This window comes from Notolepis coatsorum (genome assembly GCF_963971535.1).
Source record: "Notolepis coatsorum genome assembly, chromosome: 10".
NCBI classification, from domain to species: Eukaryota; Metazoa; Chordata; class Actinopteri; order Aulopiformes; family Paralepididae; genus Notolepis; species Notolepis coatsorum.
In genome coordinates this window covers 89,068,489-89,181,277 of record NC_140174.1, presented here as the reverse complement: position 1 = coordinate 89,181,277, position 112,789 = coordinate 89,068,489, and the positions used below count along the sequence as shown (strand labels likewise).

Here is a 112,789-nt window from a genome sequence, read left to right as displayed (position 1 = left end):
GGACGCCTGCACAGCAGAGACGGGAAGTAGCGGGGGTAGTGTGAGCCTCCCATGCGTTACACCTCGCCACAGAGAGTCTGTGCTGTCTGGTGAAAAGATGCGACAGGCTGCCTCCTCATGTACCGGAGGGGACACGTGATGCAAGGCTTCTATCCTCCCTACGACCGACCAGTGGGAGGCATAGTCGAGCAACGTTCAAGACAGGGGAGGGGAGAATTGGAAATACGAAATTGAGATGGGAGAAAAATAGAAAATAAGGAGAGAAAAAAGTGGATAAAAAAAATATATCTTCACTCTTATAGAGTGTAGTGTCACCAAACTCACTTAACAGATACATTTTATCCTACTGGTTATACTACAACACTTAGATTTTAAAATATATATATATATATGCTTTTTCATAATTTGGGCAATTTTTTATTGGGGAAAATAGTATAAAATAGTTAACTCTTGTACACTGTAGTACCATCAAATTAAAAAAAGCATTGCAAAATCATCACAGTAGAAAAAAAAGATTGCACATCGGTGGAAAATATTGCACATGAACCATTATTGCATTATTGCACATGTCCCAACATCTGTCATATTGCACATACAAGTATATATTATAGTGAGGTAGATGTAGATGTGGTGGCAATAGGGGGGGGGGGCAGACCAGTCTGCAGAAACAAATTAGTGGGGGGGCATAAAATGTTCTCGGGGGGGCACAATGGTTTTTCAACACAGGTTCCCTTTTATACGTTTCAGCTGGGACAGCGGCACTGTGGCTTGCTTGGCGCTGCCCACGGTGCTGAACTAAACAGCAGAGAGGCAATTGAAGGCAGGGGAACTATGTGAGAATGCTATTCATCGACTACAGCTCGGCATTCAATACCATAGTCCCCTCCATACTCATAGCCAAGCTCAGGGACCTGGGCTTGGGCTATGACCTCTGCCAGTGGGTCTTGGACTTCCTGACTGGCAGACCCCAGGTGGTGAGAGCAGGCAACTGCACCTCCTCATCCATCACCCTCAACATAGGGGCCCCCCAGGGCTGTGTTCTGAGTCCCCTCCTCTACTCCCTGTACACACACGACTGTGTGGCTCAGCGGAGTAGCAATACAATCGTCAAATTTGCTGACGACACAGTGGTGGTGGGCCTGATCTCTGCCAACGACGAGAGGGCCTACCTGGAAGAGGTCAAGGTCCTGGCGGGATGGTGCCAGGAAAACAGCCTCTCCCTGAACGTCAGCAAAACAAAGGAGATGATTGTGGACTTCAGGAGGTCGGGGGTCAAGGACTACAGCCCCCTCAGCATCGACGGGGCACCGGTTGAGAGAGTCAACAGCTTCAAGTACCTCGGAGCCTACATATCCGAGGACTTGACATGGACCACACACATTAACAGTGTGGTGAAGAAGGCACGACAACGCCTCTACTTCCTCAGGCGCCTAAGGAAGTTCCAAGTCAGCCAGAAGATCCTTAAGAACTTCTACTCATGTACAATAGAGAGCATCTTGACCGGCAACATCACCTCCTGGTTTGGGAATAGCACTGCAAAAGACCGAAGCAGACTACAAAGAGTGACACGTGCAGCCGAACGCACAATTGGAGGGGGGCTCCCCACCCTCCAGAACATTTACTACAAGCGTTGCAAGGGCAAGGCTAAGAGAATCATTAAAGACTCCAGTCACCCGAACAACTGCCTCTTTGAACTGCTGCGGTCAGGCAAGCGATACCGGAGTCTCAAGGCGAGCACAGAAAGACTCAGAAGTAGCTTCTATCCCCAGGCCATCAGGCTGCTAAACGAACAATGAATGAACACTACACAACAACAACCACCAAACGCACATAGCACACACATCCACACGCACACACTCACTTTAAACAAACACACTGTAGCACCCACTCCACACACTTTATAGCACACACCCACTTTAAACAAACACACTGTAGCACCCACTCCCCACACTTTATATTTATGGATGAAGGATTGCACTACAACTCGTACACCTTACTGTAAATTGTACCTAAAATTGTACCTCATCCCATTTCTGCTTTGCACTAGATAGTACTGTACATTAGTACACTGCATAGTATTGTGTATTGTATATTATATGGTAACTCAGAACATTGTACATATGTCTATACCGAACACTGTGACCTCATTTTCTTCTTCTAAATTCATGCTATATTATGTTATTATGTTATTTGATACTATCTTGTCTAGCACAGTCTCTGGAGCGTAACAGTAAGAAGCATTTTGTATGAAAGTATTCTGTACTTCTGTATGACAACTATTAAAGAACTTGAACTTGAAAAATCTAATTTCTCTCTATCTTAAGAACTTTCACTTATACAAAAACAGACTGAACGGATATATATAACAGACCTGCTGGGGCAGCGGACTGAGAGCAGGGGACACAAACAGGCTGGATAAGATGGTCAAGAAGGCCAGTAGCGTGGTTGGGGTGGAGCTGGACTCTAGCGAGGGTGGCGGAGAGGAGGAACCTTGCTAAGCTCCAGGGCCCTCATTCATCAACGTGACTTACGCACAGATATGTGCTTAACCTGTGCGTACGACCATTTCTAAGCAAAGTGTGGGATTCATCAATTTCAACTTGAACTTGACTTCGTGCTTATATTTACGCACAGCTCGGAGCATGCGTAGCTGACGCCCAGTGGTAGAATATGGGGACTGCAGACGGACGGCATAGATCAGTTGCATGCATTAGTTTCAACGCAGAAATAATCTTGACTGATGTGTTCTGTATGACCCCCGCCGGGTAATTCATTATATTTCATTGTGAAATAGCGATATTAGTGTAATTATTGTCAAACCCTAAATAGCATGTGGAATAGGTCTTTCTCTCCGAATGAATGCAGGTTTATATATATAGCGTTATCGGGTGCACTGACTGCGCTCGCAGGAACTGTTTTCAGAGATAGCATCAGATAGGGATGAATGAATGAATGAGGGGCAGTCTAATTGCAGAGAGAACATAATATTAACTAGAGTCCACTACCCGAGACACCTCCTTCATTTGTACCGCAATTTGGGACCCAAATTGGAGCTATGAGCTTAAAAGCTTTTCCGTGCTTATTTGAGAAGGTCCAGCTGCAGAGCCGGAGAGACAGACAGACAGACAGATAGACACTGTTCCACAGTGTGTGTGTGTGACCACTAGTCTCCTAGTAGAGACCCCCCCCCTCTGGACCATCTCCCAGTAGAGACCCCCCCCCCTCTGGACCACCTCCTAGTAGAGACAAGTTTTCTGAAATGTATGTTTATATATGCAAATGAGGCACTTCCCCATTAAATATGTGGACATTTATGGATGCAATAAGGCAAAATGAAGTAAAATGAACAACTAAATGTGTGTTATTGACGTTTTATTGTCACTAGTTTCATAGAAGACATGTTTAGGAAGCAAAATATAACAATCTCAAAATCAACAAAAAAGGTATATTTGCCTATTCACCTGCAGTGTCTCGCCTTAATCCTCATCTTTGTCTTCTTCCTAGAGAAGTCTCTACTAGGAGGTGGTCCAGAGGTGGGGGGGGGGGGGGGGGGGGGCTGAGTCTCTACCATTAGACTAGTAGTCACACACACGCACGCACACACACACACACACACACACACACACACACTGTGGAACAGTGTCTGTCTGTCTGTCTGTCTCTCTGCTGTCTGTCTCTCTGCTGTCTCTCTCAAAATAGTATAAGTGCTATCTTGGCCCTGAGAGTTGCTCTCCGGCTCTGCAGCTGGACCCTTCTCAAATCAGCACGAAAAAAGCTATAAGCTTATAAAACGATTTAATATGCTAAACTTCGTTTTAAATTCCTTAATTCACTTTTGTTTATTTCATAAAGATTTTCCCGACATAATGCTACCTGCCCCGACCAGATCCGTGACTCTGTTGCGATACAGATGAATTATCTACTCAGAAAGCTTATAAAATGATTTAATATGCTAAACTTTGTTTTTAAATTCTTTAATTCACTTTTGTTTATTTCATAAGGATTTTCCCGACATAATGCTATACCTGCCCCGACCAGATCCGTGACTCTGTTGCGATACAGATGAATTATCTATCAGAATAGTATTATAAAGTGGCTATCTTTTATGCTGTAGATCACTGCTGGTATGTGCGTGCAGAACCTTTATTTCAGCGGGGACTGTAGTATTTATTTGACGTTACTGTACAATATATGTGTATTAAAAGACGGAGCTGTCTTTTATTGTATTATAATAATTATTAATATTAAAAATAAATTAAGAAAGGCATTCTTATTCCAGCATGCATTAATGACACTAACGGGCAACGGCAAAACAGTGGTTAATCGTCTTTATTAGTGTTTGCGGTGTCCAGGCAGCAATGGTCTTTTAGGAAGTTAATAGATATAATATCCGACAGTGTACAACACCCTCGGTTTAGTCCATTCTTCCACATTTCATGGGGGTGTCCATTACCGTATATGGTTAATCGGGCGGTTTTGGTATGCAAATACGTGAAAGTGTGCACGAGCCTCGGCGCAGGGTACGCACGTGTGGTAAATCCCGTTTCTTTTGTGCGTGCAGGCATTCTAAATTCTGTGCTTATGTGTGGAAATAGAACATTTTCTACGTCACGTTGATGAATGAGGGCCCAGGCCATCAGGGAAAACCCCTCCCACCCACTATACACAGACTTGGCTGACAGGAGGAGCATGTTATAGGCTCACACTACCTAAATGCAGCACTGAACGGCACAGGAAGTCCTTCATTCCGACAGCCATCAGACTATACAATGCATCACTGTGCCTCACTGCATCACTGAGCACAGAGTGACAGTTACCATCTTCCTGGACTCTTACTTTTTAAACAGCACTGTGCAATATTACACCTACTGTAGACTTCAGTATATTTTTACTGTATTTATTTACTGTATATTTTATTCTATTTTTATTCTATTTCATTTTATTCTATTCTTAGGCCATTTGTTTTGTTATTCTTATTTGTGACTTGTTCTGTCTAAATGTTTAATGTTGAGTGATTTGCAGTGTCAAATTTCCCTCGGGATAATACATTTCTATTCTATTCTATATCTTTGAAAAGTCTCCATTTATTCAACACTTCTGAATTCACTGACAAACTGAACTGAACTGACAAAAATAAGGTGCATAAAAAAGCAAACAAAATTCCTCCACAGGCTACTCACCATCATAAGTAGAGAGGCAAGCGGTGTTTGGGGACAGAGTGAAATCTTCTTAAAACACTGCCCCTCCACTCATTCCTGAACTTTTTTGTTAAGTCCTTCTCAAATGCCAACTGAATTAAATTGGCCTTAGTTGCGTCGATGAAGCATACTAAGGCGATGTTCTGTAAAGACGTTCTTGAGGGTAGAAAACAAATTCTCACAGAGTGCCGTGCTAGCTTCAGTAGTGTTGTTGTTGACATCAGTGCCCACTAGGGCTGTCCCCGACTAAGGATTTGGATAGTTGACTTTGATTGACCAAAAAAAAAAAAAAAAAAAAATGTTTAACCAGGGTGGGCACAGCTGACTCAGTGGGCGGGCCCGGCCCCCTAATGCCCGCCCATGGCGCCGGGACTGGGGGGGGGGGGGGGGGGGATTGTTCAGTTCAGTGATGGCTCTCGGGAAGAAGCTGTTCTGCAGCCTGGAGGTGCAGGCTTTGAAGGCCCTGTATCGCCTCCCAGATGGCGACAGGGAGAAGAGATGGTGAGAGTGGTGCGTTTCATCCTTCAGGATGCTGCTAGCTCTGCGGAGGCAGCGCGTTCTGAAGATGTCATCCAGTGTGGGCAGGGGGAGACAGATGATTTTTTTGGCAGGTGTTTATGACTGGAGGGATTTTCTTTCATATTCTGTGCAGTTTGCGTACCATGCTGTGATGGAGTATGTTAAAATGCTCTCAATAGAGCATGGCTGGGGTCTCTGATGATCCTACAGGCTTTGCTTGCACACTCGATGGAGTCCCCGCTGGTGTTTTGGGCAGACCGCACTACCCTCTGCAGAGCTTTGCGGTTGAGGGCAGAGCAGTTCCCATACCACGCTGTGATTTTCCTGCAGTCAGGATGCTCTCGGTTGTACCTCTGTATGCATGTCCGTGCATGTGTGTATGTTTATATGCATGTATCTATGATAACAAAAACTGTCAAGGCAGAATTTCATACAGACTAAATGGACAATTGAGATGCCATAAAGGACACCATAATTGTAGTGTGCTCTCTCCATCGTGGCTCTCTATATGAGTGCCCTCTAAGACTGCATTCTATAGTGGGGCCACTGGACCTAAAGGTTGACATGAACTGTAGCTGCATCCTTATTCAACTCATTCATCAGTCCAAAACATGATGATCATAACATAGTGGAGTGGGGGTAAAATCATAAATATTCACTATATCATATTGGTTAATATCCCAATAACCATCTCAGACCAACCTATAACCCTAACTGAATCATTCAAGTTCCTCGGCACCCACATCAGCAATAAACTCAAATGGGACATTAACACCACTGCCATCATCAAGAAGGCCCATGCAGCACCTGTACTTCCTCAGGCAACTGAGGAAGTACAGAGTCCAACAACGCCTGCTGGTCCAATTCTACACCGGCATAATTCAAAGCATCCTCACAGTCTGCATGGTACGGTTCCACTGATTTTTGTACAGGATCTCCTCTCTGGTAAATAGGAATACCTTGAAGACAATAACAGGAGCATTCATTCAAGGTTTCTACGACTATGATTGCACCTCATGGTACCAAAGCACCTCAAAGGCCCTAAAAACAAGGCTCCAAACATCACAAAACAAACTGGTCAGACTACTGCTTGGCCTTACTCCTAATCTAATCTAGTCTAAACTAAGCTAGTATCTGGGTACAGTGTGTGTCTCACAAATTAGCCTAGCTTTAGCTAGTCTCTAGTTACAGTGTGTGTCTCACGAGTTAGCCTACCTTTAGCTAGTCTCTAGATACAGCGTGTGTCTCACTAGTTAGCTTAGCCTTAGCTAGTCTCTGGGTAAAGTGTGTCTCATTAGTTAGCCTAGCCTTAGCTTGTCTCTGGGTACAGTGTGTGTGTCTCACTAGTTAGCCTTAGCTAGTTTCTGGGTAGGCCTACAGTGTGTGTCTCACTAGTTAGCCTAAGGCTAGACAGCTTTTATGCGTCCCTGTGTCAAAGTACTGGTAGCTATGAACAGGGCTTATTGCCTATATAATATTAGAGATATATGGTATTGAGATGACATACTTATGTTAATATTTAATACATTTTAATTTCATTTAAGATATTTAACCCTTGTGCCTCCTCAGCAAGGATTTTGTGTATTTAGCCTTTTTGGTGTGTGTGTGTGTGCGCGTGTGTACAACGGTGGCTGTGTTGATGATTATGTCATGAAATTGGGTCTGTTTGCTTCATTTCCATATATTTCCATAATTTGAGAAGATTACATTTTGAAGACCTCTAAAAGAAAAGTTACCCTTTTGACAGGAAAAAACATCCCTGGTGGTTTATTTCATGCCATTAACCCTAAACCCTAACCCTATCCCTAACCCCAACCCTAACACAAATGGGAATATAAGGGGTTACAATTTGGAAATCTTTGGAATCTTTGATAGATATGTTGAGTTAGGTTCATAGTGGTATTCATAAAAAAAAGAATTTGAACGAAATATTACAAATTACGTTTTTTATGACCTTGAACGTGATGCAATCTTTTCATGCACTGATGTGCCAACTCTGTCAGTTACCTAACAAGGCAGAAGGGTTAAACAATACAATACATGTTTTTAATGATGTTAAATGTTTAATGATGAACATGTTAATGATGAACATGTTAAATGTATTGATAAGATAAGATAAGGAAAAGAAAAAGGATCAATAGATGAACACCACAGGGAGATTGCCATGGTGCTGCGTCTCAGCTGTCTCCAGATTCAAGCAACAGGTCTCTTGTCAGGGCTGGTGATGACCTGACGAGTCTCAGGTGTGCAGTGCAGATTGGAACCTGGCTGACAGCGTGTGGAAGGGCATATAAGGGCGTGGAAGCAGCAGGTGAGAGAAAGGCCCTGGCGGGCTGGCTGTGATTGTAACAGTCCGGGTAGCAGGAGCTCATCAGCATGTCCCACATCTCTGTGTTGAGCTTCATCAGAAGACATGGAATGTTACTCCTACCATTATAGTCCATGGGCCAGAACAGATTTCGGTACCACTCAAGAGGGCAAAATGTTTTATTTACTATTCCTAATTAGTATTAACTCAGTTTTAATAAGCTCACATTATAACACTCCGCCCCCGCCCCCCTTTTTAATTCCAACATTCCCAAATGTCAAATAACCCTGACACAATCACAATGGTGCCTTTAACCTGCGTGCCCTCAAAACATATGTCCAGTGTCTTAGGTGCGGCTGGGTAGTGTATATATTCAAGTGTATATAACCTTGAATGTTTGTGTCACTAACTACACTTTTGCTACTATCTTGTTTGTTTTGCAAAACATCAGCGAGGTAGCCTGCTAATAGAGGCACTTCCTCCTCTTCCGTTCTGCTTTAAGCTGTTTCCCTCCTTCCTATGCACTTCTGACTTTCTGGACTCAGACTTGTGGTGTCTCTCTAGCACTTTATACCACCGCAGAGACTGCGATCGAATCCAACTGTCAGCGGTACCTCCGGCTTGGTCAGTCGTTCCTACCGTCACAATTGTCAGTGTTCGCAGCAGTGTTAATTTTGGCAGCTATTTTCATTTTAGTTTTAGTCTTAGTCATGTGTCAAGTGCTCCTTTATCGTTTTCATCATATTTAGTCATCTGCATTTATTTTTCGTTTAGTCAACTAAATATCTGAGCATTTTAGTCTTAGTCAGTGTTAGTCTCGATTTTGTCTTTTTAGTCTTTGTCTAGATTTAGTCGCAGAAAACTGATGATTTTTGTCTAGTTTTCGCTAATGAAAAAAAGGCATTTTATATTTTTATATTGTAAATAAAGCAATTCTATTTATTAAGTATAGTCTAGCCAAAACCCTATCAGCTGATTCACAATAAATTCAGTAGAAGTCTAGAAGCCCAATAGTAACCAAACATTCCTTGAAATGGTCAATAGATTCAGAAATAGTCAGACATGGAATGGAATATATTCTGATTTAAATTGCTTATATATATTTTTTAACCAACAAAGCAACATTAGGATAGTGTAAATACACAGTACACACTGATTGCAATTCTCACTGGGACCTACTGTACAAATTTCTCACACGTCACACACATTCCCTTTTGTCCCTCGAGTCGTACAAGCAAAACTGTACATTGGAATATTGACAGAACCATTCTTGGTCATTTACTGTACATTGGAGGGGGTTGGGCTAGGACATTTACAGGGGCCAGTTTCGAATTGCAGTCTCCCGTAGGTGTTCTTTGAGTGTGGTTTTGAAAGTGGGTAGTGATTCACATTCCTTTACAGCTTTGGGTAGGGCGTTCCACATTGATGTGGCATAATTGCGAAATGTGTTTAGTCCCTTGTTTGAGCCGAATCTGGGTTTAACATGATTTGTGGAGCTCCCTCTGGTGTTGTGATCGTGGTATTCACTGACCTTTGGGAAGTATTTTGACATGTACATGGGTACCTTGGTCGTGTAGTGTATCTTGTAGACCAGGCCCATTGCAAGTTGCTGTACTCTGTCATCTACTCTAAGCCATCCTAGGTTGTCAAAGTGGGCAGGGGTGAGGTGAGTTCTAGGAGTAAGGTCAAGCAGTAGTCTGACCAGTTTGTTTTCAGATGTTTTTTTTTTTTTTTATTAATCCAATCCACTTTATTTATAGAGCACATTTAAAAACAACAAAGTTTACCAAAGTGCTGTACAAGTCCCACAACATAAGATAAAAAAAAAATCATTATTTTTTTTATTTTTTTTAAACAAACACATAAACAAACATGACAACATAAAATTAGATATACAAGCATTAACAGTGCACATCCAATGAAATCACCATTTAGATAAATGTCTTATACAAGATATACCCCTAATACCTGCTATCTAATACCCTACACACATATGCTCTCGCTCGCTCCCCCCCCCCCGGACCCCCCATTGGATAATCCATCCATTATCGTTCGCTCCTAACCAGTTTTGAGATGTTTGTAATTTAGTCTTTAGCGCCTTTGAGGTGCTTTGGTACCATGAGGTGCAAGCATAGTCGTAGTACCCTTGAATGAGTGCTCCTGCCAGAGTCTTCAGGGTATTCTTGTTTACCAGAGAGGAGATCCGGTACAAGAATCGAGTTCGTTGGTTGACTTTTTTTTATTACATTGGATGCCATTTTGTCACAAGAAAGATTAGCCTCTAGGATGGAACCCAGGTAGGTAATTTCATCTTTCCTTGTGACAATATTGTCACCCACTGTAACTGAGAAGCCGTCGGTCTTGCTGAGTTTGTTATTTGAACCGAAGAGAATGGACTCTGTTTTGCCCATGTGTAATGATCAGTGTTAAAAGTAACTAGTTACAGTTACTAGTTACTTCTTCCAAAAAGTAACTAAATTACTTACTCAGTTACAAATTATAAAAGTAACTAGTTACTTCAGAAAGTAACTATTGCGTTACTTTCAAGTAACTTTTTTTTACATAAACAACAAATCTAAACTATTTTAATGTTGCTGTGGGACAAAGTGAGACTAGCCTCCAATCAAATGCCATGTATGTAGATATTATAATTACTATATTTATATAGAGGATCATACAAATACAATAGATGTTTTGGAACTTTTGATATGTATTGCCCCTCAACAGGCCACAACTGGGCAACATTAAATTATGCTTGTTATTGATTGATTGATTGAAAAGTTTATTAACAGATTGCAGAATGGGTACAGTACAGTACATCTCAATACATACAATTGTTAAGGGGATGCAGACCAGAGAAAGACTTTCGTCTTGTTTACATCAGGGTCCCCCATTTTCAATTCATCATAACATATATGACATATCAGATTTGCAAATACAGTACTGTTTGTGATACAAAAGTGTCCAGAAAAAGAGTGTATATACATTTGGCGTAGAAACTGTACATTGGAGGAGGTTGGGTGGGTGGGGTGGGGTTGGGTGAGGGCTGTACATTGGAGGTGGGGGGGGGGGGGGGGGGGGTTGGGTAGGGGACACACACACATTTTACACTGTACATTGGAATACTGACAAAGCCTTACTTGGTCATTTACTGTACAACTAGGTTAGGACATTTGTAGGGGCCAGTTTCGAATTGCAGTCTCACGTAGGTGTTTTTTGAGTGTTTTTGAAAGTGGGTAGTGATTCACATTCCTTTACAGCTTTAGGTAGGGCGTTACACATTGATGTGGCATAATTGCGAAACGTGTTTAGTCCCTTGTTTGAGCCGAATCTGGGTTTTACATGATTTGTGGAGCTCCCTCTGGTGTTGTGATCGTGGTATTCACTGACCTTTGGGAAGTATTTTGAGTAAATTAAGCACTATACCAAAGATAAATAACAAATATATACTGATTGATTGAACATTTTAATTAACAGATTGCAGAATGGGTACAGTACAGTACAGCTCAATACATACAATTGTTAAGGGGATGCAGACCAGAGAAATACTTTCGTCTTGTTTACATCAGGGTCCCCCATTTTCAATTCATGACATTTATGACATACACAACATACAGATATAAGAATCTAATCTAATCATCTAAACTAATCTAATCATGACATTTAAGACATGCATGACATACATATATATATATATATATATCTCTGAGCAGTGAGCACCTGAAGACTGTGCTATTAAACCAGGAAGTGCAGCACGGTTGATAAGGCTGTAGCGGCCTCCACTACTGTATAGTGTCCTGCGCTGCAACACAACTAACAGAAGAGTGAACAACGCTCGTTGACTGCTCGCTTGTGTTGTTCGTTGGATTAGTTTTGGATTATTTGGGCTCGCCAAACAAACTATCAAAACGTACACGGACCGCGGTCTCACGTTGACTGAACTGTCGCTGTGTGTCAGACCCTGGATGCTTTCAAACACCCGCCCACCTCTACCTCTGATTGGCTTACCATGACATTTTACTCAACCTCAGCCAATCGCGCACTGTCCACTAACCAAGGAAAAAAAGTATTGCTTCTCGGCGCATTGATTGATTGATTGATTGAAAACTTTATTAACAGATTGCAGAATGGGTACAATACAGTACAGCTCAATACACACAATTGTTAAGGGGATGCAGACCAGAGAAAGACTTTCGTCTTGTTTACATCAGGGTCCCCCATTTTCAATTCATCAGGATATGACAATTCGCAGAGAATTGAAAAAAAACTAAGTCAATCATAGTAATGCGCCGCATTTTTTGGCAGTAACGGTAACGGCGTTATTAATCCCACTGGTCACAATGGTGACCGTAATAATGTTTTTGTTATAAGGCTCTGCAAATGTTACTGAATGATGTAGCAATGTATTTCCAGCAGAATTGAAATAATAAACAAATAAAGGGTCTCAATTAAATATGTGGTAGTAAAAAGAACCTGTGGGAGGATTTCAACAAGATAAATGCGACAACAGTGCAAAATATTTCACTATAATATGCGTGTGCTACATTTTACAACATGTAGCACACGCATTTTGCAATTGCTCCGCTCCCACTAACGCTAATTTCGTTTAAAAACATTATTTGGACAGTAAAGAAAGAGAATAGACCACATCGTATGTATTGTTAAGACCCTCTACTAACCATATCAAAAGACAATATGGTTAAAGGTGGAAAGAAGGCAGAGAAAATAACTACGGCAACTTCAACGGCGCAGGACGCAAAAAAACGAGAAAGACGCGTCCTAACCGTCGCTGGTTCTGAGCCGACGGCGACAAGCTCCGAGGAGGAGAAGGAAGAGGACAACTTATCGGGATCATCGATTACGGTCCCCGAAAGAGAGTCAATAGAGACCAACATAAAAGAAGGTACAGATTCAAGCTCCGTAAAAGGGAGAGCAACCAGATTTATGGATTCCAACGTCACTGCATCTATCTACCATATGCCGTCAACTGAAGAAAGCAGAAATCCACCCGATTTCAACACACTGTCTAACCTGATGAAAGAACAGTTAGAACAGTCTAACCTGATGAAAGAACAGATGGTAGAACAGTCTAACCTGCAGATTACACACATCAAGGCGCTCGAGGCAAACGTCGAGGCTAAATTCGATCGCATCGAGGCTAAATTCGATCGCATCAATGAGAAATTAGAAGAAGTCAAGGAAGTGATCGATGCACAGTCAAAGCGAATCACGACAGTGGAGATTTCGGTGACAGAAAACACAAAAGCAGTCAAGGCGAACGAAGGTATCATGACAGAGATGGGAGAAGAGATGGAAAAAGTGAAAGATGAATACCGGAGGGAAATAAAATTGCTTAAAAACGAAGTGATGGAGAGGCAACTAGAAACCCATCGTTACCACAGGCGGAATAACATCCGCATTGTGGGGCTTGATGAATCAGTGAACTGCGATGACATCAACTTTCCAAAAGAGTTATCAACGATTTTGGAAAACTCCGATCCAAACAAAGTGCCAGAAGTGGAACAAGTTTACAGAATTGGTTCCCAGGGGCAAAATATCAACGGGCCGAGAGTCATCATTGTCACTCTGCGGAAAACTACAACAAGGGATGAAATCATCAAATATGCTCGCAACCAACGTGGGAAGCTGAAGTATGGTGATAAACCAATATTTATCTACGAAGATTTGAGCAGAGAGGCCATCATCCAACGTCAACCATACAAAGTTGTGATGCAAAAGCTGTACATAGCCGGCCACAAGCCAAGGCTAGCATATCCGGCGCTGTTATCATTCTTGGACAATAACGGCCGCAGGTCAGGTCCATTTACACCCTTTGATGCTGAGGATTTCCTGATTCAAAATGCAGCAAATAACCCAAAGCATGACGGAAATGCCGGAATCAGTTAAGCCTCTCTCTAAATATATACCAGTGTGGGAATGACTTTATTGTGTTCATCAATGAGGTCATTCCACCAGTGTTGGAATGACATTGCTGTGTTCATCAAAGTAGCAAACGATATGCAAGTCGTCTATAACAAAGTGTACTGTGTAGAATACGATTCATAATACATTATAATTTCAGTCTCTGGTCTCTGAGGGGACAAATAAATATCAATGCAAAAAGATCTATCTGGAATATTCTGGGTTTATCGCTCAAATGCCCTGGGTCTCTTAGATCATTCTGGAATGTAAAATAGTCTAGGCACTAGTATATTCTACAACCTTCTTGTGAGGTTTTGCCCGCTGCTCACTACCTTTTCTCTGTTTCTTTAAGCCTATACTGTTTATTTCCCTTCTATACTGTTTATTTTCCCTTCTCACTCACTCTCTCTAGCCCCCACCCTCTCGTTCCTTACCCTTAGTGGCCACACCTGTTCGATATTCTATTATCTCTCGCACCTGTGGTGGCAGGCTAATTAGTCCCCCTGTGGGCTTTAAATACCAGGGCGCTTCCCCTCGTTTTGGCGTGGGGTCGTGTTGTAAACTTGCCGAGTCATATTCTCTAAACATCTAGACTCTTTCGGGAGATCCTCTGTCTGCCTATGCTGTTCCATTCTCCGGCGTCGAGATGTTTGCTCCAGCCTTCGCCAGCTGTCGCCGTTGCCTGTGGGGGAGACTGGTCTGCGCTCCCTGTACTTCCACGGGAGGCACCCCAGCGTTCCACTGCAGACCCCCGCGCAGCTGTTCGTCCTGACGCACATCCAGACCAGCGCAGACGCTCTCCAGTCCTCAGCGCGCAACGCGCATCTTCCAAGGACGCTCGAGCTTGGCACGCTCTCCAGACCAGCGCGCAACGCGCATCTTCCAAGAACCCTCGAGCTTGGCACGCTCTCCAGACCAGCGCGCAACGCGCATCTTCCAAGGACGCTCGAGCTTGGCTCGCTCTCCAGACCAGCGCGCAACGCGCATCTTCCAAGGACGCTCGAGCTTGGCACGCTCTCCAGACCAGCGCGCAACGCGCATCTTCCAAGAACCCTCGAGCTTGGCACGCTCTCCAGACCAGCGCGCAACGCGCATCTTCTAGACCTTCGTGCTTGGCACACTCCTCCTCGCAGACGCACCCCGACGCGTCTCTCGGTTCCGGTGCGCACTCAAGCAGTGGCGCACCACTCTGTTCCCCGGCTCGGACTGCCGGCTCCCCGGTGGCGATACCCTCGCCACCGCCATCGCCACCGCCGCCTGTTCCAGCACCACTCTGTCCTCGGCTCGGACAGCCGGCGCCCCGGTGGCGACGCTCCCACCCCGCAGCTGCTGTCCCTGTACCTTTACGCATACGCCTGGGTGAGTTTTGATTGTGATGTCACTCACTCAGCGTAATGCCCCTTGCCCTCGTCCCGCTGCTGTTCCCCAGCGTATTGCCTCTGTTTTTGGTTCTCACTTAGAATAGTATTTTTGGACTTTACATCTCCCCCTGTGTGTTTGTCACACGAAGATATTATTACTTTGTTCACTTTGTTATTTGGACTGTTCTGCACCTGCTCTGTTTTTTTCCCTTTGTGCATTAACTATCTCCTCTGTCCTGCAGAGCGGCCCAGATGATTTCCACCAGTCCTCCCCAGTTCCTCCCTGTTCCCCAGCCCGCCTCCGCGGGCCTCAGTCCCCTCTGTCTCTAGTTCTCCCCTTCTAGTTCCACCTAGTTCCTGGTCCCAAGTTCTCCCCTTCTAGTTCCACCTAGTTCCTAGTCCCTAGTCCTCTATCCCTAGTTCTCCTAGTCCCTAGTCCTCTATCCCTTGTTCTCCTAGTCCCTAGTCCTCTATCCCTAGTTCTCCTAGTCCCTAGTCCTCTATCCCTAGTTCTCCTAGTCCCTAGTCCTCTATCCCTAGTTCTCCTAGTCCCTAGTCCTCTATCCCTAGCGCTCCTAGTCCCTAGTCCTCTCTCCCTAGTTCTCCTTGTCCCTGGTTTACCTAGTCTCTAGTTCCTCTGTCCCAAGGCGTTCCCTTAACCTTCCCTTAGGCGTTCCCTTACCTTCCCATAGTGTTCCCTTTTCCTGCCCGCCTCTTAAAGGCACCTTTCCTTCCCCTCATATTATATTCCTGTATTTGTGATTCTCCCTTAAAGGGACAGTGCCCTTTTCCCTGTTTTTTCCCTGTTGTTCAATAAATATCTGTTTCTTGGCAAACCATCATACCTGTCTTGTGTTGTGCGATTGGGGTCGGTTACAAACCATAACAGTACGACCCCACCAAGTCTACGACCCCAGCCAGCACAGACTGTGTATGTTGAGTTTGCCTTTTTTTTTTCTTGTCCCCTCTAGCTCCCCTGTTAGCCCTGTTAGCTTCCCTGTTAGCCCAGTTTAGCTTCCTTGTTAGTCCTGTTTAGCTCCCTTGTTAGCCTGTTACTCCCCTGTTTAGCCCAGTTTAGCTTCCCTGTTTAGCTTGTTAGTCTCCCCGGTTAGCTCCCCTGTTTGCTTCCCGTTTTGCCCTGTTTGACCCCCCTGTAGCTAGCCATGCCCTGGCGGCTAACCCAGTCCCTCAGCAGGGCCCCTGTCTGCTAGTCTTGCCCCGGCTGCTAGCACAGCCTCTATGTTTATGCAGCCCTTGCTGCTGGCATGGGCCCTGTAGCTAGCCATGCCCTGGCAGCTAACCCAGTTTCCCTCTGCATGGCCCCGGTCTGCTAGCTTGGCCCCGGCTGTTAGCACAGCCTCTATGTTAATGCAGCCTTGCAGCTGGCATAGGCCCTGTAGCTAGCCAGGCCCAAGCAGCTAACCCGGTCCCTCTGCATGGCCTCCACTTTTTTGTGTTGTTTCTCCCACTGCTAGGACTGCCCTTCAGCTAGCAAGGTCAGTATTCCCACAGCTAGGACTGTCCTTCCAGCTAGCTTGTTCTCTCATGCTGGTCCAGCCCTGTCTGCCAGCCTAGCTCCGGCAGCTAGCGCAGCCTCTATGTAGATGTAGCAGTACAGCTAGCATAGGCCCTGTAGCTATCAGTGCCTTGGCAGCTACCCTTTCCCTCTGCTAGCCTAGCTCGGCAGCTAGCGCAGCCTCTATGTTGATGTAGCAGTACAGCTAGCATAGGCCCTGTAGCTATCAGTGCCCTGGCAGCTACCCTTTCCCTCTGCTAGCCTGGCTCCGGCAGCTTGCGCAGCCTCTATGTTGATGTAGCAGTACAGCTAGCATAGGCCCTGTAGCTATCAGTGCCCTGGCAGCAACCTTCCCTCTGCTAGCCCTTTCCCGGTGCTACCATGGTTACCCCTTTGCTACCCTGCTTGCCCCTCAGTTCCTCTAGACCAGTTGCTCTAGACCAGTTCTCTAGACCCAGTTCCTCTAGACCAGTTCCTCTAGACCAGTTCTCTAGACCAGTTCTCTAAACCAGTTCTCTAAACCAGTTCTCTAGACCAGTTCTCTAGCCCAGTTCTCTAGACCAGTTCCCCCGGTTACCCCTCGGCGACCCTGTTTCTTTTGCTAGCCCCACTCTTGTGGTGGCTTCCCCTGCTGGCTTGGCCAGTACCTCTTGTTTTGCCCCCTGCCACTCTGTCTGTACTTGTTTTGGGTCGCCGGGTGGCTCCCGTTGGAGGGGGGGATACTGTGAGGTTTTGCCCGCTGCTCACTACCTTTTCTCTGTTTCTTTAAGCCTATACTGTTTATTTCCCTTCTATACTGTTTATTTTCCCTTCTCACTCACTCTCTCTAGCCCCCACCCTCTCGTTCCTTACCCTTAGTGGCCACACCTGTTCGATATTCTATTATCTCTCGCACCTGTGGTGGCAGGCTAATTAGTCCCCCTGTGGGCTTTAAATACCAGGGCGCTTCCCCTCGTTTTGGCGTGGGGTCGTGTTGTAAACTTGCCGAGTCATATTCTCTAAACATCTAGACTCTTTCGGGAGATCCTCTGTCTGCCTATGCTGTTCCATTCTCCGGCGTCGAGATGTTTGCTCCAGCCTTCGCCAGCTGTCGCCGTTGCCTGTGGGGGAGACTGGTCTGCGCTCCCTGTACTTCCACGGGAGGCACCCCAGCGTTCCACTGCAGACCCCCGCGCAGCTGTTCGTCCTGACGCACATCCAGACCAGCGCAGACGCTCTCCAGTCCTCAGCGCGCAACGCGCATCTTCCAAGGACGCTCGAGCTTGGCACGCTCTCCAGACCAGCGCGCAACGCGCATCTTCCAAGAACCCTCGAGCTTGGCACGCTCTCCAGACCAGCGCGCAACGCGCATCTTCCAAGGACGCTCGAGCTTGGCTCGCTCTCCAGACCAGCGCGCAACGCGCATCTTCCAAGGACGCTCGAGCTTGGCACGCTCTCCAGACCAGCGCGCAACGCGCATCTTCCAAGAACCCTCGAGCTTGGCACGCTCTCCAGACCAGCGCGCAACGCGCATCTTCTAGACCTTCGTGCTTGGCACACTCCTCCTCGCAGACGCACCCCGACGCGTCTCTCGGTTCCGGTGCGCACTCAAGCAGTGGCGCACCACTCTGTTCCCCGGCTCGGACTGCCGGCTCCCCGGTGGCGATACCCTCGCCACCGCCATCGCCACCGCCGCCTGTTCCAGCACCACTCTGTCCTCGGCTCGGACAGCCGGCGCCCCGGTGGCGACGCTCCCACCCCGCAGCTGCTGTCCCTGTACCTTTACGCATACGCCTGGGTGAGTTTTGATTGTGATGTCACTCACTCAGCGTAATGCCCCTTGCCCTCGTCCCGCTGCTGTTCCCCAGCGTATTGCCTCTGTTTTTGGTTCTCACTTAGAATAGTATTTTTGGACTTTACATCTCCCCCTGTGTGTTTGTCACACGAAGATATTATTACTTTGTTCACTTTGTTATTTGGACTGTTCTGCACCTGCTCTGTTTTTTTCCCTTTGTGCATTAACTATCTCCTCTGTCCTGCAGAGCGGCCCAGATGATTTCCACCAGTCCTCCCCAGTTCCTCCCTGTTCCCCAGCCCGCCTCCGCGGGCCTCAGTCCCCTCTGTCTCTAGTTCTCCCCTTCTAGTTCCACCTAGTTCCTGGTCCCAAGTTCTCCCCTTCTAGTTCCACCTAGTTCCTAGTCCCTAGTCCTCTATCCCTAGTTCTCCTAGTCCCTAGTCCTCTATCCCTTGTTCTCCTAGTCCCTAGTCCTCTATCCCTAGTTCTCCTAGTCCCTAGTCCTCTATCCCTAGTTCTCCTAGTCCCTAGTCCTCTATCCCTAGTTCTCCTAGTCCCTAGTCCTCTATCCCTAGCGCTCCTAGTCCCTAGTCCTCTCTCCCTAGTTCTCCTTGTCCCTGGTTTACCTAGTCTCTAGTTCCTCTGTCCCAAGGCGTTCCCTTAACCTTCCCTTAGGCGTTCCCTTACCTTCCCATAGTGTTCCCTTTTCCTGCCCGCCTCTTAAAGGCACCTTTCCTTCCCCTCATATTATATTCCTGTATTTGTGATTCTCCCTTAAAGGGACAGTGCCCTTTTCCCTGTTTTTTCCCTGTTGTTCAATAAATATCTGTTTCTTGGCAAACCATCATACCTGTCTTGTGTTGTGCGATTGGGGTCGGTTACAAACCATAACACTTCTAGAATATAAGGCACCATGACAACGAAGCATACAACTCTAACAATAACATTCGGTGTGCATACACATAGCAGATAATAAATTAAATGAAGTGCAATCAGCCCTTAATAATAATACTTTTTTTTTATTATCCACTTTTTCTCCCATTTTTCTATATTTTCTCCCATCCCAATTTCGTATCATCCAATTCAACCCTCCCCTGTCACGAACGCTGTTTCTTGCCTCCCACAAGCCGGCTGCAATGTGGACTAAGTCATACATAGCACAAGTCCCCTCCGGTACTTGAGGTAACAGCAGTCGCATCTTTTCACCTGCGCAGCTCGATCTCTCAGTGTCGAGGAGTAACGCGTGGGAGGCTCACGCTGCCCCCGACACTTCCTGATTCTACTGCGCAGGCGCACCAACCGACTTGTAGGAGTCGCTTGTTCACAACGTTCGATCCCCACCCTTCAGTTTTCCCTCCCCGTAATACGGCCAATGTGTATTACTGCGGACGACCAGCTAAACTGAAAACAATGTGGAGAGCTGGATTCGAACACGCGAATCCTAGCGTCTCCACACTGGTGGCGAGTGCCTTGCCCACTACACCACCTAGCCGCCCCTTAATAATAATACTTTAAAATTATCCACACATAAACGTATGAGCACAGCAAGGTTATTCTAACAATTTAAGTAATCACTCCATTAAAGGCACATTGAAGCGCTAAAAGGCGCTGCTTTTCTATCTTATCTAATCAGTTAAATCGGTTCTAGTGGCTTCTCCACGTTGATAATTATTTATCTCTTATTCCTTATCTATATCTTTCCATTGATTTTTATTTTATTAAATTTTTTCTTCTCATTACTCTATATTTTTTAAATATAATTTAACTTACATTGTTCTTTTCCAATGTTCTTCACATTAAGGTGTCAATATTACTATATATTTTTTAAATATATTGTAACTTACATTATTCTTTTCCAATGTTCTTCACATTAAGGTTTCAATATTGATCTACAATCTTTTCCTTTTTTTTTCCCCCACACGTTGGTGGAGGGTTCAAAGGAATATGTCGATAAAGGTTTATTCTCTTTTTATTTTATTTTTTATTTTTATCTTTAGGTTATTTATCACAATACTTCATTACAGTAAGGGAAGGTGCAAGACCAAAAGCGACATTCTATTGCAATAGAATGGAAATGTTAGATCCTATGGCAATGAGCATAGGAAAATTAGGATTACAAGGCTCAGGTTGGGCAATCCGGTGGACCATGGGAGAAAGTCAATCGCGGAGGATGTGTTCTTGGAACACAGGCATGTTCGACTTTCTGGGAGAGGGGAAAATAGGGGATTTTTATTTGTATATATATATGTTTTTAAGCTCAGCTCTCAACGGGACCTCATTAATTGGATGTGCATCTATTGTAGCTTCATACTCCAGAAACATTACCAAAAACTACACGAAAACATGCATAGACTATGGCTAGTTTGAATATAATGGTATGGAACACCGGTGGGATAAACAAACAACACAAGCGCAAAAGCGTGCTTACACTGATGAAAAAAGAACATGTGGACGTGGCACTATTAAGCGAAACGCACATTTTAGAGGGAGACATAAATACGTTAGCGGATAACATATACCATAATATTGGTCACTCTTCTTTTGCTACGAGAACTAGAGGGGTAGCCATAGTCGTCAGACGCAAATTAAATATCGAATTGAAAGGGGTATGGTCGGATGCTGAGGGGCGCATAACTATAGCTAGGATTATACACAATAACAGGAAAATTGCATTGGCAGCGGTATATGCCCCGAATTTGTACGAAGTGGGGTTCTTCACTTCACTAACAGGAGAAATGTTAAACCATCCCGAGTACTCATATATAATAGGTGCGGATTTTAATGCCATTTGGAACCCAAGGATGGACAAAACTTACCTTTCCTTCTCCAGCGAACAAAAGAATTCATCTAAAGCATTAAAAGATTGGTCGAAATCAACAGGAGTAACTGATTTATGGCGTTCACTTAACCCCATGACCCGCAAGTACTCCTGTCGTTCGGCGAGACACAACACACTATCCAGAATTGATTACGTCTTTGCATCCCCGAGAATATTTGATAAATACGAAGTGGAAATGACACCCAATGCGCTATCAGATCACTGCTACTTAATCCTGAAAGCAACATTTGGTACACTATCTACCCGGGCCCCAAGATGGCGTTTTAATTCGATGCTGCTTAACAACAAGGAATTCATTACACAAATTAAAGAAGCTCTCACAGTATTCCTACAAGATAATGCTAACTCGGTGCAAGATCCCAGAATATTATGGATGTCGGTAAAGGGTATGATCAAGGATTTCTCGGATAGATTTACCTCCATATTGCGCAAAAATCAAAACACAAAACTGTCTGAAATGGAAAAGCTTTACTCAACGCTTTTTAATTCTTTAAAATACAACAACTCTACTAGACTAGATAACCAAGTTAACATTCTAAAGACCGAGATCAAAGCAATGTACAGACAAAAATCGGAATTGCAAATACGCAGCACTAGACAACAGCAGTACTTCCAAGGTTCTAAACCTAGTCACCTATTAGCCATGCGACTAAGAATTAATGCAAAATTTGCAGATATAACTGCCATTAGGAAACAACAAGCTCTAGTAACAGAACCCAAAATAATAAACGATACATTCAAAGAATTCTACTCCGATTTATATAACTCAGAAACGACCTTTGATCAAGACAAATTAGACACATATCTTAATCAAATTACTCTCCCTAAACTTACGGATGAAGAAGCTAAACAGTTAGAAGTACCGATCACATTAGAAGAACTCAAGAAGGCCATATCCGGAATGAAAAACGGCAAAGCTCCGGGAATTGACGGTATCCCATCAGAAATGTACATTTCTTGCTGGGACATATTTGGACCCTTATTACTAAATATGATCTTATACTCAGTCAAAGAGGGAAGCTTCATTGAACACCAAAATACCGCACTCATTTCAGTTCTTCACAAAAAAGACAAAGACCCCACTGAATGCGGTAGTTACCGTCCTTTAAGCCTCCTCGGAACCGATGTCAAACTGTACTCTAAGATATTAGCCATCAGATTGCAAAAGCATATGACGTCTTTAGTTCATACGGACCAAACAGGCTTCATAAAAGGTCGCCTGATCAATGATAACATAAGGCGAATACTGCACGTACTAGATACAGACAAAGAGGACATCACACCTAAGGCGATACTATCCCTGGATGCTATGAAAGCATTTGACAGGTTGGAATGGTCGTTTCTATGGGCAGTATTGGAAAGGATGGGGTTAGGAAAAGGTTTCATTGATATGATTAAAGTACTATACAAGGACCCATCGGCCATGATTACAACAGGCACAATCATCTCCAAAATCTTTCCGGTATCACGCTCTGCCAGACAGGGTTGCCCTCTTAGTCCCGGACTATTCAATTTATCATTAGAGCCTTTAGCACAATATATAAGACAATCCCAATCCATAGAACCAATCGTAATCAAGGGCACACAACAAAAAATTAGTTTATATGCGGACGACGTAATATTGTTCATGCAAAACCCCAACACCACATTGCCTCATCTGCTCAAGTTGATTGAGAACTTTGGTGATTTATCGGGATTTAAGATAAATTGGCCGAAGTCGGCTTTCCTTCCACTTAACACCCCTGCAAAAAAAGATATAACCCTCCCAGGTGCGATACCGATGGTAAAACATTTCAGATGCTTGGGAGTGGAAATATTCCCCACCATAAGACAAACGGTGAAGCACAATTACACAAAAATACAGAACAAAATCAAGGACGACCTGGACAGGTGGGCAAAACTTAAAAACTCAGTACAGGCAAGGGTATCAATAGTTAAGATGGATGTATTACCAAGAATCAATTTCTTCAGCTCAATGCTTCCGTTACCTCCTCCAGAGGGCTACTGGAAAAGATTACAAACCTCCACATACAAATTTATTTGGAATAACAAACCACCTCGCATAAAAAGATCCACCGCACAGAGAAGTAAAGCAGACGGTGGCATGGCAGTCCCAGATTTTTTACAATATTTTAATGCCTTCACATTAAGACCATTGAAGAAGATATGGTTTGACCCCGAGGCTTTGGTATCTTGGAGAAAATTAGAAGAAAACATAGTAGCCCCACAGAGATTGAAAGACATAGCATACACTAAACTTTCAATCAAGCATTGTGAGCGAGAATTTGGCCCAATAATAACCCATGCAATCAGGACATGGCGGGAAACACAAAGGAAATTTCCTAACAATCAAGTATGGCATAATCACACTCCCATATTCAATAACAATGCTCTCTTAATGGGAAAACGACCTATAAGATTCCCTGTATGGGAAGAAAGAGGCATACACTCATTAGGGGATATTTTTAATAACAAGGGCCTCTGTAGTTATGTCGAAATATGCATAAAGTTTAACCTCACCGAGTCCACATGGCTTTTTTACATACAGTTACGACTTTGTATGAGATCTCACGGTGTTCCATTACACATACCAATTGAACACCACAGATACCACAAATTTTTCTATGAAAGAGATACATTGGGAGGTTTTGTATCAGGTTTTTATTATCAATTACTAACGTCCTCGTACGAAACCCTTCAACTAGACAATGTCTGGAGGAGGGATATACCAGACCTGGAAAATGACTTTGATTGGCAAGGAGCCTGGGCAAATGTCCGACTTACATCAAGGAACCCGGATCATCAACAAATCAATCTGAACTATATTCACAGGACATACTTGACTCCTATAAGGCTGTGCAAAATGGGGCTTATACAAGACTCCAAATGCTCCCAATGTACAAATGGGGACGAAGGAACATTTATGCACATGTATTGGGACTGCCCACCAGTTAAGGCATTCTGGAAAGATGTGTCCCAACAATTATCAATACTCGTATTTTGGAATATACCTGTACACCCCGCGGTACTGCTATTGAATGATGTTTTTGAGTTTGCAGTGAACCCACAACTAAAAAGATTGGTTTTATCGGGTATCACAGTAGCTAAAAAACTGATTGCATCACGTTGGTTTCAACCGGAAAAAATGTGCCGGAAAGTGTGGTTTCTTACATATCTTGATGTGATATATCAAGAAATATCAACAGCAAGAATTCTGGGGCTCAATGAATCCAAAATGTTAATGTGGTTAGAAGTGGTGGAGAGAATAAAAGCTAGCCTATAATGGTGATGTCTGGTTAGGAGTGAGGGATAATGGAGGTACTATCCAAGAGGGGGTCCGGGAGGGGGGGATTTGAGCTGGAGCATATGTGTGTAGGGTTTTAGAAAATAGGTATTAGGGGTATATTATATACTAACATTTATATAATTGTAACTTCGCTGGATATACACGGTATACGGTTAAAATGTTATTATTGACTATTTTTGTTTTATCCTGTTTCTGTACTTGCATATATTTTAACCACCTTTACTGAAAGTTTCATTATACATTGTGTGTTGAGTACTGACTTTTAATAAGTTTTGTTTTGCAATAATAAAAAAAAAAAAAAAAAAAAAAAAAAATATTTAAAAAAATATATATATATATATTTTTTTTAATGCTGCCCGCTGTGCCTATGAAAATGCCCACGAGTGCCTAGGGTTGCCTACCCCTGATTTAGAGGCTGTATTTAGCAAACAACAGGCTCTCTCCCTACCTCCTCATCGCCTATACAACTGTGCTATTGACCTGCTCCCAGGAGCACCGCTCCCCGCTAGTCGCCTGTTCAACCTCTCACGCCCAGAGAGGGAGTCGATGGAGAAGTACGTCCACGAGTCCTTGGCTTCAGGCATTATCACTCCCTCCTCCTCCTCTCCTGTCGGCGCAGGGTTCTTCTTTGTCTCCAAGAAGGATCGTTCCCTTCGCCCCTGTATCAACTATCGGGGTCTCAACAACATCACAGTCAAGAACAAGTACCCCCTGCCTTTGATTAACTCTGCTTTTGAGCCCCTGCAAGGTGCCACCACCTTCACGAAGCTGGACCTCAGGAATGCCTATCACCTTGTCCGCATCCGGGAAGGGGACGAATGGAAGACGGCCTTTAAAACCCCGCTCGGTCACTTCGAGTACAAGGTAATGCCCTTTGGGCTGACCAATGCCCCTGCTGTCTTTCAGGCCCTCGTCAATGACGTTCTCCGCGATGTCCTTAACCACTCCGTTTTTGTTTATTTGGATGACATTCTGATTTTTTCCCGCTCCATGGAGGAGCACGTCCAGCACGTCCGCCGGGTCCTCCAACGCCTTCTGGAGAACAAGCTGTTCATCAAGGCGGAGAAGTGCGAGTTCCACGTCTCCTCCATCGGGTTCCTCGGCTACATCATCGAGGGCGTCAAGATCCGGGCGGACCCCGAGAAGATTAAAGCGGTGTCCGACTGGCCCCGTCCCACCAATGTCAAGCAGCTCCAACGCTTCCTGGGGTTTGCTAACTTCTACCGGCGCTTCATCAGGGACTACAGCCGGGTCGCTGCACCCCTCACCCAACTCACCTCGCCTTCCGTGCCCTTTGTCTGGTCTGACAGAGTGGACTCCGCCTTCGCCGAACTGCGGCGAAGGCGGACGCGTCCCGCCAGTTCGTGGTGGAGGTGGATGCCTCTTGTACCGGAGTAGGAGCGGTCCTTTCCCAACGCTCTGTCCTCGACGAGAAGCTGCACCCCTGCGCCTTCTTCTCGCGCCGCCTGACCCCAGCTGAGGTCAACTATGACATCGGAAACCTGGAGCTCCTGGCAGTCAAACTAGCCTTGGAGGAATGGAGGCACTGGCTGGAAGGCTCAGAGATCCCCTTCCTGGTTTGGACGGACCACAAGAACCTTGCCTACGTCCAGACGGCCAAGCGCCTGAACTCCCGCCAGGCCCGCTGGGCGCTGTTCTTTGCCAGGTTTAACTTCACCCTTACCTACAGGCCTGGCTCCAAGAACACCAAGCGGGACGCTCTCTCCCGGCAGTTTGTCCCCGAAGAGGGTCCCGCACACCCCGACACCATCCTCTCCTCCTCCTGCTTGGTGGCCGCCGCCACCTGGGAGATCCAGTCCATCATCAGGGAGGCTCAGCGTGCCCAGCCGGACCCAGGTAACGGTCCACCTAACCGGCTTTTTGTCGGTGGTCAAAGGCTTCCCATTGACCACCCGCCGATCTCCTCCGTCCGCTCCCTGTTCCCGGTCGGCCCTGGTCGCACGTCGCCCTGGACTTCGTCACCGGCCTTCCTCCCTCACACGGTAACACAGCTATCCTCACTATTGTTGACCGTTTCTCGAAGGCTGTGCACTTTGTTCCTCTCCCCAAACTCCCCTCTGCTTCAGAGACTGCGGACCTGATGGTGCTCCACGTCTTCCGCCTCCACGGGATCCCGGTGGACATCGTCTCCGACAGGGGCCCTCAATTCGTCTCCCAGGTCTGGAGGGCCTTCTGCCGGGCTCTGGGGGCCACGGTCAGTCTCTCCTCCGGGTACCACCCACAGACCAACGGCCAGTCGGAGCGGGCCAACCAGGACCTGGGATCCGCCCTCCGCTGCGTGACAGCCCGGGACCCCTCCGGCTGGATCACTTTCCTGCCGTGGATCGAGTATGCCCACAACTCTCTGTCCTCGGCGGCCACAGGTCAGTCCCCCTTTGAGTCCTCTTTGGGCTACCAACCCCCACTGTTCCCTGCCCAGGAGGAGGAGATCGCTGTTCCGTCGGTGCAGGACCACCTTCGCCGCTGCAGGAGGATTTGGGAGGACACGAGAGCTGCGCTTCTCCGCTCCATGGAACAGAACCGTCGCTTCGCCGACCGCCACCGGACCCCGGCTCCCGACTATCAGCCAGGTCAGATGGTATGGCTCTCGTCTCGGGACCTGCCGCTCAAATTTGTTTCCCGTAAACTAACCCCCCGTTTCGTTGGTCCCTACAAAATTCTGTCCCTCATCAACCCCTCTGTCGTCAGACTCCAGCTCCCCTCCCATATGCGGATTCACCCCTCCTTCCATGTCTCCCAGCTGAAGCCGGTGGTCTCCAGTCCCCTGTCTCCCCCTGCTCCGGAGCCTCCCCCTCCGCTGGTCATCGACGACCACCCGGCCTACATTGTCTGGCAGTTGCTGGACGTGCAGCGCCGCGGCTACCAATACCTGGTCGACTGGGAGGGCTACGGCCCGGAGGAGCGCAGCTGGATCTCCCGCCAGATGATCCTGGACCCAGACCTCGTCCGGGATTTCCATCGGGCCAACCACAAGCCTGGGCCGCCAGGGGGCGCCCGTAGAGGGGGGGGGGGTCCTGTCATAATCACAGCAAGAGCGTTCTTCACTCCTCCTCATTCCCCCATCACATTCACCACATGCCCTCCTCACTCCTCTTCATCCTCCCTTCCATCCACCATGGAAGCCTCACGCCCATATATGGTCAGCACCCCTTCACCCCCTGTCACTCAACTCAGCTGCACCTCATCCCCTGATTCGCATGCTGTCAGGCACCTCACTCCTCACAGCTGTAAACCCATCCCCTGTTGATGAAGACCCTACTTCTACCGGATGACACTGACCAGAAGTCGTCGTGGTGTTAGTATCATTACCTAGGTACGACGCCTCAGTCCGAAGACCTGCTAGACATCCCTGTGTGATTATTCCCTGTTCTAACTTTCCTCTCTTGTGCCCAGGACCTCCGTGCCAGCGTGCCCCTGTCTGGACCCCCCTGGAGCTTACCAAGGAGTTCCTGCTCCCTCTCTCGACACGGACCCGTCTTCCGTCCGCAGGAGCACTGGAGTGCACCTGCTCCCTTTACCCCAAGAACATTCCCAATTCATATCTGTTGTACATTTCTGGATGTAACTCTTGCCTACTTGGCAATACTATTAAACAACCTGAAACGCCACATTCTCTCCTCTCCTGTGTTCAGCGATTGGGCTCTGCTTAAAACCCATTCTCACAAGCGCAAAACCTACTGGTTCTGTTTGTCATGTATTTGAGCACAGTGGTGCTGTCGTACCAGAACACAGATTTGTTTAGTTGGAGCTCCAGCTCGGCTCTCAAGGTCCTGTCCATGCACGCTGCCATGGTAGCGGCTGCTAGCTCTATGCACGGGATAGTGAGGGCCGAGGGCCTGCGCGGGGCCACTCTCGCCTTTGCCATGACGAAGGCAACATGAAGCTTGTTGTCATCACTCTTCTGTAGCAGAGAGCTGTAGTTGAGAGCTCGCTGTTCAGCTACTCTTCTGCGGTTCGGCATCTTGAGGACTGCATTCCTCACTGGTAGGCCGATGCTGTAGTGTCCATCTGTGAGTTTCACAGACTGCGAGACCACTTCCAGAAACTGGATGTCGTCCCTCGACTTCTCAAGCCGGTCGTCTTGACACTCTGGGAAGTCGTTCTTGAACTGTTGACTCCAAAGTTCATCTAGCGTGGTCACAGATGTGCGGTTGGACGTGACTTGTATGAGTCCACCGGTCGTTTCATGGCCATCTACTCCTCTGAGGGGGCCATTAACGAACCAGCCCAATCGCGTTTTCACCGTGTACGGCCCTTCCTCCATGCTGGGTACCACGTGCCATGGTTCCATTGCCTTGGGTACGTCAGTCCCGAGGAGAAGGCCTATCTCCGCCTGGATCTTCGGGATTTGCACTTCACTGAGATGGGGCCACTTATCGACTTCCTCTTGCAGTGGGATGTTCCGGTAACTAGCAGGTATTGACTTCTGAGAGAAGGTATTGGGTAGCTCTAGGAAGTTGTCGCTGTCCAAGCCACAGACTTCTAAACCAGACACCATCTGGCTGCTCACAACCTGCTCGCCTCCCATGGTCTTTAGCAGGATACTTGTCTTCCTGCCGGTGACGTTAAGCGCTGCCATTAACCACTCTGTGCAGAAAGTGACGTTGCTAGCTGGGTTGATGAAAGCGTAGGTAGTCACCATCTTGTTGCCTTTCTTGGCTTTGATGTGGACCGGAACGATAGCCAAGATGCCTTCGACCTTGCCGGCCCCAGTAGCTCTGCAGGTCCTGGTTTCTGCATTGATGCATCCACTGACCATAGAACTGGCATCCGATGCCTGACATCCGATGCCCGATGTCTCCTTCTTGTGCCTTGCTTCCTCATAGGCAGCTTTGTTATTAATATGTAGAACTGTAGGGTGGGTAAGCTGGCAGACTCGGCAGCTAATCTTCTCTTGGCAGGCCTTGCTCATGTGACCCCGTTTCAGACAGCTGAAACATAGGCCTTTACTCTTGAGAAATTCTATCTTCTCCTTGTGAAGAGACTTCTTCAGCTTGTTGCATTGCTCCAGGGGATGCTGTTCTCCTTGCAAGGGTTGGAGAAGGCACAGAGGGTATCCCCCTCGGTCCTTGCTTTAGCCTCTGCCGGGTTCTGGACTGCTGTAGCAGCTGTTGTGAAGATTCCCAGAGCGCCGCTATTTCTGGAGGTCCTCTCATATTTGTGAGCCTTAGCTTGGCTCCTGTTTCCATCTGTGATGTTGCCGAAGAGAGGGTATAGGGCTTCCTGGGCTTGTAGGTTGACAAATTCGGCAAGGTCGCTGAACTTGGCGCTGCACCGATCTTTCCCTAGAAGTGCATAGGCCTTGCTTCTCCACCGCTTTCTCTGCTCGTACGGAAGCTTGGCTGTGATGGCCCGCATATTTGATATGCTGTCAAGCTCCTGTATGTACTCCACGTCAGCCATAGCGTTGAGGCATCCAGTGAGATAGAGGCCAAAGGAGCGGAGCGCCCCTCCGTCATCGGACTTGATAATATATACTTGTCTATATACGCCATTGAGATGATGTATCCATTTCCAAAATGCTCTTTCAGGAGCCTCCTTGCCTCGGGATAGCCTCGTTCTGATTCCATGTGAAGACAACTTCTTATCAGCTCTCTTGGCTGCCCCTCCGTGTACTGCTCCAAGAAGTATAGCCGGTCACTATTACTATCTGTCTTGGCCTCCACTCCGTGTTCAAAGGCCCTGATGAATAGCCTGTACTCCATAGGTTCTCCCCTGAATATAGGAATCTGTTGAGGGGGCAGCGTAGCATGGCATTGCTGCCTCATCCACCATGGTTCGTTTGGGACTCTTGTTGTGGAGACTTTCTGTGTAGCAGCGCCGGGTGCTCTGGAGCTGCTACTGTAAGCAGGTTCTTCTATTTTTGCTACGGCCTCGGGAGCAGGCCTAGCCTGCTCGGGAGCTTGTGATACGAAGGAACTCTTTTTCTCTAGGTGAGAGTTCCTTCCATCCCTACGGGACAATCTGGATGAAGCTCGCTGGCCATCGTACTTTGCCAGTACTTTGCACTTAGCCTCTGAGGCAGCTAAAGCAGTCTGGACCTGTAAATCCGCTATCTCTGCTCTTAGTTTAGCCTCCTGTTCTTCCCTCTCTGCTATCTCGGCTCTTAGTTTAGCCTCCTGTTCTTCCCTCTCTGCTCTTAGCTTAGCCTCCTGTTCTTCCCTCTCTACTCTTTGCTTAGCCTCCTGTTCTTTCCTCTCTACTCTTAGCTTAGCCTCTTGTTCTTTCCTCTCTACTCTCTACTTTGAAAACGAGATGGTTCATCTCAAGGGGTAATTCCAAATAAAGAATTTCAATATACTCTTAGCTTAGCCAAGTGCTCCTCGAGTTGTTGTTTTTGCTTTAGAGCGGAAGCCTGGGCTAGCAACTCAGCCCTCTCTAATTCAACTTTCAGACGCTGGCCTGCAGATGATGCTTTGGAAAATGTAGTGGATGGGGCTCTAGACCCTTTCCCTTCTACGATGCCGGATGCACTGTCTTCAGGCCTGACCTCATCTTGGTACTTCCTAGACTCCGCTGTACGCTCATCCACGTGCCAGCCTTTTCTGTGAAGCTGGAAAATGTGTCAGCATTCGGCGTGAACAATTCATCCTGATCTTTCTTCCTCTCCTCTTCTGAGGTCTTGCTTATGTTTTGGCTTAGTGCCGCCTGGACTGAGGTATTAAGCACACCGAACTCTCCGAAAAGCTTGTTGAATTCTACCAATCTTGTCTGTACACCTTCCAAGTTACGGTCGTCGTCCTCATCCATTCATTGATTCATCTTATTCATGTGACCAGTTAGCTGACCTAACTTAGCCTTCCTCTTTTTAATGGCATTACGGACATTTTCCTCATGGACCTTTTGTGTCCTCTCAACCTTCTTAGGTTTCGACATTTTTGTTGTTCCTTCTTTCAGCGCTCCAGTAGTTCGTGTTGTTCCTTTTTCCTCTTGAAACAGAGTTTTCTTACTATTGTGAGGGCCGACGATCCACTCCACTGGTCAAATTACTTACTTGTGAGTAGTACGTCCGTTGATAAAGAAAAGCAATGTCCACAGCCGCTCCAGTGCAAAGCAAAGATATCCGAATGGTTTATTTGCGAAGTCTTTTGTTGTGGCTGAGTAGTCGTTAACACAGCAGGAGACGTTATTTCCAGTTTCAACAGGCAATTTATTTAAGGACAGAAGGTTTAACAGCAGAAGCTATGGATCAGCAGACGGTCACCACAGTTGAAGAAAAACACTCTAACCTCTCAATCCCTCTGCTTGTCCCATAAATCCCTTCTCAGCCCTGCCCCCCCATGACAGATATGATGACGTGACATATTATATCAGATATGACATGACGTACATTAAAATGACACATAGATTTAACATCGAAGAGAGATGCGATTGAGTGAGATGTGTGTGTGTATATGTGTGTGTGTGAAAGAGAGAGTCAAGATTAGTGAGATGTGTGTGTGTATATGTGTGTGTATGAAAGAGAGAGTCAAGATTAGTGAGATGTGTGTGTGTATATGTGTGTGTATGAAAGAGAGAAAAGGACAAGATATGATGTACAAGATTAAAAGCACACGATATGATGTACAAGATTAAAAGCACACGATATGATGTACAAGATTAAAAGCACACGACGTGATGTACTGAAATGTCTATCTGCCTATCTCAAAGTTGTTTTAAGAACATCAGCCAGACCGTCTTTCAGTACTGCTTAGTTGACCTATATTAAACTAGTTCACTTCATATACACATTTTCCCCAACATTCCCCCATTTGGGGCTATCCCTAGTCCCACCCAAATCATATAACCAAGAAAATGTGAACGTCTAACTAAACGAGAAACCATATTTACATAATAAAAGTTTAAATGCCTAATCTAAACAAGAAACCTAATACATTTTAAATGTCTAACTAAACAAGAACGCTTACTTCATTCACTGGACCCCTAACGGACCAACAAAGGCTGACTACCGTTCTCACAATAAACACAAAACCGCTCAAAACAAGAGTAATAATAAAACATAAAAAAAAAAAATAAATACCCCAATTTATAATCCTAACCTGACAGACAAATCCCCCCAACCTCCACCAAATGAGCCACAGTTCCGGCCGGAAACCGCGACTCTCATCAGGGAAAGGAGAAGTTGACCGTCAGAACTAAACATAGAACATCCCTCCCCCAAAAAAAATGACATTGTCTCTTCCATAACATTGAGTCCTAGTGTCCATCGCTCAGCCCCCCTTCCATGCCCACGCCATAGTCTCTTCACCGTATTGCCAAAAGTCACATTTTTCCAATACAGCAACCACCACGCCACACCTCCAGTCCCCGTAGAAGCATGTCCCCATGCCTGGACGGGAGGCGCTGGTCCCGACCTCACCACGTGTCCCCCCATCTTCGATGGGAGGTGCCCATCTTGCCCACTGCGTCAGCCCCCCCCTTTGTCCCTTCAGTCCCCAGAACCGATCCCCAGAACACTTCTTCTCAATGCTTCCTCAGGCTCAGAACCGACACTCCGTACCATTCCATACCGATGCCCCTTCCCATTCCGGTTTGACCAGGACCATGAGTAAAATAAACAAAAATAATAAAAAATAAACCATCACTCAGACCATCCCCCGTCACTCTTAAAGGAAAGAACCAATACAAAATGTCTTCAAAAAACCTTTACATGTTTTTTTTTTTTTTTTTTTTTGAAGTAAAAGGAATAAAACAAACAAAACTGAACCAAACAGAAAGAAAATGTCCCTTCCTCACCATACGCCTAGTTAAAGGAATAAAACAAACAAAACTGAACCAAACAGAAAGAAAATGTCCCTTCCTCACCATATGCCTAGTTAAAGGAATAAAACAAACAAAACTGAACAAAACAAAAAGAAAATGTCCCTACCTCACCATACCCCTAATCCTCTATCCCCTCGTCTCCCTCTAAGGCAGCATAAAGCTGAGGGCATGGCCCGATTTGTGGCTCAATCTCTTTCTGCCCCACCATCAGCATTCGGCTCGTTACGTGTGAAGTTACCAGCCTACCCAAGAGAGGCATACCACAACAGAAAAGGAGAACCAATATCAACCCTGCCACCCCAATGGATATCCCCGTCTGCATCACTATGCTTCCCCACTGTCCCAATCTTTCCAACACCCCACTCCCCCACCATTCTTCATTCCGGCCAGAATTCCCCCTCAACTCCTCCCTCAAATCCTTCAGCTTAGCCATGGCCTCGGAGAACTTTCCCCCTGGCCCCACATTCGTCGGAATGAATGTGCAGCAGTACTGTCCAAACATGGAACAGACTCCACCCTTCTCCGCCATTAACCAGTTCAGAGCCTGTCTATTCTGCCACGCCACCGTACTGGTCGCGTGCATCTGGTCCCCCATTGCATCCAACGCCTCCTCGGTGTAGTTGAGATACCGCTGCTGATTGTAAAACAAATAGTTGATCCACCCGGTGTTCTTATTGACCGATATCCATGGCAGAATAGACTCAAACCCTGCCGCAATCTCATTCTTAGCCATGAACTCGGCTGGAATGCCCCTTGGCTGTCCTATGCTGTCCAGATACACCCTTGGGTCTGCCTTGTAGCTACGCTTCGTTCGAGAGATAGGAGACTCAGAAGGTCCTTCCGTCACTGATAATGGTAGGACCACCATTGGCATGATCGCCTGAACCCGGGCACATCTACCTGACCAATCTAAAGGAAGTGTATTCCTCAACCTCCTACCGCCGCAGAGCCAGTATTGGTCCGCCAGTGCTATATCCTGGACATGAAAAGGGCAAGCTACAGGCCGTGGGTTGGTATCCACTCCCTTTAACACGACCCCGTGTCCACACTTTCCTTCTTTCGTGCAGTTAGTCGTGATGCTCCAAATAGTAGTGCACCGCCCCTCTGCCACCTCCCCTACGTCCCGGGTCCCCTCCTTTTGCAAGCACTCGAAATCCTTGGTCAGCCATAGTTTGACACCTCTGGGTATTGGCAACCCCGTCGCTACCCCCTGCACACGTACATCCAATTTCCTACAACGTTCCCGCATAGTGACATCCTTGAAATCCGTGACGTTTCCTGCCGCCTTAAAACGACTAGAGCCGAGAAACCCCAAACACTCTGCCTCGCACCAAGGGCGACTATTATGGGGCCCCTCCCATGCCTCTGCGTCCCTGTCACACTGAGCCCAACTGAACTTCGTGCCCTTCACCAGCAGCCTATCCGGACGTGCCTTGGAGCAGACATAACAATCCTCTATCTGATTCTGCGCGCTCGTGTACTGGACCCACTTAAACCACTCATTCCCTAAAGCCGCCCTATACATCGGGTCAGCCTCCGGGTCTTCCTCGTCATAGTCATAGTCGCCCCCATCTTGTTCCCCGGAAGGAAGCAAACCCCTCAACCTGGCCCAGAGTGAGCCCACTGAGTCCCTCAACGTTCCGGCTGTCCTCTGGAACATATCCTGTCCCCCCACCTCTTCCGACTCAGTGTCCTTGACCTCCCTTTTTCCCCTCACCCCTGTCCCCTGTGCTTGGTTCAGGACAGGCTCAACCCTCCTATCTACCCCCACAACCCGATCCTCGTTAGTATAGTGGTAAGTATCCCCGCCTGTAACGGGGGAATGGTCAAAATCAAAAACATGCCCTTGCGGTCCTCCGGGAAACACCCCTTTTGGTTGTAGTCTTATCTTCTCCCCCCCTTCCTCGATGGAGGGCAGAGGGGGCGCCTGATTCTGAGCCTGGTCATGAAAGCCTGCCGGTACTTGAGCCTGAGCGGGACCCCGTGGGACTCCTACCCACTCAAACCCGTCATCCTCAAGGACGGGTCGACCGTGACGGTTCTCAATGACGTCGTTGCCCCCGGCCGACCGTCCGCATACTGCTGCCAACATCTGCGGGAGCATCAGCAGGCACTGCACCTTCCAGTTGCCGTCTCGGGCCCTCCATGTCGGGTTCTGCATAACTGCGATCGATTGTATCCCCCAAGAGATCGCCGCTGGCCTTTATGCAGTGATTGAAGTGGAACCAGGTCGCTGATCCTTTGACTTGGACTGCCGTTCCAGTTGATCGGATCACCTCGTACGGGCCCTCTCTCCGGGGTGCTGACCACTTTCTCTTGTGGACCTTTACGAAGACCAGGTCCCCAGGGATCAGCCTCGGTTTGGTGGCTTCCTTCTCCGCCTCCTTCACCCCCCTTTTCTCCTTTCTCTGCTCCTGTCGAAACACAGCTTCATGTATTTTAGTCACTTGCTGAAGATATTTTTTCAGATCTTGCTCAAAAATATCTAATGCCGGGCCCCTAGCCAGGTGTCTAAATGGCGGTGCTGGCATGCTGCGGCCTGTAAGCATTTCATGCGGTGTTAGCTGTGTTTGGCGGTTTACGCTGCTTCTAATAGCCATCAGAGCAAGTGGCAAAGCATCAATCCAGTTAAGCTTAGTTTGCATACAGATTTTCAACAGTTTGTTTTTAATGACCAGATTGGCCCTTTCCACCTTTCCCTGCGACCCGGGACTATAGACACAGGAAAGGCGCTGTCTTATACCTAATTTCTGCATCAGCCCTTTAACCACCTTGTCGATGAACTCGCGGCCATTATCGCTTTGTAATATCGTGGGAATTCCAAATCTCGGAACGACCTCGCGACACAGGAACTTGATCACTGTGTCCGCGTTCTTGTGTTTAGATGGAATGGCCTCAATCCAGCGACTAAAGCAGTCCTCTACTACCAGGAGGTATCGTTTGCCCTGCACTGGCGTTATCATATCTGTGTAGTCCATAATCAGGTGTCTGAATGGTCCCTCAGGGAGGGGTGTGTAAGCCGCCACTGTCGGTACTCCTTTGCGCACATTGCCCTGTAAGCATGTTAAACACCTGGCTAGTGTAATGTCAATTTGTGCCTGAAGCTTTGGGGACCAAAATCCCATTTTCGTGATTCGTCTCAGGGTCTCTGCTCTTCCACAGTGATCAACACCATGAGCCTCAGGTATCACCAAGGACAGAAGATCGATGGAGGCGACTATCAAACCGTTATGACTCCTCCACAGACCATCTGCCCCCCTTACAGCCCCCCTCTCCGTCCACGACTGTTTCTCGGCCTGCGTGGCTGAGTCCTGAAGATCACTCAAATTATCCTCAGTTACCTCAGTCGTCAGTTCGGCCGCAAACATTAGCACCGCAGCCGCCGCCTTCGCGGCCTCGTCCGCCGCGTTGTTTCCCGTCGTCACAAAGGACAGGTCTTTTCTGTGTGCCTGGCACTTTACGATAGCAATGCTTTTGGGCAACTTTACAGCCTGAATAAGCGCCACAACCTGCTTGTGGTGAAGGATCGGTGAGCCGTCCGATTTCTTAAAGCCTCTTGCCTTCCAAATGGCCGCGAATAGGTGGCATACGCCATGCGCATAAGCAGAGTCTGTAAAGATGTTAACCGTGCGATCTTTAGCTATTATGCATGCTTCTGTTAGTGCTATTAGTTCTGCAAGCTGGGCCGAACATGGTTGCATGCATTGTCCGGCCTTTCTTGTTAGTGTTTCTCCGTTAGGTTTGCACTGTACGACGGCGTATCCTGACCTTAAATTTTCCCCCTCCCGATAGCAGGACCCATCCACAAAAAGCGAGAGTTCTGCTATCGCGAGCGGGTCGACTCCCAAATCAGGACGGAGTTTCACGAAAGCCTGTACCTCCACCTCGCACTCATGCGGTTGACCCTCGCTCGGGAGTGGTACCAGATCCGCCGGGTTACTGCCGTGGCATGTTTTTATCGTAACATCCGAGTACTGCAGGAGCCTCATGTAAGCCTGTTGCCGTTGGCTGGTCAGAACAAATTTGCCTCTTTCAATCAAGTTTGCCAATTTGTGATGTGTCCAAATGCAAATGTCATATCCCATTGTCACGGCCATTGCTTTCTCATACATCAAATGTGCTGCGGCCAGGGCCTGATAACAAGGTGGCAGACCCTGCTCTACCGGCGAAAGAGCTCTAGAGTAATATGCTATCGGTTGTTTTTTCCCACTCCCCCCCTGTGTTTGAGTCAGGACAGCTGTCGCATGCTGCACTCTATGTGAGACGAATAGGTGGAAACACTTCTCATAATCCGGCAGCGCCAGGGCAGGGGCCTGTAACAACAGACGCTTAATGTTTATGAACGCGTCCTCCCCCTCCTCGGTCCATGTCAAGGGAGCGCGAAGCTTGTCTGTACCCGCCTCTTTTATCATCATCCTCAACGGCGCTGTCGCTATCGTATAGTCCTCCACCCACTCAGAGCTGTACCCAGTCATCCCTAAAAACGTCATCATCTGTCGGACCGTCAATGGCCTAGGTGCCTTGGATACAGCTTCGAGCTGCGTGGGTGAGATGTTTTTTATGCCCTTTTGAATGACGCGAGACAAGTACTCAACTTTTGGCTGGCAGTACTGCAGTTTTGAACGGGATGCCTTGTGGCCTCCCACGGCCAATCCACTCAAAACTTTGATGGAGTCCTCATGGCACTGCTGACGTGTATCCGAGCAGATTAGAATGTCATCTGCATACAGTAAGACCGTGCTGAGTAGTGTGTCGCACACTCCTTGCAAGTCTTCCTTGAGCGCCTTCGAGAAGTAATGTGGCGAGTGCGCGAACCCTTGTGGCAACCGGGTGTAAGAGTATTGTTTCCCCCTGTGGGTAAAAGCAAACAGATACTGAGACTCTTTTTCCAATGGAACACTGAAGAATGCCTGCGTGAGATCAATGACCGTATAGTACTGCGAGCTACTCGGGATGTTTGTCAGGAGGGTGTGTGGATTAGCGACTTCCGCCTCTGGTCCAGACACCACGTCGTTCACCGCCCTCAAATCGTGTACCAGTCTGTACCTAGCCCTGTCCGCCTTTAGCACTGGGTGGATAGGTGTATTACATCTGGATTTGAAAGGGACGAGCACTCCCCCCTTTAACAGTCCCTCAATCTGATGTGATATAGCTTCCTCCGACTCTGGCTTCATTGTATACTGTCTGATAAAGGGTGGTCTACAACCCTTCTTCAACCTGACCTTCACTGGCTGTGCCGACAATATTAGACCCACATCTGTGTCGTGTTTTGACCACAACCGTTCTGGGGTGTGCGCCAACATGTCCTGTTCCAGCAAAGCATCCGCCTCTGGAATAACGCAAGGGTCTCCTGGTAATCTGATTACTTGCGGTTTTGCCAAAACTGAAAAGGAAATCATTATTTTTATGAAACTCCCATCTGCGCTGTTCCAAATTAGCGGAGATTCCGTGGAGACCCACCTTTGAGTCTCGGATTCCTGTATCATTGAACCTAGATGTTCGGATTCGTAACCAGGATTTATTCTCAGAGTGATGTGTGGGGCGGCGTCTCTTAGTCTATGTTGTTCCCGTAGATACTTACTTGTGTTAACCCTCAACGCCGCGCCCTGTCTCCCTACAATTATCGTAGATGAGTTCATCTGCACCTGCTCGGGCTGTCCCTGCAACCATGCCTTGTTCCTAACTAGGTCACTATTCGTCAAATACTGTAGTGTGCAATGTGCCTCCATGTTTGTTTGTCTAGACTGAGGCAGTTGGGTTTTCAGAAATGGCTCCCAGGGGTCACAGACCCTTTGCAGCTCTGCATCTATGTTGCCCAGCCAGAACACAGTGGCCTCTTTCTCCCGTCCCTTGTAACATCATTTGGTACACGTCTTGTTCAATTTGAATCCCCTCAGCCTTACATAGGATTTTACAGCCTAGTTTACACATTGCATCTCGTCCCAAGAGATTGCGCGGGGTGCTGTCCGAAATTAATACAGGTATTGTTATGGTCTTGTTGTTAAACGTCATAGAGATTGGATCTGACGTGGGTATTAGTTGTGTTTTTCCCGAGAATCCGACCGTCCGAACATACTGTCCAGACTGGGGTAAGTGAGCGGCGTATTTTTGCTTTATGCAGGAAAAACCTGCTCCAGTGTCTGCCATCATCTCTGTTAATTTGCCCTCCACTAGGACCTGCAGAATAGGTTCTTGCTCAGCTCCCTTGGAAACCACAATCATTTGATTTCCCCCCGTCGCATTCTCTGGGCACCCCTAGTGATTACCCCCCTGGTTTCGGGGCCCTCCTGTCTCCCCCTGGTTGTAGGGCCCTTGTGACTCCCCCTGGCGCACGGGTCTTCCATACTCCGAGCCGGGACGGTATGGTTGCCCACATCTCATTTCCCTGTGTCCCTGCATGCCGCAGTTCCAACAGTGGAAACGGGGAAACTGTTGTTCGTTCCCCGGTCCCTGTGTAAACCGTGGGCCTGATTGCCCATTCCCTGCCTGCCGCCTGGACGCCTGGTTCTGTGAACTATAGCCATAGCTTCTCACTACCTGAGGTGCAGGCGGGGGTCCCTGGTCCTGCATGGGTGGAGAGGTAGCAGATGACACCATTACTGCCTGCAGCCTCCTTTGGGGCTGCAGTTGTTGCTGAGTTAACTTCCTTGCGTCATTTCTATCCTGATCCCTGACTTTCTGCTCCTGAGCCCTTTGCTTCTCCACACTATGTGTTACATGTGCACAGAACAAAGGATAAGTCATGTCCATTAACCCCACCACGTCTTCCAGTCTATTCTTAACCACCTCTGGAAGCCCTCTCATCACGCTTTCTCTAAACATCGCTCTCTGCAACGGGTCAATTTCTGGGTTGTGTCCTAGCTCACCTCTCCACTCCTTCAGTACTTTGTTCACATAGGCGCCAGGCCCTTCCGTCTCCATTATGGGGTTGCCTGCCAGTTTTGCCGGATTAATACGTGATGGATATTGATTCCTGAGTTTGTACCACAACGCCGCTCTATGCGCGTTGAATATGTCTCCATCATGGGCCTGCGTGTCGCATGCCACTCGCATCGATGTATCACCCATGATGTCCCGGCAGGCACCAACTCCTAGCAAACGCGTCAACAGGGATTTGACGTCACCCACTGCTAGCAGAAAAGATGACGTATTTTCCTCAAACTGCGTGATCCACCTGGAGGCTCCTTCTGAAAGGTCCGGTAGTCTTACTATTAAACCATCGATGTCTAGAGGTGACCATGGCATGTGAAAGATATCGTTCCCCTTTATTAGCAGGGGAAACTGGCCTGTGCTTGTCACACTTCCCACGAATGTAGGGGCGAAAGTCAGGGTTCCTGTAATGTTTCCTTTCTCCTGTCCTGGTTTCGTGTCATTCTCATCTTCCTCCTCAGTCAACAGTTTAGTGTGGCCACACGCTCCGTGTTTCTCTGATGTCTGCTGTGCCACATTTTGACGGGGCTCTTCCTCTATCTTCCTCCCGACTCCCTCCCTCTGCCTGCCCAGGTTCTCTACCTCCTCTTCCTCTGCAGTATACAACTTCCGACGTACTGTCTCGCCATATGCCGCCAGGTCTTTCGGATAGAGATCCTGCGGGGTCAGTTTGGGGGGGGTATCTCGCCTAAGGGAGGTCTCTGATCTAGCGGGGGTTTCTGACCTAGCGGGGGTCCCTAATTCCGTCTCCTCATATTCTCCTCTTATTGTCACAGTGCCCACCGGCAATTGCGTGACATAAGGTGGGGATGTTGGTTTCCCTATATCCGTCTCTCTCTGATTTAGCGCTAAAGCTTCCTGCCTGTATGCTCTCCCCTTCTGGGCGTAGAGCTTCATTACCCCCAACTCTTCTGTCCTCTTTTTCAACCTCTTTTTGCTGTTGTCGCCTGGCTTGTGGTTACGAATCATTACATTCATCTCTTCGCATAGGTCGAGATCAAAAGTACCTCCGGAAGGCCATTTTGTGTCCCCGGCCTTTGTACGCCTCTGCCAACGGACACCTACCTTGAGAATTAGGTTTTTTAGGAGCGGGTTCCGGTCTAACAGTATGTCTTCTGCTGTATGCATCTTGATTGAATTTAGGACAGGTGAGGCACTCAGTGAAAACAAACCGTTATGCCAAGTGTGTAGTTGTTCGTGCTTACTAACTTTGTATATGTCTTGTGTGTTTATTCCGTTCTTTAGTGTGTGTGTGTGCTTATTGTGTGTGTGTGTGTGTGGTTGTACTACAGCCAGGACACGGTTAACCTGGTTCTACTACTCCAGCCAGGACACGGTTAACCTGGTTTTACAATGCTACTTACAGCCAGGACACGGTTAACCTGGTTGTACGACAGCCAGGACACGGTTAACCTGGTTGTACAATGCTACTACTCTACTTACAGCCAGGACACGGTTAACCTGGTTGTACGACAGCCAGGACACGGTTAACCTGGTTGTACAATGCGGTGTGTGTGTCTGTGTGTGACTGTGTGTGTGTGCGTCTGTTTGTGTCTGTGTGTGACTGTGTCTGTTTGTGTCTGTGTGTGACTGTGTGTGTGTGTGTGTGTGACTGTGTGTGTGTGTGTGTGTGTGTGTGTATGTCGGTGTGTGTGTGTGTGTCTGTGTGTGTGTGTGTGTGTGTGTGTGTGCGTCTGTTTGTCTGTGTGTGACTGTGTGTGTGTGTGTGACTGTGTTTGTCTGTGTGTGACTGTGTGTGTGTGACTGTGTGTGTGTGTGTGTGTGTGTGTGTGTATGTCGGTGTGTGTGTGTGTGTGTGTCGGTGTGTGTGTGTGTGTGTCTGTGTGTGGTGAGTGTGTGTGTATGTCTGTGTGTGGTGAGTGTGTGTGTATGTCTGTGTGTGTGTGTGTGTGTGTCTGTGTGTCTTTGCACAGACGTGTGTGTGTATTGTATGTGTGTATTGTATGTGTGTATGTATGTAATCAGCAGGTTTAACTCCACCCGCCTGCCTCACAACCCGCTGTCTACCGGGACACAGGAATGTGTGTGTGTGTGTGTCGGTGTGTGTGTGTGTGTGTGTGTGTGTGTCTGTGTGTCTTTGCACAGACGTGTGTGTGTATTGTATGTGTGTATTGTATGTGTGTATGTATGTAATCAGCAGGTTTAACTCCACCCGCCTGCCTCACAACCCGCTGTCTACCGGGACACAGGAATGTGTGTGTGTGTGTGTGTGTCGGTGTGTGTGTGTGTGTGTGTGTGTGTGTGTCTGTGTGTGTGTCTGTGTGTCTTTGCACAGACGTGTGTGTGTATTGTATGTGTGTATTGTATGTGTGTACACAGGAATGTGTGTGTGTGTGTGTGTGTCGGTGTGTGTGTCTGTGTGACTGTGTGTGTGTGCTGTGTGTGTGTGTGTGTGTGTGTGTGTGTGTGTGTGTGTCTGTGTGTGTGTGTGTGTGTGTGCTGTGTGTGTGTGTGTGTGTGGTGTGTGTGTGTCTGTGTGTGTGTGTGTGTGTGTCGGTGTGTGTGTCTGTGTGTGGTGAGTGTGTGTGTATGTCTGTGTGTGGTGAGTGTGTGTGTATGTCTGTGTGTGTGTGTGTGTGTCTGTGTGTCTTTGCACAGACGTGTGTGTGTATTGTATGTGTGTATTGTATGTGTGTATGTATGTAATCAGCAGGTTTAACTCCACCCGCCTGCCTCACAACCCGCTGTCTACCGGGACACAGGAATGTGTGTGTGTGTGTGTGTGTCGGTGTGTGTGTGTGTGTGTGTGTGTGTCTGTGTGTGTGTGTCTGTGTGTGGTGAGTGTGTGTGTATGTCTGTGTGTGTCTGTGTGTGTCTGTGTGTCTGTGTGTGTGTCTGTGTGTCTTTGCACAGACGTGTGTGTGTATTGTATGTGTGTATTGTATGTGTGTACACAGGAATGTGTGTGTGTGTGTGTGTGTCGGTGTGTGTGTCTGTGTGACTGTGTGTGTGTGTGTGTGTGTGGTGTGTGTGTGTGTGTGTCTGTGTGTGTGTGTGTGTGTGTCTGTGTGTGACTGTGTGTGTGTGCGTCTGTTTGTGTCTGTGTGTGACTGTGTGTGTGTGTGTGACTGTGTGTGTGTGTATGTGTTTACAACCGGCCGGTCGAGTATATAAAGGAAAGGAGTATTTATATTAGGTAAATATAGCAAGGCCCAACAGTGGAAACAAACTAGAGTCTCGTCAAACGCAATTTGTTTTTCAATCTCTGCTCATATTATCACAGCTGGCCTCTCTGTAGCTACCCCACCCACGGATGCACTATCTACTATCTTCGTTCTTAAAAAGATCAGAGTGAACTCACATCCCTCTCGGAGCGCTGTCTCTCCTAGATGAGAATGAGTGTGTATGTGTCTCTGAGAGAGTTATGTGTGTACGTGTGTGTGGGTGTATGTGTGTGTATGAGAGGGCCGGAACCTACAAAACAACCATGACCAGCCAACCACAGTTATAACAAGGAAGTGGGGAATAGGGAGAGTGTTTTGTAAAGGGTCAGAGAAAAGTTTGACCAAACAGGTCGAAAACATGCAATTAAAATTGATTAGTGGCGCATTTATAGCCTGTTAAAAGAGGATTCGCCCTAGTGTCAACACCTCACCACTCGTGTTCGTTTTCTAGTCGTCCATCCAAAACCAGTCACACAGCCAGCTCACTTTTTCCTCCCGCAGAATCTCTCACGGATTATTATAATAAAAAGCACAACGCTCACCTTCTTTGTCGACAACCGCCAGAATGTCTACGGGAGAGTCCAGGAACTGGCCGTATGAAAGGCCCGGTGGAGCAATCTATCACGTCAGGGTCACCAAATGTTGTGGCTGAGTAGTCGTTAACACAGCAGGAGACGTTATTTCCAGTTTCAACAGGCAATTTATTTAAGGACAGAAGGTTTAACAGCAGAAGCTATGGATCAGCAGACGGTCACCACAGTTGAAGAAAAACACTCTAACCTCTCAATCCCTCTGCTTGTCCCATAAATCCCTTCTCAGCCCTGCCCCCCCATGACAGATATGATGACGTGACATATTATATCAGATATGACATGATGTACATTAAAATGACACATAGATTTAACATCGAAGAGAGATGCGATTGAGTGAGATGTGTGTGTGTATATGTGTGTGTGTGAAAGAGAGAGTCAAGATTAGTGAGATGTGTGTGTGTATATGTGTGTGTATGAAAGAGAGAGTCAAGATTAGTGAGATGTGTGTGTGTATATGTGTGTGTATGAAAGAGAGAAAAGGACAAGATATGATGTACAAGATTAAAAGCACACGATATGATGTACAAGATTAAAAGCACACGATATGATGTACAAGATTAAAAGCACACGACGTGATGTACTGAAATGTCTATCTGCCTATCTCAAAGTTGTTTTAAGAACATCAGCCAGACCGTCTTTCAGTACTGCTTAGTTGACCTATATTAAACTAGTTCACTTCATATACACATTTTCCCCAACACTTTCTTTACAGAAGTGGTCCTAAGTCTACTTTCCTAAATATTCCTGTCACTACTACAAATACTACTACAAGTTACAAGTACTACTACAAGGTAAGAAAACTGTATTTTCCCAGTCTCCAAAATCACCGCCGACTCGACACATGAAGATTCCTTCGTAATGGGAAAGCCATAAATCCACTTGCTGGCTCCTGGCAGTGGCTTCAGTCCATTGTTGAGTCCATCCGTTCAGTCCTGTTCAGTCCGGTTGAAGATGCAAACTGCCGTTCTGAGAGAACGTCAGCTTATATAGAGACCCAAATGTTCTAGAATGTTCGGTTATGACATCATACGGTGACATCACGAAGGTTCCATAACTGTCTATCATGACATCATACTGTGGTTCTAGAATGTTTTATGTTCTAGAAAGTTCTATTATGACTAGGGATGCCCCGATCGATTGGCCAGCGATTGGTATCGGCCGATATTCAGTATAAATATGAGATTGGTGAATTCCGATAATGCTTTATTTTCGCCGATCGTGAAAACCGATCGAAAAACATGATCCAATTCTTAGCAGAGATCTCACTCGCTGATTTCTGTCTCAGACACACAGGAGCTGCAAACTGCCACTCCTCCCCCTCCTGCCCCTCCCTTACCCGTGTCAACAAGCTCCGGCAATAGTCTGCTCTAGTGCATGCAACCTCTGTGGTTACTGTTTAAACAAAATTACCCAGTCAACTATTCACTTTTAGTTTAATACATGAGGCATTGTCTAACCGCGGTATCTAGCCGGCTAGCTACTGATAGCTCCTGATATCAACAAATGCTCCAGCAATAGTCTAGTAGTGCATGATACCTCCGTTAGCTCACATTAGCTCACTGTTCAAAATTAAATGTCCCGGTGACCAAATGTCCTCTTTTGCCCGGACATGTCCTCTTTTCACGCCCTGTCCGGGGCGTCTGGGGGGGGTTTATAAATTCATGGAAATGTCCGGGTTTCATTGTTTTTCAGTTTCAGTTTCGCCTCGGTTCTCGAGTTACATGCCGATATGTCAGGCGTGGGACTTTTTACATGGCGCGCCAGATTATCACCCCGGACTCCCGGAGAAGCATGCAGCTGCAGAGCCGCAGAGCCAGGGGCGCTCTCAGGGCCGCGCTCTGACGGCCGCGCTGTGAGGGCCGCTCAGCAGCGCCACCCACCCAATGGCTGAATTGGAGTATTGCACTGTGCGGGCACAGCTGCGAGATCCAGAGGATGTACATACTGTATGAGTAAATGAACTATACTTTTGCTCACACAATATCTTGCGTTTATTTATTTCGAACATAAATTGAAAATAAATAATAATAAAAAACAAGTAATAAACAGATAAAAAAACAAACAAGCAGGAGTATAGGATGAAGTGTAAAGTATGTATTCCTACCCCCTTGATTGATTGATTGATTGATTGAAAACTTTATTAACAGATTGCAGAATGGGTACAATACAGTACGGCTCAATACACACAATTGTTAAGGGGATGCAGACCAGAGAAAGACTTTCGTCTTGTTTACATCAGGGTCCCCCATTTTCAATTCATCATAAATGTACAGTTCCCTCCCCCTTGTATATTACTGTATGTAACAGTACTGCATTGAGGTCTTTCTCTGGTCTGCATCCCCTTAACAATTGTGTGTATTGAGCTGTACTGTACTGTACCCATTCTCCAATCTGTTAATAAAGTTTTCAATCAATCAATCCCGCACAGTGCAATACTCCAATTCAGCCATTGGGTGGGTGGCGCTGCTGAGCGGGCCGCTTATAGCTTATCCGCAACAGTAAGTTACTTCCGGGGTAGGCCTGATTGGCCCCGACAGGCACGTGACGCGCAACTTTCTCTGCCGCGCGGCACGCTCCGCGGAGCCGAGCGGCAGAGCTTGCGGAATTACGTAACCGTCCAAATACGCCATGACTTTCATTCGGCGCTTCAGCTCACCTGGCAGAGCAGCGGTCCTGCGATCCTGCGGTCCGTTGTTGGTGAGTTCAAATCCCATCAAATCTTTTTTTTTTAACGTGATTTTTTTTTTAACGTGTATTCTTTCGCCGGTTAAGGTTAGGCATGGTTAAGGTTAAGGTTAAGGTTAGGCATTGTTTCGGAGTTGGTTAAGGTTAGAACGGTTAAGTTTAGGCGCTGTTAAGGAGCTGGTTAAGGTTAGAGTTTGTCTTAGAGAATGGCAATATTCTTCTATGGTTAAGGTTAGGCATGGTTAAGGTTAAGGTTAAGGTTAGGCATTGTTTCGGAGTTGGTTAAGGTTAGAACGGTTAAGTTTAGGCGCTGTTAAGGAGCTGGTTAAGGTTAGAGTTTGTGTTAGAGAATGGCAATAGACAGCCTATTTCCGCGCGACAGCTCTCAGCAGCCTCGTTGCGCGTCCTGAGTTTGCCGCGTCACGTGCCTGTCGGGGCCAATCAGGCCTACCCCGGAAGTCACTTACTGTTGCGGAACAGTTACAGGCGAGCGGGCCTGTGACAGTCTCGTGACCCAAATTCCTGAGGGGCCTGAAAGCGTGGGTCTGTAAGCGCGGGGACTGAGAGTGTCGCTCTGCCGTTCTGCAGCTGCATACTATTGGCTCCATGAGCTCAAAATACCGGAAGTGTTTCGGTGGTCTATTCAACCAATCAAAATTCATCATCGACAGACAGCGAGGAGGAGGAAGGACGGGTTGTTTTTGTTTTTAGTTCCTATCGCATCATTCGAAACAGTTAGCTAATGTTACCTATACGTCTTTATTCGAGGTTGTAATATGTGTATGAGCTAAGAGAAGAGATGCACCTTCGGGTAGGCTGATTTCAAGTTGTTTTTTAAATCTGGATCGGGCCAGCATTACGGCGTTGTTAGCTATTAGCTAGCTACGAGGCGAGGGTGAGCGAGCTGAGTCGACGTTGATTCACATTCACGTTAGCTAGCCAACGTAAGCTATACCAACTTGCGTTTACTTGTATATATTTGTGTCACTTTAACGAAGTAGAGTTAATGCTAACGCTTCATAGCTACCCGGCGAACCATAAGATTATTGAGCTGGAAACAACTTGACTTGTGCCACAGTGTTGGCTTGTCATCCATAACTTGAACGTTACATTTTTTCTTTGGCCCCAGGCTTCGGGGATAGCAATGGCAGATGAAAGTACGCAGTTTTGCGCCAATTGGTAAGTGTATATTCTGTCTTTTAATAACCCATGCAGCCGGGAGTGTAACGTTAACTGCACCTCGGGACCATATTATCTTGGTGGGCCCAAAGAGGCCCTTCCCATGATAAAATAGCTGGCATTAAAGGGAAAATCCACCGTAAAACAGAATTCACATTGTGCTATTCCAATGATTTTGGACAAGTCGATGTCTATAAACATTGACTACTGTCCCTAAGATGGAAATCAGAGCAGCAAGTCACACTGATTTGTGATGTCATCAAGTGACACTTTTCGGAGTTGGTTCATTGATTCATTGACATTTTTATTAACCGATTGCAGAATGGGTATGGGTACAATACAGTACAGCTCAATACACACAATTGTTAAGGGGATGCAGACCAGAGAAAGACTTTCGTCTTGTTTACATCAGGGTCCCCCCTTTTCAATTAATCATAACATATGACATACAGATAGACAGTACTGCTACATCTAGACATTTATGACATACCAGATCTACAAATACTGTACTGTTTGTGATACAAAAAGAGAGTATACATTTGAGGGGGAAGAAACTGTACATTGGAGTTGGTAGGTGGGGGGGGGACTACATTGGAGGGGGTTGGGTTTGGACATTTACAGGGGCCAGTTTCGGATTGCAGTCTCCTGTATTTTGACATGTACATGTAGTGGTGTAGTAGTGTATCTTATGTAGACCACATTGACGTTGAAGTAGTGACCGATTTGAGGGCTCATCATTTTGGTTTGAGCTATTTTATCCGAATACGTTGTATCAAAATGTAGGGCTAGTAAGATCCTATGAGTTGTTCTATTGTTCAGTCTACAGCAGGGGTCAGCAACCTTTTTGACATGGAGTGCCTGTTTGAAATATAGTTGTAACTAGTGTGCCTCAACAATATTCCATGCATCGTACATTTTTTTTCTCATAATCAGGTATTTTTAATGATAATTTTTACATTATTACATCATTATTGTTATTGTTATTATTAACAATATTATTATGATGGTTGTATCAACCCTAAATCTGAGTTGGGGGGGGGAATGCAATGCAGACAAACAGCTGCATACAGTGCGACCATTTCACTCACATTTGCCCATTCATTTTTGGACACATCACACACCATCTGTGTGTGTACTGTACGTGTGCTGTCATAGCTCCACCTACAGGCCTAATGGAGAACACCAGGAGAACACCAGGATGTGAATGGAGGGTGAATGTGAGGTATATCGTGTAAATAAGTTTTGATTGATTTCAAGACTACACTGTAAAAAAAAAAAAAAAAATTACCAGAACTTAAAAATATTGAGTTCAGTTACTGTGCATTAAGGTTTTCAGTTTTCAATCCATAATAAATTAACAGAAAAATAAGTACACAACCACATTATTTCAACCTAATAAAACTATGTTTATTGTCATTGTTTTAAGAACACAAGTTGACTTGGTAATACTCACATTTTGAGTAAAAAAATGGCTTTTAACATGTGCAATGTTCAATGAAATAGAAAAATAAATAATAAAATTTGTTGATTAATCCCACTGGTCACAATGGTGACCGTAATAATGTTTTTGTTATAAGGCTCTGCAAATGTTACTGAATGATGTAGCAATGTATTTCCAGCTAAATTGAAATAATAAACAAATAAAGGGTCTCAATTAAATATGGGGTAGTAAAAAGAACCTGTGGGAGGATTTCAACAAGATAAATGCGACAACAGTGCAAAATATTTCACTATAATATTTCAAAGCAAAAAAAAAAAAATTTTTTTTTTTTTTTTTTTTTATACTGCTGCCCCCTGTGCCTATGCAAATGCCCCTGCGTGCCTATGCAGGCACGCGTGCCTAAGGTTGCCTACCCCTGGTCTACAGTTTTGTATTTTTCATTCTTAGTTTCCAGTGTGTTTGCTAGTTTCAGTTTCTTTTTTATTGTTCGTTGTTAATTATTAGTTTCGGAATTCGTTTTAGTTCATTATAATATGGGTGGTATTTGTCAGGGGCTAGATTTAAGAAGTTCACAATAGATATTGTGTGTTATAAACACGTCACTTTGTGAAAGCAATTAACTTTTTTGTGTAGACTTTGTAGACCAGTCTCAATGAATATATTTGACTAAAACTAAAGACATTTTTCTGTTTAAATACAAATGACATCACAAGAGTCTCTGCCTGGTGTTCAATATTATAGAGATGGGCGGCATGACAATTCTACTAACTTTAATGCAGATTTTCCTTTTAACACTATCAACAGTCCGTTAAAGGAGCCCCCCCCCCCATAACTTGGCCCCTATCAGTTGTTACTTTACTGCAACTGCACTATCTCACTTTGTTACCACTTGCAATACACACTCATTGCATGTAATCCACTTTGTCTTGTGATGTGTTGTTAAGCTTGTGCTGTGGGGATGGTTGCGGTATACAGACTTTGTTTTGTGATGTGGGGAAGGTTGCAGTATACAGACTTTGTTTTGTGATGTGGGGAAGATTGTGGTATACAGACTTTGTGATGTGGGGAAGGTTGAGGTATACAGACTTTATGACGTGGGGAAGGTTGTGGTATACAGACTTTGTGATGTGGGGATGGTTGTGGTATACAGACTTTGTGATGTGGGATGGTTGCGGTATACAGACTTTGTTTTGTGATGTGGGGACTGGGGAAGGTTGTGGTATACAGAGTTTGTGATGTGGGGATGGTTGTGGTATACAGACTTTGTGATGTGGGGATGGTTGCGGTATACAGACTTTGTTTTGTGATGTGGTGAAGGTTGTGGTATACAGACTTTGTGATGTGGGGAAGGTTGTGGTATGTAACGTTGCACCTGCACACGTGAGCCACTGATGACCAGCGCTACTCATCCTGAACTCCTCTCACCTCTCTAGCAAACACGACATCCCAGAGGCTAATTTCACCACTCATGAGATCCACTGTCGAAGGAACATCGCTCTCTGTGAGGTGTGCCAGGAACCAGTACCGCGGTCGGATCTGCAGAAACACAAGGAGCAGGAGCATATGCAAGTAAAGTCTGGAAAAAAAGAGATAATTGTGGATAATAATTAGAATACATAGTGACCCGTCACCCTCTGTCTAAGATGGCTTGAACAGTATTAGTGAACTCCCCCAAAGCCAGAGAGTTCAGACTGGACCCTGTGATGTCTCTCGGATGTAAAACCTGGTGCTGCTCCATAAATGGTAAAGGTGGCTGAGAAGAACCCAGGGAGGAGGCTGCCCGGGAGCAGGGCTTGAAATCAAGGGTGTCCCGACATCCCAACAAAACATATTCATGGACGAATCATACCATAGATTGGGACGGTTGTGAAAAGAAAATGGTGTCCTAAGCCCTGCTCTGGAGATGAGCGTACATTCTTGTTTAGAGCTGACAACACTAGCTGACAATAAAAGCTCATTTGTTATGGTTTTAGAGCTGATAACACTAGCAGACAATAAAAACCTAATTTAAAGGGGACATGTACTATACATGTCATTTTTCAGTCTCTAGCATTGTATTATAGTAATAGGAGTTCGTATCAATGTGTTTTAGTGTCTAAATACCATATTGGCGGATTGCTCTGATTCAGCTCAGATCATTTCCTTCTCCAGTAAATTAGGCCATCCTGATTTGAAGGCCTGAAAGACGTTACTCAGGCTCTGGGTAGCAGATGTGATTGGCTCTGTGGTTGTAGCTAATGCCCGCCCACAATCTACATAGACTGACTGTACACAGCGAGTGGAAACCACTTCACTTCCTCATACTCTGCGTGCACTCTGGAGGGAGGGAGAGAGAGATAGAGCATTCAGGATTCAGGGGGGGGGGGGGACCTGCCGCGTGGAGTTCCGCGCGACACACACCTCCGAACGGGAGAGTGATAGAAAGAAAAAAAGGAAGAGGGAGGAAGGGAGGCCCCCCCCACAAGCTGTCGCGCAGCACACCGAGAGGCAGAGAAAAGAAGAACGGTCTGTCTCTCTCTCTCTGTGTCTACCAGTCGCAGACTGTGTGGACTGACTGTCACTCAAAGTGCTTATGGGCGGAGCCAGGCCATAACAGCCTGAAATCTTGAAGCTGAAAAATGATGGTTTTGAGTACTTTATTAGAAATATAAAACGATGCATTTTTTTGAAAAAAAAACGTACAGATGTCTTCAATACACTCACAGGAATTGTGTAAAGTTGCCCAAATAGTGCTAGGAATAGCAGTACATGTCTCCTTTAAAGAGTCCGCTTGGGGCCACAGAGTCGGTCTCCATTCACCGGCCGTGGAGCAGCACCAGATTTAGCACGTCGATGATGTCACACGTTTGTCCTCTGGTTTTCTGGGCTTTGGGAGAGTTGCATGTTCAAATATGGATTTAATTATCATGGCTCATAGGAATGTGTTAAGGTCAGAATGACTGCATACAGTAGAAGGATGTTCTTTTATGTAAAGCCAGGAAGTTTACATTGCAGAATGATTTTGGCCTGAGGTGTCTTCACTCTCATTTCAGATTAAGTGCAAGTGTGGCTTGAAGATTGAGAAAAACCATTTGGATTTCCATCAGGTATCTGTGACGAAAAGCTTCTTGCCTGACTTGTATTTTGCAACAAAATAAAAGTCTCTCTTGAAACCTTGCATTTTGTCTTGTTCACGCGTGTGTCATCTTGCAGAGCTCCGAATGCACTCAGCGCCTGGTTCCCTGTCAGTACTGTGATCTGGAGCTGGTTTTCAGTCAGTCCAAAGATCACGAGGATTACTGCGGGACGCGCACAGAGCCCTGCTCGTTCTGCAAGTGCAACGTGATGCTGAGGGAGCAGGCCGTCCACCCGGCCTTGTGTGGCAGCCTCACTCCGCCCCAGGAGAGGAACAACAGCCGGGCGAGTCACGGCACAGCGGAGCCGCAGTCCCCAGGAGCCTGGTTCGAAGCCCACTCCATCAGGAACCTTCTGAGGGCCCAGGAGGGCAGCACCAAGAATAACAACATCAGTGCGGCAGAGCGCAGAGGCTTTCCCCGGTCACTCGACACCAGGGTTTACAACAGCACCTGGGGACCGGTGGGCCTGGGGGACAGGAGGAACACTGCCCCTCGGAACTCAGTGTTCAGCCATTGTGAGTTAGCCGCCCATTCATGAGAGGTGTTCCCATGCCCAGCTGACTATCCTACTCAAATAAACACGCACACAAATCTGTCGGGTATTAAAAACTGTATTATATTCTCTATATTTAACCTAACTCTTTCTGCGCCAAAAACGAATAATCTCATGTTTGTATCGTCGTTTTTAGTTCCTTTGATCTTTTTCCTTTGATCCCTGTTCTAAACACTCGGCCGGAGCTCCCTGGGTCTCCCTGGCACAGCTGCCTACATTGGAATTGCAATGACGATCCAATCCGCCATGTGGCAGTATCGCCTACCTTTTGAACTGGGATAGTTTAGTGTGGGGAGTGTCTGCAAGAACTCCCCCTCAGAGGGAATCGGCACAGAGCATTCGCTCAGAGATTTTACAGCCTGAACCCTATTGTTTCCCGTATACACATATACACGAGTAATTGCGATTGCGATGGGATCACCGGGATTATTCTTTTTGGAGTACCTTCTGGCTACGGTAAGGTCTATTCTATGTCTATTTTGCCAAACCTAAAACGTGTTTTTGGTACTGATCGCAGTTAAGACGACCCCCCCCCCACCCCCCCCCCCCCCCCCCCCCCCCACCCCCCCCCCCCCCCCCCCCCCCTTGATGATTTTGTGAAGACACATGTATAGGGTATATACCTTTTTGATTTGGAAGTATTTGATTGTTCAGGCGAAGCAACCCGAACGATTTGGGCATAATGCATATAACGCATCATATCTCACAATCTATGAAAAAAGACTGGATTATTTTGGAAAGGGGCGATGTTTAGCGTGTAATGGCGCACAAACTAAAATATGTAGAAATGAACTGTTTTGTCAATGTTGGACTATAAACAATGCCTGTCAAATGAGCCATACTATTGTCTCCATAGCTATAATACAGAACACACGATGGGTCCGCAAACATCGCTAAAATTGTCAATAACGCTGGCGCCATTGAGTAGAGAGGGGAAAACAGCGTGGCGGTCAATGAGTTAACAGCAGGCAGAAAAGTGGCAATTTTCTTTTACTTGGAACTTGAGGACTGCATACCTTTTTTGCAAAGCTTAGCTTTATACTTATAGCACATGCATGAGCCTGGTCTCTTGAAAGATAACATTCTGAAGTTACTAATGCAAAAAAGGAAAATCACTTTTAGTGCTAATGAAATAGAGTAACAGAGGTCTGAACTTGAGTTGAACTTGAACTTGTGTACTCAAATATTTCTTTAGTGGTTGCAAGATTCCATATTCCAGCATAGAGGTATGAGCTGGAAAACACTGCGTACATAGCCTGAAGTCTTATGTAGTACAGGTCCAAATTCTATAAAAATCTGTTCAGAAATGGGTCTTTGAGAGACGTTTTAGTAAAACAGATGCCAAAAAAAGCGTTCCAAAATCCATTTCCTCATCCACCGCCGTGCGTTTTGAAGTCTGATTCACTTCTCGTTTTCGCTCGTCAACTTTTATCTATTTTTAATTTGCACAGGTATAACATTTTTGGGCTGGAGCAGCCCGGCTGTTGGGAGATTAAATAATATTAAATGTTTTTGTATTCAATTTGTTGTTGTGTCTGGCGAGAGCTTGTATGGAATGCGCAATCATTTAAATTGGCGCGCAAGTGCAGCCGCCAGTTCAGTATCGCTATGTGTTTTTTGTTTTCTTTTTTTGGCTTGTTTAGTAGTTTAATTGGCCAAAAATGTGCTCTAAGTGGTAATAAAAAGTCTTAAATTGAACTTGTTGAAATCTGCCCTGTATGTAACTTCTGACTAAATCGTAGCTCTTTGCTCAGATGATCAACGTATAACGGCATTTCTACTTACTCTAGTGCTCGAGCAGGAAGAGCTCCTGACCAACAACAACATCAGCAGCAGCGCCTGGCAAAATGTGGACCCGTCGCCGGGCGAGGACTCCTCCAGCCTGGACTACCTGCTGGCCCTCAGCCTCCAGAGCGACGGGGAGTCGGTGGACCACGGTGGCGAGGGGGCCCTGTGGACCGACGTCTGGGACCACAAGCTGGGGAGGAGCTCCGACGCCTCCCTGATCTCTCCGTTCTCCCCCCCCCCGAACAATAACTTCCCCCATCTCACCACCGGCACCGCCGTCAGCACCGCCCAGGACCAAGATCAGCCAGGTTTGATTTTTAACACCTTACTGTCACTTCACCATCAATTTGTTTTTTTACCCTTTTCTTATCAACCGTATTGTGTAAACATCTCAAATACTGGGTTGCTGTCTATTTTATGCTTATTCTTTGCCTAATTTTATCTCTGCACTTCACGCATTGCTCTTGATCTGCCAATTTTGTGCTCATTTTATGCCTGTCTGAATTTACTGCTGTGAAGCACTTTGAGCTGCAATTCTTGTATGAAAGGTGCTATACAAATAAAGTTTATTATTGTTAATTGAGGAATGGAATATTTACCTGCCGTAATATCTCAATGTTTCTCTTTCTAGACGCCTTGCTGCCCTGTGAGTTTTGTGAAGAGCTGTTTCCAGAGGAGGACCTCATTTTACACCAGGTCAGAGAGAACTACCTCACCAGGGGTGGGGTTTAGAAATGTTATTCCCCTAATGTTTGGGACTGTACATTTATGTTACCAGTTATCCTGAGCAGATTGTGGGGAGTCGGTCTGAGCAGATTGTGGGTAGTCGGTCTGAGCAGATTGTGGGTAGTCTGTCTGAGCAGATTGTGGGGAGTCTGTCTGAGCAGATTGTGGGGAGTCCGTCTGAACAGATTGTGGGGAGTCGGTCTAAGCAGATTGTGTGGAGTCCGTCTGAACAGATTGTGGGGAGTCGGTTTGAGCAGATTGTGGGGAGTCCGTCTGAGCAGATTGTGGGGAGTCCGTCTGAGCAGATTGTGGGGAGTCCGTCTGAACAGATTGTGGGGAGTTGGTCTGAGCAGATTTCGGGGAGTCGGTCTGAGCACTTGGCACGCAGACAGATTTTCTTGTCATCTTATGCCTCCTCGTCTACCTTCCGACACACCCGGTTTCTCCTGATTTTCAATTATGTTGATTTTTACAACCTGAATCGGGATGAATCTGTTGTGTCAATTGGTCAGCACTCAGCAGCTAATTGTGTGCATCAATGAGGGCAACACTCCACCAAAAAAACTAACAAAAGATTAGATTCAAAGTACTGTACAACAAAAATAAGTTTGGCATCCAACCAGAGCGCAAATGTAATAGGGATGGGTACCTTTCACATTTGAACCGATACCGGTACCGGTACCTGTGAATCGATACCGGTACCCAACGGTACCTTTTTTCGGTACTTTAAAAAAAAAATAAAAAAAAAAATTTTATACTTTTTTTTTTTTTTTTTTTTTTTTTTTTACTTTTTTTTTTTCATGTCAACGTTCACACGCACAATATATGCATACCTAGGATTTGACTTGATTCAACAACAAAGCAGTCGGAGCAATGACAAGCCGAAAACTGTCGAAATGTAATTTACCTACCTCAGTCGTAAAAAAAAATCCAAACTTCAAATAACTACAATTTCGACAGTTTTCGGCTTGTCATTGCTCCGACTGCTTTGTTGTTGAATCAAGTCAAATCCTAGGTAAGCATATATTGTGCGTGTGAACGTTGACATGAAAAAAAAAAAAAAAAAAAAAAAAAAAAAAAATTAATATTTTTTTTTTTTTTTTTTTTTTTTTTTTTTTTTCTCGGTTTCTCACTTGATTCGATACTCGGTAGTACCGACGTGTTTCGGTTCGGTACCTCAAAAGTACCGAATTCGGTACCCATCCCTAAAATGTAACAGTAAAGTGCAATAGTAATAAACAATGTACCAGTGATTAACACTTTCAGAGCCCTTGCTTAACCCTTAGAAGTCAACGGGGCCTATTGCTCCCGTGGGCGGAGAACAAAAGAATTAGAATCTCTCACAAATGCTCAGGAAGTTCCGTTTTTCAAAAATCTGTAAAAATAGCACAAAGACAATTTCGAGTGCATAATAGTGTAATCTATATGTATCCTTACTTGCTAAACATAATACGACTTGTAAATATGTTTAATTCTTGCTCAATTGTATAGTTCTAAATATCCCTGTATTCCCCCGAAACTACAACGCGTCACGTACATGCACGCGCGCACACACACACAGCGCATAGGTGTTAATCACTGAGTGATCTAATATGCATATTCTTCAGCGCGAGAGGGGGGGGGTTGTGTTTCTCACTGTCTGTCGTTGATAATATAATCTGAAGAGGTCCTGCATTATTATTATTATCATTCTCGAGAATACACGCGGACCCGACGGAACGTTAACTTATGAATAAAAAGTAGTCTAACATGCTTTTCATCCTCGCCCGTGTATATACCCACGTCGCGCTAAAACATCAACTACTGTATGAGTAGAGACAGAGTGCTTGTGTGTACGAGTTATGATGAGTTATCTCGCAGTTTTCTAGAGTAGAAAGGTGCGCCCAGTAGAGCACACACACACACACACAGAAGGAATTTCTTGTACAGCGAGTTGGGCGTTTTATTTATTTTATCACTTGTAGGCTACCATAGCGAAGGCTCATGGCAGCAACGTTAGTGGTTGAAACGTGATTCGAGAGTGATACCAAGTGGAAGGAAATATATCCTGTCATCAGTGCGTATAGCAGGTATCCTCGAAATTCTCCGCTCCTGTCTGTCCGCCTGCACTGCTCCAACTGCCTGTGTCTGTCTACTGCTTTGGTCCAATCATATTCAGAGTCCCGTCAGAATCCAGCCCCCCCACCCACAGTCTGCGAATCAGAGGCAGAGTAGGGCGGGTCTTCACGAAATGCGTGTTGTCTCTTTCAACGGGTTGGAGTCAGAGCGAGAGTTGACAGCGCATATACAGGTAGTCTAATCTGCAGGTACTGTAGCGAGTAGCATAGTTTTGCCAGCAGGCAGTTAGTAGAAAAATATGGCATGTTCAAAGATGGCCAGTAAAATAAAAGTCAACAGTGAAAATCGCTGCAATAATAATTCTTTCTTTCTTTCTTTCTTTCTTTCTTTCTTTCTTTCTTTCTTTCTTTCTTTCTTTCTTTCTTTCTTTCTTTCTTTCTTTCTTTCTTTCTTTCTTTCTTTCTTTCTTTCTTTCTTTCTTTCTTTCTTTCTCTCTCTCTCTCTCTCTCTCTCTCTCTCTCTCATTCTAGAGAAATACAACCACAAATTGTTATTGGTTTGCTTCTTTTTCTTACAGTACTATATATACTGTACTTTACTGTATATACTGTACCATCCACTGTACTGAAACATCTCAATATAAGTAATCATGGTATGCTGCAAAAGGTGATATGGTATGTGATATGGTACAGTACTGTAAATACCATCTCTCTCTCTCTCTCTCTCTCTGGCTTTATTGAGGAAGGGCACACCTCTATCAGCTGAGTAACAATGTTCATCAAAGTGTTGAGTGCTACAGTGTAGGTTAGTATATTAGGACAAGTGCATACCTACATGTATGACCTATATCTATCTACTACTTTTGGATATGAGCATTTTTTCAATACCCAACTATGTAGTGGCCGCTTGTCGCTAGGCTAGGCCTCCTGCTGGGTCCATTCACTGGAATAACAAAGGAATGACTGGGCCTTTGCTCCAGGTGTGAAATGGTTCTAGTGACAATGATCACATTGAATTCTGGGAGTGTAGTTCTCTCATCAGATAGCTGAATGAACTTGGATCTAGTTCAAAGTCCTATACTGAAAAGGTGTTAGGATTTTACCAGAATGTTTGATAGGACATTGATTGAAAACTATCGTCTCAAATTTGACAATTGATGGCTTATTTTGAAGGTATGAATCTGTAATTTTATATTATGTAACAAAAAAAAAGGGGGAAATTCTCAGGAGGAGGAGCTATTTAGGTTAGACTTCTAAGGGTTAACCTTGATTTACTCGTTGAACGCCACCATCCACTTCAATGTTAGCGTTAAAAACGCCTAATCTATGTTTTAAATTATGGCTATGTGTCTAATCTGCCCGTCGCTTTATCAATGACTCGTTTGCAGTCAACATTGTCGATTTTTTTATCGGTTCATTTTCGTTTTATAGCATTTTGAAAAGCCCTCGTTTTCAAGGAAAATATAAAGATTCCATGATAAAAGACATTTACTGGAATATTCTAGAATACACAAAAACGTTGTCATTTTTCGACCTATTTTATGAATAGTTTTCAAATAAACGCTAGATTATCGATAGTATATGTGTACGTATGCACGCTATAGACGCAAGCTGAAAAATCGATTCTCTTATTTCCTCATCAGCGATCGCGCACACACAGACACATCACACATAGGGCAAACGCTGAGATCTCAGCGAATACAACTCTGATTATCCCAAGACTGGTCAAATAGATTCCTTACCTCAGATCAGATGTTCTCCAAAAAGATTATTCCAATTCCTGATCGCCATTCCAAATATCGATCACGCTTATTGATTGATTATTGGCTGCTGTGAATATATATTCCAGGCTGATTTCCGTCCCGCGATGACTTCCATGTTGATCAGACTTCTTGCCAGCACAAGGAGCCAGCTGGCTCCGCCTCTACATATCTACAGATCCCAGGTCAGTCTAAGCGACTGACCTGCAGTTACACAGGGATAGACGATAGGGGGCGCTTTTTTCCATTCTGAGCTCCTGTAGGGGCTGGTGTACCAACGGGAGACTCGGTTGATGAAATATGATTTCAGATTGCTAATAAAACAATAAAACGATATTTGTCGTTGTGGGCACTCAGTGGGGGGGGCTAATAAAACGAGATATGTTGTCCGTGGCACTGAAAGGGTTAAACTGGGTATAACTAACATATATAAATTGGTACTACTCAGTGTAGAGTTAATCAGATGTTTGTACAGAGTTGTAGTATTAATATGTACAGTGATACAGGTATAAAGACACTATGGTAGTAAGTAAGGTAGTATACATCATTATTGTACATGCTATCATACAGAGTTATATGGGTTATATGACGGCCTATGCCCCAAACGGGGTAAAAGGCGTAAGTAAAGTATATGCAGGTATATTCAGACAGATCTGGATATATATATTATATATACAGTATATGCACATAATTTCGGCCATATCATAAAACTACAAACTGTCTTCAATTAAATTGGTTCTACAGTTATTGAAGATAATGTGTGGTGTCATGTATTCAGGAAGCACTATATCCAGCTCAGTGAAATGATGAATATGAAAACATTAGAATTCTGTAGCAAGTGATTAAAGGGATAGTTCTGATTTTTAGAACCATAGCCCTACTTGCTACTTATCAATGATGTTGTTGATTGGTAGTACTACCTCTGACTAGTTCCCCACAAACCAATGCAAAGTCAACAGGGTCAAGTGCACACAGAAAGTTGTCTTCAGTCAGCTAGGGCATGATAAATCAGCTTTATTTGTTTGGTGGAGTGATCCTTTAAAAGATAACCTATTCAACCTAGACCCTATTTCCCGGTCATCTGGCGTCATACCATTACCAATAGATACTGATCAAAACCTCATCAATTGGATCATGAATGAGTGAGTTGTGTTTTTCTGGGCACTTGAGTCATTGGCTGCGCTGCAGCTCTCCTGGCTGTAATTCTATCCTACAATGCAATGTCCTTTAATAAAATAAACATCTGGTCGCTTTTGAGGGAATCTTTTCTCATCGTTGCACAGTGAATTGGATTGAATTATAGCCAGGAAAGCTGCAGCCAACAGCTCTTGCCTTGAAAAACACACATACAGAAAATAAAGATGATGGCTTGAAAATTATCCTTAGAGCCAACATAACACAGATTACTGTCACATTTAGAATTTCTCTACTTGTACTGCTGTATATTACGAGTCCATATTCTTTCATTTGGAAAAAATAGCAACCATTAAGGCCGTAAGACATTAATGCTGTAAGACGTTAAGACTGAAAGACGTTGAAGCACTCTTTCAATGACCCATTATCTTTTAATTTCATTTTCAAGAACACTAATTTTGTCATGTTTTCTTGTATATCCCTTGTAATTAAAATAATACAGACACAGGGTGTTAGTTCATCAATACAATGCCACAGGAGAATATTCTCTTTGAGAGACATTATTAACGAGATGGCCACTGCAAAACATACGGGCATTGTGACATCACGTGAAAACGAAGGGTAATGTTGAGTTGGCGATACACCCCCTCCTCCTTTACCTCCTTCCTGTGCATGTTGCCTTTCTTCTAGTGCTAAACTGTTAACCGCTGTTTACTTGTTGTCACCTCACCCCTCAGTTCCATACAATACAAATACATAAAATTATAGGAACAAACATACAGTGCATTTAAAGGGGATGTGCATTGCTATTCCTTGCATTATTTGGGCAACTTTACACAATTCCTGTGAGTCTATTGAACACATCTGTAAGGTTTTTTCAAAAAAATTCATTGTTTTATATTTCTAATCAAGTACGGTACTCAAAAGCATAATTTTTCTCCCTTTGGATTTCAGGCTGTGTTGGCCTGGCTCTGCCCATAAGCGCGAGTGACAGTCATTCACACAGCCTGTGACTGGCACAGAGAGAGATTGAGGGGGATACTAATTAATTTCGCCGCGGGGGGGCATAATCCCACGGGACAATGCATTGGTAACTTGTTTCAAATGACAATATATACCTCTGTGATTATTATTGTACGGATCGGAATACGGGCGTGCGCGTGGGAGCATGCGCAAAGATATTACAGTGATATATATGCTAGTGCTCCCGACTCGAGAGGGATAGAGAGGGGGAGAGAGACAGACGGAGACGACAGCGCGACGCGCGTCTGTATGTGTGCTCTGTCTCTCTCTCCCTCTCTCTCGCTCGTTCTCTGCCTCCCGTTTGAGGAAGTGTCGGGTTACACGATGCGCTACAACCATAGAGGGGGCGTTAGTTATGCAGATCAGTACTTCACGTCAGCAATACTGTCAAATCAGAACGGCTTAGTTGAGTGAGGGAAGATCTTGTGAACTCGAGACTAGACTGATGAGACTGGCTTGAAATAAGTCAAAATATCTAGGGTTCCCTCTCCTGATTGGATAATGTGGGAAGGGATACCAGAAAATGTACTCTACATGAGTGATGGCTGTCAGAGTGTAGAGCTACTTAACACTTATTTTAACAAAAGGAAATACCACTTATAGCACCTTTTTAAATACTTGCAACACAGTCCCTCATTTCACACACCCTCGTTACATCCTTAATTGATTGTTTGATTACGATCACAGCCCATCAAGCGACTGGTGCTGGAACTTTGTCCAGGCTGAAAACACTTGTACATTGGATGCTGTAAGTGACTTTCAGGTGCTTCTCCCTTTTTAGAATGAACAAGTAAATTAAATCCAAATGATTGGTCTCCTTTCAGACCGGTTGCAGTCCCGCCTCGGCCTTTGCGTCCTTCAGCAAGCGACCCCCGTCTCCCCTCTCGGAGGACCGTATGATGAGGGGCGCCGGGGGCCTGATGCAGAGCTTCACGGACACCCTCACCTCCAACATGCCCGCCTTCCCCCGCTCCGTCTCCCCCCCCTCCTACAGCCCTCCGGCCAGCCCGCTGGAGGGGGACGTGGTCATTCCCTGCGAGTTCTGCGGAGTGGCCCTGGAGGAGTCCGTCGTCTTCCACCATCAGGTACGCGCCGCATTCAGTCCAACGGTCCTGGTACAGGCTTTCCCATCCTTGTACTATTATTTGCAGTTGAATGTGTATTTAAACCAGTGCTTCTCAAACTTTTTCTGTCGGGCCCCCCTTTGGCGGACCAAAATATTTTGGGCCCCCCCCCCCCCTCGCCCCAACAAAATAGTCATGAAATGGGCCATGTTTAAATTTATTGAAATAACACCAATATCGTGACCTTTCAAATTGGCCCTATATTTTGTTTTCAGAGCTGTCATGGATGAAAAGCCAGCTTCACACAGATACTGTATGTGGTGCTGAATGGTATCAACACCTTAACTGCTGCATCATGAGATACTTGGTGGGCCATGAGATGAGATACTTGGTACTCAGCACCTGCACCACACTCTGAAACTAGCTCTCTAGGTGGTATCAGATGAGATTTCAAAGAGTTCTTCCAAGAGTTTGGATGGAGATGTGTCAGGAAGCTTTGTCTCAATGTTGTCTGTAAAGTTTTTTTTATCCAGAGTAACTTGGTGATCCTTTTCTGTGTTTTATTAAATAATGATTTTCAGATTTTGAGAAATGGTATTTTCATGGAGAATAGTGCAGCTGCAACAGATAGCGCTTTCGTGATACTTTTCTGGAATCCAATTTTTTTTTTTTATAAATAAATCTCAAGGCCCCCCCTGTCATGCACTTGAGAAACACTGAAACGATCATACCAGTCAAAGTTGATCCCGGCTCTGTGAGACTCGACTTGAAAGTAGTTTGAAAGGTGATTCACTATTTTGATAACGTCACTTTCAGGGAACAAAATAAGTACCCGCCCAGCGCCATTGGCTTGTAGATTTAATGTTTGGCGGCTAGATATTAAGGTCTGCCCGCCATCTGGCGGCTAACAAAATCCACTGCATGGGTCGGCTGTGCTCGGCGTCAATATGATGCAGGAGTGGTGAGTTGAAAGTGTGTGTGTGTGTGTCACGTGTCCGTTCTAATGTTTACAAACAATGAACCTTTTAAATGTAAATGAGATGCGCTCTGCTCACGAGGTCAAGTTTGTAACATGAGACGCACACGAGGTCTGTCTTCACCCGTTCTTTAGCCTACAAGAAAACCCTGCAATCGCGTTTTTGATTGTGCTCTGATATTTTACTATTTCGCATTTGATTTGACCAAATATGTGGAGGCATATTCCCTGCAACAGGTTCAAAGATAACTTCACATTTATTGGCAATTCGTTTCCTTATATCGCTTACTCCAGGGTTCCAACTTGTGTTGACAAAATGCAACCCTGCTCAGCTACGGAGAATCAGCGCTCTCTCTAGACTAGAAAGGTGCACTCAGTAGAGCACAGATGTCCGCCAGGGCGGCAGCCACACATAATAATAATAATAATAGATTGGATTTGTAATGCACTTTTTGTTCACTGGGATCCCAAAGTGCTACACTACATGGTTAAAACAGTTAAAAAAAATAGAAATAAAATAGTTATTAGTAAAACAAATAAAATAAAATACAGAATAAAAAGATAAAAATAGAACATAGTTAATTAAAAACATAGTATAAACAGACAATTTAAAAACAAAAGCGCAATAAAATTAAAATAAAAAGCTAACAGTCAAAGGCCTTTTTGAACAGGTAGGTTTTCAGGCCTGCCATCTATCTATCTATCTATCTATCTATCTATCTATCTATCTATCTATCTATCTATCTATCTATCTATCTATCTATCTATCTATCTATCTATCTATCTATCTATCTATCTATCTATCTATCTATCTATCTATCTACCTATCTATCTCTATCTCTATCTCTATCTCTATCTCTATCTCTATCTCTATCTCTATCTCTATCTCTATCTCTATCTCTATCTATCTATATCTCTATCTATCTATATCTCTATATCTCTATCTATCTATATCTCTATCTATATATCTCTATCTATCTATCTACCTCTACCTCTACCTCTCTACCTCTACCTCTCTCTCTCTCTCTCTCTCTCTCTCTCTCTCTCTCTCTCTCTCTCTCTCTCTCTCTCTCTCTCTCTCTCTCTCTTCCTCTACTACCTCTACCTCTACTCTCTCTCTCTCTCTCTCTCTCTCTCTCTCTCTCTCTCTCTCTCTCTCTCTCTCTCTCTCTCTCTCTGTTCAATGATTTAAAGTGGCCAAACATTACAATATAAATACTAATTGGATTTTTGGTTGGTAAAAAATCTGCCCGGCTGGTAGTTTTTAAAATCTACCAGCCAAATGGCTGGTAAGTCAAAAAGTTAAGTTTGTTCCCTGGTCACTTTAGTCTCTGCTGCTTTTTCTTTTCTCAAAGTCCAAATTCAAATCCCCACCTCTATCTCGGTTTCACTTTCTGGGAGCCCTTGTTATCAACTCTAGGTTCTCCAAATTGATGCACAGATGGTGTAATAAAGTAATTGGATTAGATTCAATTTCTTTGTCATCATTAAAGCGTCTTTGCGCATTTGGAAAAGCGCTATATAAATCCGATGTATTATCATCATACAGCACAAGTACAGTACAACATAAACAAGTTTGGCACCCGACCAGATTGCAAATGTAACCGTAAAGTGCAATAGTAATATACAATGTACAGGTGACTGTACTGGGTATAACATTTATAAATTGGTACTACTGAGAGTGTAGTGCTATCAGATGTATGTACAGAGTTGTATTAATATGTACAGTGATACAGGTATAAAGACACTGGTAGTAGTCATACTGGCCAGCAGTGTAACTTGTAAGAGTATGTGTATCTATATACTGTACAGATATAGTATCTACAGATATGTAAAAAGAATTGTATGCAGGTATGTACAGAGAGATCTGGATATATATATATATATATGATAGAATAAATGTATATATACGGTAATAATAATAATTATACAGTAACGTTAGTTAAAATATACAACTTAGTGGTTTTCACAAGGATGAATTACCTATGCATAACCTAGTTAAGATAAGATATTCCTTTATTGATCCCCTTGGGGATATAGTTGGCCGGTTTCCGTCAGCAAGAATATCTTCTTACCAAGCCACTTTATTAGCGAGTTGGGTTGTTCCAGGAGCCACGAGGAGATGGCTTGACGCTAAGCAGGTAAAACCAAAGATTTATTTATCACAGTGTGTTATTGGTGTAACATTAGCAGCCAAACCGTCCCTAACCGGCTGAAACATTTCTCAGCACTTTTTGGTTCGGGCTCAGCCGCCTGGACCCTGCGAAGACCTCTACAGTAAAACCACTTGCTTAGTTTAGGAAACATCTGGGCATAGCTTGCCAACCGCAAGATGCAGTCTGTTGCCAAACCATATTCGCCATGTTGTCTCTTATACAGAGATATTTATTTTTCATCTAGGCCTGAAGCGACCAGTGTTTCTCTCATCTCTTACTTAGCCATGTCTTCACCTCTGTGGTCTGTAAACGGCAACCTTTCAGCTGCTGCGTTCATACTGCAAGCCTTAGTGCTGCGTTCACACTGCAAGCCTTAGTGCTATGTTCACACTGCAAGCCTTAGTGCTGTGTTCACACTGCAAGCCTTAGTGCTGCGTTCACACTGTGGGGTCATCCCTATGTTCCCCGTTTGATTGATTGATTGATTGAACATTTTATTAATTTTTATTAATTATTAATGTCCGCCTTGTTTCGAACTGGTCAATCTTAGGCCCTCTTTCGAAGTTGGTTAAGGTTAGAGTTTGGAATCAGGGCTGGTGGTCTGACTATCTATCGCTACCGGGGAACATAGGACCCGGGGAACATAGGACCCAGGGAACATAGACATGCTCCCCACACTGCAAGCCTTAGTGCTGCGTTCACACTGCAAGCCTTAGTGCTGCGTAGGGTTGCACTTGCACAGTATACCGGTATTAGTATAGTACCGTGGTACTAGAGTGTTTGAAATGATACTATACTGCATTTGGAAAAAAACTATTTTTTTATTTATTCATTTATGCATGCGAATGCCTTCCTTTTTTTATCTTTTTTTTAATTTATTATTACTTACATGAAAACAAGACAACACAATAACCACAATAACAATACACAGAACTTCACAGGGAGATAACAGAAACAATAATAATACAGAAATAACAAATAAAAAATAAAAATAAAACAGAGTACAACATTTTAAATTTAAAGGGGTACTATCTCATAAATGGCCTTTCCCAGTATTCAGCACCGTTTCCCGGCCGTGTGGCCCTATATTAATAAAACGTATGTCTCTAATTCTCAAAAAGGCGTATTCCAATTCACCTCACAACATTCACCCTCACCGAACTGAGTCATCTCAAAATGTGCATATCAGTGATGTCAGAGATTTCCCAGCTGCATAACAATGTGGCAGTTGCCACCGGGCCACACAGTGGTTGGAGCCCAGCCTCAAAACGGCCTAAGGTCCTGAGGTAGAAAAACGCTGCTTTAGAGTACCCGAATAGAAATACAAAACAATGAACCTTCTTGAAAAACAAAAACCTACAGAGGTGTTCCATAGACACACAGGAACCGTGTAAAAGTGCCCAAATAGTGAAGAAATAGCAAAATAGCTCCCCCCCCCCAATAAAATCCCCCCAGTTAAAGTCAAGAGGACGACACAAAAGACAAGACAGACAAGACATTTCCTCCCCCCCCTCCCACGAGACCGCCGGACTCCCCCGGACAAGCACCCCAACCCCGCTCAGCCGCACACGGCGGTTCTAACCTTTTCAGCTGCTGCGACCCACAGTTCAATCCCAGCCTGCCCCACCCCAATCACCCGCGCCGTGGATATCTCAAGATAAATCACATCCAACAGTGTTAGGGACCAGTTAATCACTGTGAGCTTCTCAGGCTCCTTCCATCTCAATGCTATTAGCTTCTTCGCTGCTGTGACGCCCGCTAGGATAACCCTTTTTTGTTGTACGGACGCGGGTAGTGTTGTTATATCGTTCAGGAGTAGCGTAACAGCTGTGAATGGGATTGTTAAGCCACATAGATCTGAAAGTTTGTCCGTTATTGACCTCCAGAAGCGGGCTACTGGTGGGCAATCCCAATACATATGCATATAAGTGCCAGTGGCCCTTTGAGAGCACAAAGTGCACCGAGAGTCGGTTACCAGTCCCATAGCAAATAGCTTCCTAGGTGTAAGATAGGTCCTATGAATATAATTTTTTTTTGTTTTTTGTTTTTTGATCCACTTTTTCTCCCATTTTCTATATTTTCTCCCATCCCAATTTCGTATCATCCAATTCAACCCTCCCCTGTCACGAACGCTGTTTCTTGCCTCCCACAAGCCGGCTGCAATGTGGACTAAGTCATACATAGCACAAGTCCCCTCCGCCTATTGCTTAATAACAGCGGAGCAGTGCTGCCGTTGCTTCCGCGTTTTCCCTGATTGGCTGCGACACGCCCCGCGGCAGGCGCGGCAACCGCGGAGTGGAGCGGCAGAGCTTGCGGCATTATGTAACCGCCCTAATCCGCCATGATTTTCATTCGGCTCTCAGCTCACCTGGCAGCGCAGCGGTCCTGCGGTCCGTTGTTGTCAAGTTCGAATCCCATCAAAAAAAATTTTTAACGTGATTTTTTTTTTTTACATGTATTCTTTCGCCGGTTAAGGTTAGGCATGGTTAAGGTTAAGGTTAGGCATTGTTTCGGAGTTGGTTAAGGTTAGAACGGTTAAGTTTAGGCGCTGTTAAGGAGCTGGTTAAGGTTAGAGTTTGTCTTAGAGAATGGCAATATTCTTTCTATGGTTAAGGTTAAGGTTAGGCATGGTTAAGGTTAAGGTTAAGGTTAGGCATTGTTTCGGAGTTGGTTAAGGTTAGAACGGTTAAGTTTAGGCGCTGTTAAGGAGCTGGTTAAGGTTAGAGTTTGTCTTAGAGAATGGCAATATTCTTTCTATGGTTAAGGTTAAGGTTAGGCATGGTTAAGGTTAAGGTTAGGCATTGTTTCGGAGTTGGTTAAGGTTAGAACGGTTAAGTTTAGGCGCTGTTAAGGAGCTGGTTAAGGTTAGCGTTTGTCTTAGAGAATGGCAATAGACAGCCTATTTCCGCACTGCCGCTCTCCCGCGTTGCCGCGGTCACATGGTCAAATTGTCACATTCTTGCACTGCTCCGCTGTTAAAAAGCAACACGCGTCCCCTCCGGTACTTGAGGTAACAGCAGTCACATCTTTTCACCTGCGCAGCTCGATCTCTCAGTGGCGAGGAGTAACGCGTGGGAGGCTCACGCTGCCCCCGACACTTCCTGATTCTACTGCGCAGGCGCACCAACCGACCTGTAGGAGTCGCTGTCCACAACGCCCGATCCCCACCCATCAGTTTCCCACCCCCTAATACGGCCAATGTGTATTAGTATGAACGACCAGCTAAACTGAAAGCAATGTCTCTGCATTCGTGGCGAGCGCCTTGCCCACTACGCCACGTAGCCGCCCATCCTATGAATATAATAAAAATTAATTTGCTGGTGATTGGGGTTGCGGGAGGACAATGCCACATTTGTCCAAACCTCATCCCAGTCAAACTCGGGGTCCAACTCCGGGATATCCCCACGCCAGATTGTATCCAATGATACATTTTTATACGTGGATTGAATTAAGAGTGTATAAAAGTCTGAGACAAACCCTCTGGAGGTTATCCTGTCCACTATGAGCCTGAGGAAGGGGTGTGGGTGCAAAGCTTGAGCCCACAGCACGCCATGCGCCCTCAGCGCTGACCTTAGTTGAAGGTAAAGAAAGAAGGACTCGCCGGGAAGATCATAAAATTCTTTTAAGTCCTGAAACGCTCGAAGGCCGTTCTTATCATAAATATCCCCCAGAGTATGAACTCCCCTCCTTTGCCATTGAGGAATACTAACCGGTTTGTGCCCAACAAGTAGTTGCTGGTTATTAAAAATTGGAGAGTCCAGGTGCCATGGGCATTTAACCGCACACGACTTCTGTACATTACGCCATGTTTGGATCGCGTGAGTTATGATCGGTCCATATCTTAGTCGGCATTTTGAAATAGGGATAGTGGAGTATACTACATCCTGTAATCTTAGCGGTGAGACCGCCGCCGCTTCTAAGGAGCGCCAAGATACAGCATCTACAGGGTCTAGCCAGCACATCAGAGGTCTCAGTGAAAAGGACCAGAAATAAAGCTTAAAATCAGGGATTGCGAGGCCCCCATCTTGTTTCCTACGTTGAGTGGTAGCTCTTTTGATTCTCGGGCGTTTGTTATTCCAGATAAACTTAGATATAATCGATTGTACCTTGCGCCAGTGGTCTATTGGAGGGGGCAGGGGGAGCATTGAGCTAACAAAATGTATCCTAGGCAGGACGTTCATTTTGATTATGGAAGCCCGGGCTTGTAAGGAGTTAGGAAGGGACGACCATCTATCTAGATCCTGGTGTATTTTATCATAAGTAGGGATGCACGATATTGCTTTTTTGACACCGATACCGATAACTTTATGCTCCTCAAGCCGATATCGATAACCGATATTTATTGTATTATAAACTTTTTTTTAATGTATATATTATCAAATTTTTTTTTTCAACATTAAACAAAACATATCACAATACAATAATAATACATAAAAAGACTTCCCAGGACAATAACTTAACACCAACTTAAATGTGACCTAACCAGACAACAGAAACAAAAGCCAAGACAACAGTTTTGACTGATAAAGTGACCATATTTATTTTTCCAAATGAAAATTCACAATCCGTCAACAGCTTGTGGTGCATCCAACCTAAGACGCTCGAAGCTTTTTGTTCTTCTTTTTTCAAAGCGGAGCCTTGAAAAAGAGGCTTTGAGTGGACACATCACCACCTCACATCACCACCACAACAACGGGTCACCTGCGGCATCACCACCGCCACGGTGTTGGGGGCCCGCGACGACGGCGCGAGCACGCTTGTACCTATTGACGAGTCGTTTGCTAAATTAAAGAAGTTTGACAGAAATGACCCAAGGGCTCAAGCCGCTAGCTTTTAAGCAGTCCTTGGTGGTGCAAATTAACCTGGCTACTACGGAGCAATAAGTGACTGCGTATTCAACCAAGGGTTGCATCACAGCCACGAAAGGGGCTAGCTTTGCTTAGCTCCTCGCGTCGTCGTGGGCTTCTAAGTTAACACAATAACACACCGTCGTGGCGGTGGTGATGCCGCAGATGACCCGTCGGGCTGGATGTATTGCAAGTTGTTGCCCTTTTCCCTCCTTGTGGAACTTCTGCATTGCATTTATTACAAATAGCAAGCAAACTTTTTCCTCTGAAAATCCGAGTACCGACGTGGCCATCTTTGTTGTTAAAACGTCCGTGCTGCTTCCAGAAACTTGCGTGGCTACGTCACAGCCAAGAAAGGGAGCGCTGGATTTGTGTAAAAAGCCCTGTTCCTAAAACACACGCTGTCAGTCGTACCACAGTACTGACACAACGGGAGGAGCCTACAGTCAAAACAAACGCACTTCATTCCAATTCACCCACACCGCATTTTTTTTTACCAAAAAATATATTATATTATCGGAGCTATTAATAACGTTATCGGGATGACGTCATAATTGCTGATATCGGCCCGATAATTATCGTGCATCCCTAATCATAAGTACCCGTGAAGTTGTATTTAGTAGTTTGACTTAGTGTGGGGAATATCTTTATGCCTAAGTATTTAAAATGTTCCACTATGGGGATATCAGCTGGTTGTCGCACCGCCTTGGCCAGCTCATTAAGAGGTAGGCAGGCTGATTTGTTCCAGTTAATCTTAAAGCCTGACAATTTACCAAAGTCGTCGATTATTTCCAGTAATTTTGTGGCCGACTGGGAGGGGTCATTCATAAAAATCAGTAGGTCATCTGCATAGAGAGCAATTTTGTGTGGTGTATTATTGATCATTATGGGGACGATGTCCTCTGATTGCCTAATAAATTGGGCCAATGGTTCGAGGGAAAGCGCGAATAGTCCTGGGTAGGGATGCCCCCCGGACCCCGGTTTTAAACGGGAACCGGTACTATATTAGAAAATACCGGAGTATTTATAAGCTCCGACGTCCTCGGTACTGCTATCGATACTCTAGAGAAATTATTATTATTATTATTATTATTATTATTATTATTATTTAAAAGTTGCAAACGATCTATCCTCTCTCTGTCTCTGCACGAGAAGCGAGCCACAGCGAGTCATTATTACACACACTCCTCGCGAGTCGCTCGCTAGTAGTGCTACATACGGGTACTCCTTAATGAAAGTTCTCCGTGCTGAAGCGCGCTGCACACAGACACAGACAGCTCTGAGTCTGCATGCACCGTGACTCGTGATGGCGGATAGAGCGAAGCGTTCTAAAGAAAGTATGGATATACAACGCACGTTGCCACAAGTGCAACAAAACATTTGCCAGTAAGGGTGGCAATACGAGCAATTTATCAAAACATCTGTTGGCAAAACATGATATTAGTGTGCAGAAATGCGCGTATTCGACTGCCTTGCGCGCAGTGTTCCATCTGCATCCACGTCCACTGCCGCCGGTAAGCCAAGATACGGAGTTTCCTAGGCTAATAACGAATTATTACAAATAGGCTAATAAACAAAATAATTGTTTAGCTACAAATACTACAATCTAAACTTTTTATAGATCGTCAAGCTGAGGCGTCAGCCACCAATGTGTCCCAGGCCAGTGAGCCCAGGGCCACCACACATCCTTCCCTCTACCTCCCTCCACCACCCAAAGTCCTTTCACCCTAGCAGCTAGAGGAAGGATGACAGAGGATAGGGTGAACGAGTGTCACAGTTCTGTTAGCCTTTTGCATTTGTTGTTTATTATAAAAAGTCTATAATTCAGAGTCAGACACATTTAAAACATTGTTGCTGCTGTTGCTGAAGAAATTATATTCATTTATTATATTTATTTATAAAGTTATATAAAAGAACATTGCTGCTGCTGTTGCTGAAGAAATTATATTTATTTATAATACTTATTTATAAAGTTGTATTTATAAATAATAAAGCAATGTTGATTCTGTTCTTAATTAATTGTCTTTTTTTCTTGCAAAAAAAGAACCAAAAAGAACCGATAAGAGTATCGATAAAGTACCGAACCGTTAAGCAGTATCGATAAGAGTAGTAGTATCGATAAAATCCTAACGATACCCATCCCTAGTCCTGGGCTCAGAGGACAACCCTGTCTAGAAGATCTGGAGACTGGAAAAAGTGTGTTTTTCAGTTTTTTTTTGCCTGTCAGTATCATCGCAGACGGCGAGGCATACAGGACTTTAATCATATGAATAAAACTCTTTCCAAGTCCCATAACCTCAAGTACCTTCCACAGGTATGACCATTCTAGTCTGTCAAATGCCTTCATGGCATCCAAGGACAGAACTGTGGCAGGAGCTGTATTGTCTTTACTGTTATCGATTACATGTAACAGCCTCCAGGGCTCTACAGTGCGACCATATTGCTCGCATATGCCCCTAAAAATATGTGTGTGCGAACCTCAAAAGTCAATTACGCGCACGGTGTGCGAACTGCTGATGACAGCCTAAGTCGTACTTTTTATTTCTCCGCTGAGAATCGTTAAAAAACTAGTCCCACATTGCACTCAAGCCAACGGTCCAATCACAGTAGAGTGAAGTGACTGGTTTCATGGGAAATAAAGCAAATGGCCAATCGGAAGCTCTCATTTTGCTTGTTTACTTCCTGAAACTCCGCCATTGCGATCAGGGCTCTCGTTTTCCGAGACACTAACTTATTATAGTCTCTCTCTTACCAATAGCAATAGATTTTAGAACACCTAGATTTATCGATAGCAATAGTAATATAACGTTAATGCAACAAAACGAATGCCTTGCTTTGTTAATCATAACGTTGATGCAGTAGCGTATGTCGGTGTGTTGGCTGTAACGGACGTGACAATAACATAACGTGTACACATTAAAATTGCGATAATCTATTCTAACATTTTCAAATCGATGCAGTTGAATTTCCCCCTTAGGATCGATGCATTGTTACACCCCTACACCAAAGTCACTGGCCCACTGTGTATCTGTGTGTATAATAACTTGGCTAGCGTTATCAACAGCAGAGATGCAGCGCCGGATGGCCGGAGTGCAAGCCGTGTGATGTAATTGGCAGACTCGACTGTCAATCAATGGTCTACCTGACACGCAAACTCATAAAAAAATTTCTGAACTGGAGGTGTACAGTATTTCAATAGGCAGCCCTGAAAGGATTATTTTTCTAGAAGAGCAACACAGCCAAAACATAAGCATTGTATGCATAAAAGGGGCAAAAGCTAAAGTTAAGTGACTGAACCTTTTGTAGCAGTAGTTTGATTTGATCGTTTATTTGATAGGGACAGCACATGTTAATGAACATCAAGTACAAAATACAAAATGTAAACATGCAGGGTTGTAGCAAGAGCTAATTTACACACATGCACGCACAGTACAAATATAAATTTATTTTTGAAAAAAAATAAAAAACTGTTACTTGAAATATTTTCACTGTGCTCCTAAATATTTTTGGGTGCTCCTAAATTTCTTTGTGTGCTCCTACATTTTTTTCATTTAGGAGCACATGTGCTCCTTGGGAAAAAGGTTAGCGTAGAGCCCTGGCCTCCTAAGATTATCTGCAGCCAGGCACCCCGGGATAAAACCAGTTTGATCACAGTGTACCAGTACCGTCATAAACTTCTGCAGGCGGCGGGCCAGTACCATGGCAAACACTTTAAGATCGGCCCCGAGAAGACTCAAGGGCCTATAGCTACCACAGTCATTGGGATCTTTATCCTTCTTGAGAAGTAAAGAAATCAATGCCATGTTGACATCTCTTGAGAACTCCCCTTGTTCGATAGCGCAATTGATCATATCGAGCATCAATGGACCCAATTGGTCCCAGAAAGCTAAATATACCTTGGGTGGAATCCCAGCCTGGTGCCTTACCCCTTTGCATTTCAGCAATCGTCTCCCTAAGTTCCATAAGAGTGATCGGTTTCCCCAGTTCCTTAGCCTCTTCCTCAGAAATGTGGGGTATCTCAAGCCCGCCAATGAACGATTCAAATTTAGAATTATCGAAATTAACCTCGGAGCTATATAACTGTGAGTAAAACTCTTTAAAAGTGTTGTTGATCTTTTTTGAATCAGTAGTGACTGTTCCCTGTCGCGTCTTGATCGAAGGAATATCCGAGAAATGATCATTCGAGCGTATTTTCATTGCCAGTAGATGGCTAGGCCTGGAACCGTGAAAGTAGTAATTTTGCCTTGTCCTATGTATCAAGAACTCAGACTGTTGTTTAAATATGGAGTTTCTTTCTTTCTTGACTATCTTGCGTTGTGTGTTTAGTCGTTCACTATAGTTAGCTTGCAAAGATGTGTACAGGTCCGCGTATAATGTTTCCAGTCCTTCTAGTTTTTTTGACCGGGATTTACGCAAATTGGAGGCGAAAAGTGTGACATGACCCCTGATAAATCCCTTCAATGCGTTCCACAGGACCCTAGGGTCTTCGACTGTGCCGACGTTGATCTGCAAGAATTCAACTAGTTTACTCCTGAACTCAGTACAGAAATCATCGCTTTTTAATAAGGTTGAGTTAAAACGCCATCTGGGAGCTCTCGTGGAGAGCTTGCCAAAGGTTGCTATAAGGGAAATCCCCTTGTGGTCCGAGAGAGCTAGGGGAACCAATGAGACGTCGAAACTATCAAAAATATTAGGGGACGCGAACGCATAGTCTATTCGAGAGAAGGTTTTGTGTCTGGCTGACAGGTGAGAGTAATCCTTGAGGGTGGGATTGGATATGCGCCAGAGGTCTGCGAGCCCCGTATCCTGGGCCCACATCCTGAGGGCCTTAGAGGACTGTTTTTGGTCACGTGTTTCAGAGGACCCGGACCTATCCATCTCCGCATCCCAGCACGCATTAAAATCGCCACCCACAATGAGAGCGTATCCATTAAGTTCCAACATATTCCTTGTGATTGTTTTATAGAACGCTGAATCAAATGTGTTAGGGGCATACAATGCGATTATTGCTATCTTCCTATGAGAAAACTCAACTTTTGCTATAGTAATCCTTCCCTCCGTGTCCGACCACACATCCAGGACTTTGATTTCAAGGTTACGTCTTGTAACTATAACGACTCCTTTTGTCTTATTGTCGGCTGAGGATGAGGAGATAACATGATATTGTCGATTTGCTAGCCTTGATACATCACTCACCAATAAGTGCGCCTCACTAAGAAGAGCAATGTCAATACTTCTTCTCTTCAATAACCAAAGGACACTGGTACGCTTGTGTGGGGTGTTAAGACCTCCTGCGTTCCAAATTAAAATATTCAATTTAGCCATGGTCGAATTTGTCTAAATGCGTAGAGAACATACCTACCAGTGCAGCCAGGCTGAGGACAGAGGCGCTGATCCAGGCGGGCCCAGGCGGTCAATCCCAAGAGTTCAGAGGAGGAACAATTACACACATATAGGACAACAGTACAGAAAACACAGAAAAATACCACCCCAGTTACAACCCCCCCTACTTCTCTATACACTAACCCACCCATCCTAATATTAACGTTCCTATACCCACTCTCCAATCCCCTCCCTATGCTCCATCCACTAAGGACGGTCATCTTTCTATCGTTTCCCACTGGAATCATGGATCCAATAAGACGCTCTTCACTCCGACCCCCTCTCTAGATAACACCCTGATTAAACCCCCCACTAGTCCAAGAAACAAAAATAAAAATAAAAATAAAGTTATTGGTCAAGGTGCAAGCATTTCACTGTCCCTCTGGTCAGGCACATAGGCTGGAATGACAAAATCCTATATAAGAATAGGAGTAAACACCTTCATTAACTCGGAGGTAGTAATAAGCTATACCTGACACAACCTGTTATTATATATTATATATATATAACCGACATTCAATGACCGGAGCCTAAGGCTCAAATCCGGCCAAACCCAGTCCAAACAACAACAAAAAAACCTAGAAACACAACAAAACAGATCAACCGAAGGTATTACTAGTGAAAACAAACGTGAGCATTGGCCCTAATATGAGCCAACTATAAGGGAAAAATGAGCTATTATTATATAATAACTCAACGCCATCCCTGTAACCAACTACTTCTGAATCTGCGTATCAACGTCGCAATGCTTCAGCACAAATAGATTAAAAAAAATTAAAAAATTAAAGCATACCAGAAGACAGTTAAGGCAGGACCCGATCACAGTTAAATTGTGCAAACAGATGTCATTTAAACAGCAACAATAAAATAAAATAAAATAAAATTATATGTAAGCCTCCGGTTACCACAGTACGTTGCTCCTGTATGATCAGCTTTTAGCGTCCCACTACGGACACTCAAATACAAATGGATATAAAAAATTAAAGCATACAAGAAGTTAGTTAAGGCAGGACCCGATCACAGTTAAATTGTGCAAAACGATGTCACTTAAACAGCAACAACAACCAAAATATGTAAACATTAACGGATCTCGAATGTCCCGGTACGGGCGATAGACATAGCATGCTAGTTAGCCCGAGGCTAGCGCGTCCGCTAGTGATGAATCCAGCTAGCACGCTAGCATCTGTTATGTACATTGTCCAGCTAGCTCGCTAGCATTCATAGAGGCGACACACATGTACGACCACGAGGTCAGCATTAGCAAGTAACAGAAGTCATTGAGATGCCCCGCTAGTTTGGATGGGCAAGGACCAGTTAGCCTGTTTGGGCATGACATTATACATTTGTGATTAGTCCGCCATATCGATGTATTTAGGCCCACATCGCCACGTCACTCACCCGACACAGTTATCAAGCTACGGTCTCGGCTATCCCCTCGAGATATTCCTCCGCTTTAGCCATCGACCAAAAAGATCGACGTTCATCGCCCTTGCACAGCACAGATAATCTTGCGGGGAAGAATAGCGTAGGCCTCAGGCCCAATTTCCATAGCCTGGCCATGACCACTTTGTACCCGCCTCTCTGTGCTTGAACCTCCGGTGTAAAGTCTTCGAAAATGGCCACTTTGTGATTGCCGAGACTGAGTTCACCTCTCCTGGCACGGGCCGACCGCATGATGAGCTCCCTCTGTTGTAGCCTGTTTAGCTTAATAATGATGGGCCTCGGCTCCTTGTTCCCTCCAGGACTGGTCTTGCCCGCTCTGTAAGCCGACTCGCACATGGGTGGGCTGGGGAGGACATCCTCCCCCAGTATCTTTTGCAACAACTCCGGCATGGTCTCCGAGGGACGACCTCCCTCACTGCCCTCCGGGACACCAACGATCCTGATGTTGTAACGCCTCTCCCGGGACTGCATTTCAACAATTACCGTCTGGAGTTTGGCAACGTCAGCCTGCCTAGCCAGACACGCCATCCTCTCGCCCTGTTGTGAGGCCTCTGTCGTTAGCGAAGCTAGTTCGTTAGCATTAGCCGTGGAGCCAGCGTGTAGCGACTCCATCTTCTCTCTCAACGGGTCGACCGCCAACCTAATTTCCTCCGTCACTGCCCGATGAAGGGTATCAAAAAATTCCGCCTGTGCTTTTCTTTGCGCTTCAGCGAAGCGTACTTCAAAGTCTGCATGGAGTTTGGTCATGACCGAGAGAACAGCTTCACTTATTTCACTGATTCCGGGCGAAGGCGAGGATGGATTCTGTGACAGTCTGCCGGCTGGCGTACTCATGGCCCGGGTCTCCATTAACACCGCAAAAAGTTGAAAAAAGTCGACGAAAGTAGTTGACACTCGACGACCCAACAAGAAAACCAATAACAAATAAAAATAAAATAAAGACTAATGGGGTGAAAAGTGTATTTTAGCACGTTAGTAGGGAGCTCTCGTGAAACACGTCCTACTCCATGAATGCCTGGCTCCGCCCCCGCGAATGCCTTCCTATTGGAGCACAGCACTGCTGTCAGTGGTGACATTGCGCTAGTTTACCGGAAGCAACCTTCTGGAATGAAGAACAAACTAGTCACAAGAGCTAGCATAGCTCGTCCAACGAATGTTGGCATCAATGGCATGACTACAGTACTGATAGGAGCTACTGTAGCATGTAACGTTAGTTATCACAACCATCGGCAATCGCAGTGAGGATCTTTATTGATTAACGTTAGCTAGCTTTAACTAGAATTATAGTTCACTAGCTATATAAGCTAACGTTAGCCGAGTTTATTCTATGCAAAATGTGCTAGCTAGCTAACGTTAATCAATAAAGATCCTCACTGCAATTGCAGATGGTTGTGATAACTAACGTTACGTGCTACAGTAGCTCCTATCAGTACTGTAGTCATGCCATTGATGCCAACATTCGTTGGACAAGCTATGCTAGCTCTCGTGACTACAGTTCCTTATACAAGCATTAGAAAATTTCCACAATGCTATTAGCAAGAATAGAAAATAAATTGAAAAGCCTAATCATAAGCTATACATAGCCTAAACTGTCGTGCTGAAAGCTAGTAAACACAGCATTGCTGTATCCCCTGTTGCTTACCCACAACAGAAATTAATTGATGCACACGTGCATCTCATTTCTATGGCTTAGTCACAAACGTGATTTATACAGAGACATTTGACAATTGCCCATTAATGGCTCATACATACTGTATAAAGACAACGGAAATCTATTTTATTTTTGTTAAACAGCCTACAATATGACATAACCTAGTTCTAGATTATGATAGGCTATAATCAGTCTCACTCATCAAAATGTTTTCTAGGTTATGGTATCTCAAACTAATTATGCCCTCTGCTATGACAAATGTATAATAATACAACCATACTTTTTCTACCCCTTGAATTTTTTTAGGAGTAACTCCCCCCACTCAGAAGCAACCTAACCTCCGCTTTTTTTAGCAGCATATTAAGTACACAAATTAGTCCAAAGATGATACAAGGATCAACAGGGCAGTCGCAGAGTTCATCTGTATGGACCAAGTTCCAATATATATACAGTTGAGAAAGCTGGGTTCAGAAACCTTGTACAGAAACTGTTTTGAGTGCAAAAAAAGTTCTCCAGCATTTTGAATTCCATTGCTTTTAATTTAATTTATTTATTCTTGTCATTGTTCATTGTTGTTTTAAAATAAAGAACAATAATGACATCTGAGAGTGTTTCCCTGATTTTGAGGAAAAGTATCAAAGTATCGAAATTCATATTGGTATAGTATCGAAACAAAAATGTTGGTATCGTGACAACCCTAGTGCTGCGTTCACACTGCAAGCCTTAGTGCTCAATTCTGATTAATTTCTCCAATCTGATTGATTTTGTTTGGCTGTTCACGTAATTTTTTTAATGTGGTCAATATCAGATTCCAGTGTGAACTGGTCACGTTCCTGTACTGATGAACAATGCGCAAATGAACAATAACAAAGATGGACATAAACATGGAGGACATCAAAGTCACAGTTTATGGTTTAATTTATGAGTTGATGTGTGGAGGCCAGCTAATTTGTGAGCAGATGATAATGGGGGCGAGGAGCAGGGGAAAGGGAGACATTTCTTCTTTCGATATGTAATGCTTTCAAACACAGACCGGTTATGATACGTCACCTCAAGTTTTGTTTGTACAGAAATATCACCCCAAATACTTACAATTATACAACGGCATGCAAATTTCTCAATTCTGATTGGCTGAAACAGTCATTTTACACGTATGTATTCTTCACAATTCCACGCTCCTGGTCCCAGGACCCGCCCACAACCGAATTACAATCACTCCGCCGAAAAAACAAGATGGCGGACAATAATCTTTAACAAATCGATATGTTGATAGCGTCATAACGACTAAATATAAACAGATTCTGTCACGGCGAATGTCTTAGTTCTTTAAACAATGTTGGATGATGTAATTGATGGGTCATGAGTCATTGTAGAACAAAATAAAAATCATTTAGAGACACTCGCAGTGCTTTCCTCGAGAAGGGACGGCGGAGCTATAGGCTAACGTTAGTGTAGTCAGGGCTGTACAGTGCGATATAATGTTGCGGTTGTAATTTCATTAGACAGACCAGCGCGGACCTTTAATAACATGTAATTTAATTGACACGAGCAATGAGCTAACGGTAGCTGCTAACCAAGGTATCCATTAGGATTATGCTAAGCTACTAGCGATAGCTGCTAACCCTGGTAAACGGTCAAACCGGACTCCACAAGACTAGTTCCATTCGTGAGGAAATGGGGTGGGTTATATTGACAACGCTTGACAACAGCAGTTTAAACATAACTTCATATTTATTAGTTATTCGTTTCTGTATATCATTCAATTTCCATCTCCGTGTGTCTCCATCTCCATCTCTTCCTGTTTACATTCGTGTGTGACGTTATCACCTACGGCAGCTTAGACGATCAAAACGCGAACCTAGAACAAACCCTGAGGGGGGGGGGGGGCTGGCTCTCTTGTTCATTCTCGCCCCCTCTCTCTCGCTCTCTCTCTACATTCAATGATTTAAAGTAGCCAAACGTTACAGACAGTATAAATACTAACTGGATAGTTGATGATATAAACATTTAATTTCATTATCTGAAATATTCTAAAATCATTAAGTCTGCTATAAGCCATTATACCTTTTGTGTGTGATTATTATTTTCTCACAGTAGGGCGTGTATATATATATATATATATCATTAAGTCTGCTATAAGCCATTATACCTTTTGTGTGTGATTATTATTTTCTCACAGTAGGGCGTGTATATATATATATATATATATGTGTGTGTGTGTTTGGCTAAAGTGGATAGAAAACACAGTACTGTGTAAAAGTCTTAGGCACCCAAGAGTTTTTATATAAATTGTCTTAGATGTAAATAATGTTTTTTATTAGTGTCAGTAGACTACTCTTAGTACATTTTCATTAAATTATTTTTTAAATCATCTTCATGGTTTAATAATGCAAACATATGTTGCAGGGACTTATTATAATCATCATATTGGCGTGACTGTATGCATCAAAGGGTTAAATCAAGCATTTTTAAGTGATTTAGAGGAAATGTAAAAATATCACGATATATATCGTGTATCGCGATATAGCCAAAATATATCGCGATATCATTTTTGGCCATATCGCCCAGCCCTAAGCCGTACTGTATTGTACCCATTCTGCATCTGGTAATCAATCAATCATTCCAATAACAACCACTAACTTCATAATTAAAAACTAAAGAAAAGTTGGATGTGTTAGTTGGTTGGATGTCTTAGTTGAAAGGCAGTTGGATGTGTTAGTTGGTTGGATGTCTTAGTTGAAAGGCAGTTGGATGTGTTAGTTGGTTGGATGTCTTAGTTGAAAGACAGTTGGATGTGTTAGTTGGTTGGATGTCTTAGTTGAAAGACAGTTGGATGTGTTAGTTGGTTGGATGTCCTACTGAGAACAGTTAGATGCACTTCCGAGCTGCTTCCACATGGAGGCAACTTCTCTTTTTTTCTTTTTTGGGAACTACTTTTTCTGGCGGATGGTTTTTTCAATAAATCTTCAATTAATGTGTGTTTATTACATGGCGTTTTCACATTCGCCGAAATGCTTGCTTGTGATTGGTCAATAGCCCCCCGACAGCGGTCATTATCAGACAATAATGACCGCTGTGGGACAATAATGACCGCTGTGTGCAGCTGTTCGCAATCAAGCCCACTGACTTTCAGTGCAATTAGACACTGCCGGTGTTCTGCTGCCGGCGATGACAGGGGGCGGAGCCAGAACGCAGCCAGAACCAGTGTTGCGAGTCGATGTAAAATGAATTAGGTATATTGTTAGTAAGTTAGCCATGTAATAAGCGGGATAATGTATAGCTATACTCGATCATTGTCGCAAAATAATTGACCTTCACTGACGTTTAAAACACCTCGCCGAGGCGGCTCGGTATTTTAAACTCTGTCGGTCAATTATTTTGCGACAATGACCTCGTAGCTATACATTATCCCTTACTTATTGTATAGCAATAAGGTTGGATGAATGTGGCAGTTGTATAAAAGCATTACACCACTTGCAGTCGTGGTTTGTGAAAAATAAACCATGCCTAGGGGGGTCTAACGACCACACCACTCCTGCGCGTGATGTAATGCTTAAATAACGCCTCACTGTCCCTCCACTGACCAACTCCATCGCAGCTGTCGTCCATGTTTGTATTCACAGAGTGACTCCCGCCAGCACAGAATTGTGATGAACGTTAATCTAGAGTGACATAAAAGTTGCATGAATTCTGATATTTCTGTTCAGACTGAGTTCGCATTGCAAAAGATCTGACCTGTATCTGATCATATGAACGTGAAAAGATCAGATTCAATGTGATTTGTGCTGTTCACACTGTCATGAATCTTTTTTATCTGAGTCACGTAATGCAATTGGAGGGGGGCTTCTCCAAGACATTTACAACAACAAGCGCTGCATGGGTAAATTGGGTATGGCTAAGACAGGGGTCGGCAACCTGCGGCTCTGAGGCCGCATGCGGCTCTTTATCCAATCAGCTGCGGCTCCCTGGCCCAACTTTTTTTAAACTTTTTTGTATTAATTTTTTTCCCTCTTATTTTGGAGATCGATGTCATACTGTGACACTGAAATTAACAAATATTTCATCAACAAAAATATACAGTACGTCACACTCCGCGCCTCTCCCTGCCGTCTGCAAGTGGCTAATCTTGAGTTTCCGACCCCCCAGTAAGCTAACCATGGATAAATCCAAAAAAAGGAAAATCTGAGGAAAATAGAGGGTTTAATTCAGCGTGGACAGATTAATTTTCTTTCACGACTAACCAGGGTTTCCGTTAGAATTTTTTTTTGCAGGTCCGAGTGTCCGGTAGATTTCAATCTACCAGACAAATGGCATAAATTCCGGTCAGAGTTTATTGAGCTTAAAAACAATTGATAGGCCTATATAAAGAATGACATCCTCAAGGCATTTATAATATTTTAACTTAAAGGCCAACTTGCATGTTATGTTGTATTTTTGTTCAATAAACAATGTGGACTAGGCCAACGGTGACTTTCATGAAGAAGGAATTTTTTTTTATTGAAATTGACCCAGTTTTAGCATTTTTATCAAACATTTTGTCTGCCCAACACAATCACCACGCACGTGGATATTTTAATCAATGGTTCATAACGTGCGCGTGTAATCGAAATGATGTCGTCACAACAGGTGCAGGGCACCAGGGGGCTCACCAGGGGGCTCTGAGAGTCACACACAGCTAGTGGCAGGCACTGCAGGCAGAGAGCCTTGCTACTACTAGCCGAATGAAAATGTATCTGTTTCACCTAACAACACTATTGCTCCGTGATCATAGCCATCCATCTCTAAAGCTAACCACTATTTGTAAAAGCCACAACCACGTTACCATATTTGTAATAATGTAAATCATTGTGTCGTTGTACATATTGTGTATACACCGTTAGAAGCTAACATAGCTTAGCTCGGTAGCTATTGTGCTAACAACATATCCCGACGTCCGGCTCGCTGGGCGGCATGAACGCCCGACCCAAAATGGTTCTCTCCTCTCTGTACACCCCCGTCCCCACGGGTACCCTGCCAGGGAACCCATGGACGCGACAACGGCGGCAGCCGTAGGGTGCTCGAGCCCGTAAAGGCTAGTGGTACACGATAGCTATGAGCTAACTAACGCTACAGGCTCAAACACCCTACGGCCGCTGTTGTCGCGTCCACAAGCTCCCCGGCAGGACACCCGCGAGGACGGGGGCACACAAAGAGGAGAGAACCACCCCAAATCGGGCACTCATGCCGGCCGATAAGCCGGACGCCGCGGCACGTTGTTAGCACAATAGTAGCCCACTGTGATGCACCGAGTGGGCCACCATTGATCAACATGCAGCGACGTGTAGCTTGCATGATGCGTGTGCAGTGCTTTGCCACACAGGTCTGAGAAGAGGACCTGCACATGATTTTACTCGTTCCCCAAACTCCTCTACATGCCCCGATCTAAAATGGTTCACGACAGTAGACATAATGCTAACGTTAGCCAGCGCCAATTATCCAGTAGTACTATGACCCGGACGGGCATAAGGCATACGTTTCCTGAAGTGACGTCACGGCCGTGCTAGCGTCTGATAAGCTTTTAGATTTGCTCGTGCATGTTATTTATTCCGAGGACGACCTAGATAGATAGTGCATGTTATTCGTGCGTGGACCTTTTTAACCATTTCTGAGTGAAATTTCCGGCGTCAAATGGAAAACATTTATAATTAAATTTGATACCAATGATGTAAACTACCCATAATTGCAGAGTATGGTTTAACCTGCAAGTTGAGCTTTAAAACTAGGCTACTTTTGCGTATATACAGTCATTAATATATTCCAAATAAAATAAGTCCCTCGAGACTTCGTGCTGCTGCCAACTTGAGGTGTCGGTGGGCAGTCTGCCCGACATTAATAAACAGCAGTCTGTTATAATCACATTTTTATGAGCTAACGAATTCCGTTATATTGGACATTTGTATTAATTATATCAAGCAAAGAACTGAGAAATTTGGCAGAGAGAAATGGCAACATTATCGTGGGTTTGCGTGATGTATATCTCCACCTCCCAACGACTTGGTACTGGTCATAATGTCCGGTGAAAATAATTCCCTCTAAGCACAATTTGATTATTTGAATTGTATTAAAATAGGCTAAAATTAAATAGCCTATGCGATGAACGAAACAATCATTACATTTGTTTCATCGTTGCTTCACCAAGCAGCCGGTCTAATAATGTTGTCAGCGCGAGCTTGCTGCTGCTAGATTTGCAAGAAGCATCCAGCTGCAGACCCGCAGAGCAGCTGTGTTTTCAGGTCCGGTCTGGGGACCGCTCAGCAGCGCCCCCCACCCAACAGCTGAATTGCCAATGGCTGAATTGGAGTACTGCACTGTGCCGGCAAAGCTGGCGGGTTCTGTGGGTCTGCAGCTGCATGCTTTTTGCAAATCTAGCAGCAAGCTCGCGCTGACACAGCGTTGACATTATTAGACCGGCTGCTTGGTGAAGCAACAATGAAACAAATGTAATGATTGTTTCGTTCATCGCATAGGCTATTTAATTTTAGCCTATTTTAATACAATTCAAATAATCAAATTGTGCTTAGAGGGAATTATTTTCACCGGACATTATGACCGGAGAGATTAAATATGTCGGACTTCAACAGATTTTGCCGGTCAAATACCGGTAATTACCGGCTAACGGAAACGCTGCGACTAACGATGCAGGCTTACCTGTATGCCTGATGTGGTGCGAAATTTGCGAACAACGACAGATTTACTTTTTATTTGATAGATTTTCCACAAATAAGGGAAGGACTCTAATAGGCTGCATAGTTCAGGGTTTTATTTCAAAGTAGGTCTACAGATGCCAGAGTTTTTTCTCCTTTTCTGTGTTTTATTTCAAAGTAGGTCTACACATGGTAGTCTTTTTTCAAAGTGGACTACTTTTTATTTTAGAAATGTTCCACAAATAAGGGAAGGACTCAAATATACCTGAATAGTTCATGGTTTTATTTCAAAGTCGGTCTACAGACACCAGTGTTTTGTCTCCTCTTCTGTGTTTTATTTAAAAATAGGTCTACACAGCCAGTATTTTTTCTCTTCTTCATAAGAGTTTGAGGTTTTCCTTTGTTATAACAGGTAAAAACAGCAATAAAAAGTCTAAATTTATCTTTTTGTTGCTTTATAATTCCATTAATGCAACAAACTGTGTGCTATAAGTATAAAGTATAATAAATCGCAAATTACTTTGGGTATGCAATTGTCAGGCGTTTTATGCTAAATGTGGGGTATGCTTGGGGATATATGTAAGGGATAATGTATTGACCGACACAGAGTTTAGAATACCGAGGCGCCTCGCCGAGGTGTTTTAAACGTAGTGAAGGTCAATTATTTTGCGACAATGACCAGAGTATAGCTATACATTATCCCACTTATTACATGGCTAACTTACTAACAATATACCTAATTCATTTTACACCATCGACGAGACGAGATCAAATGCAGACGCAGTTGTTCTGTGGCTCCGTCCGCTGTCAGCCCAAATAAAGTTATTATTATCGCCGGCAGGTGTGTGGACTGATTGCACTGCTGCAGTGTGTGTAAGTGGGCTTGATTGCGAACAGCGGTCATTATTGCTCGGCAGAGGTCCGTTATCGAGTAATAACGGACCTCTGACTAACGCTATTGACCAATCACAATCAAGCATTTCGGCGAATGTTAAAACGCCATGTAATAAAAAACGTTATACACTGTTATCTTCATTTTAAGATTAAATAATAGGTTGTGCGGCTCCCTGAGCATTTTATTTTGTGGGACGGGGGAAAAGTGGCTCTTTTGATAGTAAAGGTTGCTGACACCTGGGCCAAGAGAATAATCAAAGACCCCAGCCACCCAAACAACTGCCTCTTTGAACTGCTGCGGTCAGGCAAGCGATACCCGAGTCTCATGGCCAGTACAGAGAGACTCAGAAGCAGCTTCTATCCCCAGGCCATCAGGATGCTCAATGAACAATAACACTATGTAACAAACCATCAAATTCACCCACAGCAGCACACACGTACACACTCACTTTAAATAAACAACTCACTGTAGCACCCACTTTACTCACCTTAGACACTTAACACACTTTATATTTTTTGATAAGAGATTTGCACTTTATATTTTTTGATAAGAGATTTGCACATCTCTCATACCTCATTGCACCTCACCACCACAAGGTGGCACCACAAGCTAATCTATTGTATATTGTTGTAACTCAGTTACCTTCTCTGCTCTGCATTGTTTATACATTGTATATAATGTATATATGAATATGTATATTTTTGTTTTGTTTACACTTGTTTAAAGGGGAACTATCTTATAAATGGCCTTTTTCAGTGTTTAGCATTGTTTCCTAGCTATGTGGACTTATATTAATATGATCTATGTCTCTAATTCTCATATTGGCGCATTCTTCCAATTCTCCTCTCACAATATTCACCCTCGCTGAACTGAGTCATCTGAAGATGTGCTGATCTGTGATGTCAGAGAGACACCGCTGCATGATAATGTTCAGGCGAGGCAGTGGTTTACCATTGTGGCTGGAGCCCAGGCTCAAAACGGCTTAAGATCTTGAGGTAGAAAAATGCTGTTTTTGAGGACTTGATTAGAAATACAAAACAATGAATTAATAAAAATTACAGAGGTGTTCCATAAACTCACAGGAATTGTGTAAGTGCCCAAATAGTGAAAGAAATAGTAAAATAGTTCCCCTTTAACACTATGGCGACCGCAGTCTTGCAGCGATTTAGGCCTCAGAGGACAGAGGATTGTAAACAAACCGATGTACTTTCTAAGAGATATATATATCATTTATAGTATTGCTATCTGTCCATTCTCATTTGTCACTTGAGTGCATAAACCGTGCCTTCATAATGGCTTAAAGAAAAGAGAAATCCATCGGTTGGTTGTCATTTTATAGCGTCGTGAATATAAGGTATATCGCGCTTTTCGTCTAGGCTTTTCTATAGGAGGCTGCAAAAAAGGCTAAACGTTGGCACCGTTATATCAAACGCCATTTCTGCTGTATATATACGAGTGAAATAAAACAAACTGCGTAGCATCCGGACTATTACAGAGCATCTATGGATGAAATGGGGGCGGCGGGGAACGCCGATCAGTATTATTGATTAGCAATAGAGTGTGCGTTCAGGTAGCCAATGTCAGTAGTCTATCACGTTAGGTTATAAAACAATGTCCAATCCAGCTGTAATTTGGCGTAATATTATCCTACCGTCAGGCCATGTGATCGCCGGCAGCATTTCCTCACCAGTCATCGGATTCTGGTAGATCGATATGTACATTGGCTAATCATAAATACCATTATTCCACGCTGAAAAATACGTTCGGCAAGCTGATCAAAGATGGAGGGTCTTCGTTTGGAATCAAGGCTCATATGATCCGCCCACAGGACTGTAAAAGCATTTTTTTTTTTAAATCCCCTCAATGATACTGCAGTGGAGCGATGGCGCCCCTAAGCGGATCTGGCCGGTACTGCATGTTTCGAAAATCAAATATGTGGAAAGATCCTGCAAGTGAATCGGGGACCTAATAAGCGTTATAAATATGGAATAAAACAATAACAACTCGTCACGAGTATACTCGTGGCTCTGGACCACAACGCATGGAATCGAAACACGTATATACTCGTGAACGGACGCCATTGTGTTAAGTACTTGACTTTTTATTTTATACTTGTATTATACTTATTTTATACTATATTTTTATTTTATCTAGCACACTCTGGAGCAAAACTGAAAGAAGCATTTCATACAAAAGTATTCCGTATTTCTGTATGACAACTAATAAAGAAACTTGAACTTGAACTTGTATGAGCAAAAAAGTCAGATTTTGCCACTGTTGCCTGCAGTATGAACATAAATGGTAAATGGTGCATTTATATAGCGCTTTTATCCAAAGCGCTTTACAATTTGTTCCTCACATTTTTTACCCATTCACACCGACGGCGGAGGCAACCTTGCAAGGTGCCAACCTGCTCATCGGGAGCAATTAGGGGTTAAGTGTCTTGCTCAAGGACACTTCGACATGCTGCCCGGGAGGAAGGGGAATCGAACCGGGAACCTCCAGATTACCAGACGACTGCTCTACCCCCCGAGCCACTGTTGCCCCACATAGCCATATTTGTCCCATAATTGCAAGGCATTGTTGACAGACTACCTCTACCTGTTTTGGTTAGACCTCATTTCTGTATCCGGAATTCTTCCATACAACTGACATTGCATTTCTTTTTGCAACCCAGTCAGTGTTTATCTCCTCTTCCTCACTCGTTGTCAGGTTGTAGGCTACAAAGTTTCACAGGCGACCAAGGCAACTTTGGTTATTGGAAGAGTTGGTTCTCTGTGCACACGCAGAGCGCACACGTGACAAGCAGCACGAGCACCCATGTATCCAAGAACCCTTCAATCAGATGATGATTATATAATGTTATCAGAGGGAGCGTTCTTCTAGATTAGTCATGGAAAATGCAAACCTTGAGTTTTCGTTTTGTATCAAATAAGCAAAAAGGTTTTATCATATGATTTTATTTTATTTTTGCATTAAGGTCCTTCACACAATATAACATTGCATCCTTCACAATGTCACTATTGCACATGCGCATGCATACATCGCAGTGTCGGTGGTGAAACGGTAGATGGTGCAGCCCTACTACCATCAGCCAAAACACACCCTATACACCTAAGAAAACACAAACTTATTTAAAGACGGGTGATCTTAAGACTGGTGTGGTCCTTTTTAACAGTTTTGCTACCGTTTCTGTGACATCGTGGCCTGTACTAATTCTAGAACTGTAATCCGACACTCAAAATGTCAACATGACTGCAGACGGAGCGTTTCTGAATGAGACCGCAGTGCACCGCACACACATTTCATACTTTCAAACTTAGAATACAAACAGTGTTTCACTTTTGTGTTCCATTATTCTGGACATTCCATTCTCTCAAACCGCCATCAGTCCTGAGAGGTTTGGACCCGTGCCGTCCTGTATTGCACATTGATGTCCTCTTACAACTCTTCTGTGATTCTTCTCAGGATAAATGTGACCTTCGACCCCACACGGCTCATTCAGTGGATAATGTAACCAAAGCGTCCTTTCAAAAGCCTTTGCCTCCTGCCAAAGACTGCATTGGAAGGACGAGGCAACCAGGTATTTATTATTATTATAATTTTGTATGTAACTGAAGTAACTGCTTGCTATATGACGCACATTGTTGTTACTAATTTGTCTTCACATATCCTACATTTACATTGTCATTTAGCTGCTGCTTTTATCCAAAGCGACTTCTTGTTAAATTGTGAACAGGGTCGGAGGCATCGTTCGTCAAATTGTGTTGAACTTGAGTGTTACACTCTGAGTGCATAGTAGAATGTAGACATATTGGCAAATATATATTATCGAAGATATATTTGTTAGTAAATGCGGGAAAACGGTTATTATTATACACATTTCCCATGAAATCTGTACCAGTTTTACGGTGATTGTTTATTATATGAATTGATTAACCCTTTCACTTCCACATGACAGAAGGTTAACCCTTTAACCGGCGACCGTCGGTTGTGTGATAGTAAAGGGTTAACCGGCTGTCACGTGGCGGTGAAAGAGTTAACCTTCTGTGAATTGTCGCAGTGAAAGGGTTAACCGTTTTGGTAGCACTGCGGTGAAAGGGTTAATGAGCATATTTTCCGGTGAGATGCAGGAAAGCCCACTGTGTTTCTCGGTGGAACTGTAGGTCTGGGTAGTAAATGCTCACAGCAGCATCGGACCCCGACTGCACATCATGGCAGACTTTCACGTGCAACATTCTGCTGGTCCAGAGGGACCTAGGCCTTAACCCTTTCACTAACACACTACCGAAGGGTAACCCTTTCACTGCCACACCACAGAAGCTTAACCCTTTCACTGCCACACTACCGAATGTTAACCCTTTCACTACCACACTACCGAATCTTAACCCTTTCACTGCCACACTACCGAAGGGTAACACTTTCACTGCCACACGACAGAAGCTTAACCCTTTCACTGCCACACTACCAAATGTTAACCCTTTCACTACCACACTACCGAAGGGTAACCCTTTCACTACCACACCACAGAAGGTTAACCCTTTCACTACCATACTACCAAATGTTAACCCTTTCACTACAACACTACCTAATGTTAACCCTTTCACTACCACACCAGACTGTTAACCCTTTCACTGCCACACGACAAAGGGTTAACCCTTTCACTACCACACTACAGAAGGTTAACCCTTTCACTACCACACTACAACCGTCTGTAGTGTGGTAGTGAAAGGGTTAACCTTCTGTAGTGTGGTAGTGAAAGGGTTCATATGATCAGCAAAGTGTGGTGCTGAGCGAGTGCAGTATGTGGTATCTTCTCTTCTCAAGACTAGGCTAGATGGAAGAAACAGGAACTGCTATGGAAGCAAATGAGTGCCAGAAGTATTTGAATTTAATCAGACACCGCATTTATAGCATTGAAAATAATAACTTTGAAAACATGTATCTGAATTTGAAAACATGTATCTGAATTTTTTCAGACACCGCATTTTTGTATCTGAATTATTTCAGACACCGCATTTATAGTTTCAGACACCGAATTTATAGCATTGCAAATAAATACTTTGAAAATCATGTATCTGAATTTCTTTGCTCCGAATTTACCTATGCGAAATAAAAATGCAGTGTTAATAAAACAATTCGAATGCATAATAAAATTCAATTTGACGCCAAAAAAAAAATTCGATGCATAATTGCGGTGTATATAATTCGATGTCAAAAATTCAATGCATAATTGCGGTGTATGGAATTCGATGTAAAAAACCAACATCCGGGTATCCAGCTGCAGAAACACAGAACCACCACAGCAGCAGCAGGCTGAGGCCCCTCGCTTCCATTGGCTGATTTGGGTCACGTGATTTGGGTCACGTGACCGTCCCACCCAATGGCTGAATTGGAGTATTGCACTGCGGGAATTGGCTGATGTACTGCGGGATTGATTGATTGATTGATTGATTGATTGATTGATTGAAAACTTTATTAACAGATTGCAGAATGGGTACACGTGACCGCCAGAGGCCCTGATTGATTGATTGAAAACTTTATTAACAGATTGTAGAATGGGTACAGTGACCGATTGATTGATTGATTGATTGAAAACTTTATTAACGGATTGCAGAATGGGTACAGTGACGTCACAGGCCCGGATTGATTGATTGATTGATCTGATTGATTGATTGAAAACTTTATTAACAGATTGTAGAATGGGTACAGTGACCGATTGATTGATTGATTGATTGAAAACTTTATTAACAGATTGCAGAATGGGTACAGTGACGTCACAGGCCCGGATTGATTGATTGATTGAAAACTTTATTAACAGATTGCAGAATGGGTACACGTGACCGCCACAGGCCCTGATTGATTGATTGAAAACTTTATTAACAGATTGTAGAATGGGTACAGTGACCGATTGATTGATTGATTGATTGATTGATTGAAAACTTTATTAACAGATTGCAGAATGGGTACAGTGACGTCACAGGCCCGGATTGATTGATTGATTGATTGATCTGATTGATTGATTGAAAACTTTATTAACAGATTGTAGAATGGGTACAGTGACTGATTGATTGATTGATTGAAAACTTTATTAACAGATTACAGAATGGGTACAGTGACGTCACAGGCCCGGATTGATTGATTGATTGAAAACTTTATTAACAGATTGCAGAATGGGTGCAGTGACGTCACAGGCCCGGATTGATTGATTGATTGATTGAAAACTTTATTAACAGATTGCAGAATGGGTATAGAGGTGTGATAGGTATGAGAGGTGTGATAGGTGGGATAGGTGTGATAGGTGTGAGAGGTGGGATCGGTGTGAGAGGTGTGATAGGTGTGATAGGTGTGAGAGGTGTGAGAGGTGTGATAGGTGTGAGAGGTGTGAGAGGTGTGATAGGTGGGATCGGTGTGCTAGGTGTGAGAGGTGTGATATGTGTGACAGGTGTGATAGGTGTGAGAGGTGGGATCGGTGTGCTAGGTGGGATCGGTGTGATAGGTGTGATCGGACACCTCTCACACCTATCACACCTATCACACCTATCCCACCTATCACACCTATCACACCTATCACACCGATCCCACCTATCACACCTATCACACCGATCACACCTCTCACACCTATCACACCTCTCACACCGATCACACCTATCACACCTATCCCACCTATCACACCTCTCACACCTCTCCCACCTATCACACCTATCACACCTCTCGCACCTATCACACCTATCCCACCGATCCCACCTATCCCACCTATCACACCTCTCACACATATCACACCTCTCACACCTCTATACCCATTCTGCAATCTGTTAATAAAGTTTTCAATCAATCAATCAATCAATCCGGGCCTGTGACGTCACTGTACCCATTCTGCAATCTGTTAATAAAGTTTTCAATCAATCAATCAATCCGGGCCTGTGACGTCACTGTACCCATTCTGCAATCTGTTAATAAAGTTTTCAATCAATCAATCGGTCACTGTACCCATTCTACAATCTGTTAATAAAGTTTTCAATCAATCAGATCAATCAATCAATCAATCCGGGCCTGTGACGTCACTGTACCCATTCTGCAATCTGTTAATAAAGTGTTCAATCAATCAATCAATCAATCAATCAATCAATCGGTCACTGTACCCATTCTACAATCTGTTAATAAAGTTTTCAATCAATCAATCAATCAATCCCGCAGTGCATCAGCCAATGCCTGCAGTGCAATACTCCATTTCAGCCATTGGGTGGGACAGTCACGTGACCCAAATCACGTGACCCAAATAGAGGGGCCTCAGCCTGCTGCTGCTGTGGTGGTTCTGTGGTTCTGCAGCTGGATACCCGGATGTTGGTTTTTTACATCGAATTCCATACACCGCAATTATGCATCGAATTTTTTTTTTGGCGTTGAATTGAATTTTATTATGCATTCGAATTGTTTTATTAACACTGCATTTTTATTTCGCATAGGTAAATTCGGAGCAAAGAAATTCAGATACATGATTTTCAAAGTATTTATTTGCAATGCTATAAATTCGGTGTCTGAAACTATAAATGCGGTGTCTGAAATAATTCAGATACAAAAATGCGGTGTCTGAAAAAATTCAGATACATGTTTTCAAATTCAGATACATGTTTTCAAAGTTATTATTTTCAATGCTATAAATGCGGTGTCTGATTAAATTCAAATACTTCTGGCACTCATTTGCTTCCATAAACTGCTGATTATTGCTGGTCTCAACAGATCCAGGCAGTAAATCCATGTCATGGTACTAGAGGAAAGGGCAAAGGCTCACCAACACTAACTCCCTCTAGTGGCCGTGAATAGTCACAGCACGTTTGTCACTGTACAGCTAATGGGGTCAGGAGATTCACTCGTTTGAAAATGGAAGGTTTGGCCTGATGGAAAGGTCACCGGGTCACCAAAAATCATTAGCTTTCCTCCTCTTGCGGTCGTGAATGTACACAGCAGGTTTCCCATCAATCCAACCGTTACTTTGAGATATTTCATTCACTCAGACAGGCGGATGGAAGCACTGGCTTCACCTTGGCGGAGGTAACGGACACAAAAACACAACAGAATTGACCATATTCACACTGTGGCCGTCTTGCTCTTATGTCAGGATGTACGGGAATCCCAACCTGAGCATGACATAAGAGCTAAAACGGCCACTGTGTGAATATGGTCAATAGCTCTTATTTTGGGGCACATTCTGTGTGTGATTAATAGATGAGATATTCCTTTATTGATCCCCTTGGGGAAATGTGTGCGTCATAGAAGCATGGGGGAGGGGAGGTACAAGTATGGGCAGGGTAATAGTAGAAAGACATAAATATAGGAAATAAAAATAAACCGTGTAAAGAATATAATTAACACTTTGAGCACCACGCCTGGTTTTCCGTTTTACCGGCTGAATGCCACCATCGGCGCCAATGTTAACGTTAATATCGCCTAATCTATGTTTTAAATTATGGCTATGTGTCTAATCTGCCCATCGCATTATCAAAGACTATTTTCCAGTCAGTGCTGTCAAGGCAGATTGTTTTTTTATCGCGTCGTTTCCGTTTTAGAGCATTTAGAAAAGCCCCCGTTTTGATATAAAAACAGCTCATTCTGGAGCATTCTATGAAAATCGTCTTTTAGTGGAATATTCCACAACGTTGATATTCGTCGGCCTTTTTATGAATCGTTTTCAAATAAACGCTAGATGATCAATATTATACGTGCACGCAAGCACATTACGGCCGTGCGCGGATAATCGCTCCGTTGATTTCCTCACGGACTTTTACAGTGAAACCGAAAGAAGACATTTCACAAAACAGCTTATAACTTCATCAAACTTACTCTGATTATCCTAACACTGATAACATAGAGTCCTTACCTGACATCAGATGGTATCCAACTGGTATATTCCAATTCCTGATCACCATTCGAAAAAATCGATACGTGTATGGATCCAACGCGATACTGTAGATCTCCATGATCCGCGGGGATCTGAGGTTCCAGAATGAACTGTGGTAACCCCGGCTGGATCAGTGAACTGGAAAATGTGGAGTACCGGATTTTTTCCCCCACATTTTCATTGAGTCCATTCCAAAATCACTTATGTCATCTGGGAAACGACAGGGGGCGCTTTTTTCCACAGTGATCGCCGGCGCCCCTCGGCTATACTCGGGTAGGCTCGGGTGATGCAATAATTTTTCAGATCGCTAAAAAGAGAAGAAAAAAAAAATTCAGAGAAATCTCGTGAGTGGCTAGCAACCACCTATAAAAAAAACCAGAGAAATCTTGTGAGTGGCACGGAAAGTGTTAACTCTGAATATAAAAAATATGAGAAACATGAACAGTGTAAAGAAAGATGCAGATGTAATATACATTGTGTTCCACATTCTGCAGACCCCGTGGATGACCTCTTCGCACCGGAGAAGGACCGGCCACCGGTGCCGCACTTCAAGGACTGGCAGAGGGGCCCCAGTGGACTACCTGCTCCAGGGAAGATATCCAACTGTGATATTGGCGTAAAGAACAGACCCCAGAACACCCGGGAGGGAGAGGTGGCTCATCCGGCAGCATTCACTGGCTCTGCAGCGTATAAGGGGTAAGAGCAACACTGTCTCCCTCTCTCTGATGTCCCACTCAAGTTAGTTTAATAAATTGTCTGTATTTATCCCCCACACAATTAAAGTGGTATTTATGAAAGAAAATTGCATTCTGACAGCCATCACTGATGTAGTGTGTGGTCAGTAACATGGGTCTCCCAGTCCCTCCACTCTGCAGTAAACAGCCATCACTGATCTAGAGCAGTGATTCCCAACCTGGGGTCCGCGGACCCCTGGGGGTCCGCCAGGGGGCGCAGGGGGTCCGCCAGACCACAGATGATTTGAGGTCTCTTTTTTCTTTTTTTTTTTTTTTTTTTATCATCAGAAGCATGAATAGTCTCTCCACTACAATAAAAAAATAAAGATAAATAAATAAACATCTAGACATGATTTTTGAATGTTAACAGTAGGCTACCGGGTAGCCGCTAAAACGCGAATCAGTTGACTGTATCACTTTCTGTAGCTAGCCTAGCACGCTAGTTAACTTTCTCGGCTCGTCTGCAGTCAGCCGCCAGAGGCGAAAATGTGTGACAAAGGAAAAGGAGATGATGGCAGCTCATCTGCAAAAAAAGTTAGGACCTACAGCAATCGCGAAAATTACATCACCATGGGCTTCACTGAGGGACCAGACAAACGACCTGAGTGTGTGATTTGTGGAGAAAAGTTGGCAAACTCGAGCCTGAAGCCCAGCAAGCTGAAGAGACATCAGGCGTCTAAGCACCCAGAAACCGTTGGGAAGGATCCAGACTTTTTTCGGAGGAAAGATCACTCTCTCAAGGCGAACAAGCTTGTTGATGTTAGAGTAGCGTGGAGCAGGGGTGGCAGTGATTTACAGAAGGCTACCGAAGCCTCCTTTGAGTGTTCGCTTTTAATTGCAAAAGCAAAGAAACCGCACAATATTGGCGAGCAGCTCATCAAACCAGCCTGCATCAAAATGGTTTAGAAACTGTGCGGCCCACAGGTGGCGGATAAACTAAAATCAGTACCACTCTCGAACAATGTAGTGAAATACCGAATTGATAAGATGTCAAGTGATTGCGAGCAGCAGCTGTCAGAAAAGCTTAGAAAGGGTCCATTTGCCATACAACTTGATGAAACTACAACTGTCGCAGACGAGGCTGTGCTCATCGTTTATGTGCAATATATTGAAAATGAGGATCTGAAGCAGGACATTCTCATGTCAGTCAACCTTACTACCACCACTCGAGGTGAGGATATTTTTACTGCAGTGGATTCTTACTTCATTCAACATAAATGCAAACCGTTCACCATTAGGGCCTGATTTGAGAGGATGAATACAGGATTTGAATATTGGCCAAAATTTTGAAATACATAAGGTGCAAGATTAGATTTGTTGATTGAAGGCACAAGTCAAAGAAGCATAGTGGGTCTAATTATGATGCATATGCCTGTGTATAAGCAGTTTGTTATTAAAATGACAAAAAAAAGGTATTAAACCCAGCTAGGACAGATTCTCTCTGCTACTGATTGGAATTTCCTGTCTCATATTTAGTTTAATTTGTTGCATTGATTTGTTCCATAAATGCAAACCGTTCACCATTAGGGCCTGATTTGAGAGGATGAATACAGCATTTGAATATTGGCCAAACATTTTGAAATGCATATGGTGCAAGATGAGATTTGTTGATTGAAGGCACAAGTCAAAGAAGCATAGTGGGTCTAATTGTGATGCATATGCCTGTGTATAAGCAGTTTGTTATTAAAATGAAAAAAAAAAAGTATTTTATGGTATCTTATTAGGAGGGGGTCCGCGAATTTCATCAGAGATGTTTGGGGGTCCCTGGGGGGAAAAAGGTTGGGAACCACTGATCTAGAGTGTGTGTGGTCACTCAGTAATATGGGTCTCCCAGTCCCTCCGCTCTGCAGTAAACACAAAATGTATTTCCTGGTATCCACTTCCCACTTTATTCAATCAGGAGAGAGAACTCGCTGCAATAATTGTCTTAAAGGGGAACTATTTTACTATTTCTTTCACTATTTGGGCACTTTTACACAATTCCTGTGAGTCTATGGAACACCTCTGTAATATATATATTTTTTTTATTCATTGTTTTGTATTTCTAATCAAGTCCTCAAAAACAGCATTTTTCTACCTCAAGATCTCGAGCTGTTTTGAGCCTGGGATGCAGGTGCAGGTGCCACCTAAACCACTGTGCAGCGGCGTCGTCCGCCTGAACATTAACATGCAGCAGTGACTATATGACATCACATATAGGCACATTTTCAAACGACTCAGTTCAGTGAGGGTGAATATTGTGAGAGGAGAATTGGAAGAATGCGCCAATATGAGAATTTTGAGACATAGATCATATTAATATAAGTTCACATAGCTAGGAAACAATGCTAAACACTCAAAAAGGCCATTTATAAGATAGTTCCCCTTTAACAAAGATAAGAAATAGCACAAGTTAAATGAGTAAGCAAATTTGGCTTGGTAAGATTTCTTGACTTAACATTTTTAAATGATGACGATTCTGACTTGAGTTATTTTGTATGTTACAAGAGACTTTTAAGTTTAAGTCAAGCACTTTCATATATGTTATGTTTAAGTTTAAGTCAAGCACTTTGTTAGATTCTGATCAATCGGCCAGTATCACGTCTTCGTCTGTTTGGCTTGTGTTATCATCTCTCCATCCACTCCCTCTGCGTTGTGTAATTTTATCTCTCCGACATCTCATATACTGGCTGTACAATCCTTATCATTCCCCGTTAGTGCAATCCGCAGCATAAGTATTCTCCACCTTTGTAAGAATTCGACACCTTGACGGCATACCTTTCTTGAAAGAGCGTTGTTTATTGATATAAACAGAAACCTCATTGTGGGGAGCTCCAGTAGCTCACTGCGTACCTCGAACGCTATTTCGGCGTCGGGGACAACCATGCTCGTCACGGATCTGGGTAGGCCTGTCACGATAACACATTTTGCTGGGCGATTAATTGTCCCAGAAAATATTGCGATAAGCGATATTATTGCGGTTTTGAGAGATTTTTTTTTTGAGAAATGTATTTCCCAAAAGTTTTCAATTAACCTTTTTATTTATTTTTACTAATATAATAATAGCATAATAATGCAAGGAAGCCGTTTCAAAGTGCAATAAACCCTTATTTAACATTGGAAGATATTTTAAATATCCTAAATAAAAAAATGCTCAGTTTGATTGTTTATTATAAAACAAACTGAAACTGGAAACAAGCCCTCTGTCTGGCTTTTTGTATCATCCTTTTAACATGTACATTTATTATTAATGTACCTTGCGGTACCATGTACAAAATGTTAATAAAGTATGAGGAAAAAACTGTGGAAACGTAATAAATAAAAAGGCAGTGAAACAATAATCAAATAAACACCAAAATATATACTATCTCTATTGGAATGGAGACTTCAGCACAGGATAAACTAGGGATGGGCAAAAATAATCCAGATCGATTGATCACATGATGTACTCGTGGAGGAAAACGCTGTACAAAATAAACATCTTTTCCGGTGTTTTTGACTTTTATTTTGAAACCCACCCACCGGTCCGGAGCGGAAGTATTGTTGTTATTATCCTAGCAGAACGTATTGAGCGGACAACTTGTCTCGTCCGGTTCTGTGTTTTTGAGCTAATGATAAAACAAATGTTGAGATTGTTGGTGAACAACTAACTTTAGGTTAGTTTTAACGTTAGCTACTAACGTTAGATGCAGCTACTACAGGCAATCAACGATGAGGAGGAAGCGCCAAAGCCGTATATAATAGAATAGTAGCCCTGTGGTGCGTAGGCACGACTCGAAACTACCTGTTATAATAAATTAATTCATGTTTAACTTGTCCCCGTGTCCAGTCCTTTGACTAGCCCCACCCGTTCATTGTAAACAATGATGCATGTAATTGTATTAACGTTATTCTGTGTTGTAGCTAGCTATGCTATACGTTGTATTTCGTTTGTTAGCTATTTAGCTAATGTTGATAGCATCAACGCTAGATCTTTAATCTTTATTTAGCAGTCCAGTTTCTCCGGGCAGTAGCGAGTAACTACTTGGGTCTAAAAATAGCTAACGTTACACTACAAAGAACACTACTTGGTTAAAAGGAGCAACACTATTGAGAAATGTAGTTAAGCTATGTGGCGTTGCTAGTGCCCCACGGAGCTCCCGTGCTGTACTCTGTAGTAAGGCCAGCGGCCCCCCACACGGAGAGTGACTGACAAGGGGTACTGGTTCCGCCTCATTAAAACAAACGCGCAAATAGCAATTAATCGCGCCCGTCAAAATCATTGCATTCATTTTAATTATTGCGCCGATTAATCGATTTATTGCTTATTGCGGCAGGCCTAGATCTGGGGTAGCAAGTTCGATTCCCGGACAAAGCCGTAACTTTCTCAGAGTGTCTTCCCCCCATCTGTACCCCCATTCAACCTGTTTCTGTCGGTCATACTTGACCAGAGAAAAAGCGATAAACGCAAAAAGAACCAGCGGAATGGTCAAAGTTTAAAAAAGAAAAAAAACAGAAACCTCATCTCGGATGTTATCATATTGTATTGTCATTGCTATCAGTCCAATAGTGGCTCAGGCCTGTCGTTAGCCAAAATCCCTCCTTGTGTTAGCCGAAGCTAATGATGATGTGGCCTCCTCCCCCCCCCCCCCCTCTCTGTGATGAGGGGAGGTAGTCTCTTCTGTGTGATCTCAGTCCTAGTCAGATTGTAGTCTGCCCCTACCCGGAACCACTGTCAGCTTTATAGGATCTTCGTCATAGCAACGACGGCCCGCCCCTCTTCTGGTTGACAGGTGCCGCTGCCATGACAACCGCTTTAACCTTTACACACATTAAAACGCAGTTTCTACTGTCAAACCCCTCTCCGCTCTGCTCTGTGCCTGTTGCCTAGCTTATCTGGTTGATGTGATGGGGAATTCAAAACATTCTGCTGGCTGCTAAACATTCTGCTGGCTCCTGCCTCTGAACCGCTTCTTCTATCACCGTCTGCTAAGGCATGCACATTTCTGACCTCTCTGACCTGGCCCCTTTAGATGCGGTCATCTCCCCCCAATCTATACATCACATACATTGAAAAACCACTGATTTCTCTCAACTTTGATATAGGATATATTGTCTGTTTAAGAAAGAGTGCAATAAATGATTTTATTGAAAAAATAAGAATTGTGATCAATTCTTAGAGAGAAAAATGTATTCTTTTACAAAGAAATACCACTTACAGCACCTTTTTAACTACTATTATAATTTATGCTGTTATAAACTACTATTATAATTCAGTGTGCCTCACTCATAAAAACATGTATATATTGAACCTGGAGGATAATGTATACTTGTGTTGTTTGTCTTCCAGACCACATCTACAAGACAGTAAAGAAGGAAGAAGAAAAGTCAACAAGAGTCCAGGGACAAAGGTATTCCTCTCACTGTCACGCCAACATTTTGGGAGATTAGCTTATTTGCCGTCTTCCCCAGAGTCAGATGAATATGGGTACCCTTCTCATCCCAGAGAGACCCGCAGCATGCTAGCTAGCTTACACGTTACGACTGGAAGTGGATACGGACAGGGGGCGAAATTAACTTTTTGACTCACCGGCCAGTGGCGGGTAGATGGGAAGAATCTACCCGCCAAGCATATTTATTACCTGCCAACTTTTTTTTGATTAAAAAAAAAATAATAATTATTTTATATAAACATTTAAAAAAATATATATATATTATATAATCATACTTGTAGTTGTATTATCTGCGAGACATCGCCACCTCGCTGTCTGCAAACAGCTCCACTGTCTGTGTGTATACTCGAGTGGCCTCCAGCTCCAGCAAGGATTCTCCGGCGCTGCAGCTGGACCATAAACTCTACATTCAGCATGAAAGGATTCTCCTGCGCTTCAGCTGGACCCTATTCAGCAGCCCTCATGCGATGTAAGCCAGGGGCTCGAATACGCATGTTGTAGGACATTGATGTCAGGAGCTATCTGTAGCTACTGCTGGATGGCGTTGGGACAACGCCTCTGAACTATTTAGTTTACTGGGACATTTCGTAGTGACTAGTGAGCTAACGTGGGCTAACATGAGCTACCTAGCCAACGGAGGTATTATGCACTGGACACTTGCTGGAGCAGTTGTTGATGTCGGGAGCTATCCGTAGCTAGCCGGCTGGATAACGTTACACAATGCCTCATGTATTAAACTAAAAGTGAATAGTTGACTGGGTCATTTTGTAACAGTAGCTAACATTAGCTCACGGAGGTCCCTCTGACTAGACTAACGTCACGGTGACTGTCCTCTGTTTACATGCAGCATACATGAACAGGTGCGGGAGGGGTAGGAGGAGCAGTGCGCGGTGCGCGGCATGTCTGTGCTGAGACAGCGAGTGAGAACTCCGCTCAGAATTGGATCATGATTTTCGGTTTTCACATGACTATTTGATTGCCTGCCACACGGTGGGCAGACCTCTCAGTGGGAGGCGCTAAACGTAAAAACTGCCCGCAAATGGCGGGTGGCGGGCTTTAATTTCGCCCCCTGGATACGGACCATTAGCCTACTGTCAAAAGTAATGAAATACACTTTCCGACAACTCAAACTGTCTTATTTTCATGTTCTGACTTGTGTATTTACCACGTGTAGAATAGAAAATGAGAGGTTGTAATTATCTAACCAGATACATGGACTATTTTCTTTGCCCCAGCACCTCTAAAGCCCTGTTGTAACTTCTGTCAACAAAACCAACGTCACTAACTAACCTACAGAAGAACGACTACTAATCAGGGACGACTTTGTAAGAGAGGCATGCCATGATGAATTCTGGACAAACCCAGATCCAGAACCTTGTTTATTAGAACCAGAATTTCCAGAGGAGGAACTACAGGTTCTGGAAGCGGAGACGGCGAGAAGGGTTTTTCTACATAAAAATACAAGTCGCAATATGTAAATAAGACAGTTTCAGAGTTATTGGAAAGTGTATTTCATTACTTTGACAGTAGGCTAATGGTCCTTATCCACTTCCAGTCGTAACATGTAAGCTAGCTAATGCGCTTCATGGGTCTCTCTCTCTGTACTGCAAGCAGAGATAAGAAGGGTGCCTATCTTCTTGTCTGACTCTGGGGAAGACTGAAAATAATCAGATTTTGTGATGGCGTCTTTTTTAAAGGGGCACTTCACCGAAAAACAATGCTGATTCATTTTGCACATCACACGTCAAAAAACTCTTATGTTGTGTTGATTTTCAGCTCAATAATTTCATGGTGCTGTAATTAACACAACACACATATTCAATGTTCCAGATGATATCTCTGGTGGCCATATTCAAACTCGATTATTCTCAATAACTGTCAAACTAAATTAATGTGTACAAAACCGTTTAGAGTTTTTGGATGCGTGTGAGATTATGTGCAAAATAAATCAGCGTTGTTTTTTTGGTGATTTAACATCTCGTTTCCACTTTGTTCAGTCCAACTTCAATGTTTCTGTAACGGCAGTATCCGTAAAGCCTGTCAGCTTTTTGATTGATCACTTAGCCCCGCCCCCATAGTGGTAGTTTAGTTTCCCATAGTGAAACCTCCACCCGGCACTTACGGTTCCTGGCAGGTCACACTGGAGTTGAGATGTGGTCGTCACTTATTGGTCAAGATGCAAAGCCAGGACTCATCATCATTTTCACCTAAAACGTAGCCTATGAACACAACCCTTAGCTCCACCACATCTCTAACCACCCTATCTCTAACCACCCCTATCCCTACTCTAACCACCCTATCTCTAACCTCCCTAACCTTAAAGGACCACACCAGTCTAATTTTGACTTCTGGCCATTACTGGAGATTGTCCTCGTTTTAAACACATTTAGTATAAAGTAGGGCTGGGCGATATGGAAAAAAATCATATCGCGATAACGATATGATAATTTTATTTTATTTCTCGATATCGATAATTATCGAATTGTTATAAGTATAATTTTTTTTTTTTTTTTTTTTTTTTTTTTTATACAGGTGTATGTTTATTTTGCAGCAATTCTTTGTCATTGCCGCCATCTTTAGTGTTACATCCCCTCACACTCCAGTTCTCAGGCTGCAGCTGGTTTAAAAGCTAAAGTAAACCGGCTTCTCTGCTGGCTGTGGCTCCAGAGGAGTTGAACAGTTCTGGCTCTGCTAGTTTATTTTCGATCTTTTGGCGCTTTTTTGGTGGACAAACCACCGCACATGTGCACTGTGACTCGTGACTGGAGTCTAGTTCTGCTAGCACACATAGCCTACTGTGTACAGACGATTTCAAAATGTATTTTAAATTAGAAAGCAAACAAAATAAATGGACAAGAGAAAAAGAAATCTGAATTTGGTCAGTATTGTCATTTGGACAAGCAAAGCCATTACTTTAAGTTGCAGGCAAGAAAGACAAGTCTGTCCACTGTCTCTGGTTTTAAAACTGCCCTGTTGCAGGTAAAAAAAATTAAAATAAAAAAAAAACGATTTTTAGATTTTTTTTAAAATTTCGATATTCGATATCGATTATTAAAATATATCGCGATATTTATCGTTATCGTTATATCGCCCAGCCCTAGTATAAAGTGTATGTTTCAGTAGATCTCAGCCTACGTTTCACACTGCCATTGCTGTTGCAAAGGGTTCAGTTGTTGAAGGGTATTGTGTAAGGTAAGGTGTGAGGTGTATGGTGTATTGTGGTGTGAGGTGTATTGTTTAACACATTGGTCGCCCAGAACGACTTATGCCGTTTTTGCCCGCCATGCGTTGAGCGCCAAGAACGACTTACGCCGTTTTTGGGTTTAATATTAAATTCTTTCGCCATGGCATTCATAATTCATCCAGCCAACCTCCGGACTGCAGCGGGACCCTGTATGAGATTGCAACGCCTCAATACCGCCGCCTGGTGGATGGTCGGGCGAGTTACACTCTCGCCAAAACCGGAAGTGGCGCTGGTGCATCGAGGAAATCCCTCCGGCAGTAATATCTTGTTATGAGGATCCAGACAAACACTATAGTGCATTTGGATCGCTTTCTAAACTTAATAATCAATATGATTTCGGCGTTTATTGCGCCATACAAACCGGAAATGGATCTAGGAGATCAGCGTCAAATAATTGGGATCTTTTTCCTCCAGTCTCATCGGCGAACGGTAAGAGGACAGTAACGTTATTTTCAGCCCGATTGTTTATTCATTTCACTGCAAACCATCTGATCAATATATCAACCCATACTAAATAAATCCGTTACTGACTATCAAGGAATTATAAACGACCCCCCCCCCCCCCTTTCCTTCACGCATGATGAAGCATAATGTATACCGATCATATACATTTGAATTTTTTAATATAGCGTGTATAGGAAAGAAACACCAATCGATAATCTATCATATGCGTCAGGGCCTATAACTCTCGTTTTTGGAATTACAGCAGAAAACCTTAAAAACATACTTATATTCTAGACGGTATTAACACAACAATGTATGAATGAAAAAATATAACGTTCCCACATCCTAAACGATAGATAATCGATGTTGAATGGGCCATAGTAATGTCAATATAGCAATAAAATTAAAAAAGTTATAGCCCTGCAAAGAAGGTAAACATCTCCATAGGCTTTCAACTGTGGCAGACTGGGTGAGCAACAACCCCCGGCGCCCAATGTGTTAAGGTGTATGGTGTATTGTGTGAGGTGTATTGTGTAAGGTGTATTGTGTACACTGTTTATTTTTTCTCATATTTTTATATTCAGATCTAGTTGCCTATATTTCTGTCTTTCTACTATTACCCTGCCCTCACCTGTAACCCCCCACCCTCCCCCATGCTGCTATGCTTGAATTTCCCCAAGGCGATCAATAATAATAATAAACTTTATTTGTATAGCACCTTTCATACAGAAACTGCAGCTCAAAGTGCTTCACAACAGAAAAAGGACAGGCATAAAATGAGCACATAAAGTGCAGACATATAAAATCACAGTTTTTTTACATTAGGATCTAACATCCCAACAGGCCACCTTGTTTATGGTTTGATTCAGTTTTAAATAGACAATAATAAAAAGAGTAAGATACAATAGACAGAGTAAAATAGTGCAATAGTGCAGTGCAATAAAATTGTAGAATAGATAAAAAAATATATATATATTTTACAGTGTAATAAAATAGTTCTGGATTACTGTTCAACAGTTCAAAGTCATCTTTACCTTCTCTGTTTGGTATCCACAGTTTAAAACTTGACAGTCTTCCCTCCTGTTTTATACCCACTATTGCCTCTTCCACTGACCCTTTGAACCTCCCACCCTGGGCGGTTCAATAAGATAAGATATAAAGGAATATATTATCTTATTTTTTTAAGCTACTTTTTCTCCCCATTTTCTATTTTTCTCCCATCCCACTTTCGTATTATCCAATTCTACCCTCCCCTGTCTTGAACGTTGTTAGACCATGCCTCCCACTGGTCGGCTGCAATGTGGACCAAGCCTTGCATCACGTGTCCCCTCCGGTACACGAGGAGGCAGCCGTCGCATCTTTTCACCTGCACAGCGCGATCTCTCAGTGGCGAGGAGTAACACGTGGGAGGCTCACGCTGCCCCCGATACTTCCTGATTCTGCTGTACAGGCGCACCAACCGACCTGTAGGAGTCTCTGTCCACAACGTCCGATCCCCACCCACCGGCTTTCCCACCCCCTAATACTGCCAATTGTATTAGTATGAACGACCAGCCAAGCCGGAAGCAACGCAGAGAGCTGGGCTCGAACCCAGCATCTCCTGTGTTAGTGGCGAGCGCCTTGCCCACTGCGCCACTTAGCCGCCAAGGAATATCTTATCTTAAAATATGCTCTGACATTTTTAAGTAGCTCTAGGCATAGGTAATTTACCCTGGTAAAAGTAACTGTTGTTTATTTTTGCTAATGTTACTGTTTCACTGACTCTACTACATCTACATTTGTGCAGTGTAGCGACTGGGAGTTAATAACAAGCGCACCCAACTGAATGTGGACGTTTGACATGTGGTTCTTCTAGTAGTGTGTAGCGGGACAAAAGGATACAGTGGTTTTCAGAAGGCTGAGGTACATTATGCCTAACAACCTTGAACTTCAAACAACTTACGAGTATTGTCCACATCCGTGGCAGTGTGAATGGAGTTTAGTAAGGTCAGTTTATATCGGCTAAAATACAAACGCCTAGTATACTATGAACACAAAATGTGTTAACGACGGGTCAATCTCCAATAATGGCGAAGTCAAAATTCGAATGGTCCTTGAACCTTACTAGTAAATGGTGCATTTATATAGCGCTTTTATCCAAATTTATATAGCTTTTTTAATAAAATCTTTGTTCCTCACATTCACATATTCACACACCGATGGCGGAGGCAACCATGCAAGGTGCCAACCTGCATATCGGGAGCAATTAGGGGTCAAGTGTCTTGCTCAAGGACATTTCGACACGGTTCCCGGGAAGAGCTGGAATCGAAACGGGAACCTTCCACCTACCAGACAACCGCTCTACCTCCTGAGCCACTGTCACCTACTGGACATCTCACACCTAACTCTAACCTCAAATAGAGATTTTTTTTTTTTTTTTTGGATAAGCGATTTATTTATAAAAATGTTATAAGGCATTGTCAACAAGTGAGGTGTTGGCAAAACACATGAGAACACTTGGCTGGTTCCCAGCTATATACTGTGTACCGCTACGCTTTGCTCGCTGCAGCCAGACTGTTGAAATCTTGAAGTTGGACCAGATTTTATGTTTAGGTTAATATACAATACTTCTGAGTCGGTCAAATGAAATGACATGATGCACCGTCACCCATTTCAGTCTATGTTCATCTGCCTGGCTGCGATATGAAGGGGGTGCAGAGTGTAGTCTGGCTGCGATATGAAGGGGGAGCAGAGTGTAGTCTGGCTGTGATATGAAGGGGGAGCAGAGTGTAGTCTGGCTGTGATGTGAAGGGGGAGCAGAGTGTAGTCTGGCTGTGATGTGAAGGGGGAGCAGAGTGTCGTCTGGCTGTGATGTGAAGGGGGAGCAGAGTGTAGTCTGGCTGTGATGTGAAGGGGGAGCAGAGTGTAGTCTGGCTGTGATGTGAAGGGGGAGCAGAGTGTAGTCTGGCTGTGATGTGAAGGGGGAGCGTAGTGTGATGTGAAGGGGGAGCAGAGTGTAGTCTGGCTGCGATATGAAGGGGGAGCAGAGTGTAGTCTGGCTGTGATGTGAAGGGGGAGCAGAGTGTAGTCTGGCTGCGATATGAAGGGGGAGCAGAGTGTAGTGTGATGTGAAGGGGGAGCAGAGTGTAGTCTGGCTGCGATGTGAAGGGGGAGCAGAGTGTAGTCTGGCTGTGATGTGAAGGGGGAGCAGAGTGTAGTCTGGCTGCGATGTGAAGGGGGAGCAGAGTGCAGTGGTACATATACAGCCAGGAAGCAGCTAGGACATACTGTGACCACAGAACCACTTTAATTCAGGTTGATAACGATTCATGCTATTTGTTTTCCAGCTGCCTAAGAAGCAAAATGAAGAGCAAGAAGAAGAGTGAAATGATGACTTTCTGGGGGGGGGGGGGGGAGAGAAGATGCTCATCAAATCTCTCTTTTTCTCCATCTCTGTCTCAATCAAAACATGTACTTATCTAATAAGTGCCTGTGTGTGTTTTTTATCGTTTAGTTAAATCTATGAAGAGGTTCTTTTAATAAATCATGTGTTTTACTTAGTGTTATTTTGGTGGGTGGGGAGGGAGGTGCAGGGGAGGGAGGAGTAGAGGGAGTAGGGAGAGAGAGGGGTGCAGGAGTAGAGGGAGTAGGGAGGGAGGTGCAGGGGAGGGAGGAGTAGAGGGTGCAGGGGAGGGAGGGAGGAGCGGGGGGGGGGGGTAGAGGGAGTAGGGAGGGAGGTGCATAGGAGTGAGCAGTAGAGGGAGTGGGGGGGCATGGGTAAACATTTTTATATGTATGACATCCTGCCTTATTGTCTGACAAATTATATTAAAATGAATATTTTACCTAAAAAATTATTGATTCATATTATCCAGATTGTCATTTACTGATGATAACCGAACACAGATGTGTTTTTGTGTTCTTTCTCTCTTCTCACTTCTGGCTTAATCTCATATTATTTAAGGCTCTGTTGTCCTTGTGTCCCTGTCTTGATTTCTGCATCTCTCTCTCTCTCTCTGGCGCCTAAAGCACTTTGATATGATATTCTTTTGCTAAAAGGGCTTAAAAAGATTTAATAATTATAGATTTATGCATCTTTGACCAAGAAATATTCAAACATTTGTATTCTTTGCTGTATCATTGGACATCCATATTTTATTTGTAATGTGGTATCATCTTGGTTTTTCAATAAATCATTATTAATGCTATGTGTGTGTGTAACTAATGCTTTAGTTTTCTTTTTACAGTGGTGGAAAGTAACTTATAATATAAAATATTATAATATAATATTATAATAAATAAAATGAATATAAATACTTAAGTATAATTTTGAGCTACTTGTACTTTACGTGTGTATTTTCATTTGAGGGAACTTTTTCTCCTACATTTCAAAGAATACATTTATCTGAATCTGAACCCATCAGTTACTAGTTACTTCAAAGAAAAATATTTGGTATAGAAAACCTGGCAAGAATTGATGAAGATTATAGACGTTCAAATTTGAAGCCTGCTATCTTCAAGAATATGTCATCAGAGCAGCATAACGACCACATACCACTTTAACATTTAATCAGCAGCATAGCTGGACCACATACCACTTTAACATAATCTATAGAGGTCGATGGAGGACTTACCACTCCCAAGCACTGGAATACACAAACATCACGTAGAGCGCATACTTTTACTTTTGATACTAAAGTACATTCAATATAAAATACTTCTCTACTTTTACTGAAGTAGGATTTTGAATGGAGGACCTTTATTTTTTTTTACCAGAGTACTCATTTATCTGGGTATTTCTACTTTTACTTAAGGTGAGACACCCCAGGTGAGTAGGCAAAACAAATATTTGAATAGATATCACTGAAACTTTCCCAGTTTATGTACATAACTTAGAAAAAATTTATTGCAAGTTTTCTGAGATCTTATGTTTATATATGCAAAATAGGCATTACCTCATTAAATATTAAATTAAATATGCACTAATTTGCATTATGATGTTTGGGTATAAATACCAACATTGGATGATGCCAGATTTTTTTTAATTGTTTCATTATGTTGACAACACAGTGAACTTTGTACAAGGGGGATTGTGGATATGTCTTTATCATTCCATAAATCAGGAAATGCTGTCTACAGTCATAAAAAAATCAATTTTCGCCATGTTTTTTGGTCTAAATGTACTATAAATCAGGCTATGAATGATATATCAACAAACCCCTCTTAAACAAATTTACGTAATCTCCTGCCTCAAATTTTTTAAGTTGATCAACTCAAATGTTTTCAGTTGGCTAAGACTTACAATTCTCAGTTAAGGCAACTCAAATATGGTCTGTTACTGTGACTTAAGGTTCTCAGTTAAGTCAAATCAAATATGGTCAGTTACTGTGACTTAAGGTTCTCAAGTGGAGGCAACTCAAATATATTCAGTTACTGTGACTTACAGTTCTCAGTTAAGGCAGTTCAAATATGTTCAGTTACTGTGACTTAAGGTTCTCAAGTGGAGTCACCTCAAATATGTTCAGTTACTGTGACTTACAGTTCTCAGTTAAGGCAATTCAAATATGTTCAGTTACTGTGACTTAAGGTTCTCAAGTGGAGTCACCTCAAATATGTTCAGTTACTGTGACTTACAGTTCTCAGTTAAGGCAGTTCAAATATGTTCAGTTACTGTGACTTAAAGTTCTCTAGTGGAGGCAACTCAAATATATTCAGTTACTGTGACTTATGGTTCAACCTTAAATCCATGTGATTAAGTTAACAGAACTCAAAGAAATTGAGTAATTCTTATGCCTCATTTCTTTTAAGTTAATCACCTCAAATTTTTAAGTTAATCAATTCAAATATTTGCAGTTACTATAACTTAAGGTTCAGTTTTAAAATCCATGTGAATAAGTTAACAGAAAAATAACTACACAAGCACATTATATCAACTTCAAACTCTTAGTTTTTTTCTATTCAAAGAGTATACATAATAATATATAAACTATGTTAGCAATGTACAATAACACTGTAAACACTGTATACACTGTTTTTGGACTATATTACACATATGTTAACTATACCGACCAGGTATTAGTGCCTCGCAAAGTGCAGATATGAAGTTTTCCCCTTTTTTTGTATGCATTTAGGAGGTTTTGTTCTTCATCAAAACTATTTATCTTACAAAAACATTGTGTTACAACTTCAAACTCTTTATATTTATTTCTATTCAAAGAGTATACATCTATTTATCTTACAAAAACATTGTGTTGCCCTCCAACATTATGGAAATGTTAAAATTGAAAATATATATTTAGAAAATAAATACATGCATGTTATAACATGTACATAAAATGTAATGTATATTACACATTCAATCCCACTGGTCACAATAGTGTAATAATGTTTGTTATAAGGCTCTGAAAATGTTACTGAATGATGTATCAATGTATTTCCAGCAAATATTGAAATAATAAAGGGTCTCAATATGTGCAGTGCACATGACTAGAGCTGTTTACATCCTGGCTGAATTACTCAAATTTGTATAGTGTGGTCATAGAATGAGCAAACATGTTGACGGCAACTATTGTAACCGTTGGGATAACACAGTGTATCTATGTACAGTACAGAATAAAATGTATAGATTATCTGAAAATATATATAGAAAATATATATAGAAAATAAATACATGCATGTTATAACATGTACATAAAATGTAATGTATATTACACATTTAATCCCACTGGTCACAATAGTGTAATACTGTTTGTTATAAGGCTCTGAAAATGTTACTGAATGATGTATCAATGTATTTCCAGCAAATATTGAAATAATAAAGGGTCTCAATATGTGCAGTGCACATGACCAGAGCTGTTTACATCCTGGCTGAATTACTCAAATTTGTATAGTGTGGTCATAGAATGAGCAAACATGTTGATGGCAACTATTGTGACCGTTGGGATAACACAGTGTATCTATGTACAGTACAGAATAAAATGTATAGATTATCTGAAAATTGTCAATCCGCTTGGCACATGTAAAATTCACAAACGTTGTGCTGTATATTGGGTCCTGCCAATGTGGAACCAAAATACCAATCCACATTACATGCTATACAGCTGGCAATACTGTTAATAGTGCACATACCTACATATGGAAATGCAGCTGTACTTGCTCCATGATGTATCATGGAACAAGATGGTGTTTTCATTGAAAGAGTTAGTCAGAATGTCAGAGGCACCATCCGTCATTTAGAGCAGGCTATGTTTGCAGAATGATAACTATAGAACACTACAGTACTC

General features: G+C 43.9%; 1 protein-coding gene across 3 annotated transcripts; it reads left to right on the top strand.

Annotated features, from left to right (window-relative positions):
- Nucleotides 1-47,585: 47,585 nt before the first annotated feature.
- On the top strand, nt 47,586-109,056 carry trafd1 (TRAF-type zinc finger domain containing 1). Of its 3 annotated transcripts, none has more exons than XM_084323396.1 (12): nt 47,586-47,732; nt 48,051-48,100; nt 50,975-51,110; nt 52,574-52,627; nt 52,734-53,172; nt 55,001-55,306; nt 55,630-55,694; nt 62,523-62,783; nt 90,264-90,378; nt 96,189-96,390; nt 101,737-101,797; nt 108,854-109,056. In XM_084323396.1, exons 1-12 carry the CDS (start codon nt 47,721-47,723, stop codon nt 108,890-108,892), a joined length of 1,740 nt encoding a protein of 579 aa, XP_084179522.1. In that variant the 5' UTR covers nt 47,586-47,720; the 3' UTR covers nt 108,893-109,056. The 3 variants fall into 3 exon arrangements, with proteins under 3 accessions (XP_084179522.1, XP_084179524.1, XP_084179523.1); XM_084323398.1 differs by having other exon boundaries at nt 47,586-47,816; XM_084323397.1 differs by having other exon boundaries at nt 47,586-47,865.
- The last annotated feature ends 3,733 nt before the right edge of the window (nt 109,057-112,789 follow it).

What these genes read in the sequence shown, in the direction of transcription:
- trafd1 (XM_084323396.1), top strand. An exon ending in AGGAGCAGGAGCATATGCAA is followed by an intron (nt 51,111 to 52,573) that starts GTAAAGTCTGGA and finishes CTCTCATTTCAG; the next exon opens with ATTAAGTGCAAGTGTGGCTT. An exon ending in GGCTCTGCAGCGTATAAGGG is followed by an intron (nt 96,391 to 101,736) that starts GTAAGAGCAACA and finishes TTTGTCTTCCAG; the next exon opens with ACCACATCTACAAGACAGTA.